The 144179-nt window shown below is 51.8% G+C and overlaps 4 protein-coding genes across 10 annotated transcripts in view; 3 read left to right on the forward strand and 1 right to left on the reverse strand.

Moving 5' to 3' along the window:
- The first annotated feature begins 5864 nt into the window (after nt 1-5864).
- On the forward strand, nt 5865-15836 carry ZBTB34 (zinc finger and BTB domain containing 34). Its single transcript, XM_078881381.1, has 5 exons — nt 5865-6027; nt 11413-11559; nt 12593-12801; nt 13895-14117; nt 14160-15836. Exons 2-5 carry the CDS (start codon nt 11413-11415, stop codon nt 15381-15383), a joined length of 1803 nt encoding a protein of 600 aa, XP_078737507.1. The 5' UTR covers nt 5865-6027; the 3' UTR covers nt 15384-15836.
- A 9385-nt stretch (nt 15837-25221) lies between these two features.
- RALGPS1 (Ral GEF with PH domain and SH3 binding motif 1) lies at nt 25222-109234 on the forward strand. Its single transcript, XM_078881469.1, is given in 21 exon segments — nt 25222-25517; nt 33746-33852; nt 34603-34716; nt 36730-36780; nt 38751-38834; nt 43659-43748; nt 45297-45389; nt 46307-46433; nt 81822-81959; nt 85087-85177; nt 85642-85709; nt 86806-86968; nt 87848-87999; nt 90407-90461; nt 91384-91400; nt 91403-91463; nt 95727-95835; nt 96704-96796; nt 101214-101319; nt 104723-104814; nt 106997-109234. Coding segments are annotated over 20 exon segments (1794 nt in total). The 5' UTR covers nt 25222-25517; nt 33746-33792; the 3' UTR covers nt 107027-109234.
- LOC144951284 (uncharacterized) lies at nt 50125-78074 on the reverse strand. 3 transcript variants are annotated; one of them, XM_078881467.1, is made up of 13 exons: nt 78020-78038; nt 71722-71811; nt 65600-65862; nt 64991-65137; nt 62136-62388; nt 60423-60533; nt 57218-57564; nt 55859-56292; nt 55161-55362; nt 54431-54627; nt 53491-53627; nt 51583-51716; nt 50125-51316 (listed from the first exon to the last, which is right to left on the reverse strand). In XM_078881467.1, the coding sequence occupies exons 4-13, from the start codon at nt 65134-65136 to the stop codon at nt 51064-51066; spliced, it is 2214 nt and encodes a 737-aa protein (XP_078737593.1). In that variant the 5' UTR covers nt 65137; nt 65600-65862; nt 71722-71811; nt 78020-78038; the 3' UTR covers nt 50125-51063. The 3 variants fall into 3 exon arrangements, with proteins under 3 accessions (XP_078737593.1, XP_078737594.1, XP_078737592.1); XM_078881468.1 differs by lacking the exon at nt 71722-71811 and having other exon boundaries at nt 78020-78074; XM_078881466.1 differs by lacking the exon at nt 78020-78038 and having other exon boundaries at nt 71722-71876.
- A 15841-nt stretch (nt 109235-125075) lies between the features above and the next one.
- The window catches only part of SLC2A8 (solute carrier family 2 member 8), a 21843-nt gene continuing 2739 nt past the window's right edge, over nt 125076-144179 (forward strand). The window contains exons 1-11 of one of the 5 annotated variants that reach the window (XM_078881470.1): nt 125076-125286; nt 128228-128453; nt 130319-130481; nt 131144-131350; nt 132383-132482; nt 133468-133691; nt 135083-135229; nt 136389-136497; nt 138784-138987; nt 139364-139509; nt 142434-144179. The exon at nt 142434-144179 is cut by the window's right edge and continues 2739 nt beyond it. In XM_078881470.1, coding sequence (XP_078737596.1) covers nt 128263-128453; nt 130319-130481; nt 131144-131350; nt 132383-132482; nt 133468-133691; nt 135083-135229; nt 136389-136497; nt 138784-138987; nt 139364-139509; nt 142434-142721 — 1779 coding nt within the window. In that variant the 5' untranslated portion in view covers nt 125076-125286; nt 128228-128262 and the 3' untranslated portion in view covers nt 142722-144179. Of the gene's footprint in view, nt 125287-125385; nt 125396-125711; nt 125752-128227; nt 128454-130318; nt 130482-131143; nt 131351-132382; nt 132483-133467; nt 133692-135082; nt 135230-136388; nt 136498-138783; nt 138988-139363; nt 139510-142433 lie in introns of those variants that run through there. The other 4 variants (XM_078881473.1, XM_078881474.1, XM_078881471.1 and 1 more) reach the window with 4 other exon arrangements.

Genomic DNA, 144179 nt, shown 5'->3' on the forward strand with positions numbered 1-144179 from the left:
TGGCCTGGGTCCAACTCCCTTGTCCTAAGAGTTTGCCATTGTAAACGAGACGACACACAGACCAGGCTTAAAGCAACTAGTTTTACTCGGCAAGCCTAATAATTAAAGACCAAAGTTGGGCCTGGTATGTAGCTTGGAGTGTTGGCCATTATAAATCCAGTACCTACACAGAAAGGTCAAACTTTAAGGCAGACTGGTTCGACTTCCTATACAAGCTGGACTGGCTATTCCAACTTAAGCTGGGTGTCTATACTGTAAATGTGGAGCGTTGTGTAAAATTAACCCACTTAATAAATATAGGTTTTTATTCTACAAGCTGGAGTCGTTAAGTTCAAGCCTCTCACCTGGGTTTACTATACCCTACAGAACTGCCTTAAATAAACATCCATCCCTGTCTGGGATTGAGTTTATTGCACGCTGGAATGTTGTCGACACAAATTCAATACGCAAGCTTTAAGAGCCCCCCCAACCCCCCCATCATAACGAAAACTACACTGCGCTGACCGCTAGGTGGTCCACATGAAACACGACAAAGTCGTGTAGCTGCCATAGGCTGTATATAAATCGTTGTTGTTCATAACCCAATCTCTCTCTCTTACCTCCAACACGCAGATCTCTCTGGGGGGTGAGGGGAAGAGAGGCTTAAGGCTTCGAACGCCTAAGGGCGCTCATTTTGAGCGTAAAAATGAGAATATTTATTAAAGAAATCGCAACACAATAGGACACACACACAGTCAGCCTGGCCCTGTTTTAAATGTGGATTCGCTTGTCTGTGAATCACTAACGGCGCCTCCGATTCGGGGAGAATTCGTGGCCAAACGCACCATCCCAGAATAATTTCTTTTCTAAATCTTTACCCGGGTGAGCCTTTCCGATTGCTAAAATTATCCCTTCTCCCTTCGCAAATCAATGTCAATCAACGTCTAGTGTTTACGACTTGCCAAAACCCTCCCCCCGCCCGCCCTATCACCCCCTAAAATAACTTTGGCGATGGCTTTGCCACAACGGATGGGGCTTCGAAGCCATCTCATGGACGGGAAACTTTTGTGGTAGGCACAGTCCTCGCCGCCTCTTCTTCAAGTTCCTCTACAAAGATCGGTTTGGGTGGGAATGGGTCTCTTCCCAGGCTCGTGAGAAGCCCGCTTCAAACTCCCTTACCCTCAAATGTAGCTAAAACGCTCCCCCCGTTGTTTTTGACAAATTCACAAGTTACGCACACACTGCACTTTTTTTTAGGCCCGGCTAACACTCACACACGTAACTCCACTGCTAGATGACAATACAGTACAAACAATATACTAGGTGGCATATGCCCAGCATACTTTTTATCTAAAACACGTAGTACAGCCAAACATTGAACGCAACACTGCACACGAAAGCTTTGGAAACTCAAAGGTAAGGGCTGTGGGTCACCCTCATATCGCTAAAGGAACTTAGTTATTATAAAGCGCTGTCCAACTTGCTGCCACATTTCTCCCCCACCTCATGGCTTAACGATGCTACCATAGTTATCACTTTTAACCCGCTGTATAAATTGAAACGGTGGTTTAATGCCAAACTTGCCACCAACCACCACGCATTTTTGGAGAAAATGCCAACTTAACAAAAAAGATATTAAAGCTGGAAATATCCCACGGATATTATTGGGATGTGGGGGGTGGGGAGACCCCCCCGCTTCTACAAAAATCACCAGATATGGGATTCCATTTTTTTATTTTAATGTTTAAATTAAACTATCTAAATTACGAGAACTCATCAATAATTCAAAACTGCCAACTCCTCTGCCCACTGACGCAAGAGCCAGGCTGGTGACGTCACCGCCCGAGCTGCGGGGTTTCCCGCGGCCCCTGCAGCCACCGCCCAACGAAGGACGCCGCCGCCATTTTCTTCAACGCAGCGTAGAAATTTTTTTGTTCTAAATTTTTTTAAAAACTACCTCTGGTTTTTTTTTCTCCCTCCTCTCTCAAAAATCTTTAGACTTAAAAAAATCGCGGCCTAATTTTTAACCCCGTCTCACAGGCACACGTCGCGTTTTATTGCCCCAACGCGGTGTGCTGTGAGCTCATCTCAACAAAAATAAAATCGGCTCTTTCGCACTTACTATTAGTTTTTGATCCGGACACCCAAAGCTTTAAAGAGCTCGTTAAATGTTACGGTAAATCTTTTCGTTGGAAGTAGGTTTTTTTTTTGAAGCTGCCTGTGTAAACATTTGTTTTAAACGAAATAGTTCGAATATCTAGGTTTCTTCATCGGTGTTTGTTGGAGATGTCCACCAGAGGCCCGCTTTAAGGTCAATGGCCGATGCAATCAAAAGTCGTCTTCTCGGCATTAAATGTTCCTCGAGTCCACCCAACGGCAGAACAGCGTAACCTGGAAGAGAAGGAGCCCAAAATAAATACACGGCGGGAAAAAAAGAAACGTTTTTACGAAACATTACTTGCGTCCTTTGTTACATTTTTTTCTTTTTAACCAAAAAATCTTTAACGCGGAGACGATGTCCTTGCTTCCTCACGTACCTGCGCCCGCTCTCCAACTGACGCGGTCGCGTGACGCCTGTCCTTTATATTGCCAGGAAGTCACGTGCCCTCATTAGCATATCATTAACATATTTTTGAAAACGTACAAACATTTATTTTTGAAATATATTTCTTTGGTCATGGAAGGTTAGCGCAGACTCGTGAAAAGGGAGCGTAAGTAAAATTATCCTCGCTAGAGAATATATTTTTTGTTTTTTTTAAACGCTAGCGTGGGGAGTGGCTTTGACAAAAACCTAAAAAATATTCAAATGTAATCACGTGGTAGCCGCGCTAACCAATCGAGTGAAGCCTTTCCCTTACATTGCCAGGAAGTCACGTGCCCTCATTAGCATATCATTAACATATTGTCGAAAACGTAAAAACACATTAAAAAAAAACATTTTTTGTTGTTATGGAAGGTGAGCGCAGACTCGTCAAAAGGGAGCTTAAGTAGAATTATCCTCGCCAGAGAATATATTTTTTGTTTTTTTTTAACGCAAGCGTGGGGAGTGGCTTTGACAAAGCCCCAAAGATTATTTAAATATCATCACGTGGTAGCCGCGTTAACCAATCCAGTGAAGCCACGGGGGCCAAGGCGATCACGGGCGTGGTGCGTGTCTGTGGCAAGCGAATTCTACCGCTTCCGGAAGATTCTTCCGACATGAGAAGACAACAACAAAACTTTAGCGCATCTTCTGGATGAGGTAGACCAGCCGCACTAAAATTGCTAAATGAAACGCAACTTCCTCTTCTGGAAGATTGGCATCGATTCTCTCCACACCACCCCCTTGCCCACCATATTGTGGAATCGAAAAGTCTAGTAATCGAGGCGTAGTAATCGAGGCGTAGTAATCGATTCCTCAACCGGATTATAAGACGCACCGAAGAATAAGACGGCATCGATTCTCCACCGCCACCTCCGCCTTAGTGGAATCGAAAAGTCCACTAACCAAGGCATAGTAATCGATGCGTAGTAATCGATGCGTATTAATCGATTCCTCAACTGGATTATAAGACGCCCCTCCGAAGCTGTGCCCGCTACCAATGCTTAGTCAGGAGTAGTAAGTTGCAGTAAGGGGCCGTTCATAAATGACGTCACGCACCTAGAGGGGGGGGGGTCAGACATTTGTGACGATGTGTGACGAGGGGGGGGGGGCTTTGAGAAACGTGACGTCACATCAAAATGCGCAACTTTAAATAAATATAGACAACACGTTCTACTTAATTAAAAATACTTATTAATAAATGTTTTCTCCTACAACATCAGAGTGCAGCGCCACATTGAATACAGAGTTAGCCTGATAACTTTAATCTACATTGTCTTATGGTTGTTATTGTTTGACTTGCATCCCACTGGGATTTTTGCACACAGCGTTGAAATGCGGTGTTTTTCTGGAAGACTTTGCTGTTTTATTCCAGAATTTTTCTGTTGCGTGTAGTCACTTTAAGATGTTTCTTGTTCATGTTTTTGTTTTGGTTGCGTTTGCACCCGAGTCAAGAGCCGCATGACTCACAGGGTTATAGATAATAAATGAATTATAGATTTGAAGCTTTCGTGACTGCAATGATTCATACTTTTAGTTCTTTCGGTAAAGTCACGTAGGTAAAAAAAGTGAAATTAAAATGAATAAAATTTAAATAATAAAAATCACGACGTTTCGGAGGCAACACAAGTCTCCGGTCCCACCTGATGACGGAGACTTGTGTAGCCTCCGAAACGTCGTGATTTTTATCATTTTATTTTTATTCATTTTAATTTCACTTTTTTTACCTACGTGACTTTACCGAAAGAACTAAGAGTATATTATTGGTAGGAACGAAGTGAACCAGCCTACAATAGATTATATCGTCCGTCCGTCCGTCCGATGTCCGATTAGGTGTAGCAGCATCGCCCCCTACTGCAAACACTTGGCAGGACCCTACAAAAACCTTTAGACTCAGTGAGGCTTTCCTGGCTAAACAAGTGTAACATTCCCTTATAATTCCCTGAGATAGTTTTTAATTAAAACATTTAAATTAAAAATTAACTCACAGCGGCCTAAAGCCTACAGCTAGGCCTAAAGCCTAGAACTAGGCCTCAAACTCTCCCTTCGTATCGTACCCCCGCCATTTCATTTTATTATAGCCATTCATTTGTTCGTTCCTACCAGCCCACCCCGCAGGGACCTGTTAAATGAAACTGAAATGAAACTGAAACCACCAGCACCACCGGACACAGCCAATTAGTTAAGGTTTGTGTAAATGGCTGCCAAGGAGATCCCTTCTAGCGACAGTGGAGGGCAGCACTTTGCCACCTGCTCTGCCACTGCGAGTGATGTTCATGGAAACGAGAGATATAGCCTGGGATAAAGAAAAAACACCATAAAATAACCTCCCTGATTGGATTAACTATAGAACAATAATAGTTAGATTAACTCGCTAAGTAAGAAACGCTACATTTTCTGACTATCATCAACATATGCTAACTTGACTTGTTCTTTGTACTATTATCATGCGTTTGTATTGTTTGTTGTTGTAACGTTCTTAGCCGCCCATTTTCGCTCATCGGATTCCTGCAGTATAAATAAATATTCTGATTAATTTGGCATTGATGTCGAATGAACATCAGTAATAAAAAATCGCGTTATACTCATCTGCTTTGATCCACATTGCACACCGTAGCTGTTGGGCTGTTTGGAATGTACCACTCACGCACCGGGGGAACGACGCAAAAAGTTTCGAATGAACTTGTACTTTAAAACATAAAAAAAAACAAGGCGCAGCATTATAAATGAGGGAGAATTTTATTATAGAATAATTAACAAACTGAAATACAAATAAACGCAATATTTTTGTTTTCTTTGTAAAATTGTGAAATAATATAATCCAAACACCCCTGTGGTTGACAATGGTTTCTCCCTCCTTGGGTTGTCGCTACAGGAATCGCGGATAATTTTTTTATTTAAATTGTAATTAACCTTTAAAATATGCTTTAAATATACAATACGTAGCCGTGTTCAAATAACCGCGTCAATTATTTGTTTTATGTAAATATTTTACAGGTCAGTCCAATGATGCCAAATTAACATCAGTAATAATGAATCGCGTCACCGCCATCTGCTTTGACCCACATTACTCACCGTAGCTGTTCGGAATGTACCACTCACACACCGGGGTAACAACACAAATTCTTTGCATTGACTTAGACTTTAAAACATTAAAAACAAACCAAGACGCAGCATTACAAAATCACGGCAATTTTATCAATAACAATTAACGAACTTACATTTAAATCAACGCAATATGGTTACATTTAATTTGTAAAATTGTGAAATAACTCCATACAAACACCCCCGTGGTTGACAATGGTTTCTCCCTCCGCGGGTTGTCGCTCCAGCAGTAAGCTAGAGAAATTACGTTTCATTAAATTGTCATTAAACTTTAGAACATGCTGTAAATACACAACACTCTGCCGTGTTCAAACAACCGCGTACGGTAACAGGAAGAGGACGTGGAGCACAGGGGCTTAAAGGTGAGCTTAGACACTTCGCGAAAGCCAGGGCCCTATTGCTACTGTACCCAATCAGTGTCAACAACGCGAGCTGCAGTCGTGTTCGATCCACCGCTGGATGTTAAAGAGATGGGGGCCTTCACTCCCCAAGCTGACACGAGACGCGTCCTTCTCGCCACGGCACGCGAGCTGAGTCCATCGCTACAACTTCTCCTGTGGCGGTGATGGTGGTTGTGGTGGTGGTGGCAGTGTTAGGGTGCGATTTGACGCACCTTGGGTACCTCTGCTCCTAAACATCTCCTCTTAAACATCTCCTCCTAAACATCTCCTCTTAAACATCTCCTCCTAAACATCTCCTCTTAAACATCTCCTCCTGCTGTTGCCGAGTCTCAAACCACATCGGCTGTCCTCTTCCCAAGCGCCCTTCTCACTCTGTCGGCAGTCGGCGCGATGTCGCTTAAGCCACCGCGCGTTCTCTCATCTCGGAGATGTTGACTACCTCGCCTGGTGCACAGGAGGTCGTGGGTTCGATCGCGACTCAACACTGCCCATAGACTCAACACTGCCCATAGACTCAACACTGCCCATAGACTCAACACTGCCCATAGACTCAACACTGCCCATAGACTCAACACTGCCCATAGACTCAACACTGCCCATAGACTCAACACTGCCCATAGACTCAACACTGCCCATAGACTCAACACTGCCCATAGACTCAACACTGCCCATAGACTCAACACTGCCCATAGACTCAACACTGCCCATAGACTCAACACTGCCCATAGACTCAACACTGCCCATAGACTCAACACTGCCCATAGACTCAACACTGCCCATAGACTCAACACTGCCCATAGACTCAACACAACCCATAGACTCAACACTGCCCATAGACTCAACACTACCCATAGACTCAACACTGCCCATAGACTCAACACTGCCCATAGACTCAACACTGCCCATAGACTCAACACTGCCCATAGACTCAACACTGCCCATAGACTCAACACTGCCCATAGACTCAACTCTACCCATAGACTCAACACTGCCCATAGACTCAACACTGCCCATAGACTCAACACTGCCCATAGACCCAACACTGCCCATAGACTCAACTCTACCCATAGACTCAACACTGCCCATAGACTCAACACTGCCCATAGACTCAACACTGCCCATAGACTCAACACTGCCCATAGACTCAACACTGCCCATAGACTCAACACTGCCCATAGACTCAACACTACCCATAGACAAACACTGCCCATAGACAAACACTGACCATAGACTCAACACTGTCCATAGACAAACACTGACCATAGACAAACACTGACCATAGACTTAACACTACCCATAGACTCAACACTACCCATAGACTCAACACTACCCATAGACTCAACACTACCCATAGACTCAACACTACCCATAGACTCAACAACACCCATAGACTCAACACTACCCATAGACTCAACAACACCCATAGACTCAACACTACCCATAGACTCAACACTGCCCATAGACTCAACACTGCCCACAGACTCAACATTGCCCACAGACTCAACACCGCCCATAGACTCAACACCGCCCATAGACTCAGCACTGCCCATAGACTCAACACTACCCATAGACTCAACACTGCCCAAAGACTCAACACTGCCCATAGACTCAACACTACCCATAGACTCAACAACACCCATAGACTCAACACTACCCATAGACTCAGGTTTTTTCGGTAAAGTCACGTAGGTAAAACATTAAAAGTAATGAAAGTAAAATAAAACAAAACAAAAATAAAAATAAAATTCACGACGTTTCGGAGGCAACACAAGTCTCCGTCATCAGGTGGGACCGTCACAGCCAGATTAGCTGCATCAAGTGAAGCAATGATTCAAGATGTAATCCCTTATAAGCAAGTTGAAGGGGGGGAGGAGAGGGGGGGGGAGGAGTTCATCAGAATGTGGTAGCCAATGAATGGAACGTATCGGGAGGGAGGGGGGTGGGAGGGGGAGGGAGCCAACAAAACATTTGGCGACGGCTTGGACGCGGCTGCTGCGCACGCCAACACAATAGGCAGAGAGGGGGGAGGGGAGGTCTGATACACATGATAGAACAAAGGAACGAAAATGCCCATGTTTATACCAATGCAGGCTGAAAAATGAAGAGAGTACTGTTAAAAATAACTGGGGATGTTAACACTCGGTGAAGTAAATTAAAATAGTGCCTGTCAGATAAGATGGTCCAAAAAGTGTAATTAAGTCTTTTTTGCGTGGTTAATAACATCTTTCCAGTGATTACTGAGTTTGTACCCATCATCACGGTTGAAATTATGTCTGTGTTTGTATATTTGTATGGCTTCGTGTACAAACCTTTGATGGTAGCCAGGAGGCTTGCAGAGAACCTTGGTCTCGGAAAAGACAATTTCATGAGAGCCCGCCGAGTTGTAGCAATGATCGGCAACGGCCGAAGAATCAGTTCTGCCGTGTTTCAGATCTGACTTGTGCTCGCGGACACGATCAGCAACATGACGTTTTGTTTCTCCAATGTAGCAATCACCACAAATGCAACTCAATTTGTAGACTCCAGGATACTGTAAGTCAGGAACGACATCCTTCACAGATGGAATCAGATCACGGATTTTATGCACTGTGCTGAATCGGACTTGGATCTTATGTTTGTTTAGAATTTTGGAGATCTTTTTGGTCACGCCTGCTATGTATGGTAACGTGATAGTTTTGGTCGGAGTTTCATGTGGTTGTTTCTGTGTGGTGGGAGAGACAGCTTGGCGGATAGTACGGTCAGAGTATCCGTTCATCCTGAGGGCCCGATGTACATGTCTTAATTCATCAGTCAGGTGGTGTTGGTCAGAAATGCCATGGGCTCTGTGGTATAGCGTTTTGATGAGAGAATTCTTTTGAGATGGGTGGTGGTGGGAATCCGGTTTCAGGTAGGAATCTGTGTGGGTGGCTTTCCTGTAGACAGAATGTCCCAAGGATCCGTCAAGCCTCCTCTTAAACAGAATATCCAAGAATGGTAGTTTACCATCTTTCTCCACTTCCATGGTGAATCTGATAGATGGGTGTCTAGAATTGATGTGGTCCAAGAAGTGGTTCAATGCTGGGAGGCCATGTGGCCAGATGACGAAAGTGTCATCCACATATCTCTTCCACACTTTCGTCATCTGGCCACATGGCCTCCCAGCATTGAACCACTTCTTGGACCACATCAATTCTAGACACCCATCTATCAGATTCACCATGGAAGTGGAGAAAGACGGTAAACTACCATTCTTGGATATTCTGTTTAAGAGGAGGCTTGACGGATCCTTGGGACATTCTGTCTACAGGAAAGCCACCCACACAGATTCCTACCTGAAACCGGATTCCCACCACCACCCATCTCAAAAGAATTCTCTCATCAAAACGCTATACCACAGAGCCCATGGCATTTCTGACCAACTCCACCTGACTGATGAATTAAGACATGTACATCGGGCCCTCAGGATGAACGGATACTCTGACCGTACTATCCGCTAAGCTGTCTCTCCCACCACACAGAAACAACCACATGAAACTCCGACCAAAACTATCACGTTTCCATACATAGCAGGCGTGACCAAAAAGATCTCCAAAATTCTAAACAAACATAAGATCCAAGTCCGATTCAGCACAGTGCATAAAATCCGTGATCTGATTCCATCTGTGAAGGATGTCGTTCCTGACTTACAGTATCCTGGAGTCTACAAATTGAGTTGCATTTGTGGTGATTGCTACATTGGAGAAACAAAACGTCATGTTGCTGATCGTGTCCGCGAGCACAAGTCAGATCTGAAACACGGCAGAACTGATTCTTCGGCCGTTGCCGATCATTGCTACAACTCGGCGGGCTCTCATGAAATTGTCTTTTTCGAGACCAAGGTTCTCTGCAAGCCTCCTGGCTACCATCAAAGGTTTGTACACGAAGCCATACAAATATACAAACACAGACATAATTTCAACCGTGATGATGGGTACAAACTCAGTAATCACTGGAAAGATGTTATTAACCACGCAAAAAAGACTTAATTACACTTTTTGGACCATCTTATCTGACAGGCACTATTTTAATTTACTTCACCGAGTGTTAACATCCCCAGTTATTTTTAACAGTACTCTCTTCATTTTTCAGCCTGCATTGGTATAAACATGGGCATTTTCGTTCCTTTGTTCTATCATGTGTATCAGACCTCCCCTCCCCCCTCTCTGCCTATTGTGTTGGCGTGCGCAGCAGCCGCGTCCAAGCCGTCGCCAAATGTTTTGTTGGCTCCCTCCCCCTCCCACCCCCCTCCCTCCCGATACGTTCCATTCATTGGCTACCACATTCTGATGAACTCCTCCCCCCCCCTCTCCTCCCCCCCTTCAACTTGCTTATAAGGGATTACATCTTGAATCATTGCTTCACTTGATGCAGCTAATCTGGCTGTGACGGTCCCACCTGATGACGGAGACTTGTGTTGCCTCCGAAACGTCGTGAATTTTATTTTTATTTTTGTTTTGTTTTATTTTACTTTCATTACTTTTAATGTTTTACCTACGTGACTTTACCGAAAAAACCTGAGAATATGAATCATTGCAGTCACGAAAGCTTCAAATCTAGAATTACTACCCATAGACTCAACACTACCCATAGACTCAACACTACCCATAGACTCAACAACACCCATAGACTCAACACTACCCATAGACTCAACACTGCCCATAGACTCAACACTGCCCACAGACTCAACATTGCCCACAGACTCAACACCGCCCATAGACTCAACACTGCCCATATACTCAGCACTGCCCATAGACTCAACACTACCCATAGACTCAACACTGCCCAAAGACTCAACACTGCCCATAGACTCAACACTACCCATAGACTCAACAACACCCATAGACTCAACACTACCCATAGACTCAACACTGCCCATAGACTCAACACTGCCCACAGACTTAACATTGCCCACAGACTCAACACTACCCATAGACTCAACACTGCACCATAGACTCAACACTGCACCATAGACTCAACACTGCCCATAGACTCAACACTGCCCATAGACTCAACACTGCCCGTAGACTCAACACTGCCCACAGACTCAACACTGCCCACAGACTCAACACAACCCATAGACTCAACACTGCCCATAGACTCAACACTGCCCATAGACTCAACACTGCCCATAGACTCAACACTGCCCATAGACTCAACACAACCCATAGACTCAACACTGCCCACAGACTCAACACCGCCCACAGACTCAACGCCGCACCTCCGATTAGCACTGTTGGCTACGTACGACTGCGAAAGAAGTTCAACGTACCTACATTACAGGACATGCACAAACGGTACTGCGTTGTTCATCGTGCCCGTGCGTTGCAGATGACGACGGATGTGAGCGAGGCCATCCCCTTCATGGCCGCGTGCCATGGCCCCACCATCCTGGCGGAGCTCAATCGCCTGCGCCTCGACGGGCAGCTTTGCGACATCACGCTGCACGTGGCTGGCCATGCGTTTGGCGCACACAAGGTGAGCCGGACTCTTCACCGTAACCCCTCGTGCCTCTCTTGCCACGTGGTGCTTCTGAGACAACGTCACCGCCTACACTACTCTAGCAAAGCTGTCCCTGTGCCTAATCCTAAACCTCACACTAAGGCAAAACCTTGCTCTAACCCTAAACCTCACACTAAGGCAAAACCTCACTCTACCCTAAACCTCACACTAACCCTAAACCTCACTCTAACCCTAAACCTCACACTAAGCCAAAACCTCACACTAATCCTAAACCTCACTCTACCCTACACCTCACTCTACCCCTACACCTCACTCTACCACTACACCTCACTCTACCCCTACACCTCACTCTACCCTAAACTCACTCTACCCCCAAACTGGGTGGTGGTCGCGGGTTGCGACCACCACCAGTTTGGGCTGTACGCCGTATGGACCTGAAAACTAAAGTTCCCCGTACAAGAATACAGGATACACAGTACGGCTTGACACGTACGCATCTGACTGTGGCTAACCCCAACCTTAACCATATCCCCGGCTCTCACACACATCCCCAACTCTTATCCCCTACCTCCTAACCCTACCCCTGACTTGAACCTCGATCCCCTCAATCCCCTAACGCCCTATCCCCTCCACCCCCCCCCAATGTTCAAGCCTGCGTACTTTACTACGCGTTCTTCGTACTCATTGACATGTACATTTTTTCTCTAACCCCTCCCTCTCTCTGCCTCCGCCCCCCTCTGTCTATTTAAGGCCACCCCACAGAGACGATCTCCCTCTCTGTACCTGTGTTACTCTCTCTCTATGTATCTTGGTGATATCTGTCTGCTTATATGTCTGTCTATAGTTCTCTGCTTAGAATTTCTGTTGCTATTTCATTTATACCTGATGACGATTGCTTGCGTTGCAATCGAAACGTCGTATGCTATTATTTAATTTATTATTTTATCTTTATACGTCACTTTTACCGAAAGAACCAAACAATAATTCCTGCAGTCACGAAAGCTCCAAAATTAAGATTCCCCCCACAACTCTCCACCCCCACCCACAGGCCGTGCTTGCCGCGAGCTGCCCCTATTTCCGCGACCACGCCGGGCTGCAGGGCCTGAGCGCGCTTCACGTGGGCGTCGTGCGAAGCCCGCGCGTGTTCGCCCAGCTGCTGGCGTTCTGCTACACGGGCAGGCTGGTGCTGACACGCAGGGAGATCCTCGCCTTCCTCACCGCCGCCAGCTTCCTCCAGCTGCAGCCCGTCATCGACCGGTGAGATGGGGGGCGGGCGGGCGGGAGTGAGTAGGGCAGGTGGGCGGGTGAGAGAGAAATGGGAGTGAGATTAAAGGAGAGAAACGGCGATTGGGAGGGATGGATGAGAGGGAGGGCGGGCGAGAGAGGAGATGGAGGAATGAGAGAGAGAGAGAGTGGGGGCACCGCAGTCGCGAGGAGATGATAACTCCCTCGCCTGGTGTATAGGAGGTCGTGGGTTCAATCCCGATCCTGACGCCTGCTGTTTATTTGGAGTTCTCGCATCATCATCATCACGGTGGCTAGGAGATGTTAACTCCCTCGTCTGGTGCACAGGAGGTCGTGGGTTCGATCCCGACCCTGACGCCTGCTGCTGTATATTTGGAATTTGCATGCTTACTCTCTCTCTCTCTCTCCCCGTGGTCGCGTTGATTTTTCGACGAAGTCCTCCATTTTTTCCCTCCACGTGTTAGAATCAACATCGCGCGTTCAGAGTATTTGGTTGCAATACATTTTCACGCGATGAGCCTCTTTGTTGAGCTATCGTTTATGGCCAGGCCCCTGAAACACAGCGAGTTGGCACAGTAGGGGGCGCAGGTGGTGCATGTGCCAGTGATCGGTCAACCCATGGCACCTGCTGGGTCTGTCCAGTGACCTCCTGCCAGCAGCCAGAGCCTTCGACACTTCAAGTGGCCTTAAAGTGCACCTAGCCTGGCACAGGTGCCCTGGTGACGTCATCGCCACTTAGTGGCGAATGGCGGTTGTTGTGTAAGTGTATTGTCTGGGTATGTGCCTGCGTGTACGTATGGGGGGGCGGTAGTGCCGTGGTTAGCGCGCTGTGCTACTCCAATTTTCTGAACCGGTCCTGGGCCTCCCCTAGGTCGACTCGGCCTCGAATGAGTAGCTCTTGCGGTCTGTAAACGTCGCCACTAGGGAGACAGGAGGCCGTGCGTGGTTTCTGGCCACCCACCCCCTCGTGTGCCGTGCCGGCCTTCACAGGCGCTGCTACTCGCTAACAGCACTTGCCCCAACAGTTCTGTTAAGGCAATACTGGGGGCGGCATCTTTGTCTTTACCTTTGTTTGCGTGCGCGCGTGCGCGTGTCGTCACCCCAGCTGCGTGCAACTGCTTGCCGGGATGCTCAGCCCCACGTCCCACCTCACCGACTCCTCCCACGACTCTCCGGGCCTCCTCGAGCCCTCGCCTCCTCCCCCGCCTCCCCCACCTCCGCGGTCGTCGTCGTCGTCGTGCGATCGGCCTCTCCTCCCCTCCACGCCGCCGGCCCACGTCCCCGGCTCGCACGGCCCGCCCCCCGCACGCGAGGACGAGTTGCCGGCGGTGGCCGGTGGCGGCGGCGGTGGCGGTGGTGGTGGTGGCGGTGGAGGCGGCGCAAGCTGCGGAGGGAGCGAGGCTTCCAGCTGGACCGAGCTGGGCTGGCCAGACGGGTTCGTGCAAGGCTCGTCGCCGGAGGACGTCACTTTCCCTCCGGCGGTTTCGCGCCATCAGCATCACCAGCAGCAGCAGCAGCAGCAACGCCATCGGTACCATCAGCACCAGCAGCAGCAGCAGCAGCAGCTGGTGCTGTTGCCAAGCCGGCGCCCCAGGAAGTCGGCCACGAGCGTCCGTCTCCAAATCAAGACGGAGCCGCCGGACGAGCAGATGCGTCGCGACGACCTCGACGACGACGACGATGTCAACGACGTCGACGATGACGACGAGGAGGAGGGGGGGAACTACAACAACAGTGCGGCGGAGGAGGAGGAGGAGAACGAGGTGGTGATGGCGGAGTGGGTGGGTGACGGCGGCGGCGACGACCGCGACGAGAAGCCGGCGGCGCGCAGACGGCGCAAGCCGCGGGTCATCCAGCACGCCGACCTCGCCGCCCGCCGGGGCCTCTTGGTGCCGCGGGCGTTCTCGCTCGCGCCGGCGTCGCTGGCACCCGCCAACGCCGCCGCCAACGCCGGCGTCATCCGCGCACGCAGCACCTCCCCGCAGCAGCACCCGGCGTCGGCCGATCTCTCGCCGCATTCGGACGGAGCCCTCCCGTCGGCCGCGGCCTACGCCGACTACTTGCAGAGCGCGGCCGGTGGTGGCGGCGGCGGCGACGACTGCGGCGCCGCATCGGTCACCGGCGCGACGTCATCATCAGCGGCTGCGGCGGCGCCGACGCCGACGTCCGGCCAGGAGCGGTGGATGCGCTACAACCCGCGTCTGACGTGCCTCTACTGCGGCAAGTCGTTCAACCAGAAGGGCAGCCTGGACCGCCACATGCGGCTGCACATGGGCATCACGCCGTTCGCGTGCCGGCACTGCGGCAAGCGCTACACGCGCAAGGACCAGCTGGAGTACCACATCCGCACGCACACGGGCAACAAGCCCTTCCCGTGCGCGCTCTGCGGCAAGTGCTTCCCCTTCCAGGCGACGCTCAACCAGCACGTGCGGAAGAACCACGGGCGCGGCGAGGGCGGCAGGGCTCTGCGCGGCGGCGACGACGGCGGGAGGGCCGATGGCGGCGGCGGCGGTGGGGAGGAGGTGGAGGAGATGGAGGAGGCGCGGGCGGAAGTTGCGCCGGAGAACGATGTGGATCGGAGCGCGAACTCGTGACGGGCTTTGAAAGCGCGTCGGTGCGTCCCCCGGGTCGTCACCGGCCACGTTATTCGGCGTCGTCGCTTCCGCGTGCCGGGAGCTTTCTCCCCCTCCCTCCCCACCCACCCCTCCCCCCCACCGCAAGCCGGATTTGCGGAGCTCCGGGTGACGCGCCGTGCCGCGTTGCCGCGACGTCCGACGTTTTGCTACGCGTCCTGGCAGCTTAAATCAGGAACGGGGTGGGGGGCGGGGTGAGGATGCTACTGCCGGCGTGGGTTTTCGCGGCCATGCAGCCCGGCTCTGCGACGTATTGTTGGGAGGTTGTGCCGCCGCGTTATTGGTTTTCCCTCCGCGCATTGTGTTGGGAAGCTGTGCGGCAAAGCAACGCCACTTATCTTCTTGGTTCTTTCGGTAAAGTCACGTAGAAGGGAAGTAATAAAATAATAAAAATAAAACACAATAATTTTTTTTATAATTTTTATTATTTTATTACTTCCCTTCTACGTGACTTTACCGAAAGAACCAAGAAGATGAATCCCTGCAGTCACGAAAGCTTTAAATCGAAATTCAACGCCACTTAATTTTTTTTTTACTTTTTTATTTATCCGTGCGTGGTGGCGAAACGTCAGACTCCATGCCAAACTGACACGCGCTCTGAGCGCCCCCGCGGGAACAACCGCGATAACGTGCGGAGTGTGGGAACGTACAGAGATCGGAGCGTATGGAGCGGGGAACCGTACGGAGTGTGAAACGTGCTCGCTTATTTTTTTATTGTACGAATGCTAGAAACCCGCACATCCTATTGGACGTGACCGTCCCTCCCTCCCAGCCAGCCAGCCAGCAAAACTTTTGATCCTATACGGAGCCTTGTCTCTCTCCACCTTTCTCTTGCCTTCTCATCGAGATGTCTCGCTTTGTCTGTTCCTGTCTTTCTGTTCCTAATCGCGATGGTGTGGGGCATGGGGTGTCGTCACCATCGCTCAGACGTCCGCGCGATGACGTCATCATTGCGCAGACGTTCACGATGTGACGTCATCCACATCCCCGAGGCGTTCAGCAGCGTCACCCGTGACAACAACAACAACATGCCTTCCAATCACTCCAGACCAGGTGCCAGCATCATTACCAACTCGGGCATTGAAGTCACCCAATGCCGAGCGGCCACTTTAGCCGGCACCTGTGACAGGAGGTCATAGAAGGCATCTGACTCATCGGCCTTGCCTGCATCCCTCCACGGATGTTCGGGCATAAGTAACCACGACCACCACTCCTCGCCTCCGGTTGATGGGAAGGCGAGCCCAAAAGTAACCTGGAGCTTACAGCTTCCCACACCTCACCGCCACGCTCCCACGCCCCCTTCATTCCCTGTTGTTTGGCAGTCTCCTGCCCCGAGTAGAGGATTGTCCACCCCTCGTGGTGGCAGAAGCCAGAGCCGGTCCACCGGACCTCCTGTTTACCACAGAGATCCAGGCGGTACCGGTCCAGCTCCCGACAGAGGAGTAGCAGCCTCTCCCCTCACCCCCTCCATCCCGGCCGATACGCTATCATACTCGCAGTATTAGAAAGAAAAAAAGTTTTGCTGGCTGGAGGGAGGAGGGAGGGAGGGAGGTAGGGAGGGAGGGACCGACAAGGCCAAATTGACGTACGGGCAACTGAAAATAAACTATTGCACACGTGTACAAAATGTATAAAACGACAAAAATGTGTCTATTATCTGCTTCTCTGTAAGTCGTATGTTTTCTTTAACGATCGTTACTCCGATATTCCAAGCAATATGTATTTTTTTCATCGCCGCGTATTATTATTAATTTGAGCTCGTAGCTTGTGCACTATGAACTCTTAAGAGCTACAGGGCGGTGGGACGGAGGGGGAGGGAAGCAAAGCCAGTCCGTGTCTCCCAACTGAAATTCTCAGAGGACGTCCAACCGATGAGATGGAGCGATGAGTCGGTCGCTAATTCTTTTATTCAACCGGGAGATTGAGCAAAGCGAGTAGACCGTGTCAAAGTGGTGGCGGTGACCTGCTGCGTGTTGTGTACGCATGCAAGTTGAACTTCTTTCGCACCATACGTAGCCAACCGTGATAATCGGAGGTGCGGTGTTGCGTCTATGGGCAGCGTCGAGTCTATGGGCAGTCAGTATGTCTGTTGAACTTCTTCTGCACCGTACATACTCATCCAGCAGTGGATTGACCACGGCTGATGACGACGACGATGATGGCCGTGACGATGAAGTTCAGATTCATCTTCTTGGTTCTTTCGGTAAAGTCACGTAGAAGGGAAATAATAAAATAATAGAAATAAAACATAATAAAATAATTCTCACGACGTTTCGGCCACAACGCAAGCAGCCGTCCTCAGGTGAAGAAACAGGTCTGTCGAGAAGACAGCGTCATTCAGACACTGTGTCATTCAGACACTGTCTTTCCGACAGACCTGTTCTTCACCTGAGGACGGCTGCTTGCGTTGTGGCCGAAACGTCGTGAGAATTGTATTTTATTATGTTTTATTTTATTATTTTATTATTTCCCTTCTACGTGACTTTACCGAAAGAACCAAGAAGAAGAGGGGTTCTGCTGGACAACGTCGCACATGATCTGGGCACGCGTGAACATCCACAGAAAATTAACGTCACACATGGGCGGTTAATTTACGATTAGCGTGGATTGCCACGTACGGTGCAAAAAAGGCTCTGCGTGCGTGCGTGCGTGCATTGTTGGCAGTCGTGGATATGTGGCGGTCGCTCATTGCACTTATTCTTTGTTTAATCGTCCTCACGAACGAATTGACCGTGCACGGGATTCGATTGCGCGAACTTCAGATCGTGCGTCGAGCACTCCCACCCGTGGCGGTGAGCCGGTCTGTTCGCCGTACCGCCTGTCACCTTATCCCGTCCTTGCGCGGTCTGCCAACCCCCCCCCCCCCCCCACGTTTTTCCCAAGGTGGCCCCCATCGTCGTCGACGGAGGGCGCAACGTTGCAAAGTTCGTCCCGTCGAGCCGGCTCCGATCTCCAAAGAGAGACCTGGGGGGGGCGGGGGGGGGGGGTATGAGTCTGCTGTCGGTAGGGGGGGGTGGGGGCGGCGATGATTGCTTCGTGGAGTTTTTCCAATCGAATAAATTTGCGGGTACATTTTACCAAATGTGTGTGTGTTGCGTGCGCTCGTTTGTTGGAGTTCTTTCGCACCGTACGTAGACGTTTCCGCGCTCATCGGACGTGTGGGTGGAAGGACAAACTAAACGCAACACGTTGTCCTGCGGAGGGAGCTGGTAGGAACGTTGGGTTGCTCGGTCAATGGCCTGCAGGGTCAACGGCGGCGTGGTGTATTCCGCAAATATGCCCGACTGTGAGGGCGGGCACAAGCCGGCGTGAGTAGGTTAAACGTTGAGTTTTATAAGGGCACCACGGGGTGACCACCCCCCACCCAGCCCCACCCTCCCCACCCAGTCCCTCCCCACCCAGTCCCTCCCTGCACGACAGACGGTTACAATAATCACCTGTGGGCTGGTGAAACCAGGAGGTTCCTACCAGTAACAGCCATTGGTTATGTACTTTAATGTTATACTGTATATATTTGTTCAATACTGTTACAAATTATATGTAATTTGCTTTATAAATTACTTGATTTGTGCTTTAAGTTGTATTTTTTTTATACATAATTTGGTTCAATATCACACAAACTCTTGTGACGTGCAGTTATTTTTTTTAAAGCCAAATCGTCGAAACAACCAAATTCAGCACGTGGCTCGAACGTCCAACTTCCTCTGTTTCATCAAAGCTCTCCGTATTTTTTATTTAACATCGTTACATTTGTAGTAACGCTCACGACTCGTTCACACCGGAGTTGGAGGCACACTTGTTTATTTAACACCAACGTTGTGACATACACACTGAGAGGGTATCGGCCCCCTCACCCGTCTATCTGAGGACACACCTCTAGGCTAACCCTAGCCTGCCTCTGAGTCCTCCTCTAATGGGCTAGGGGAGGCTATCTTGGCCCGACACTGGTCAGTCGGGCCCGGTACCCAGAGTCCAGACCAGCACTGGCTCTGGCTCTGGTACCACGCCACTGGCTCGAGCCTGCGCGGTCCTGATAAGGACGGCGTACCAGGGGGAGTCCAGGGCTCTATCTCAGACGTCTTCCGCCTCCTCTTCTTTAGCTGAACATCACTCCCGAGCCCTTCGATACAATCCCCTTTTATACCCAACCCCTCCCTGAGGGGTGGGGCCCCGGGGGATCATAACGACCGAATCGACCCCCCCAGGGTGTCTGGCGCGGACGTCGCAGAGGGCACCTGCTTGTGCACACATGTAGCCCCGCCTACTGTGTTTGTTTACCATAGGCTGCCATGCATAACGGGCTCTCTCTCTAACACCCCTACACATTGTTTAACTATTGAGAACAATAGGGGGTGCAAGGCTGCAGTGAATGTTACGGACCACCGATGTATAACCTGTCGTGTGCCCCCCCCCCCACACACACACACGTAGGTCGACTCAGCCTTAAATGTGTACCCGGTTGGACGTGTTGACATGAGCGCAACAAACGAGAGTCAACAGGAAACGTTCCTGACCACGGCGATTCGCTTGCGACTCACCGCCACCCGCACACCCCACTCGCTCTTCACATAACTCCCAAATAAGCCGATGTTGTTGTACTATCGTGTGCGCGTGTGTGCGCGTGTGCGTGCGTGTGTGTGTTCGCGCGTGTGTGTGTGTGTGCGTGTGTGTGTGTGCGTACGTGTGTGTGCGTGCGCGTGTGTGCGCGTGTGTGTGCGTGCGTGTGTGTCTGTCTGTGTGCGTGTGTGTCTGTGTGTGTGCGTGGGGGAGCGGTGGTGTAGCGGTTAGCGCGCTGCGCTATGAACCCTGCGACCCGAGTTCGATTCCCGCTCAAGGCCAACACCACGTGACGATTATCTGAACCGGTCCTGGGCCTCCCCTGGGTCGACTCGGCCTCAAATGAGTACCTGGTGCGGTACGTAAACATCACCACTAGGGAGACAAAGGCGGTCGGGCGTGGTGCTGGCCACCCACCCCCTCGTGTACCGTTGCGGCCTTCATAGGTGCTCGCTAACAGCACTTGCCCCTACAGTCTGTTACAGGCTACACGGGGGATCTTTGTATGTGTGTGCGTGCGCGTGTGTGCGCGCACTAGGGGAGACAAAGGCGGTCGGGCGTGGTGCTGGCCACCCACCCCTTCGTATGTGCTACTCGCGAACAGCACTTGCCCCAACATTGTGTTAAGGCTACACGGGGGATCTTTATCTGTATTATTTGTGGGGAGTTCAGTCCGCGCTGTCGACCAATACCAAATGCCGGACCTTCCCCTGGGTCGACTTAGCCTAAAATGAATGCCTGGTGATGCGACGGTGTTACATTTCAGCATTTAATTATCATTGCCTTGTGTTCTACAGCGAGCCCTCTACACTAGTAGGGCTAGGAGATGTTAACTACCTCGCTTGGTGTACATGAGGTCGTGGGTTCGATCCCGACCCTGACGCCAGCTGCTGTATATTTGGAGTTTGCGTGTCTCTCTCATCATCATCATCACGGTGGCTAGGAGATGTTAACTACCTCGCCTGGTGTACAGGAGGTCGTGGGTTCGATCCCCACTGACGCCTGCTGCTGTCCTCCGGTCCTTCCCCCCCACTCTTACCACATTTAGAATCAACGTGCACTTAGAGCATTTGGCTACTGCTATCAATTACTTTACTATGCAAGTAAAATTGTGTTCTAATGGTTTTTTTCTAGGGCTTAGCTTAATCCGGAACTGCATGACACGCGGCCTGGTGGCTTCTAAAAGAGCTCTATCAGGGCCTTACCCTATAAAGGTTTTTGGGTTAGATCGCGTTATTTATAAATGTGTCGTAACCCTCCACCACCCGACACGGCCAATCAGCAAGAAATAACCTCTCCGCCTAAAAATCGTTGCACCTGATGAGTTAAACGATGACGCCACTCTGCTGCTGCTGCTGCTCTGTTTAAGACCGGGAGAAAGAGCAGAGCCTCACCATTCTGGCGAATTGCCCGATGATGCTGGATGCAATTAGCAGCGAAACGTCGTACAACTCAAAAAATAAATTGTAAATATTGTGGTTTCACTCTTCAACACACCGGTGGGCTAAAGCGGTGAACTATTTTGTCTCTTGTCAACGTGACACTTTTTTGCTGATTGGCCGTGTCGGGTGGTGGAGGGTTACGACACATTTATAAATAACGCGATCTAAACCCAAAAACTTTCTTATGAATAATATTGGTCGCGAAAGCCTGCTACGTGTTAAACTTACCCGGTAAAATAAAAATATATAGTTGAGTCGTTCAGCCGTCTCCCACGTATAATCTTGAGCCCTGGGGTTAATTTCCACGCTTGCCCCAGCCTGCCCTGCCTCTTAACACCGATACCACGTACAACGTGTACACACACAATGTCCACAGCTGTTATTGTAAATACAATAACAGCTCAACAAAGTGGAAATTGATAGCAGTAGCCAAATGCTCTAAGTGCACGTTGACTCTAAATGTGGTAAGAGTGGGGGGAAGGACCGGAGGACAGCAGCAGGCGTCAGTGAGGATCGAACCCACGACCTCCTGTACACCAGGCGAGGTAGTTAACATCTCCTAGCCACCGTGATGATGATGAGAGAGACACGCAAACTCCAAATATACAGCAGCAGGCGTCAGGGTCGTGATCGAACCCACGACCTCCTGTACACCAGGCGAGGTAGTTAACATCTCCTAGCCACCGTGATGATGATGACTGATGAGAGAGACACGCAAACTCCAAATATACAGCAGCAGGCGTCAGGGTCGTGATCGAACCCACGACCTCCTGTACACCAGGCGAGGTAGTTAACATCTCCTCGCCACCGCGGTGCCCCCATGTTCCTACTCAGCGGCTTGTATATTTACTGTTATCATAAACCACACCAAAGACAAAGATCACCCGTATAGCCTGATCAGATTGTTGGGGCAAGTGCTGTTAGCGAGTAGCACCTTATGAATGGCGGCACGGCACGCGATGGGGTGGGTGGCTAACACCACACCCGACCGCCTTTGTCTCCCCAGTGGCGATGTTTACACACCACACCAGGTACTAATTTCAGGCTGAGTCGACCTAGAGGAGGCCCTGGACCGGTTCAGATAATCGTCACTGGTGTTGGCGGTGAGCGGGAATCGAACCCGTGTCGCCGGGTTCATAGCGCAGCGCAGCGCGCTAACCGCTACACCACCGCTCCCACAGTGTCCCACACACACAGACACAACAACAACAACCGCCATTCGCCACTAAGTGGCGGTGACGTCACCACGACGCTTGTGCCAGGCCATGTGCACCTTGAGGCCACGTGAAGTGTCGAATGCCCGCTGGCAGGAGGTCACGGGGCAGACCCAGCAGGTGCCACGGGTCGACTGACCGACACACAGACACACACACACGAGTCCCACCACCACCCAATGCACTCCGCGTGTATGTCCGTGTGTGTCTGTGTGTATGTCTGTGTGTGTCTGTGTGTGTTCTGTAAATAAGTGACTTGAGTCACGCGCAGAAAAGGGGACCGTCCATAAATGACGTCACGAGATTTTGGACGGTTTTTGACCCCCCCCCCCCATCGTCACACGGCGTCACAAAAAGTCAGACCCCCCCCCCTCAACTATGCCCCCCCCCTAAAAAAAAAACACGCTTCAAATCGATTTAAAGCTCTCGTGACTGCATGGATTCGTATTCTTGGTTCTTTCGGTAAAGTCACGTAGAAGGGAAATAATACAATAATAAAAATATTAAACATTACAATTATCTACAACGTTTCGGCACCACCGCCATCATCATCATCAACGGTCTTATTCACTGCTGGATGAACCCCGTCCCAAGGCGTCCACTAGATCGTGTCGACTGGACATCTGTGTATGAAGAGCTTCATAGCTCATCGGATTTCTCCGGTCTGAAGATTGTGTGATTCTGGGATAATTGGGGTTTATACTGGTAGGAACCTCCTGGTTGCACCAGCCCACATGCGATTATTGTGTCCGTCCGTCCGTCGTGCAGGGAGGGGCTGGGTGGGGAGGGGCTGGGTGGGGAAGGGAGGGTGGGGAGGGGCTGGGTGGGGAGGGTGGGGCTGGATGGGGGGTGGGAGGGGTAGGGCTGGGTGGGTTGGGTGGGGAGGGGCTGGGTGGGGAGGGGCTGGGTGGGTTGGGTGGGGAGGGGCTGGGTGGGGAGGGTGGGGCTGGGTGGGGTGGGGCTGGGTGGGGAGGGGCTGGTCACCCCGTGGTGCCCTTATAAAACTCAACGTTTAACCTACTCACGCCGGCTTGTGCCCGCCCTCACAGTCGGGCATATTTGCGGAATACACCACGCCGCCGTTGACCCTGGCCATTGACCGAGCAACCCAACGTTCCTACCAGCTCCTTCCGCAGGAATGTGTTAGTTATTAAACAGATTTGTCGGTGGACCCTTGTTGTTTTATGAAGGGCCATTGGTCCGAAACGTCGCCTAACATGTCTTTACAGCCACAGTGTAGCTTCTAGGTTTGAAGCTTTCGTGACTGCAAGGATTCATACTCTTAGGTTTTTTCAGTAGGTAAAAAATAATAAAAATTAAAAGTAAGAAATTCTAATAAATCAATTAAATCACGACGTTTCGGAGGCAACACAAATCTGCGTCTTCAGGTGGGACCGTCACAGCTAAATTTGGATACAGATTTTGATACAAATTTACTTGATACAGTAAATTTAGCTGTGACGGTCCCACCTGAAGACGCAGACTTGTGTTGCCTCCGAAACGTCGTGATTTAATTGATTTATTTTCATTTATTATGATTGAAATTTTATTATTTTATTATTATTTTATTACTATTATTAGTATTATTTTATTTTATTGTTTTACCTACGTGACTTTACCGAAGAAACCTAAGAGTATAAACTTCAACCATTTAAATATCGACTTAAAGCTTTCGTGATTGCAGGAATTCATATTCTTGCTACGACGTTTCGATCACAACACAAGCGATCGTCATCATTGCTTGTTTTCTACCAGATGACGATTGCTTGTGTTGCAAACGAAACGCCGAATTTTATTATTTAATTTATTTTTCTTTCTAAGGTTACTTTATCGAAATAACCAAAGCGTTTTCATCGCTTGCGTTGCGATCGAAACGTCGTTTTTTGACATTTTCTTTACAACCTATCTACGTGACTTTTACCGAAACACCCAAAGAATACCTCTACCATTTAGTTTAACACGTAGGTTTTTAAATAAAATAAAAATAAAATTTTTTATCCAATCTTTGTAACGTTTATGAATGCGTGTTTTAACGATGAAGTTAATCGGCGCATTTAAAAGGTTTGCAGCAAGCGGGTCATCTCGTGGAGGAAGCGCTCGATTTCAATTGACGACCCTGAGCCAGTGATGGAAATTCCACATTGCCATGGCCGGGGACCAGTATGCTCGCCGTACAGGTCAACCACCGCACAATACGAGCTCATTGTGACGACAGCAATCGATTGCGGATAGAAAAATCGATAACCAACCAAAACAAAATCGATGGTGTTTATCTCCCGTCACAATACACGTATCGATTTCTGACTCGACGAACCGATTTCTCCCGGAATCGATTAATCGACGAAGCCATCGATTTTGTTTTTGCATCGCGACTATCAAAATTCCGCGTGGCCGCGCCCCGCGTTTGTATTTCGCAGCGCGGACAAGCGTCGGCCGTCGAGTCTCGCGCTCCCATTGGCCGAGGGGCGTCCACCGCGCTCGACCAATCAGACCGCGGCGATTGATCCGAGCCGTTCGGGCTCTCCGTCGGCTCGACCAATGGGAAGCCGCGGAGCGGGGCCACCGCGCGCATGCGTTGTAGGGAATGTGAAGCCGCTATAACGGCCATGTTTAAGCGGGGGCTAGACGGTTTGCTGAGGGAAGCGTAATTAACAAAAAGGGGTTTCGTTAAAAGTGAGAATGTTTAATTGAAACGGCACGGGAGAGGATTCCGATATCCCCGGACGCGATCTGCGTTACACCTCGAGTCCGCCGGCTGCCGTCGAATTTACCCGGCGTTTTTGATTGTCCCTGGGAAGGGACTTTGCGGCCTAGTGCAACCCGCGGGAGAAGAGGCACCCTGCCCGGCGAGGGAACTAGTCGAGAGGCGGTGAATGTTACAGGTAGCATCGGAGTTAAGATGTTTTTGTTTAATTCTGAAATGTTTGCATTGTTAAATACTCGTGTCCGTGTCAAACCGTGCGCTGTGCTTGTTATGTATGAGTTTTGTTTGTAAATAATGCAATAAATGTAAAATCTATAGTGATGTTTTGGTAGGTACTGTGCCGGTAAGGCTGTTTGTATGTGTGTACGCACTGTATTTTACGTAAAAAAATTGTGTTAAATGTGTAATACTTTTAGCTATGTTCGAACCTGTATTTGTACACGCACGTATACATTCACGCGCTGTATGTATTTCCCCCGGTATTTTTGAAACATTTGTTTTAATTGAATGTAAACACACTTGTTAGAATGTACACACCTGCGGTATTTCGCAATCGTTCAAGTGTACGTGAAATGTTTATGATTAATGCTGCTTTGAAATGCTTAATGTGAACGGGTGTGCACAAGTACTGGACGTGTATATGGTGCTAATCGCACCTCTGAGTAGCACGGTTGGCTACGTGCTTTGCTAAAGAAGTCCCAACGTACATACAGCCCATCATCCCTACGGGGGCGGTAAAGTTGGTACCACTTTGTGGCTGTCCTATGGATAAGACTCGCGGCCGCCCTGCGAATGTGGAATTTCCACCACTTGATCAGGGCTGTAAAACAGATGACCAAACGCCTCCGTGTCTCATTTGAGTATCTCACTTTGAAATATTCGTTTATATGTATAGGTACGTGAATTACGCCGTGCTGAATTGTCAAGTACATACACTGTATATGTGTTTGTGTATGTCCAGCTTGTGTGTTTTCTATGTGTGTGTGCAGTGTTTTTTTATGTGCACCTAGCCTGGCACAAGCACTGTGGTGACTGCGCTACCGATTAGTGGCGATTGACAGCTATTGCTACTCTTTTCGATTTAAAGCTTTCGTGACTGCAGGGATTCATCTTCTTGGTTATTTCGGTAAAGTCACGTAGAAGGGAAGTAATAAAATAATAAAAATAAAACATAATAAAATAATTCTTACGACGTTTCGGCCACAACGCAAGCAGCCGTCCTCAGGTGAAGACCAGGTCTGTCGGGGAGACAGCGACACCTGAGGACGGCTGCTTGCGTTGTGGCCGAAACGTCGTGAGAGTTATTTTATTATGTTTTATTTTTATTATTTTATTACTTCCCTTCTACGTGACTTTACCGAAAGAACCAAGAAGATTGCTACTCTTGTTATGTGTGTATATATATGTGTGTGTGTGTTTATGTGTATAAGGAAACATACATCTTTTAGGGAATATCTGAACCGGTCCTGGGTGCTTCCCTAAGTCGACTCAGCCTTAAGTGAGTACCTGGTGTGGTACTGTGTGTGCATCGTCAGCAGTGGGGAGACAAAGGCGGCCGGGCGTGGATTTCTTGACCACAACGCGAACTCTCACGTGCAAGAAGCCAGCCTTAATAGGATCTCATTTCGTACCACGTATCCCCCCCCGCCCTCAGCAGTGTTGGCTAAGTGGAGGATGTTGGTGGTTAAGGGTCTGCGTGAAACGCGTTAAGAGGGTGACAACATCAGGTTATTGTGCAGAATCGAGCTTTTTGGGTGAGATCGATAAAGCCGGCCACCACTGCTCTGACACGGCCTAATCAGTAAGGGGGTGTGTCACGTTAACAGAACGTGGACATTAATTCTAGATTTGAAGCTTTCGTGACTGCAAGGATTCATACTCTTTGTTTGTTTCAGTAAAGTCACGTAGGTAAAACAATAAAATAAATGAAAACAACTCAATTAAATCACGACGTTTCGGAGGCAACACAAGCCTCTCTCATCAGGTGTAAAAAAATGAACCCGTAAAAACAAAGTTTTTCACTATAAATCCTTTATATGCGTGGCGGCTAGAGTCATCTCGTCCTCTGGCTTGAGATGGCTGCCACCTATGGGTCAGATGATTGCCTGCCACCATTAAGCAATTGGTAATTAAATATAATTTTTTTTCCTAAACAGTGTAAAGTTATGGAAACATTTTTTCACGAAAATAAATTGTCACGCACAACGAGTCTGTGTGCAAAATGTCAGCTCGATTGGATCACGGGAAGTGGGTTAAAAAACGACCGAAAGATTTGCACGGTCATAAGCGCGCAAGCAAGCAAGTGAACTTAATATAAAGGATTTAAAAAGGCACAGCAAAATGGTTAGTTATTTTGTTGTGCCTTTTTTAGTGCGTTATTATGCTGTGTCCTTTTTTACACCTGACGAGGGAGGCTTGTGTTGCCTCCGAAACGTCGTGATTGAATTTAGTTGTTTTCATTTATTTTATTGTTTTCCTACGTGACTTTACCGAAAAAAAACAAAGAGTAAGAACGTGGCCAATTCGTTACTGGTTCAGCACTAACCGGTTGTGTGTGTGTGGAGCGTTAAACCCACTCCAACATTTGCAATTCAATTCTGGCTGTCGTCTGATGAGGCTGCTTGTGGTGGTTGTTGTTAATACCGGCGAAACGTCACGGTGACTCCAATTGTAAATGTTGGAGTGGGTTTACTCTGTCTAACACGTGGGCTTTCGCGACCGATATCATCCACAAATAGAGGTTTTGTTGGGGGGTTAAGATCGCGTAAATATAAATGTCGCGTCGTTAAACTCGCCACCACCACCCCGCACCGTCAACTAGCAAGGTAGGTTTGTGTCACATAAACAAAACGTTTCGTTTCCCGGTACAGCCGCACATCGATTGTGCGTCGGAGAGTGAAACCCACGACAACATTTACAATACTCTTAGTTCTTTCGGTAAAGACCGAAAAAACGTCGTGATTTAATTGATTTATTAGAATTTCTTACTTTTTATTTTTATTATTTTTTACCTACTGAAAAAACCTAAGAGTATGAATCCTTGCAGTCACGAAAGCTTGAAACCTGTTGTTCAGCGTCTGTAAAACAATTTCAAGCAAATTTCTTGCTCTGTCGAGATCATCTGGAGGGGAGGAGGGACGAATGTTGATGTCGTTGTGCGTGCAGCCCTCCTGAGGGCCACTCCACTGCTGGATAAAGGCCTTCTCACTAGAGCGGCTCAGATACAAAATGTAGCAGGTTACTTTTGCACGTGCGAGGCTTTCGCGGCCAATATTATCCATGAAAGAGGTTTTTGGGTCAGAGCGCGTTTAAATATAGGTGTGTCGGGTGGTGGCGGGTTTAACGACACGTTTATAAACCTCTTATGGATACCAAGTTACTATTATTATTTATTCGTGAGAGATTGGAAAGAATGGAAATTTGAGGGCGGAAGTAATGCCAGTTCAATCTTGATTTGAAGCTTTCGTGACTGCAGGAATCTATACTCTTTGGTTCTTCCGGTAAAGTCGCGTCGGTAGAAAAAAATTAACCCGTGAAAACAAAGTTCTTCACTATAAATCCTTTATATGCGTGTTCAATGGGCCACAACCCAGCCCACATTGGTCTTTGAAACGGGCGGCTTGAGTCCTCTCGTCCTCTGGCTTGAGATGGCTGCTACCTATGGGTCAGATGATTGTCTGCCACCATTAAGCAATTGGTAATTAAATATAATTTTTTTTTCCTAAAAAGTGTAAAATTTTGGAAACATTTTTTCACGAAAATAAATTGTCACGCACAACGAGTCTGTGTGCAAAATGTCAGCTCGATTGGATCACGGGAAGTGGGTTAAAAACGACCGAAAGATTTGCACGGTCGTAAGCGCGCAAGCAAGCAAGTGAACTTAATATAAAGGATTTAAATAAAAGCATAGTCTGCTTTCCCACCTGATGATGGATGCTTGTGTTGCGCCCGAAACGTCGGGATTTATTTTATTTTATACCTACGTGACTTTACCGAAAGAACCAAAGAGTAATGACAGTTCTTTGGGTTGAATTTAGCTGCCTTGTGGAAATATGGGCATTAATGCAGCCATATCTAAACATTGTATGGAGTCTCTCTTAGCCACATATGAAGATTGTCTGGGTGTTTCTTAGTCATATCTAAACATTGTGGGTTTCTATTAACCATATCTAAACATTGTATGGGGTCTCTCTTAGCCATATATGAAGATCGTCTGGGTGTTTCTTAGTCATATCTAAACATTGTGTGGGTTTCTATTAACCATATCTAAACATTGTATGGGGTCTCTCTTAGCCATATATGAAGATTGTCTAGGTGTTTCTTAGTCATCTAAACATTGTGTGGGTTTCAATTAACCATATCTAAACATTGTATGGGGTCTCTCTTAGCCATATATGACGATTGTCTGGGTGTTTCTTAGTCATCTAAACATTGTGTAGGTTTCTATTAACCATATCTAAACATTGTATGAGGTCTCTGTTAGCCATTTATGAAGATTGTCTGGGTGTTTCTTTGCCATATCTAAACATTGTATGGGGTCTCTCTTAGCCATATATGAAGATTGTCTGGGTGTTTCTTTGCCATATCTAAACATTGTGTGGGTTTCTCTTAGCCATATCTAAACATTGTATGAGGTCTCTCTTAGCCATATATGAAGATTGGGTGTTTCTTTGCCATATCTAAACATTGTGTGGGTTTCTCTTAGCCATATCTAAACATTGTATGGGGTCTCTCTTAGCCACATGAAGATTGTCTGGGTGATTCTTAGTCATATCTAAACATTGTATGGGGTCTCTCTTAACCATATATGAAATTTGTGTGGGTTTCTGTGAGCCATGTATGAAATTTGTGTGGGTGTCTCTTAGCCATATATGAAAATCGTGTGGGTGTCTCTTAGCCATATATGAAAATTGTCTGGGTGTGTCTTCGTCATGTCTATACACAAGATTGAGGGTTAGTCACAGTTGAAAGAGGAAGGGTTGAAGGCAGTCGTGGGCTCGTACTTGCTTGCGCAAACACTCTAAGACTCCTGTTACAGAGAAATCCGGTTCGGTTTGCGCAACCACCAGAGAGGCAAAGAGTCCAGCGGTGATGGCATCGGCCCAGCGCTTGCCCATTGCAGTAACAGGAGCGAGATGGAAAAACATCATCATCATCATCGGCGGAAAGTGGAAAAACATCATCACGAGATGTCTTATTTGCACTGTACACGTTCGTTGCGAAATGTGGATTTCCGTATTTGTGAAATGTCCGTGGTGTTCTTCTTCATACGATGGTGTGGCAAATGTAATTATCGTACTGTACTTGTGTGTTCCCACGTCAGCGCTCACCGACTTTGCCAACCCGCGCTGACCAGCGTGGTGAAGTATGCGGTTCTCTTTGTGGGTTGTCGGTGGCCGGGCTGCCGAGACCATCGGCACGTTACACTTGAGAGCCCCAATTTGATGGCAACAAGTCTTTGTGACTCTGTTGGATCCCTGTGTGTAAGTCTGTATCAGAGGTCGCAAACGTGTTTTGATTCCTTACCCGTACCCGTACCCGGCCGCACCAGGGTCGCAAACGGGTACCTGTACCCATACGTACCCGTACCCTACCCGTACCCGGCCAGATATCAGGTAAGGTACGGGTATCGGGTACCTGATTGCGACCTCTGGGATGAAGCCATGTTGCAGTCGCGGGTGGGTTGATTCTAGGAACTTGAATTGTGAGAAGAGACAAGACGTTGGGAAATGAGTGACAAACGGTTACTCACCAGTGATTCACGGCCTACCCGTACCCAGCCGCACCAGGGTCGCAAACGGGTACCCGTACCCGGCCGGGTACGGGTAGCCGGGTATCGGGTAGGGTACGGGTATCGGGTACCCGGTTGCGACCTCTGGTCTGTATGCCTCCTCTGCATAAGGGAATGTACGTCTGCAGGTCTTCACGCGAGTCTGTGTGTGGTCTGTCTGAGCCTGAGGGGTGGTAGTGTAGCGGTTAGTGCTACGCTGCGCTACGAACCCGGCGACCCGAGTTCGATTCCCGCTAGTGGCCAACATCTTTGACAAATATCTGAACCGGTCCTGCACCTCAAATGAATGCCTGGTGTGGTGTGTCGTGAACATCACCACTGGGGAGACAAAGGCGATCAGGCATCGTGCTGGCCACCCACCCCCATGCGTATTGTGCTGGCCTTCATAGGTGCTCGCTAACAGCACTTGCCCAAACAGTCTGTTAATGCTACACGGGGAATCTTTGTATTTGTGTGAGCCTGTGGATTCCATGTGAGTCTGAATTGCAATGTGAGTCTGTGGGTCTGTGTATTCTATGCACGAGCGAGGGAAGAGATGGGCTGATGTGGTACAGAAGGATGTGGAGCTGATCGGAATTGCCGATTGTTGGTACACGCGGTGTCAAGTTCGGCCTCTGTGGAGGAGGTCCGTGAAGGACGCTGCTGGGCAGTTGGAGGCAGTCGCCCTCCAGCAACAACGGAGGGCAGAGGGACGACGCTCACAACAACGGGCAGAGTGCCAGGCGGCTAAAACACAGCCAAGTTGGCACAGTAGGGGGGTACAGCTGGTCATCTCAGTCGGTCAACCCATGGCACTTGGGTCTGTTCCTTGACCTCCTGCCAGCGGGCATTTGACACTTCACATGGCCTCAGAGCGCACCTAGCATGGCACAAGCACCGTGGCGACGTCACCCCCACTTAGTGGTGGTTGTTGTGATAGCCTGTGCAAGTCTAATGGGTCTCTATATGGGTCGTTGATTTCCAGGGGCTGAGACCACCAACCACACTCCACTTGAGAAACAGGTTTAAGCACACTGATCAGTAAGACCCTTTTTTAAATCCTTTATATTAAGTTCACTTGCTTGCTTGCTTGCGCTCTTACGACCGTGCAAATCTTTCGGTCGTTTTTTAACCCACTTCCCGTGATCCAATCGAGCTGACATTTTGCCCACAGACTCGTTGTGCGTGACAATTCATTTTCGTGAAAATGTTTTTCCAAAATTTTACACTTTTTAGGAATTTTTTTTTATATTTAATTACCAATTGCTTAATGGTGGCAGGCAATCATCTGACCCATAGGTGGCAGCCATCTCAAGACAGAGGACGAGAGGACTCTAGCCGCCACGCATATAAAGGATTTATAGTGAAAAACTTTGTTTTTACGGGTTAATTTCTTTCCTTCATTGACACGCGGCCTTAAAATGATGTCTGCAATGCGATACGAACTGTGTTTGTGTTCTTGTCGACTCTGTGTCTAGGGGGGTGGGACACCCCAAGGGCCCCCGCGCCCACCCCCCCCCCCCACAGCGACATCTGCCTGGGCCTCCCATTGAGCCCACAACCCCTCCCGCGACTCCCTTTGTGTCTGTCAAAACAAACAGCGGTCATAACGTCCCTTTATTCGGTAGCACCGCGGGAGAAACGAGGGCACCGAGGTGCCTGGGGGCGTCCGTTGGTTGGGGAGAAGTCCGGAGCCGGGCCAACTCCACGGGGTGACCCCCATGAGTCTGGAATCATGGGGGGGGGGGGGTGGGTGTGGAACAGCTAATTCGTATTTTGTTTTGTTTCTGCAGGCCCAAATGTGTCTCCGAGTACGGAAGGACCGAGTCCAAATAATCCTACTCGTTGGAAATTTGGGGTCAGAGGGAGGTCGCTGTTGAATGTAACAACGGGCTGCATGCGGACCGCGAGCCGATGACACGCAGCTGTGTTTTTCCGATGATTCCATAGACTCAACACTGCCCATAGACTCAACACTACCCATAGACTCAACACTGCCCATAGACTCAACACTGCCCATAGACTCAACACTACCCATAGACTCAACACTACCCATAGACTCAACACTACCCATAGACTCAACACTACCCATAGACTCAACACTACCCATAGACTCAACACTACCCATAGACTCAACACTACCCATAGACTCAACACTGCCCATAGACTCAACACTACCCATAGACTCAACACTGCCCATAGACTCAACACTACCCATAGACTCAACACTGCCCATAGACTCAACACTGCCCATAGACTCAACACTGCCCATAGACTCAACACTGCACCTCCGATTAGCACGTTTGGCTACGTACTGTGCGAAAGAAGTTGAACACACATACATTCTACGATACACCACTATACACCACACTGGGATGCAGTACATAATTCACTACACTTACGTACGCCTCGGAGATAGATCTGTGGTATCCTCTTCCGCGGGCCGTCGCCTTGACAGCGTCGTCTTGGCAACGTGAAAGGTCGCGGCAACTGCTCTCTGCTCTGCGAGATCTCCGAATGCGATCACAGTCGGGGGTGCGATACGGAAAAATGTATAAATAAAGTGGAAAGAACGCGTTGTTGTTGTTGTTGTTGTTGTCGGTGATTGTTGTTGTTGTTGTTGTTGCGTGCGTCAGGTGCCGGCGCTGTGAGCCCATGACGGCGGGAGGCCCGGCCCTGAGCTATGGACATGGCGGTCGGGAACAGAAGCCACAATGCGTCCTCCTGTGCTCAGGCACCTGAGGTGGGTGATGGTGGCGGTGGTTGTGGTGATCTGATGGTGGTGATGTCATGGTGGTGGTCGTGGTAATGTAATGATGGAGACAGTGGTGACAGTGGTGGTGGTAGTAGCTTTGTAGCTACACTCACTGCTAGGGATCGTCAACATCATGATCAGATGTTAACTACCTCGCCTGGTATGCAGGAGGTCGTGGGTTCGATCCCGACCCTGACGACGCCTGACGCTATGTTTGGAGTTTGCGTGTCTCTCTCTCTCATCATCATCATCACGGTGGCTAGGAGATGTTAACTACCTCGCCTGGTGTGCAGGAGGTCGTGGGTTCGATCTCGACCATGATGACGCCTGCTGTATATTTGGAGTTTGCGTGTCTCTCTCTCTCATCATCATCATCATCATCACGGTGGCGAGGAGATGTTAACTACCTCGCCTGGTATGCAGGAGGTCGTGAGTTCGATCCCGACCCTGACGATGTCTCTCTCCCCCGTGGTCGCGTGTTTTTTCTCCGGGTCCTCTGCTTTTTCTGAAATCGACGTCACGCGTTCAGAGTATTTGAGCTGCTATGAATTTCCACCTAATGGTGACAAGCCACATTTCGTGGCCAGGGTCACTTCTGAAAACGAGCCACATGGCTCAGTGGTGTGGGTGCCTTACCGGATAACAAAAAACCATAAAGCTTTCGTTTATTTATTTTTTGTCGTCATCGTCATCGTCCTCTCTCTCTCTCTCTCTGTCTCCCGCCCGCCCCCCTGCCAGTCGACCAGCAGCACGGAGTCGATGTCGGAGAAGCCGTCGGCCGCCTCGCAGATGTCTAAGAGCTACGACGCGGTGGTGTTCGACGTGCTCAAGGTCACGCCCGAGGAGTTCGCGGTGAGGACCCACCTCCACCCACCTCCACCCACCTCCACCCACCTCCCACCACCTCCACCCACCTCCACCCGCCCGCAAACGCACTCTCGTCACGTGGAAACTCCACGTTCCCTCACGTCGGGAACCGAGTCCGTCCGTACGGAGGACCGGTTCCCGAGGAGGGAATCGATCCGTCCGTACGGAGGACCGGTTCCCCAAGGAGGGAATCAAGTCCGTTCGTACAGAGGACCGGTTCCCCAAGGAGGGAATCAAGTCCGTTCGTACGGAGGACCGGTTCCCCAAGGAGGGAATCAAGTCCGTTCGTACGGAGGACCGGTTCCCCAAGGAGGGAATCAAGTCCGTTCGTACGGAGGACCGGTTCCCCAAGGAGGGAATCAAGTCCGTTCGTACAGAGGACCGGTTCCCCAAGGAGGGAATCAAGTCCGTTCGTACGGAGGACCGGTTCCCGAGGAGGGAATCGAGTCAGTTCGTACGGAGGACCGGTTCCCGAGGAGGGAATCGATCCGTCCGTACGGAGGACCGGTTCCCCAAGGAGGGAATCAAGTCCGTTCGTACAGAGGACCGGTTCCCCAAGGAGGGAATCAAGTCCGTTCGTACGGAGGACCGGTTCCCCAAGGAGGGAATCAAGTCCGTTCGTACGGAGGACCGGTTCCCCAAGGAGGGAATCAAGTCCGTTCGTACGGAGGACCGGTTCCCCAAGGAGGGAATCAAGTCCGTTCGTACAGAGGACCGGTTCCCCAAGGAGGGAATCAAGTCCGTTCGTACGGAGGACCGGTTCCCGAGGAGGGAATCGAGTCAGTTCGTACGGAGGACCGGTTCCCGAGGAGGGAATCGAGTCCGTCCGTACGGAGGAACGGTTCCCGAGGAGGGAATCGAGTCCGTTCGTACGGAGGACCGGTTCCCATAGAGGGAATCAAGTCCGTCCGTACGGAGGACCGGTTCCCTTTGGAGGGGCCGTGATCGGGAATCGATCTCGGGTCGCCGGGTCCGCAGGCGCGGCGTTAACCGTTGCACTACCCTAACAACAGACGTTACCCACAAGCGAAACTAGCTTGTAACCACACGTACGTGCGCACGTTACGTACACTGCAAAAACGGGAACGGCGAATGATAGCGATATTTTCTGGATGTGCAAGCAGCCCAGCGCGCACCGATTGCTTCCGACAAGACCGTTACGTAAGCATCCCCCCCCCCCTTCTCCGGTTATTTTAATTAATTTTTATTTTCCAACAGCCTCCTAAAGCAGTGGCCAGGAAAATCCGCGTAATCTCTCTCCGAGCGGCTGAGGGAACGTCGGAGCCAAAACATTTCGCGTTGCCCGCGGCCACGTGCCTTTACCGTCGCGATCAAAGACAAAGATCCCTCCGTGTAGCCTGTTACAGACTTGGCTTTTGTTATTTTCAATGTATTATTTTTCTTTTAGTTTTTATTATGAAAATGTTATTTTAGTATTTATATTTTATATTACATTTTTCACATTTTTTGTTTTCTATTTACGTGACTTTACCGAAAGAAACTAGAATCTGTAACAGACTGTAGGGGCAAGTGCTGTTAGCGAGCGTCACCTATGAAGGCCGGCACGGTTTTCAGCACCACACCCGTCCGCCTTGGTCTCCCCGGAGGCGACGTTAACACACCAGGTGCTAATTTAAGGCCGAGTCGACCTAGCGGAGGCCCAGGACCGCTTCGGATAATCGTCACGGGCGTTGGCCTTGAGCAGGAGTCGATCCCGGCTCGCCGGGGTCACGAACTCGCTACACTCGCTCACACCGTGCAGAACGGCGGGGGGTGGGGTGGGAGGCCATACCAACTCTCCACGCAGAAAATCGCCCGAATCGGGAGTCGAACCCAGGTCTCTCTTGCCGTGAGGCGCCACAGCCAGTTGCCTATTGAGCCACCCTCCAGCCTGCGCGGTTGTGTGTGCTCCTGTCTGGAACAATGGTTCTCCAAATGCTTGGGGGTGGGTGGTGGGGGGGTTTAATCTTGGTTGTTTTTCGTTACGCTTGCACACAGAGTCAGATAACGTTGATGGATTGCCCGGTCTTCAAAGCCATTCAACCAGAGGTAAGCTCCTTCACAATGGCAATGATAAGGATCTGGAAGAACAACAAGCCGGCTAGCCTGGCTGGCGCAAGACACGAGGGCTCTGTCTTGTTTGGGGATAGGATCGTGAGAGTACAAATGTGGTCGCGTAAAACAAAGAAAGATGGTTCTAGATTTGAAGCTTTCGTGACTGCAGGGATTCATCTTCTTGGTTCTTTCGGTAAAGTCACGTAGAAGGGAAAGGATAAAATAATAAAAATAAAACATAATAAAATATTTTCACGGCTGCTTGCGTTGTGGCCGAAACGTCGTGAGAATTATTTTATGATGTTTTATTTTTGTTATTTTATTATTTCCCTTCTACGTGACTTTACCGAAAGAAACAAGAAGGTAGTTCTAGATTTGAAGCTTTCGTGACTGCAAGGATTCATACTCTTAGGCTGTTTCGGTAAAGTCACGTAGGTAAAAAAATAAAATTAATAGAAATAATATTAGAAATAAAATAAAAATCACGACGTTTCGGAGGCAACACAAGTCTGCGTCATCAGGTGGGACCGTCACAGCCAGATTTACTGTATCAAGTGAGGCAAAAAATGTGTTCGTCGCGCTAGCCGCTACACCACCGCTCCACACCATCACCACAGACAAATACGAAAGAGTTAGATTATACACATATACACAGACATTGTTACTGATGAGAACAGACAACACCAATGACAATGGAGATGATGAGTATAATGATAATGTTTAAAATGATGATGGTGTTGATATGAAGGTGATTATGGGGAGGGATGATGATGATATTTAAGATTATGATTAAATTTCTTTATAATAAAAAAAATTTGTCTCACTCGATACAGCAAATTTAGCTGTGACGGTCCCACCTGATGACGGAGACTTGTGCTGCCTCCGAAACGTCGTGATTTATTATTTTATTTCTATTATTACTTCTAGAACTTTTATTTTTTACCTTCGTGACTTTACCGAAAAAGCCTAAGAGTAAAGAAAGCTAGCCCTGTAGCCTTAACAGACTGCTGGGGCAAGTGCTGTTAGCGAGCACCTGTGATCGGCACTGTGGCACACGAGGGGGTGGGTGGCCAGCACCACGCCCGGCCGCCTTTGTCTCCCCAGTGGCGATGTTTTTCTGTCTCCACTCGTGCTGCGTGCATGACATAATAATCATCAGTGTGGTTAGGTTATAATTGTGAACCGTGCTGGTCGCTTGCCGTTATCATTGTCGTCACGTAATCATTGTTAATAGTGTTGCGTCCTTGATGTTATCATCGTCGTCGTCGTTACGTTAGAATTGTGAATAGTGTTGCATTCTTGACGTTGTCATCGTCTTGATTTAAAGCTTTCGTGACTGCAGGGATTCATATTCTTGGTTCTTTCGGTAAAGTCACGTAGAAGGGAAATAATATTTTCTTTTGTTTTATATTAATATTTTTTATTTATTTCCCTTCTACGTGACTTTACCGAAAGAACCAAGAATATGTTGTCATCGTCGTTACATTATAATTGTGAACCGTGTTGCGTTCTTGACGTTATCATCGTCATCGTCATTACGTTATAATTGTGAACCGTGTTGCGTCCTTGACGTTATCATCGTCATCGTCATTACGTTATAATTGTGAACCGCGTTGCGTTCTTGACGTTGTCATCGTCATTGTCGTTACGTTATAATTGTGAACCGTGTTGCGTCCTTGACGTTATCATCGTCGTCATCGTTACGTTATAATTGTGAACCGCGTTGCGTTCTTGACGTTGTCATCGTCATTGTCGTTACGTTATAATTGTGAACCGTGTTGCGTGCGTGACGTTATCATCGTCGTCATCGTTACGTTATAATTGTGAACCGCGTTGCGTTCTTGACGTTTTCATCGTCATTGTCGTTACGTTATAATTGTGAACCGCGTTGCGTTCTTGACGTTGTCATCGTCATTGTCGTTACGTTATAATTGTGAACCGTGTTGCGTGCGTGACGCCGGCAGGAGCTGTCGAGCTGCGGGTGGAACAGGAAAGAGAAGCACAGCCTCGCACCCAACGTCGTCGCCTTCACTCGCAGATTCAACCACGTACGCGCTTCCCCTCCAGATCAGCGGGGTTCCATCGCGATCGCTCGCTCGCTCACGCGCCTAGCTCGCTTTAGCTGCCCAACACATCGCTCGCTCAATCGCTCACACGCTCGCTCGCTCGCTCAATCGCTCAATCGCTCACACGCTCGCTCGCTCTCGCGCCTAGCTCGCTTTAGCTGACCAACGCATCGCTCGCTCAATCGCTCACACGCTCGCTCGCTCAATCGCTCACACGCTCGCTCGCTCACGCGCCTAGCTCGCTTTAGCTGCCCAACACATCGCTCGCTCAATCGCTCACACGCTCACTCGCTCAATCGCTCAATCGCTCACACGCTCGCTCGCTCACGCGCCTAGCTCGCTTTAGCTGACCAACGCATCGCTCGCTCAATCGCTCACACGCTCGCTCGCTCGCTCAATCGCTCACACGCTCGCTCGCTCACGCGCCTAGCTCGCTTTAGCTGCCCAACACATCGCTCGCTCAATCGCTCACACGCTCACTCGCTCAATCGCTCAATCGCTCACACGCTCGCTCGCTCACGCGCCTAGCTCGCTTTAGCTGACCAACGCATCGCTCGCTCAATCGCTCACACGCTCGCCCGCTCACACGCTTAGCTCGCTTTAGCCGACCAACACATCGCTCGCTCAATCGCTCACACGCTCACTCTCGCGCGATCGCCCGCGCGCTTGCTTTGCTCACTGTCGTACCGATTCCCCATCTCGCTCAATCGGGCGCTCGCTCGCTTATCAACTCGTACGTTCACTCGCTTACCCACTCAACACCTCGCTGGCTCACTCACTCGCTCTCCTGCTCACTCGCTCACTGATGCTCCACCTCGCTCGGCCATTCTGTTGTTTTGGTTCTTTTTTGTATTCCGCATCGCTGCACTTTATTTTGTTTCACTTTTTGTCGTTTTGGTGGCCCAGGTGACGCTTGCAAAACGAGACTCTCCCCATAGCGGGTTCCCTTTTGAGTTTTCACCTTGTCACACACAACAGCAACTCGGAACGTGAACTGACCCGCTCGCTCACCCCGGCACCTACCCACTCACCCATCCACTCACCCATCCACTCACTCGATCACTCATTCCTTCACCCTCTCGCTCATTCACCCAATCATGAATTCACCCGTTCGCTCGGTCAATCTCCCACTCATTCACCCGTTCACTCGCTCAATCTCCCACTCATTCACCCGTTCACTCGCTCAATCACCCACTCACTCATTCATCTCTCTTTCAAGTGAGACTCCTATCCTGGTCTCTCATGGCTGGTTACAAAAAAAAACATCCATCCGCACCACTGCCTTATTCACCCACTCATTCATTCACTCATTCACCCACTCATTCACCCACTCATTCACCCACTCATTCACCCACTCATTCATTCACTCATTCACCCACTCAATCACCCACTCATTCACCCACTCATTCATTCACTCATTCACCCACTCAATCACCCACTCATTCACCCACTCAATCATTTACTCATTCACCCACTCATTCACCCACTTATTAATTCACTCAATCACCCACTCATTCACCCACTCATTCACCCACTCATTCACCCACTCATTCACCCACTCATTCACCCACTCAATCACCCACTCATTCACCCACTCATTCACCCACTCATTCACCCACTCAATCACCCACTCAATCACCCACTCATTCACCCACTCAATCACCCACTCATTCACCCACTCATTCACCCACTCATTCACCCACTCAATCACCCACTCATTCACCCACTCATTCACCCACTCATTCACCCACTCAATCACCCACTCATTCACCCACTCAATCACCCACTCATTCACCCACTCAATCACCCACTCAATCACCCACTCATTCACCCACTCATTCACCCACTCATTCACCCACTCATTCACCCACTCAATCACCCACTCATTCACCCACTCATTCACCCACTCATTCACCCACTCATTCACCCACTCAATCACCCACTCATTCACCCACTCAATCACCCACTCAATCACCCACTCAATCACCCACTCATTCACCCACTCAATCACCCACTCATTCACCCACTCATTCACCCACTCATTCACCCACTCAATCACCCACTCATTCACCCACTCATTCACCCACTCAATCACCCACTCATTCACCCACTCAATCACCCACTCATTCACCCACTCAATCACCCACTCAATCACCCACTCATTCACCCACTCATTCACCCACTCATTCACCCACTCATTCACCCACTCATTCACCCACTCATTCACCCACTCAATCACCCACTCATTCACCCACTCATTCACCCACTCATTCACCCACTCATTAATTTACTCAATCACCCACTCAATCACCCACTCATTCACCCACTCATTCACCCACTCATTCACCCACTCATTCACCCACTCAATCACCCACTCATTCACCCACTCATTCACCCACTCATTCACCCACTCAATCACCCACTCAATCACCCACTCATTCACCCACTCAATCACCCACTCATTCACCCACTCATTCACCCACTCATTCACCCACTCAATCACCCACTCATTCACCCACTCATTCACCCACTCATTCACCCACTCAATCACCCACTCATTCACCCACTCAATCACCCACTCATTCACCCACTCAATCACCCACTCAATCACCCACTCATTCACCCACTCATTCACCCACTCATTCACCCACTCATTCACCCACTCAATCACCCACTCATTCACCCACTCATTCACCCACTCATTCACCCACTCATTCACCCACTCAATCACCCACTCATTCACCCACTCATTCACCCACTCATTCACCCACTCAATCACCCACTCAATCACCCACTCAATCACCCACTCATTCACCCACTCAATCACCCACTCATTCACCCACTCATTCACCCACTCATTCACCCACTCAATCACCCACTCATTCACCCACTCATTCACCCACTCAATCACCCACTCATTCACCCACTCAATCACCCACTCATTCACCCACTCAATCACCCACTCAATCACCCACTCATTCACCCACTCATTCACCCACTCATTCACCCACTCATTCACCCACTCATTCACCCACTCAATCACCCACTCATTCACCCACTCATTCACCCACTCATTCACCCACTCATTAATTTACTCAATCACCCACTCAATCACCCACTCATTCACCCACTCAATCACCCACTCATTCATTCACTCATTCACCCACTCATTCACCCACTCATTCATTCACTCATTCATCCACTCGTTCACCCACTCATTCACCCACTCATTCACCCACTCATTCACCCACTCATTCACCCACTCATTAATTTACTCAATCACCCACTCAATCACCCACTCAATCACCCACTCATTCACCCACTCATTCATTCACTCATTCACCCACTCATTCACCCACTCAATCACCCACTCAATCACCCACTCAATCACCCACTCATTCACCCACTCATTCACCCACTCATTCACCCACTCATTCACCCACTCATTAATTTACTCAATCACCCACTCATTCACCCACTCAATCACTCACTCATTCACCCACTCATTCACCCACTCATTCATTCACTCATTCACCCACTCATTCACCCACTCATTCACCCACTCATTCACCCACTCATTAATTTACTCAATCACCCACTCAATCACTCACTCAATCACCCACTCATTCACCCACTCATTCACCCACTCATTCATTCACTCATTCACCCACTCATTCACCCACTCAATCACCCACTCAATCACCCACTCAATCACCCACTCAATCACCCACTCATTAATTTACTCAATCACCCACTCATTCACCCACTCATTCATTCACTCATTCACCCACTCATTCATTCACTCATTCACCCACTCATTCACCCACTCAATCACCCACTCAATCACCCACTCAATCACCCACTCAATCACCCACTCAATCACCCACTCATTCACCCACTCAATCACCCACTCATTCATTCACTCATTCACCCACTCATTCACCCACTCATTCATTCACTTATTCACCCACTCATTCACCCACTCAATCACCCACTCAATCACCCACTCAATCACCCACTCAATCACCCACTCATTAATTTACTCAATCACCCACTCATTCACCCACTCATTCATTCACTCATTCACCCACTCATTCATTCACTCAATCACCCACTCGTTCACCCACTCGTTCACCCACTCGTTCACTCACTCATTCACCCACTCATTCACCCACTCATTCATTCACTCAATCACCCACTCATTCACCCACTCATTCACCCACTCATTCACCCACTCAATCACCCACTCAATCACCCACTCATTCACCCACTCAATCACCCACTCATTCACCCACTAATTAATTCACTCAATCACCCACTCATTCACCCACTCATTCACCCACTCAATCACCCACTCATTCACCCACTCATTCATTCACTCATTCACCCACTCATTCATTCACTCAATCACCCACTCAAATCACCCACTCGTTCACCCACTCGTTCACCCACTCATTCACCCACTCATTAATTCACTCATTCACCCACTCGTTCACCCACTCGTTCACCCACTCATTCACCCACTCATTCACCCACTCATTCATTTACTCAATCACCCACTCGTTCACCCACTCGTTCACCCACTCATTCACCCACTCATTAATTCACTCATTCACCCACTCGTTCACCCACTCGTTCATCCACTCATTCACCCACTCATTCACCCACTCATTCATTTACTCAATCACCCACTCGTTCACCCACTCGTTCACCCACTCAATCACCCACTCATTCAGCCAGGTCACTATAAAGTGAGACTCCTCTGAAACCATCCGGGGTGGGTTTGTCGCTCCGTGCGTTGTGCAGGTGAGCTTCTGGGTGGTACGGGAAATCTTGAAGGCTCGCACTCTCAAGATCCGGGCGGAAATCTTATGCCATTTCATCAAAATCGCCAAGGTGGGACGTTTAACGAAAATATATTTTTGTTTTACCAGGTCAGGCCCCACTGAGCCGCTAGTTGTTATAGCTCTTTTTGTAGGAGCAACCTGGCAATCACAAATGATAGGTGAACGACTCTTTTGTTCTTTCGGTAAAGTGACGTATAAAGATAAAATAATAAATTAAATACTAGCATACGACGTTTCGATTGCAGCACAAGCAATCGTCATCAGGTATAAATGAAATAGAAACACAAATCTAGTATGCTTAGAAATGTAATGTAATACAACACAGTCGGATAACATAACAGTCAACAATTCTAGATTTGAAGCTTTCGTGACTGCAAGGATTCATATTCATAGGTTTTTTCGGTAAAGTCACATAGGTAAAACATCAAAATTAATAAAAATAAAAGTAAAATATTAATTTTGATGTTTTACCTACGTGACTTTACCGAAAAAAACCTAAGAATATAACAGTCAACACCCTCTGTTGTATTACATTACATTTCTAAGTATACTAGATTTGTGTTTCTATTTCATTTATACCTGATGATGATTGCCTGTGTTGCAATCGAAACGTCGTATGCTAGTATTTAATTTATTATTTTATCTTTATACGTGACTTTACCGAAAGAACCAAAGAGTAATTCCTGCAGTCACGAAAGCTCCAAATGATAGGTGAACGAAGTGGCCGATCATCGTGTGGACATTTGTAGGAAATGTTATTCCATTTAATCAAAATCGCCAAGGTGGGAGGTCTGACTCGCGAAAACAAAAATTTTCTACGTGGAGATCATTTTCAGATGATGTTGATGTTGCTGTGATGGATGTTGGTGATCTTGTTGATGTTGATAATGTTGAGGATCATGTTGTTGTGATTGATAATGTTGTTGTTGATGATGTTGGTGGGGTTGATCTTGTTGATGTTGTTGATAATGTTGTGGTTGGTTTTGTTGATGATGTGGTTGATGGTGTTGATAATGTTACTGTTGTTGTGGTTGATGTTGTTGATAATGTTACTGTTGTTGTGGTTGATGTTGTTGATAATGCTGATGTTGGGGTTGTTAATGGTGTGGTTGATGGTGGTGATAATGTTACTGTTGTTGTGGCTGATGTTGGGGTTGATGTTGGGGTTGATGTTGGGGTTGATGTTGATCATGTTGATGTTGATCATGTTGATGTGGTTGGGGTTGACATTGTTGATGTTGTGGTTGATGTTGTTTATAATGTTGATGTTGTTGGGGTTGATGTTGTGGTTGATGTTGGGGTTGATGTTGATCATGTTGATGTTGGGGTTGACGTTGTTGATGTTGTGGTTGATGTTGTTGATAATGTTGATGTTGTTGATAATGTTGATGTTGTTAGGGTTGATGTGCTTGATCTGGTTGTCAATGTTTCGTCTTTTTGTTGACGTTGATAATATCGCAGATGCGTTCGTTGTTGTTGTTAACATCATTGTCATTTATACGCGTTCGTTAATCCCCCCCTCACCCCACTTCGCTCAAGAAATGCTCACAAGTGACATCATCACATCTCTACCCCTCTATTGATGGTGGTTCTGCAGAAGCTGCATGAGCTCAAGAATCTGCACGCTCTCATCGCCGTGCTCTCAGCCCTGCAGAGCGCCCCCATCTTCCGTCTCGCCAAGACCTGGGGGGTACGAGCATTTAGGCCCGCACGCAACAAACAAAGGCAAAGATCCCCCGTGTAGCCTGTAACGGAGCGTCGGGGCAAGTGCTGTTTGCGAGTAGCAGCACCTGCGAAGGCTACCGGCAGTGTGGCACACGAGGGGGTGGGTGGCCAGCACCACGCCCGGCCGCCTTTGATAGTCAGTATAGAGACTCATAGATACCCACAGAGATCCAGACTAAGAGACCCACAGAGACTCATTGACACCCATAGAGACCCAGACTAATAGAGACGGACAGAGACTCATAGACACCCATAGAGACCCAGACTAATAGAGATGCACAGAGACTCATAGACACCCATAGAGACCCAGACTAATAGAGACCCACAGAGACTCATAGACACCCATAGAGATCCAGACTCATAGAGACCCAGAGACTCATAGACACCCATAGAGATCCAGACTAATAGAGACCCACAGAGACTCATAGATACCCACAGAGATCCATACTAATAGAGACGGACAGAGACTCATAGATACCCATAGAGATCCAGACTAATAGAGACCCACAGAGACTCATAGATACCCACAGAGACACCCGTAGACTCTGTGAGATGCACAGAGTCTCATAGATACCCATAGAGAACCAGACTAATAGAGACGCACAGAGACTCATAGACACCCATAGAGATCCAGACTAAGAGAGACCCACAGAGACTCATAGACACCCATAGAGATCCAGACTAACAGAGACACACAAAGACTCGGAGACCTCATAGAGACCCATAGAAACGCTCAGACTAATAGAGAAATCACGACGACGACGATGATGATACACCCACTCGGCTTGCTGTTATCCGCTGTGAAATTGTAGTTGATTTCTCTGCGTCTACATCAGCAGCCCAGACGAAAGAAAGATTAAAGATGATTTCCCTTCTTCCCAGCTGCTGAGCCGCAAGGACAAGGCGTCGTTCGACAAGCTGGACTACCTCATGTCCAAGGAGGACAACTACAAGCGCATCCGGGAGTACGTGCACAGCATCCGCATGATGCCCTGCATCCCGTACCTCGGTAAGCCCCCGGGGCCCGCCGGGACGGACCAGCAGCAGCGGAGGGTCGGTGGATCGCCGTGTGAATGTCGTGAGGTTCCCTTCCCCCCCACCCACCCCCCACCAATCCGTGGGTGGACGTCGAAGAGCCCCCGGTACCTTGGCTCTGCCAGGGGCGCCACGGTGGCTATGAGATGTTGACTACCTCGCCTGGTGTCCAGGAAATTGTGGGTTCGATACTGACCCTGATACCTGCTGTGTATTTGGAGTTTGCGTGTCTCTCTCTCTCTCATCATCACGGTGGCTAGGAGATGTTAACTACCTCGCCTGGTGTACAGGAGGTCGTGGGTTCGATTCCGACCCTGACACCTGTGTATTTGGAGTTTGCGTCTCTCTCTCTCATCATCATCACGGTGGCTAGGAGATGTCAACTACCTCGCCTGGTGTACAGGAGGTCGTTGGTTTGATCTCGACCCTGACGCCTGCTGCTGTATATTTGTAGTTTGCGTGTCTCTCTCTCATCATCATCACGGTGGCTAGGAGATGTTGACCACCTTGCCTGGTACGCAGGAGGTCGTGGGTTCGATCCCGACCCTGACGCCTGCTGCTGTATATTTGTAGTTTGCGTGTCTCTCTCTCTCATCATCATCACGGTGGCTAGCAGATGTTAACTACCTCGCCTGGTGTACAGGAGGTCGCGGGTTTGATCTCGACCCAGACGCCTGCTGCTGTATATTTGTAGTTTGCGTGTCTCTCTCTCTCATCATCATCACGGTGGCTAGGAGATGTTAACTACCTTCGCCGGCCGTCGCAGAGCCTCGCGGTTCAAATGCGGTCGGGGGCCGTCCCGGTTGTTGCAGAGGAGGTTGCCGATTTGTTTGATTGCTTATTTATTCAGACCGCCGCAACGCCGGCGCGCTCTGTCCACGCGAGAGGCGTCCCTCCCTCCCCCGCGGTGAAGCTCACGCGGGCCGGCGGTGGTCAAGTGGCGACGTTATTTATTTGGTAAAGTGACGTAAACGAACGCCGACTGCGGTGGGGGCGGTGGGGGGGCGGGGACGGGGAAAAACGTGAACACCCCGTCGATCTGCCCTCCCTCGCCCCCCCCCCCCCGCGAGATAAATCGTCTGCGCGTGAACTAGCGAAGGAATTAATTAATCCGAGCGTGTGCCAAGGTTTCTCTCTCGAACACGTGGTAAGCATTCATCACGGCGAGATCGCAGCTCCATACGGAAAATGGAGTTCAATTATATAATTCATTCAAGGACAGTGCATATCATTATCATCATCAGAGTTGTTTCTTTTTGTTTGCATTTTGACTGCTTGTGTTGTGGTTATTGCAAACATGATGCCTTGTATAAAGGTGTCAGTTTTGTACCAGTTGAAAGGGTTAACACCTATTACTATATTTTGCCACTGGTAAAGGAGATGTCTCATAGTGTAAATGCTTAGCCCGAGCTCTCAATACTCTGATAGTGCGCTGTCTTTGAGTTGTACGCCTTTTGGCGTCATCTGGTCCAACACCAATGGAGACTAGGCTCTAAGAAAAGCTGTCTCGGGTGTGGACCAATCAACTTCAAGGACAGTGCATATCATTATCAGAGTTGTTTATTTTTGTTTGCATTTTGACTGCTTGTGTTGTGGTTATTGCAAACATGATGCCTTGTATAAAGGTGTCAGTTTTTGTACCAGTTGAAAGGGTAAAAACCTATTACTATATAATTAATTCTATATATATTTTTTTACTAACACAAACCCACACTCGTGTTCTTTCAAAGTATCCCCTTTCGACATCACGTATATTTTCAGCAGCGCGTCGTTCCAGTTTTCCGCGCGCCCGAGTCGCTCGCATCATCTGCCGAGCACACGCGCTTGGCAGGCTCGAGAGAGAGAGACGCACGTAGGCCGAGGCCCCCACCGCCGCCACCGCAGATTATAAACGATCCCTCCTGTAGCCCACACAGGGGCGGGGACGGTGAGCGAGCAAGCGCTGTTAACGAGCACCTATTGAGGCCGGCACGGCGTGGGGTGGGTGGTGCAGTGTGGCCGGAACCACGCTCATCCGGCCCCGCCGGCGGTGTCCGTTGGCACACGGCGTCAGATACACGCGGTGGGGGCGGAGGTGGGGTGGCAGCCACGCTGACGTCGTCACGTGGTTTCACTCATCCGCCGGAGATGCACGCTCGGTGACGCGCGGGCGCGCTTGGCGTCTCCGAATCGGGGTGCGGAGGACGCGGGGAAAAAAACGAGGAATGGTTTTTATTCGCGCGCTCGTCGCAGCGAAAGGCGAGGTGGAGAGACGCGGCGGGGGCAGCTCCGATTCGGATTTAGTCAACGCAGGAAGATACGAAGCGGTAGCGTGGGTCGGACTCTGTACACGCGGTGCATCGTGTGCTGTGTCGTAGTGTATGGAAGTGTATAGTAGTGAGTACGTGTGTTCTTTCGCACCGTACGTAGCCAGCCATGCCAGTTGGAGGTGCAGTGTTGAGTTTGGGCAATGATAGTCTATGGGTAGTGTTAGTCTATGGGTAGTGTTGAGTCTATGGGCAGTGTTGAGTCTATGGGCAGTGTTGAGTCTATGGGTAGTGTTAGTCTATGGGTAGTGTTGAGTCTATGGGCAGTGTTGAGTCTATGGGCAGTGTTGAGTCTATGGGTAGTGTTGAGTCTATGGGTAGTGTTGAGTCTATTGTCAATGTTGAGTCTATGGGCAGTGTTGAGTCTATGGGCAGTGTTGAGTCTATGGGCAGTGTTGAGTCTATGGGCAGTGTTGAGTCTATGTGCAGTGTTGAGTCTATGGGCAGTGTTGAGTCTATGGGTAGTGTTGAGTCTATGGGCAGTGTTGAGTCTATGGGCAGTGTTGAGTCTATGGGTAGTGTTGAGTCTATGGGTAGTGTTGAGTCTATTGTCAATGTTGAGTCTATGGGCAGTGTTGAGTCTATGGGCAGTGTTGAGTCTATGGGCAGTGTTGAGTCTATGGGCAGTGTTAGTCTATGGGCAGTGTTGAGTCTATGGGCAGTGTTGAGTCTCTGGGCAGTGTTAGGCTATGGACAGTGTTGAGTCTATGGGTAGTGTTGAGTCTCTGGACAGTGTTGAGTCTATGGGTAGTGTTGAGTCTATGGGCAGTGTTGAGTCTATGGGTAGTGTTGAGTCTATTGTCAATGTTGAGTCTATGGGCAGTGTTGAGTCTATGGGCAGTGTTAGTCTATGGGCAGTGTTGAGTCTATGGGCAGTGTTAGGCTATGGACAGTGTTGAGTCTATGGGTAGTGTTGAGTCTATGGGCAGTGTTGAGTCTATGGGTAGTGTTGAGTCTATGGGCAGTGTTGAGTCTATGGGCAGTGTTGAGTCTATGGGCAGTGTTGAGTCTATGGGCAGTGTTGAGTCTATGGGCAGTGTTGAGTCTATGGGCAGTGTTAGTCTATGGGCAGTGTTGAGTCTATGGGCAGTGTTAGGCTATGGACAGTGTTGAGTCTATGGGTAGTGTTGAGTCTATGGGCAGTGTTGAGTCTATGGGTAGTGTTGAGTCTATGGGCAGTGTTGAGTCTATGGGCAGTGTTGAGTCTATGGGCAGTGTTGAGTCTATGGGCAGTGTTGAGTCTATGGGCAGTGTTGAGTCTATGGGCAGTGTTGAGTCTATGGGCAGTGTTGAGTCTATGGGCAGTGTTGAGTCTATGGGCAGTGTTGAGTCTATGGGCAGTGTTGAGTCTATGGGCAGTGTTGAGTCTATGGGCAGTGTTGAGTCTATGGGCAGTGTTGAGTCTATGGGCAGAATGTATATTTGTTGAACTTATTTCTCACTGTACATAGCGAACTGTGTGAAACATTGGTTGGTACAACCTAAAAGAAGTAGTTGTAGCCCAGCTGCGACTCCTATTGTTTTTGGTTTTTACCGCCGTTATAAAAGTTGCATCTGAAATTGTACCAAATCGAAGGAAGATGCACCAGGAAGATCACATCGGTGATTGTCATGGACACTTTGGCCCTAAAGATAAATAACGTGATGACAACAACATTGATGATTTTTTTTAAACCGCAGTTTTGCTGAGCACAGGGCCACCAACGGCCCACAAAATGCCAAGCGGCCAAAGTTGTAATCGATAAGATTCAAACACGACCCTTGAATTGAGCAAGGTGATGGCGATGATAACACTGTATATAGCCTGACGTGGAACACGATGCTGCTGCTGCTGATGATGATGATGACGATGGCGACATCGTCAGCGTCGCATCCCATCCGAAGCCATTCCATTAACACGGGCGCTGACAATAATCCACAACACGGCAGTCAAGTAGAAAACGAGGGCGATCGATAACAACGACTGGTCGACGATTAGGTGATTATGATGATGATGATAATAACGCTGTGATGTAGCCTGACGATGCTGCTGCTGATGATTGAGTTTAACACGAAGGCTTGTATCACCCGTAATACAAATCGCGTAAATATATTTTACGCGATCTAACCCAAAAAAAACCTGTATTATGATGATGATGCTGATGATGATGCTGACGAGAACACGGATATACCAAGCTGACGATGACGACGACGACGATGATGATGATTTGCTATGGCGATATTGGCAGCGTCGCGTCCCAACCGAAGCTATTCCCTGACCATGCCCGCTGACAACAATCCGCGACACGGCAATCTAGTCTAAGACGAGGGCGAGCCACCCCACCACCGGCACCACCTCTCCCGCCCGCCGCTCAGTGGTAGAAGTTTGGGTTGGGCCGTATCATGAGCACGATGCTCTTGAGCGAGTAGGCCGTGCCACGGAACGTCGTCCAGTAGGCGCCGTCTTGCTCGCTGCCCGCGTAGCGGCCGCCCTCGTACCACACGCCATTGAGGTTTGCGTGCGAACACGCGTTGTACCACCAGCCGCCCTTCTGGTGGTGCGCGCAGTTCCCTGCGGCGAAGGGCGGGAGGGGTGGGGTGGGGGGGAAGAGACGGGGCGTCAAGGACGAGCGAGGCGAGCGCGCTTGGTGAAGTGTAAAAAAAATGTACTCTTAGGGTTTTTTTCGGTAAAGTTACGTATGTAAAAAAATACAATAAAAAAATAAGAATAAATGAAAATGAAGCAATACATTTAAAAATAAAAAATAAGAATAAATGAAAATAAATCAATTAATTGATTTATTTTCATTTATTTTTATTTTTTAATAAATCAATCACCCCTGAAGGCGTCGTTGTCGCGGTCGTAGGTGCTGAACGGCTTCCCGTGGTGCAGCCCCATGGAGTCGCCCGCCGTGCCGCGGAAGTGGCCCAGCCTCAGGCGGTAGTTGTCCTCCTCGCTTTCCACGCGGAAGCTACGCCCAGCGCGGAGAGGGGAGAGGGGATGAGAGTGGGAGATGAGGGGGGAGATGAGGGGAGGGGGAGGGGAGATGAAAGGGGAGATGAGAGGGGGGTGATGAGGGGGTGAGATGTGAGGGGCGAGATGAGAGGGAGGAGATCAGGGGGGGAGATGAGAGGATGGAGATGAGAGGGGGGAGATGAGAGGGGGGAGATGAGAGGGGCGAGATGAGAGGGGCGAGATGAGAGGGGCGAGATGAGAGGGGCGAGATGAGAGGGGCGAGATGAGAGGGGCGAGATGAGAGGGGCGAGATGAGTGGGGCGAGATGAGAGGGGCGAGATGAGAGGGGCGAGATGAGAGGGGCGAGATGAGAGGGGCGAGATGAGAGGGGCGAGATGAGAGGGGCGAGATGAGAGGGGCGAGATGAGAGGGGCGAGATGAGAGGGGCGAGATGAGAGGGGCGAGATGAGAGGGGCGAGATGAGAGGGGCGAGATGAGAGGGGCGAGATGAGAGGGGCGAGATGAGAGGGGCGAGATGAGAGGGGCGAGATGAGAGGGGCGAGATGAGAGGGGCGAGATGAGAGGGGCGAGATGAGAGGGGCGAGATGAGAGGGGCGAGATGAGAGGGGCGAGATGAGAGGGGCGAGATGAGAGGGGCGAGATGAGAGGGGCGAGATGAGAGGGGAGGAGAATAGAGGGGAGGAGAATAGAGGGGAGGAGAATAGAGGGGAGGAGAATAGAGGGGAGGAGAATAGAGGGGAGGAGAATAGAGGGGAGGAGAATAGAGGGGAGGAGAATAGAGGGGAGGAGAATAGAGGGGAGGAGAATAGAGGGGAGGAGAATAGAGGGGAGGGGGAAGGGGAGATGAGAGGGGAGGGGAGTGGAGGAGAGGGGGAGGGGAGATGAGAGGGGAGGAGCAGGGAGAAGGGGGGAGATGAGAGGGGTGAGATGAGAGGATGGTGGGGATGGTAGTCGCTCAGATGAGAGCGGGGGTTACCCCTCCGCCCACCACCCACCCCGCCAATGAAGCTCGAATTTTGGCCAAAATCCTTGTTGTTAACAAGTTCGTTCATTAGCTTTGACTGCGTGGGCTTGTCTGTCTTATCCGTCTTGTGTCTGTCCATCTGTTTCATTCGTCTGTCGTTCCGTCCCTCCGTAAAGGGGGGACGCACGGAAACGCCGGGATCCAGGCCTGCTGTGACTTTAACCGGATTCTATGTCCTAGATTTGAAGTTTTCGTGTCTGCAAGGGTCCACACTCTTTGGTTTTTTCGGTAAAGTCACGTAGGTTAAAAAAGAAAACAAATAAATTAAATCGTGACGACGTTTCGGAGGCAACACAAGCTTCCGTCAAGTGAAGAGGGCTCTCTTCACTTGATGCAGTAATTTTGCTGTGACGGTTCCACCTGAAGACGGAGGCTTGTGTTGCCTCTGAAACGTCGTGATTTAATGTATTTGTTTCCTTTCTTAACCTACGTGACTTTACCGAAAAAAACAAAGAGTATTCTCTGTCCTGTCGAGCCGTGCCAAAAGAGCCGTTCCGGACTGCGCGCGGATATTGTGACCTGTGGCCCCGTCAACTGACCGTCGAACTGCCTGAGCCGTGGGCACGTGGGACCCACGACAATCTGCGTCGTGGCGACCGTATAATTCACAAGCTGAACGATGCGGTGATTTTTTTCCCGTTGGACGACGTCGCTTGCGACGGTCGGGCATTTTTCGGCGGGGTGCTCGAATCGCGGCGGTGGTCGAACCCCGGTGGCGGTGGATTCCCGGTGGCATCGGCGGTACCTGCCATACTCGGCAAAGGCGCGACGCCCGTCCCAGTCCTGCAGCGCGACGAGCAGGCGGTAGTTGCGCTCGCTGGTGAGCGCGTGCATCGTTTGGAGCCCCAGCCAGTGCTCCTCCTCCACGCGGCCAAAGCCGATCTGATCGCCGACGCAACCGGCACACACGACGCTCCGTCGCTCACTCGCTCGCCGTTTCTCTCGCCCGCTCGTTCATTCGTTCGCTCACGGAACTCGCTTGCACGCTCGCCACGCCGCTCGCTCGCTCGCGCATTCATTCACTCGCTCGTAGACAGTCCCTTTTGCACGCACCTTTACATCATACGCACCTAGTTTACACAACAAAGGCTCATTCCTAACAGCGTGCTTCAGCCGCACCGATCCTCACAAGAATAATATTCAGGGCCTACCTTGGCTCCTCCCACCCTCAACCAGTATATATACAAGGACCGTTTTCTTGGAATCTCTCTCACTTGATACAGCAATCGTGCTGTGACGGTTCCACCTGAAGACGGAAGCTTGTGTTGCCTCCGAAGCGTCGTGATTTTTATTTTACTTTTATTAATTTAAATTTTTTACCTACGTGACTTTACCGAAAAAACAGCGCTTATGCGGCCGTCTGGAACGCATTTTTAAATCATCGTCGTCTAGATTGACAAACTCATTTGCTTTTTGTGTTTAGTTTATTATCTTTTCCCTGCACCTCCAATTAACACGGTTGGCTACATACGGTGTGAAACAAGTTTAACGTACACACTACCCATAGACTAACACTACCCATAGACTCAACACTACCCATAGACTCAACACTGAACCTCCGATTATCACGGTTGGCTACGTACAGTTCGAAAGAAACTCAACACACACACACGACATGTTCTTCACGAACGGAGGGAAGGGGGGTGGGCAGTGGAACGAACAAAAACTCGTCCCCCCCCCGTCACCTTGTACGCGTCCCAGTCGCGCGTGAACGAGACGGCACCGTCGCTGCGCCGCTGCACCACGGTCCAGCCGCCGGGGTCGCGCTCCTGGTCGCACCACGCGTGCCGCAGCAGCGGGCTGCCAGCGGCCGGGCGCAGCAGGTAGCGCCCCGAGCGCCGGTAGCCGGCGTCCCACGCCTCCTGGCAGTCGCGCCATGGCCCTGCCACACGCGGGAGGCCGACGGCCGTGTTAGTGGGAGCGGGGCCGCGGTAAGGGTGGCGGCGGTGGCGGCGGTGGTGGTGCTGGCGGTATCGTTACCAGTGGTGTGAGCAGCAGCAGCAGCTTCGTTGGTATCGGCGGTGTCAGTACTGTCAGCAGTGTCGGCAGCAGCAGTGTCATTTCCATAGGCATCATAAAGAGTGTCGTTTGCATAAGGATCATCAGCAGTGTCGTTTGCATGGTCATCGTCAGCAGTGTCGTTTCCATAGGCATCATCAGCAGTGTCGTTTCCATAGGCATCATCAGCAGTGTCGTTTCCATAGGCATCTTCAGCAGTGCAATTTACATAGGCATCAGCAGTGTCAGCACAAGCAGCAGTGTCAGTGGTGCCACGTGTTATTGGTATCTGTAGTGGTGTTAGTTGTCACGATGTGTGGATGTTGAACTTTTTTGGCGCCACCGCACGTAGCCGAACGCGCTCATCGGAGGTTCGGGGGAAAGAAGAACAGCGACACACAGAGAGGCTCCGATCACCTTCCAGCACCACGTGTGGCTTCTCCGTGGCCCTCACCGCCACCCCGTCCGGCGCGGGCGGCACGGCCGCGTCGCGGGAGCCGTGCCGCATCACCGCGTTGTCCGGTGCGGCGGCCGCCCCCCCCCCCGCCGCGATTCCCAACCTCCCGGCCACCGTCACTCCCGGGCGCCCAGTTCGCGCCGCCGCCGACGGCGGAGAGTCCTTGGGATGAAGAGCGACAGGGGACACGTTCGGAGCTCCGTTCGGCACCGGCGCCATCGCCACGAAGGCGGTGCGAGAACTTTACGGAGACACCGGGTTAGAGTGTCGTTGCCTGCAAGAAAAACTAAAATAAGAAATGGCTCTATCGGCACCGAGGCTGCCGCAAGGACACGACGGAGCCGGCCCTCGGCACGGTTTTGGCGCCGGCCATCGTAGCGCGGCGGTCGTGTTGCCACGGTTCCCTGCGGTGAGTAACAGCGTCTGTAGAAACGACGGCGCTGCTGCTGCTGCTACGCCTCTCTCTAAATACAATGACTCAGAGCCGCTCGCGCGTTTCGAGATTCGGCGGTGAACCGGGACACGCCCCCCCCCACATCCCACACCCTGCGACTCGCAGACGACTCGGAACGGGGAAAGGGTGAATTCCCTGTGATCTCTAAGTCGGCTCAAACCGTGACCCCCCACCCATCCCCGCATCAAGCGGCATGCGCGCCACCTTGCTTCCCCGCCCATTCATCGCCGGCCCCGTGCTGCCGTCGTGCCGTCTGCGTCGCCAGCGCCGGGGTTCGCTCGCTCTCGCGTAGTTCCTTTTCCCGTTCTCCAGTCGCCAATCTCCCCGCGGCGTCACCACCTCCTCCACCTCCGCCTCCTCCTCCACCTCCTTTGCCGCAACCGTACGAAGTTTCCGAGCCGGCAGAGTCTCCGCCGTTGGGCGTCGCACGCCAGGCGCGGTCCGGCGAGAGGATCGGCGACGCGACGGCACCGCCGCCGTCAGCCCCCCTCTCCGCCGAGGTCAGCGACGAGGTCGCGCGGCGAGGGTCGGGGGGCGGTGGCGGCTGGGCGTCGAGCGGCCGCTGGTGGCAGCAGCGCAGGCCCAGGCGGGCGAGCGTGGCCGTGTGGTTGCCGACGGTCTCCGACAGCGCGTCGTAGCTGCACGGGTTTCGGGGTGGGGTGGGGGGGGGAGAGCGGGTGGCAAGGATTGGTGGGTGACCGGCGTGCGTGCGAGCCACCAACCGTCGTCACGTGCGTGGGCAGGTAACCGTCTCCTGGCTTTTACTGCCTGGGTGCGACGGGCAGTAGTGGAGGTGGCGATCCTGTATATTTGAAGTTTGCGTGTCTCTCTCAACATCATCATCACGGTGGCTAGGAGATGTTAACTACCTCGCCTGGTGTACAGGAGGTCGTGGGTTCGATCCCGACCCTGACGCCTGCTGCTGTATATTTGGAGTTTGCGTGTCTCTCTCTCATCATCATCACGGTGGATTGGAGATTTTAACTACCTCACCTGGTGTACAGGAGGTCGTGGGTTTGATCCCGACCCTGACACCTGCTGCTGTATATTTGGAGTCTGAGTGTCTCACTCTCTCATCATCATCACGGTGGCTAGGAGATGTTAACTACCTCGCCTGGTGTACAGAAGGTCGTGGGTTTGATCCCGACCCTGACACCTGCTGCTGTATATTTGGAGTTTGCGTGTCTCTCTCTCATCATCATCATGGTGGCTAGGAGATGTTAACTACCTCGCCTGGTGTACAGGAGGTCGTGGGTTTGATCCAGACTCTAACGCCTGCTGCTGTATATTTGGAGTTTGCGGTGTTTCTCTCCCCGTGGTCGCGTGGATTTTTCTCCGGGTCCTCCGTTTTTTTTCCCTCCACATTTAGAAAACGTGCGTATTAGAGTGTAAGTTTCCACGTGCTGATGATAATCCTCTTGGTTAAGCTATCAATCGTGGCGAGGTCGCTTCTGAAAAAGAGCTACATAGCTCAGTGGGCCTTAACCTGGTAAAATAAAAAAAAATAGTCTTATTAGTTCAGTTTGAAAAATCCGTTGTGTGCCCACAGCGCGTGCGACTCACGTGCTCTGTATGCGCACGTAGTGTCCGTGCAGGCCCAGGCTGTGCATCTCCTGCTCGCTCACGCGCTTGTGCAGCTCCGAGCGAGCCGCGTGGAGGGTGCGGCCTTGCCTAGACCCACCCTGACCACCGCCGCCGCCGTTGTCACCGCCACTGCCACCGCCACGATCCAGCACGGTCTCGCGCAAGATGCGCGCGTACAGCGCCGTGACGCGCTCCCCCACGGCACGGCCTGCCCGGCGGAGCGCCTGCACCGCCGCCCGTAGCCCTACGCCGCCCCCGGTAGCTCCGCCGGTAGCGCCGCCGTCTCCGCCGGCCGCCGCCGCCGCCGCTGCCGCCGCCAAATCCTCCTGGTCAGGATCCGGAGAGGCGTCTCGCGGTGTTGATACTCGCGCATAGGATGGGGTGACCACTCTCAGCTCCGCACGGACGGATGCAAGAATCCACTTGCCGTGCTGCGCGAACAACTCTCGGCCTTCCCGCAGCCAGCAGCAACCTGACAGTGCCTGCTCTTAGGTTTTTTCGGTGAAGTCACGTAGGTAAAAAAATAATTATAGAATAGTATCTTCTTGGTTCTTTCGGTAAAGTCACGTAGAATGTGACTTTACCGAAAGAACCAAGAAGATGAATCCCTGCAGTCACGAGAGCTTTCAATCGAAAGATAGAATAGTAATAAACGAAAATAACTAAATTAAATCACGGCGTTTCGGGGGTAACACAAGCTTCCTTCATCAGGTGTAAAAAAAAAAGGCACAGCAAAATAACTGATGAAGGAAGCTTGTGTTGCCTCCGAAACGTCTTGATTTAATTTAGTTATTTTCATTTATTATTATTTTTCTATCGTTATTTTTTACCGACGTGACTTTACCGGAAAAAAAAGCTACGAGTATGAATCCTTGCAGTCACGAAAGCTTCAAATCTAGAACTGACAGTACCTGTCATTCCCAAGTCCTAGCCAGACCCAATCTTGGAATCCTCATACATCAGGGGAAAATTGCGGCTTGGGGGGATAGATGGTAATTGAGAGCGTTCCCGGTATGAAGATATGAAAAAGTTGAGACTGAGAAATCCTTCCCTTCTCATGAAGTCGCACCCTGCTTGTATGTATGTACGTTGAACTTCTTTCGCACCGTACGTAGCCAACCATGTTGATCGGAAGCGCAGTGTTGAGTCTATGGGCAGTGTTGAGTCTATGGGTAGTGTTGAGTCTATGGGTAGTGCTGAGTCTATGGGCAGTGCAGAGTCTATGGGCTGTGTTGAGTCTATGGGCAGTGTTGAGTCTATGGGCAGTGCTGAGTCTATGGGCAGTGTAGAGTCTATGGGCAGTGTTGAGTCTATGGGCAGTGCTGAGTCTATGGGCAGTGTAGAGTCTATGGGTAGTGTTGAGTCTATGGGCAGTGTTGAGTCTATGGGCAGTGTTGAGTCTATGGGCAGTGTTGAGTCTATGGGCAGTGTTGAGTCTATGGGTAGTGTTAGTCTATGGGCAGTGTTGAGTCTATGGGCTGTGTTGAGTCTATGGGCAGTGTTGAGTCTATGGGCAGTGTTGAGTCTATGGGTAGTGTTGAGTCTATGGGCAGTGTTGAGTCTATGGGCAGTGTTGAGTCTATGGGTAGTGTTGAGTCTATGGGTAGTGTTGAGTCTATGGGCAGTGTTGAGTCTATGGGTAGTGTTGAGTCTATGGGCAGTGTTGAGTCTATGGGCAGTGTTGAGTCTATGGGCAGTGTTGAGTCTATGGGCAGTGTTGAGTCTATGGGTAGTGTTGAGTCTATGGGCAGTGTTGAGTCTATGGGTAGTGTTAGTCTATGGGCAGTGTTGAGTCTATGGGCTGTGTTGAGTCTATGGGCAGTGTTGAGTCTATGGGCAGTGTTGAGTCTATGGGTAGTGTTGAGTCTATGGGTAGTGTTGAGTCTATGGGCAGTGTTGAGTCTATGGGTAGTGTTGAGTCTATGGGCAGTGTTGAGTCTATGGGCAGTGTTGAGTCTATGGGCAGTGTTGAGTCTATGGGCAGTGTGTAGTCTATGGGCAGTGTTGAGTCAGTGGGTAGTGTTAGTCTATGGGTAGTGTTGAGTCTATGGGCAGTGTTGAGTCTATGGGCAGTGTTGAGTCTATGGGCAGTGTTGAGTCTATGGGTAGTGTTGAGTCTATGGGCAGTGTTGAGTCTATGGGCAGTGTGTAGTCTATGGGCAGTGTTGAGTCTATGGGCAGTGTTGAGTCTATGGGCAGTGTTGAGTCTGGGCAGTGTTGAGTCTATGGGCAGTGTTGAGTCTATGGGCAGTGTGTAGTCTATGGGCAGTGTTGAGTCTATGGGCAGTGTTGAGTCTATGGGCAGTGTTGAGTCTATGGGCAGTGTTGAGTCTATGGGCAGTGTTGAGTCTACGGGCAGTGTGTATGTATGTTGAACTTCTTTCGCACCGTACGTAGCCAACCGTGCTAATCGGAGGTGCTTGGGTGGGCAGCTTGGATGGGAATTGATTTATTTTGAGAGAATGCTCGCTTGAGCCAGCTAGATTTTGACTCGTGACGTACAAACTCCACCCGCTCACTCTCGCACTCATTCAATCACTGGCGCGGTGCCCTTCATCGCAAGGCAACCAGGGACCACCAGGGGCCGCTAGTGGCCTCAGGTGGCCTTGAGTGCCCGCCCCGAACGAAATGTGTGGTGGCCCTCACGCTGATGATGATATCTTCACGGCGAAAGTGCCCCCCTTCTGAAAATGAGTGAAGAACGCTGCTCTATCAGAACTGGGCGAGAGCGTTCAAACTCCACACGGAGAGGGCACCCGCACCGGGCATCGTACCCCATGGCTCCTCCTTGCTGCGAGCGTGATCGTCACACTGCCACCCCACCCCGTCTCTCTCCCTGCCACCCGCCCTGCCTCCAACCCTGCCACCCACCCTGCCACCCACCCTGCCACCAGCCCTGCCACCAGCCCTGCCACCAGCCCTTCCACCCGCCCTGCCACCAGCCCTGCCACCAGCCCTGCCACCAGCCCAGCCACCAGCCCTGCCACCAGCCCTGCCACCCACCCTGCCACCAACCCTGCCACCAGCCCTGCCACCAGCCATGCCACCAGCCCTGCCACCCACCCTGCCACCAGCCCTGCCACCAGCCCTGCCACCCGCCCTGCCACCAGCCCTGCCACCAGCCCTGCCACCCACCCTGCCACCCGCCCTGCCACCCATCCTGCCACCCGCCCTGCCCACCCACCTCGAATTTCTCGCCGATCTCCGTCGAGTCGTCCAGGTCGGAGAGCTGGCGCTGCAGCAGGGCAAGCTGGCGCCCGTGGGTGCCCAGCTCAGCCCAGAACTTGTCCACCACCTGCAATAGAGCAGTGCCTCCAAGTAAAGATACGAGCAAGGCATTTGTACATCGTGGTAAAGCTGCGAGCAAAGCGTTATATACCTCGTGACAGAGCTACTAGCAAGCGTGTTAAACTAGCAAGGCATTATACACATTGTAGTATAGCTGGTAGCAAGGCATTATACACATTGTAGTATAGCTGGTAGCAAGGCATTATACACATTGTAGTATAGCTGGTAGCAAGGCATTATACACATTGTAGTATAGCTGGTAGCAAGGCATTATATACATTGTAGTATAGCTGGTAGCAAGGCATTATACACATTGTAGTATAGCTGGTAGCAAGGCATTATACACATTGTAGTATAGCTGGTAGCAAGGCATTATACACATTGTAGTATAGCTGGTAGCAAGGCATTATACACATTGTAGTATAGCTGGTAGCAAGGCATTATACACATTGTAGTATAGCTGGTAGCAAGGCATTATACACATTGTAGTATAGCTGGTAGCAAGGCATTATACACATTGTAGTATAGCTGGTAGCAAGGCATTATACACATTGTAGTATAGCTGGTAGCAAGGCATTATATACATTGTAGTATAGCTGGTAGCAAGGCATTATATACATTGTAGTATAGCTGGTAGCAAGGCATTATACACATTGTAGTATAGCTGCGAGCAAGGCATTATACACATTGTAGTATAGCTGGTAGCAAGGCATTATACACATTGTAGTATAGCTGGTAGCAAGGCATTATACACATTGTAGTATAGCTGGTAGCAAGGCATTATACACATTGTAGTATAGCTGGTAGCAAGGCATTATACACATTGTAGTATAGCTGGTAGCAAGGCATTATACACATTGTAGTATAGCTGGTAGCAAGGCATTATACACATTGTAGTATAGCTGGTAGCAAGGCATTATATACATTGTAGTATAGCTGGTAGCAAGGCATTATACACATTGTAGTATAGCTGGTAGCAAGGCATTATACACATTGTAGTATAGCTGGTAGCAAGGCATTATACACATTGTAGTATAGCTGCGAGCAAGGCATTATACACATTGTAGTATAGCTGGTAGCAAGGCATTATACACATTGTAGTATAGCTGGTAGCAAGGCATTATACACATTGTAGTATAGCTGCGAGCAAGGCACAGAGTACCTTGTGATACAGCTACTAGCAAGGCGTACAGCCGTTTCAATACTGGCGAAAGAAAGTGTTTTGTCTATTTTTTGTGTTTCTCCCTTGTGATGAACGTTGAGATAGCTCAACGAAGCGGCTTGTCATCACGTGGAAATATCTAGCAGCCAAATGCTCTTGAGCGCGTGACGAAATGTGGAGAGAGAAATCCACGCGACTACGGGGAGAGAGACACGCAAACTCCAAATATACAGCAGGTGTCAGGGGTCAGGATCGAACCCACGACCTCCTGCGTACCAGGCGAGGTGGTCAACATCTCCTAGCCACCGTGATGATGATGAGAGAGAGAGGGACACGCAAACTCCAAATATACAGCAGCAGCAGGCGTCAGGGGTCGGGATCGAACCCACGACCTCCTGCGTCCCGCGTGTGGCAGAGAGCGAACATCTCCCAGCCGGCGCCACTCACCGCCGCCGCCGTCGCCGCGACGCCGGCGGGGGTCCCTGCGTCCTGGGGGGCGCCGGCCCCCTCATGCAGCACGCAGATGGGGCCCGCGGGCAGGTGGGGGGGCACCACGAAGGTGTGGTGGCAGCCCGCGGTGGCGGCGGCGGTAGCCACGCCGGCGGTAGTCGCGCCGGCAGAGACGGTGGCGGTGGCAGCGGCGGTGGCGGTGGCGTCTCGCTTGGTGTCGTCGCGTAGCCTCGTTGCCGTGTGCACGTAGCTGCGGCCGCGAGCGACACGGGAGGGGAGGGGTGGGGGGGGAATGGCAATGGCGGTGAGAGGCTCCGGTTTTTATTTTTTTATGATTCTGACGAAGGGCGAAAGCGTTATTGTGCTGTGGGGTAGACTCATGCTGGCTAGACTCATGCTGGCTAGACTCATGCTGGGTAGACTCATGCGGGGTAGACTCATGCTGGGTAGACTCATGCGGGGTAGACTCATGCTGGGTAGACTCATGCTGGGTAGACTCATGCTGGGTAGACTCATGCAGGGTAGACTCATGCTGGGTAGACTCATGCAGGGTAGACTCATGCAGGGTAGACTCATGCTGGGTAGACTCATGCTGGCTAGACTCATGCTGGGTAGACTCATGCTGGGTAGACTCATGCTGGGTAGACTCATGCAGGGTAGACTCATGCTGGGTAGACTCATGCTGGCTAGACTCATGCTGGGTAGACTCATGCTGGCTAGACTCATGCTGGGTAGACTCATGCTGGGTAGACTCATGCTGGGTAGACTTATGCTGGGTAGACTCATGCTGGGTAGACTCATGCTGGGTAGACTCATGCTGGGTAGACTCATGCAGGGTAGACTCATGCTGGGTAGACTCATGCAGGGTAGACTCATGCTTGGTAGACTCATGCTGGGTAGACTCATGCTGGGTAGACTCATGCTGGGTAGACTCATGCTGGGTAGACTCATGCTGGCTAGACTCATGCTGGGTAGACTCATGCAGGGTAGACTCATGCTGGGTAGACTCATGCTGGGTAGACTCATGCTGGGTAGACTCATGCAGGGTAGACTCATGCTGGGTAGACTCATGCTGGCTAGACTCATGCTGGGTAGACTCATGCTGGGTAGACTCATGCTGGGTAGACTCATGCTGGGTAGACTCATGCTGGGTAGACTCATGCAGGGTAGACTCATTCTGGGTAGACTCATGCAGGGTAGACTCATGCTGGGTAGACTCATGCTGGGTAGACTCATGCTGGGTAGACTCATGCTGGGTAGACTCATGCAGGGTAGACTCATGCTGGGTAGACACATGCTGGGTAGACTCATGCTGGGTAGACTCATGCTGGGTAGACTCATGCTGGGTAGACTCATGCTGGGTAGACTTATGCTGGGTAGACTCATGCTGGGTAGACTCATGCTGGGTAGACTCATGCAGGGTAGACTCATTCTGGGTAGACTCATGCAGGGTAGACTCATGCTGGGTAGACTCATGCTGGGTAGACTCATGCTGGGTAGACTCATGCAGGGTAGACTCATGCTGGGTAGACACATGCTGGGTAGACTCATGCTGGGTAGACTCATGCTGGGTAGACTCATGCTGGGTAGACTCATGCTGGGTAGACTCATGCTGGGTAGACTCATGCAGGGTAGACTCATTCTGGGTAGACTCATGCTGGGTAGACTCATGCTGGGTAGACTCATGCTGGGTAGACTCATGCTGGGTAGACTCATGCAGGGTAGACTCATGCTGGGTAGACTCATGCTGGGTAGACTCATGCTGGGTAGACTCATGCTGGGTAGACTCATGCTGGGTAGACTCATGCTGGGTAGACTCATGCTGGGTAGACTCATGCTGGGTAGACTCATGCTGGGTAGACTCATGCAGGGTAGACTCATTCTGGGTAGACTCATGCAGGGTAGACTCATGCTGGGTAGACTCATGCTGGGTAGACTCATGCTGGGTAGACTCATGCTGGGTAGACTCATGCTGGGTAGATTCATGCTGGGTAGACTCATGCTGGGTAGACTCATGCTGGGTAGACTAATGCAGGGTAGACTCATGCTGGGTAGACTCATGCTGGGTAGACTCATGCTGGGTAGACTCATGCTGGGTAGACTCATGCTGGGTAGACTCATGCTGGGTAGACTCATGCTGGGTAGACTCATGCTGGGTAGACTCATGCTGGGTAGACTCATGCTGGCTAGACTCATGCTGGGTAGACTCATGCTGGGTAGACTCATGCAGGGTAGACTCATGCTGGGTAGACTCATGCTGGGTAGACTCATGCTGGGTAGACTCATGCTGGGTAGACTCATGCTGGGTAGACTCATGCTGGGTAGACTCATGGGGTGTAGACTAATGCTGGGTAGACTCACAGGGGGGTAGTAGACTCACAGGGGGGTAGTAGACTCATGTGGGGGGGGTATCAGACTCACAGGGGGGTAGTAGACCCACGGGGTGTAGACTCGTGGGGGGGGGGGGTAGACCCACGGGGGGGGGTGGGTAGTAGACTCGTGGGGGGGGGGTAGACCCACGGGGGGGGGGGGTGGGTAGTAGACTCGTGGGGGGGGGGGTAGACCCACGGGGGGGGGGGTGGGTAGTAGACTCGTGGGGGGGGGGGGTAGACCCACGGGGGGGGGGGGGTGGGTAGTAGACTCGTGGGGGGGGGGGTAGACCCACGGGGGGGGGGGTGGGTAGTAGACTCGTGGGGGGGGGGGGTAGACCCACGGGGGGGGGGGTAGACCCACGGGGGGGGGGTGGGTAGTAGACTCGTGGGGGGGGGGTAGACCCACGGGGGGGGGGTGGGTAGACCCACGGGGGGGGGGTGGGTAGTAGACTCATGTGGGGGGGGGGGTAGTCGACTCACGCGTGCCTGATGTAGACGAACTCGGTCTCGTTGGCGTGCTGCTCCAGGCGCTCGACCCGCACGTGCGTCTCGTCCGTCGCTTGGTAGCCGACCACCGCGGCGGCGGTGGCGAGTGACAGCAGCAGACACACGCACGTCCTCGCCATCCTGGCAAACACCAAGATCCATCACCACCACCACCGTAGCGACCTCACGGTTACCGTGGCGAACTCACCCCGACCTCGCGGTTACCGTAGCGACCTCACGGTTACCGTGGCGAACTCTCCCCGACCTCACGGTTACCGTAGCGACCTCGCAGTTACCGTGGCGAACTCTCCCCGACCTCGTGGTTACCGTGGCGAACTCTCCCCGACCTTACGGTTACCGTAGCGACCTCACGGTTACTGTAGCGAACTCCCCTTGACCTCACGGTTACCGTGGCGAACTCCCCCCGACCTGACGGTTACCGTGGCGACCTCGCGGTTACCGTAGCGAACTCCCCCCCGACCTCGCGATTACCGTAGCGAACTCCCCCCGACCTCACGGTTGCCGTAGCGACCTCACAGTTACCGTAGCGACCTCTCCCCGACCTCGCCGTTACCGTAGGGCGGACGTCTTTCTCCCGCTCACCTGCCGCTGTCAATCCCTCCTCCTCCTCCTGTCCTGGCCGCAGTGAACTCGCGGTGGGGGGTGCGGCGTGGGCCGGAGCGCCACCGATGGTAACGACGCCGTCCTTGTTTCTCCGCGAGGCTTCAATGCGGAACCTCGTGGGGGGGCGGGGTGGGGGGCTTCTGGAGCGGTGCGTGCGTGCGAGCGAGCGAGCCCTCTCCTCCTCCTCCTTCTCTCCGTCTCGTCGGCGAGAGTTTCACTCGGCCTCTGGGACGCTTCTTTCCCTGCGCCGGGGGGGGCGGGCGATGGGGAGGAGCGGATTTTTTTAAAAGTAAAAAAAACTCGAACGCAACAAAGAGTCTTCGGCGGCGGCGGTGTGTGTGTGTCACGGTCGTTATTTATATATTTACGTTGCTCACATGTGCGTTGCGTTATCTGTGCGTATCTGCGGGCGGTGGGGCGGGCGGGCGGGCGGGGGGGTATTGGCCCGTGAGAAGCGAGTTGTGCTCTGTGGGCTGTGGCTGCGTTTCTTTAGACCGAGGGGTGAGGAGGACGCCGGCTTCGCTCCGCTCGGCTTGCGAATCCACCAGCGGTGACGGACCCTTCGCCCCCCCCCCCACCAACAACCCCCTCCCCCCTTCGCCCCCCACCACCAACCCCCCCCCCCTTCGCCCCCCCCCCCACCACCAACCCGCCCCCCCCCGCACCCGACTGCTGCCCCTGTCCGACCCGAGCGTGGTCAACGGGTTCGCCGCAGTCGCGTATCGTGGTGGGGCAAAGCGTGTTTGTGCCGTGACTGCCGCGTCTTCCAAGACATCTGGCCGGCGCTCGGAGCGAGAGAGACGGGGAGAGCGAGAGAGAGAGTGAGCGAGAGAGTGACCGATAGAGAGAGCGAGAGAGGGAGCGATAGAGTGAGCGAGAGAGGGAGCGATAGAGTGAGCGAGAGAGTGAGCGAGAGAGGGAGCGAGAGAGTGAGCGAGAGAGGGAGCGAGAGAGTGAGTGAGAGAGGGAGCGATAGAGTGAGCGAGAGAGTGAGCGAGAAAGGGAGCGAGAGAGTGAGCGAGAGAGTGAGCGAGAGAGGGAGCGAGAGAGTGAGCGAGAGAGACAGAGAGAGAGTGAGTGAGAGAGACAGAGAGAGAGAGGGCGAGAGAGAGAGAGTGAGCGAGAGAGGGAGCGAGAGAGAGAGACAGAGAGAGAGAGAGTGAGCGAGAGAGGGAGCGAGAGAGGGAGCGAGAGAGGGAGCGAGAGAGAGAGACAGAGAGAGAGAGAGTGAGCGAGAGAGGGAGCGAGAGAGGGAGCGATAGAGTGAGCGAGAGAGGGAGCGAGAGAGGGAGCGAGAGAGCGAGCGAGAGAGGGAGCGATAGAGTGAGCGAGAGAGTGAGCGAGAGAGGGAGCGAGAGAGGGAGCGAGAGAGGGAGCGAGAGAGCGAGCGAGAGAGGGAGCGAGAGAGGGAGCGATAGAGTGAGCGAGAGAGTGAGCGAGAGAGGGAGCGAGAGAGGGAGCGAGAGAGGGAGCGATAGAGTGAGCGAGAGAGGGAGCGAGAGAGGGAGCGAGAGAGCGAGCGAGAGAGGGAGCGAGAGAGTGAGCGAGAGAGGGAGCGAGAGAGCGAGAGAGGGAGCGATAGAGGGAGCGATAGAGTGAGCGATAGAGTGAGCGAGAGAGGGAGCGAGAGAGCGAGCGAGAGAGGGAGCGAGAGAGGGAGCGAGAGAGTGAGCGAGAGAGGGAGCGAGAGAGCGAGCGAGAGAGGGAGCGAGAGAGTGAGCGAGAGAGTGAGCGAGAGAGTGACCGATAGAGTGAGCGAGAGAGTGAGCGAGAGAGTGACCGATAGAGGGAGCGATAGAGTGAGCGAGAGAGTGAGCGAGAGAGTGAGCGAGAGAGTGAGCGAGAGAGTGAGCGAGAGAGGGAGCGATAGAGTGAGCGAGAGAGTGAGCGAGAGAGGGAGCGAGAGAGTGAGCGAGAGAGACAGAGAGAGAGTGAGTGAGAGAGACAGAGAGAGAGAGGGCGAGAGAGAGAGAGTGAGCGAGAGAGGGAGCGAGAGAGTGAGCGAGAGAGTGAGCGAGAGAGTGAGCGAGAGAGGGAGCGATAGAGTGAGCGAGAGAGTGAGCGAGAGAGGGAGCGAGAGAGTGAGCGAGAGAGACAGAGAGAGAGTGAGTGAGAGAGACAGAGAGAGAGAGGGCGAGAGAGAGAGAGTGAGCGAGAGAGGGAGCGAGAGAGTGAGCGAGAGAGTGAGCGAGAGAGTGAGCGAGAGAGGGAGCGATAGAGTGAGCGAGAGAGGGAGCGATAGAGTCAGCGAGAGAGGGAGCGAGAGAGAGAGACAGAGAGTGAGCGAGAGAGCGAGCGACAGAGTGAGCGAGCGACAGAGTGAGCGAGCGACAGAGTGAGCGAGCGACAGAGTGAGCGAGCGACAGAGTGAGCGAGCGACAGAGTGAGCGAGCGACAGTGAGCGAGCGACAGAGTGAGCGAGCGACAGAGTGAGCGAGAGTGGCATTGAGCGAGCAATTGCAGGGCTGCACCTTAAACTTTTTATCGCAAGCAACGTTATTTTGTTTCCTCTCTGCGTCCGCGTTATTGACGAGCGTGTGTTGAGGGTTTCTACCCTGTCTTGGGTGTTTTTTCTTGCGTGGGTCGGTGTGGTGAAGTATGGTCAATCAACTGCCACCGCCACTCGAGACATAGACACAGAGAAGAGAGTATTGGGTGGGTTAGTGAGTTGGTGAGTGAATGGCTGGGTGAGTGGGTGGGTAGGTGGATGAGTGGGGGAGTGTTTGGGTGGGTGAGTGGGTAGGTGGGTGAATTGGTGAGTGGGTGATTCGGTGGGTGAGTTGGTGAGTGGGTGAGTCGGTGGGTGAGTGGGTGAGTGGGTGAGTTGGTGAGTGGGTGGGTAGGTGAGTTGGTGAGTGGGTGGATGGGTGAGTTGGTTAGTGAATGGGTGGGTAAGTTGGTGAGTTGTTGGGTGGGTGGGTGAGTTGGTGAGTTTGTGAGTTGGTGAGTGAGTAGCTGAGTGAGACACAGACATAGACACAGGAAGAGAAGGCAGAGATCTGAGCCCCCTGTGAATCTGGGAGTTACAGAATTACATTCTCAGCTGTTGACTTGTACACCAAATGTAATGAATTGAGAGGAGGTGGGGGGAGGAAGTTGTTCTCAGAAATATTTAAAAATTACTTCACTTGTCCACATGCATATCGAGTGGCACCCTCGCAGCGTGGATGGATTACACGCGTAAAATATAAAAAATATCTCACTTTGCATCACAGTAAGTTATGGCTTCTACGTGCCGGCCGAATCGCCCTTGAGAATCGCTTTCTTTGGCTTCGGTGCGCTTTGCTCGGGGAAATACGCTCCTGGCTCGGTGCATGCGAGTGTGAGCGAGTGTGAGCGAGTGCGTCGGTGCATGCGAGTGTGAGCGAGTGTGAGCGAGTGCATGCGAGTGTGAGCGAGTGTGAGCGAGTGTGAGCGAGTGCATGCGAGTGTGAGCGAGTGTGAGCGAGTGTGAGCGAGTGCATGCGAGTGTGAGCGAGTGTGAGCGAGTGCGTCGGTGCATGCGAGTGTGAGCGAGTGCGAGCGAGTGCGTCGGTGCATGCGAGTGCGAGCGAGTGTGAGCGAGTGTGAGCGAGTGTGTCGGTGCATGCGAGTGTGAGCGAGTGTGAGCGAGTGTGAGCGAGTGTGAGCGAGTGCATGCGAGTGTGAGCGAGTGTGAGCGAGTGCGTCGGTGCATGCGAGTGTGAGCGAGTGTGAGCGAGTGTGAGCGAGTGCATGCGAGTGTGAGCGAGTGTGAGCGAGTGCGTCGGTGCATGCGAGTGTGAGCGAGTGCGAGCGAGTGCGTCGGTGCATGCGAGTGTGAGCGAGTGTGAGCGAGTGTGTCGGTGCATGCGAGTGTGAGCGAGTGTGAGCGAGTGTGAGCGAGTGCATGCGAGTGTGAGCGAGTGTGAGCGAGTGCGTCGGTGCATGCGAGTGTGAGCGAGTGCGAGCGAGTGCGTCGGTGCATGCGAGTGTGAGCGAGTGCGAGCGAGTGCGTCGGTGCATGCGAGTGTGAGCGAGTGTGAGCGAGTGCGTCGGTGCATGCGAGTGTGAGCGAGTGCGAGCGAGTGCGTCGGTGCATGCGAGTGTGAGCGAGTGTGAGCGAGTGTGTCGGTGCATGCGAGTGTGAGCGAGTGTGAGCGAGTGTGTCGGTGCATGCGAGTGTGAGCGAGTGCGAGCGAGTGCGTCGGTGCATGCGAGTGGGAGCGAGTGTGAGCGAGTGCGTCGGTGCATGCGAGTGCGAGCGAGTGTGAGCGAGTGCGTCGGTGCATGCGAGTGTGAGCGAGTGTGAGCGAGTGCGTCGGTGCATGCGAGTGCGAGCGAGTGTGAGCGAGTGCGTCGGTGCATGCGAGTGTGAGCGAGTGCGAGCGAGTGTGTCGGTGCATGCGAGTGTGAGCGAGTGTGAGCGAGTGCGTCGGTGCATGCGAGTGTGAGCGAGTGTGAGCGAGTGTGTCGGTGCATGCGAGTGTGAGCGAGTGTGAGCGAGTGTGTCGGTGCATGCGAGTGTGAGCGAGTGCGAGCGAGTGCGTCGGTGCATGCGAGTGTGAGCGAGTGTGAGCGAGTGCGTCGGTGCATGCGAGTGCGAGCGAGTGCGAGCGAGTGCGTCGGTGCATGCGAGTGTGAGCGAGTGTGAGCGAGTGCGTCGGTGCATGCGAGTGCGAGCGAGTGCGAGCGAGTGCGTCGGTGCATGCGAGTGGGAGCGAGTGTGAGCGAGTGCGTCGGTGCATGCGAGTGTGAGCGAGTGTGAGCGAGTGCGTCGGTGCATGCGAGTGCGAGCGAGTGTGAGCGAGTGCGTCGGTGCATGCGAGTGCGAGCGAGTGCGAGCGAGTGCGTCGGTGCATGCGAGTGTGAGCGAGTGCGAGCGAGTGCGTCGGTGCATGCGAGTGTGAGCGAGTGTGAGCGAGTGCGTCGGTGCATGCGAGTGTGAGCGAGTGTGAGCGAGTGCGTCGTGCGGGGTAGTTGGTGTTGGTCGCATAATCGACGCACCCTTACGAGTGGTCGCATTTCCCACTTGTGCGTGTGTGTGGACGTGTGTGTGGACGTGTGTGTGTGTGCACGTGTGTGTGTGTAGACGTGTGTGTGTGTGCACGTGTTTGTGTGTGTGTGCACGTGTGTGTGTGTGGACGTGTGTGTGTGTGCACGTGTGTGTGTGTGCGCGTGTGCGCGCGCGCGCGCGTGTGTGCGCGCGTGCGCGTGTGTGCACGCGTGCGCGTGTGTGCGTGCGCGTGTGTGTGTGCACGCGCGTGTGTGTGCGTGCGCGTGTGTGTGTGTCTGCCTGCAACGGGGTGCGGTAGTTGTAGTGGTTAGCTCTACGCTGCGCTACAAACCCGGCGACCCGAGTTCGATTATCTGAACCGGTCCTGGGCCTCGCCTAGGTCGACTCGGCCTCAAATGAGTACCTGGTGCGGTGTAAAAACTCCGCGACTGGAGAGACAAAGACGGCCGGGCGTGGTCCCTCCCTCCCACCCTTCCTGGCGTGCCGTTCCGGCCTTCACAGGTGCTGCTTCTGCTACTGCTCGCTATCGGCACTTGCCCCGACAGTCTGTTACAGGCTACACGGGGGGTCTTTATCTCTGTGTGTGCCTGCGTGAGTCGAGAGCGAGCGCACCGCGTGCGCGGACCTGCGACGGACGCGCGATTGAACAACGCGTGAGTCGGTGCACTTAGTGAGGGGGGGTGTATGTGTGTGTACGTGTGTGTGTGTACGTGTGTGTGTGTACGTGTGTGTGTGTACGTGTGTGTGTACGTGTGTGTGTACGCGTGTGTGTACGTGCGTGTTGTGTGTACGTGTGTGTGTGTGTGTACGTGTGTGTGTGTACGTGTGTACGTGTGTGTGTGTACGTGCGTGGTGTGTGTGCGTGTGTACGTGTGCGTGTGTACGTGTGCGTGTGTACGCGTGTGCGTGTGTACGTGTGTGTGTGTGCACGTGCGTGTGTGTGCGTACGTGTGTGTGGGTGTACGTGTGTGTGCGTACGTGTGTGTGTGTACGTGTGTGTGTGGGTGTACGTGTGTGTGTGGGTGTACGTGTGTGTGTGTACGTGTGTGTGTGGGTGTACGTGTGTGTGCGTACGTGTGTGTGTGTACGTGTGTGTGTGTGTACGTGCGTGTGTGTGTATACGTACGTTACCCGTACGTGCTGCGGCAGTGCAGATCCCGGCTCTCGACCGAGACACCAAAGAGGAAATGTGTCGTGGGAGCGGTTGGCGTCGTTCCTTCCCAAGAATTCAACATTTCTTAGAAAAATCTTTGCGGACTTCCCGCGTGCTTGTGCTCTCTCTCTCACACTCTCTCTCGCTCTCTCTTGCACTCGCTCTCTCTCGCACTCTCTCTCTCTCGCTCTCTCTCGCTCACCCCGCCGGCTCCTCCCTGGGTTCCCTCGCTCGTTCGCCCGGCGCACGCCGACTCGCTCACTCACTCGCTCGCTCGCTGACCCTCTGACCCGCTCGCACAGATAAAGGCAAAGATCCGCCGCCCCGCCGTGTAGCCCCAACAGACTGTTGGGGCAAGTGCCCGTCAGCGGAGTAGCAGCACCTACGTGAGGTGGGTGGGTGGCCAGCACCAGGCCCGGCCGTCTTTGTATCCCCAACGCTGAAATTTATCCACCGCACACCACAAACTAATTGAAGGCTGAGTCTACCTAGGGGGAGGCCCAAGACCGGTTCGGATAACCGCTACCGGTGTTGGTTTGCCGTGAGCGGGAATCGAACTCGGGTCGCCAGGTTCGCAGCGCTAACTGCTGCACCACCGCTCCCCTCATCAAAGATCCCCCGTGTAGCCTTAACAGACTGCAGGGGCAAGTGCTGTTAGCGAGTAGCACCTATGAAGGCCGGAACGGCACACGAGGGGGTGGGTGGCCAGCACCACGCCCGACCGCCTTTGTCTCCCCAGTGGCGATGTTTACACACCGCACCAGGTACTCCTTTCAGGCTGAGTCGACCTAGGGGAGGCCCAGAACCGGTTCAGATAATCGTCACTGGCGGTGTTGGCCGTGAGCGGGAATCGAACTCGGGTCGCCGGGTTCGTAGCGCAGCGTAGCGCTAACCGCTGCACCACCGCTCCCCACATACACACACAGACACAGACAGACACACACACAGACACACACACAGACACACACGTACACGTACGCACGTATACACGCGTACACAACAACAAGATGGGTTATTTAAATATTTTCAAGACTTAGCAGCACAATTATTCAATAAACTGTACGATTTTTTTTTTCCACTCAACAAAGCTCAAGTATGTGGCCTATGGGGGGGGGGGGGGCTCTTGTCTGTAACCATGGGTTACACTTTTTAAAATAAACAAGGGGTGTGGTCCCAATACAGAAGCGGCAGTCCATGCACACTTCAGTCTTCGCTCGCTCAAACGTTGTCGCCGTCGCCGCCGGCATCGTTGTTATCATCGACTGCGGCATTATCATCATCAGCAGCAGCAGCAGCGGCATTATCATCATCATCAGCAGCAGCGGCATTATCATCATCATCAGCAGCAGCGGCATTATCATCATCATCAGCAGCAGCTGCGGCGGTATTATCATCTGCAGCAGCGGCACGATCATCATCATCAGCAGCAGCGGCATTATCATCATCATCAGCAGCAGCGGCATTATCATCATCATCAGCAGCAGCGGCATTATCATCATCATCTGCAGCAGCGGCGGTATTATCATCTGCAGCAGCGGCACGATCATCATCATCAGCAGCAGCGGCATTATCATCATCATCAGCAGCATTATCATCATCATCAGCAGCATTATCATCATCATCAGCAGCAGCGGCATTATCATCATCATCAGCAGCAGCAGCATTTTCATCATCATCAGCAGCAGCGGCATTATCATCATCATCAGCAGCAGCGGCATTATCATCATCATCAGCAGCAGCAGCATTATCATCATCATCAGCAGCAGCGGCATTATCATCATCATCAGCAGCAGCGGCATTATCATCATCATCAGCAGCAGCGGCATTATCATCATCATCTGCAGCAGCGGCGGTATTATCATCTGCAGCAGCGGCACGATCATCATCATCAGCAGCAGCGGCATTATCATCATCAGCAGCAGCGGCATTATCATCATCATCAGCAGCAGCGGCATTATCATCATCATCAGCAGCAGCGGCATTATCATCATCATCTGCAGCAGCGGCGGTATTATCATCTGCAGCAGCGGCACGATCATCATCATCTGCAGCGGCATTATCATCATCTGCAGCAGCAGCGGCACGATCATCATCATCATCAGCAGCGGCAGCAGCATTATCATCATCATCTGTAGCATCAGCATCATCATCTGCAGCATCAGCATCATCATCTGCAGCAGCAACACGATCATTGTCAGCAGCAGCAGCGGCATTATCATCATCATCTAGACTCAACACTGCCCATAGACTCAACACTACTCACAGACTACACTGCACCATAGACTCAACACTGCCCATAGACTCAACACAGCACCTCCGTTAGCACAGGTTGGCTACGTACGGTGCGAAAGAAAGTTCCAACGTACATGCGTACAACACGTACATGCGTACAACACGTACATGCGTACAACACGTACACGCGTACAACACGTACATGCGTACAACACGTACATGCGTACAACACGTACATGCATACAACAAGTGCCTATGTCAAGGCACTTGACGTATTTTTAAAGCGGTAACAAAAGCCGAGCGTGGTTTAGAGGGCAAGGGGGCAGTGGACGGGGAGGGGGTCACACGCGGGGGGGGAGGTGAGGGGGGGGGTCACGAAAGGCAGCAGGGGAGGGACAGGAGGGAGTGGAGGGGCGAGGGGAGGGAAGGGGGAAGGGAGTGGGCGATGTAGAGGAGGGTGAGGCTTCGAGAGGGGGAACGAACGGTGATTTCATGAGAAGCGGCAGCAGTAGCACAATCGCCGCCGTTATTGTTAGCGCCTCCGATTAGCGCCGGCTGGCAACGCACGGTGCGAAAGAAGCTCAATATACGTACGGCAGTCGCAGCGTTATCATCATCTTTAGCAGCATTATTATCATCTTTAGCAGAATAATTATCATCATCATCAGTAGCACCATCGCCGTCGTTATCATTAGGGCCTTCGATTAGCGTGGTTGGCTCAACATGCATATGGCAGTAGTAGCAGCATCATCATCATCATCTTTAGTAGCAGCATCATCATCATCTTTCGCAGCATTATTATCATCATCATCAGTAGCACCATCGCCGTCGTTATCATTAGGGCCTCCGATTAGCGCGCTTGGCAACGCACGGTGCGAAAGAAGTTCAACATGCATATGGAAGTAGTAGCAGCATTATCATCTTTAGTAGCATAATGATCATTTTCGCAGCATTATTATTATCATCATCAGTAGCACCATCGCTGTCGTTATCGTTAGGGCCTCCGATTAGCGCGCTTGGCAACGTACGGTGCTGCGTAAGAAGCCCAACATGCGTACGGCAGTAGCAGCGTCATCGTCATCAACAGCGGCAACAGCATAATTATCATCATCATCTTTAGTAGCATAATGATCATCTTTCGCTACATTATCATCATCAGTAGCACCATCGCCGTCGTCATCAGTAGCGCCTCCGATTAGCGCGCTTGGCAACGTACGGTGCGTAAGAATCCCAACATTCGCACGGCAGTAGCAGCGTCATGGTCATCAACAGCGGCAACAGAATAATTATCATCATCATCATCATCTTTAGCAACTCTTAATGGGTGCAGTGTCATCATCAAGTCCACAGGGGGTGATCGGGCCATGACTTCCGTGGCACCTGGGACTGTAAATCTCCCTCAATGGATTCTGTCGTCACTGGAAGTCTGGTTCGGTCGGGACCTGCAGATCACCGTGTGTCATATCACTCCTTACCCCCTCCTCCCCGCCGCCACCCATTGTCGTCTGCGTCAAACCCTTTCCCGTTCCGATGACGTACGTGTACGTACGTTGACGTATGTGTACGTGTTCGTCTATGGGTAGTGTCGGTGGTGATGTCACGTGTTAGTCTATGATGACGTCACGTGTTAGTCTATGGGTGGTGTTATTGATGACGTACGTGTTAGTCTATGGGTGGTGTCAGTGATGACGTCACGTGTTAGTCTATGGGTAGTGATGACGTCACGTGTTAGTCTATGATGACGTACACGTGTTAGTCTATGGGTGGTGTTAGTGATGACGTCACGTGTTAGTTTATGGGTGGTGTTAGTGATGACGTCACGTGTTAGTTTATGGGTGGTGTCAGTGATGACATCACGTGTTAGTCTATGGGAGGTGTCAGTGATGACGTCACGTGTTAGTCTATGGGTGGTGTCAGTGATGACGTCACGTGTTAGTCTATGGGCAGTGATGACGTCACGTGTTAGTCTATGGGTGGTGTTAGTGATGACGTCACGTGTTAGTCTGTGGGTGGTGTCGGTAGTAGTAGTCTCGCAGAAGTAGTAATAGTAGCAGTAGCGGCAGCAGCAGAAGTAGTCGCAGCAGCAGCAGCAGCAGTAGCGGCAGCAGCAGTCGCAGCAGCAGCATCAGTAGTTGCAGCAGCCGCAGTAGCAGCCGCAGCAGCAGTCGCAGCCGCAGCAGCCGCAGCAGCAGTAGCAGCAGCAGTAGCAGCCACAGCAGCTGCAGCAGCAGCAGTAGCAGCCACAGCAGTAGCAGCAGCAGTAGTAGCAACCACAGCAGCAGCAGGAGCAGCAGCAGCAGTAGCAGCAGCCGCAGCAGTAGCAGCAGCAGCAGCCGCAGCAGCAGTAGCAGTAGCAGCAGCAGTAGTAGCAGCAGTAGCAGCCGCAGCTGCAGCAGCAGCAGTAGTAGCCACAGCAGGAGCAGCAGCAGTAGCAGCCACAGCAGGAGCAGCAGCAGCAGCAGCGGCTGCAGCGTCAGCAGCCACAGCTGCAGCAGTAGCAGCCACAGCTGTAGCAGTGTAGGGTTGGCGGATCGCCACAAGGAAGGGGTGGGGGGGAGGTGTAAAACTCCGCTCTCTTGCCAGGAGCCTGGCTCGTAGCCAGGAGAATGCGGTACAGCCAAGTGTGCACTCCATCCGTTTTGTCACGATGGGATCGAGCGTTGCTCCCTCCCCCCACCCTCGCATTTATTGGGTTTGCTCCGGGTGCCCATTAATTGCCCGACAACGTCTTGATACGTAGAGGACTGCAGAGCTTGGGGTGTGGGGGGGGGGATTTGACGTCGGCTCATGCCGTGATTGCTGCTGCTGCCTGCTTCTCCGCTCGCCTCTATTTTTCACATCAACTTAAAACAACAATTTTTATTTTACCATTGAAGGCTGCGCTACTAAGCTAGATATTGCTTATATACAGAAGCGGCATGGCCATCGCAAATGATAGCTCAACGAAGTGGACTTATCATCATCATCATCACTCGGGATTTTATCGCAGTTAGACAAATACTCTGAGGGAAAAACCGGTGGACCTGGAGAAAAAATCCACGCGACCACGGGGAGAGAGAGAGACACCGCAAACTCAAAATATACAGCAGCAGGCGTCAGGGTTGGGATCAAACCCACGACCTCCTGCACACCAGGCGAGGTAGTCAACATCTCCTAGCCACCATGATGATGATGAGAGAGAGATACAAACTCCAAATATACAGCAGCAGGCGTCGGGGTCGGGATCGAACCCACGATCTCCTGCGCACCAGGCGAGGTAGTTAACATCTCCTAGCCACCGTGATGATGATGAGAGAGAGAGACACAAACTCCAAATACACAGCAGGCGTCAGGATCGGGATCGAACCCATGACCTCCTGTACACCAGGCAAACCGGTCCTGGGTTATCGCCCTTCATCAACACGCGCCGACCGGTGTGGTGAAGTATGGTCAAACAACCCTCATGACTGACGCTGCCTTGGGGGGGAGGGATGGGGGGGGGGGGGATGACTTCATCCAGCAGTAGATTGACGAAAGGAGATGTACATTGTTCCTCTTAATCGAACGCATCAAGCTAATGGCGTGCGTGCTCATATCGACGACTGTCGCCTTTGTGATTCAAAGTTCATTTATTAGGTGTAGCCCTGTGAGCCATTCGGCTCTTGAATCGGGTGCAACCGCAACAAACAAAAAAACATGAACAAGAAAACATCTTAAAGTGACTATATGTGACTAAGTGCAAACAGAAAATCCAAGAAAAGACAGCAAAATATTGCAGAAAAATGACCGTACACCAACGCTGTGTGCAAAAATCCCAGTGGGATGCAAGTCAAACAACAACAACAACCACAAGACAACTTGGATTAAGGCCATCAGTCTAACTCCGCACTACAACAAACTAACATGGCCAAACCAAAAAACTTCTCGAAAATCACCAAAATAAAGCCATAAAAGCAAATGACACAGTGGTGATAATCCGGCAAATTCCATAACCGCCTCTCCGCGGTTACTCCGGCCGAAGTAACCGATCCGAGGCCACCGGCGGTGGGACGTGACTCACCGCGGTTACGAGAAACCTCCCGCCGCCACCACCACCACCGCCGGGCGGAATTTCCACCCCGTTTAGGATTCCTTCCCACTCAGCTCACGTCGTTTGCCTGCCGCGGTCTCTCCTTGACGACGCTCGCTCGCCCGCCCGCCCGCCAGCCCCCCCTCCTCCAGCCCCGCTCGCTCGCTCGCTCACTCACCAAGCTGTGGAAATGTTTTGTTTTGCCAAGTTTCTGCAATTTTCTACGAGCTCCCCCACCCACCCACCGCCGCCCGCCCGCCCGCCCGCCCCCGTTCAGGTGTAGCGAGTGTCTTTTTATTTTTTTAAACGAAGTGTCCGACATTCTTACTCTGAGTTTTTCGGTAAAGTCACGTAGGTAAAAAATGAAATGAAAATGAATAAAAATAAAATAAAAAAAATCACGACGTTTCGGAGTCGTGATTTTTTATTATTTTATTTTTATTAATTTTAACTTCATTTCTTACCTACGTGACTTTACCGAAAAATTAAGAGTATGAATCCTTGCAGTCACGAAAGCCTCAAATCTAGAATCCCCACATTCTATTCTCTTCTAGCCCGTGGCGCGATAGTTCCATTTGACTGGGGGACGACTGTGTGTTGTATTGGCGAGGTCTGGGAGTTCTAGATTTGAAGCTTTCGTGACTGCAAGGATTCATATTCTTAGGTTTTTTCGGTAAAGTCACGTAGGTAACTTGATACCGCTATCGTGCTGTGACGGTTCCACCTGAAGACGGAAGCTTGTGTTGCCTCCGAAACGTTGTGATTTTTATTTTATTTTACTTTTATTAATTTTAATTTTTTACCTACGTTACTTTACCGAAAAAACCTAAGAATACGAGGTCTGAGAGTTTTCGTGGTGTTGCTGTAACTGCCTTGGCCCAGGCTTGTGAATACTTGTGCAATTTTAACTTGGGCACTTTTTGTTGTTGTTTCGCTATTTGCTTTAGCTCTTCTACTATGCTTTGCACCCCCCGCCACTTGTTTGTATTGTTCGCTGCCGTAACTCTGTGACCTCCACCCACCCACCCACCCACCCTCACCCCCCCCCCCCGGACAACCTGTGCAAAAGAACTTCGTAGCTCTGTGACTGCAGGGATTCATCTTCTTGGTTCTTTCGGTAAAGTCACATAGAAGGGAAATAATAAAATAATTTAAATTAAACAATAATAAAATACAATTCTCACGACGTTTCGGCCACAACGCAAGCAGCCGTCCTCAGGTGAATAGCAGGACTGTCGGGAAGACAGCGTCTGAATGAAGACTTCCTCAGGTGAAAAACAGGTCTGTCGGAAAGACAGCGTCTGAATTCTGAAAGAACAGGTCTGTCGGAAAGACAGCGTCTGAATGGCATTCAGACGCTGTCTTTCCAAGAACAAGGCTGTCGGAAAGACAGTGTCTGAATGGCATTGAGACGCTGTCTTTTAGTATTTCCCTTCTACGTGACTTTACCGAAAGAACCAAGAAGAAGCTTCATAGCTCATCGGATTTCTCGAGGGTAAAATAAAGATTGTGATTTCTGAACGCGCCACGTTCTGGCGAGGGACGGAGATACCCATTGTACGCACGCGAGAGCCACGCACACAACAACAACAACAACCGCCATTCGCCACTAAGTGGCGGTGACGTCACCACGACGCTTGTGTCAGGCCATGTGCACCTTGAGGCCACGTGAAGTGTCGAACGCCCGCTGGCAGGAGGTCACGGGGCAGACCCAGCAGGTGCCACGGGTCGACTGACCGAGATGACCGAGACGACTGGCTGATGCACCACCAGTGCCCCCTACTGTGCCAACTTGCTGTGCTTTAGCCACCCGGCGCTCCGCTCGTTGTTGTGAGCGTCGCTCCTCTGCCCTCCGTTGTTGTTGGAGGGCGACTGCCTCCAACTGCCCAGCAGCGTCCTTCACGAGCCTCCTCCACTGAGGCCGATCTTGACACCACTGGTACCAGTCATCGGCAAGTCCACTCAGCTCCACGTCCTCCTGTACCACATCACTCCATCTCTTCTCTAGCCCGTGCCGCGCCCGTTTAGCCCCCTCGATCCGTCCAAACCAAAGCTGTTTGGGCATGCGGTGTCTGGGCATGCGGGCTACATGGCCCAGCCAACGCAGCCTTGCCACGCACACACACCCGCTCGCACACACACAAGCGCACACACGTGGTTTTTACGTTTGGGTCTACAGGGTGGCGTCATTGGCCGCCTCTTTGTACTCCTCTCCCCTCCCTTCTCCCCTTCTGCCGAAGTTCCTTTGCCCGTCCCTGCTCCCCACGTCCAGTGCACGTGGTCGTTGCATTGTGCCACTTCACCATGACACGCACTTTGCGTAGAATATTTTCATCGTTGCGGCTGGTTTTGCGCTGGTGTCAAACTAACACGGCGGCGGTCGGCGTTTGTTTTCCTCTCTCTTCTAATAATGTTGCACTCTCTCTCGCCACGGTCGAAACAACGTGACGTCTCCGGCGCCCACGGTTTTGAGCGGACCGTCCGAGAGGTCGCGAGCAAGCGCCGGCGCGCGTTAATGGGATTCGGCCTTTCCATTCCTAATTGTAGGGATGCAGAGCTTGGGCAATAGTTGCTAGCGCCGGTACTGACCGCCTTCCTTACCCCTCGCCCCACTCGTCTGTTGTTTTCGCCCGCCTTGCGAACGAATACGTAACTTTATCCTTTAAGAGGAGCGGCCCGGCTATAGGATCCGTCCAGAAGGAAGGAAGCGATGGCGAGGTGGTGGGGGGGGGGGGGTTGGGGGGTTCTGCCCGCCGGATCGTGAGCGCCGTCGCTCTCCCGCGCTGGCGTGCGTCTGCGTCGCGCTGACGCCGTGGTGAAAATGCGCGGCCCGAAAAACTCCAAAAAATACACCGACATATTTCCAAACGTCGGCCGTGATGAATGTTCGCCACGGCCCGCTGTCGCGGGAGGTCAGATAAGGCCCGGATTAAGGAACGTGCAAATCCGTACCACATGTGCGGCCGCTCGCTTCCGCGGTGCGCACACTCTACAGCGTCGTTGCAGACGCCGCTGTGTAAACATCATCATCATCAACGTATCGTCGTCATCGTCATCGGCTTCGTCGTCATTTTAGTACGTTAATTTAATTGTTGTTATTAGCCACGTGGCAATTTGCTGAGCGAGCGAGCGTGCGTGCGAGCGAGAGGTTCCCAATCGAGTTCACGTTTCGTCGGAGGTTGTCCATCTGGTGGCGTTAAAATAAGCACCACTCTGGTCGGGAAGCCGGCAGCGGTTTGTCCTATGGATAAGCCTCGCTCCCGCCAGAGGAATGTGGAGTTTCCGCCGTGCATCCAAAAATGGGAGGGGAGGGGAGGGGCTGGGTGGGGAGGGTGGGGAGAGGCTGGGTGGGGAGGGGCTAGGTGGGGAGGGGAGGGTGGGGAGGGTGGGGCTGGGTGGGGGGTAGGAGGGGTGGGGCTGGGTGGGGAGGGGAGGGTGGGGCTGGGTGGTGGGTAGGAGGGGTGGGGCTGGGTGGGGCTGGGTGGGGAGGGGAGGGTGGGGCTGGGTGGGGGGTGGGAGGGGTGGGGAGGGGAGGGGAGGGAGGGGCTGGGTGGGGGGTGGGAGGGGGCTGGGTGGGGAGGGGCTGGTCCGTCGTCTGCATACTCGAACGATGTTAGGATGTCGATGGCAATTTTATCGTGTCGCTATCGTAAGATCGAAATATCCTCCGAAGTCGTTTAGTTGAATAGCCGCTCGACGTACGTTGGCACGAGCAGGGACACTGGCGGTGGGCGCCATCCGCGAGTCCACGGAGGAGGTGTAACCCACCACCGTTGCCCTGTGCGCCACGCAGGGATCTACCTGTCGGATCTCATCTACATCGACTCTGCGTACCCGGCCTCCGACAGCATCATGGAGAACGAACAGCGCTCCATCCAGATGAACAACATCCTCAGGGTCATCTCGGACTTCCAGCAGTCCTGCCACTACGGTAACCTTTGACCCGGGCGGGGCCGTCTGGAGCGCCGCGGGTCGACCAGGACACAGCTCGTGGGTTTTTTAAAATAAATTTTCTTCTTTTTTTTTTTTCTTAAAATTTTTGTCTTTTTTCTTTCTCTCATTTCTTTCCTTTTTTTCTTTCCTTTTTCTATCCTTTACTTTTTTCTTAATTTTTTCCTTTTCTTTCCTTTTTTGCCCCTTTTTCTGTTTTTCTTTTATTTCTTTCCTTTTTTCTTTTCTTTTTTTCTTTCATTTTTCTATCCTTTTCGTTTTTTTTTCCTTTTTTCGTAAATTTGTATCTTTTTTTTTCTTTACTTTTTTGTCCTTTTTTTCTTTTTATATCTTTTTTCTTTCTTTTATTTCTTTACTTTTTTCTTTCTTCTTTCCTTTTTTTCGTTCATTTTTCTATCCTTTTCGTTTTTTTTCCTTTTTTCGTAAATTTTATCTTTTCTTTCTTTACTTTTTTGTCCTTTTTTTCTTTTTATATCTTTTTTCTTTCTTTTATTTCTTTGCTTCTTTCTTTCTTCTTTCCTTTTTTTCTTTCATTTTTCTATCCTTTTCGGTTTTTTTCCTCTTTTCGTAAATTTTATCTTTTCTTTCTTTACTTTTTAGTCCTTTTTTTCTTTTTATATCTTTTTTCTTTCTTTTATTTCTTTACTTCTTTCTTTCTTCTTTCCTTTTTTTCTTTCATTTTTCTATCCTTTTCTCCTTTTTATTTAAATTTTTTATTTCCTTTTTTGTACTTTTTTCTCTTTTTTTCTTTCTTTTATTTCTTTCTTCTTTCATTTTTTCTTTCCCTTTTCTATCTTTTTTATTTCCTTTTTTTCTTACATTTTTTTCTTCATTTTTTCATTCTTTTTGTTTTCAAAGCAATTCGATTTTTATTCAACCCGTTTGCACCGTTTGTGCGTTACGAAACGCGGACCATGGCAGACAGTTGTCTCTCCGTCCGGCCAGCTATTACGTTGGGCGGGGGGGCGACGGTGACGCGGGCCCTGCCGTGGTGCGGGGGGGGGGGGGTCCCCTTTGTCGCAGAGTTTCGCGGTTTCAAATCTGGCAGGCCGCCCCGGTTAATACTGTGCGGGCGTCTTGACCGTAACCGACAAATCGCGACGCCCTCGTCGCGGTTGGACGCCAGAGAGATCCCGTGCAGTTGCATCGCAAAGGTAGATCGGTGCGTGTGAGCGGCAGCGTCCTTCACGAGCCCCCCCTCCTTCACAGCAACCGATCCCGACACTCCCCGTATACCGGTCATCGGCGAGCCCAATCACCTCCACATCTCTCGTCCACTGCCACACTCACTCACGCACTCGCTCAGACGCGCACGCACGCATTCTTGCACGCAGGCACTCGCAATCGCCCCACCATCGCAGACGGACGCTTTGCTGCCATGGAGTGGTGGAACGCACGCACGCGTGCTTCACCGAGTGAAAAATGCGTGCGTGTTCGTTTTGCCTTGTGGTCGCGTACCTTCTCTCTACCTCAAAGGCATCCCTGTCAACCCCATATAATATCAGCGCCTACCTTGTTACAGACCAATTCAGACCTTCTTGGTCACTCCGCGCCCCTTATAAACCTCAAAGTTCTTCCTACAAAGTCCCATCGCAAGGGAGAAACACAAACAAATAGACAAAAACATTTTTTTTTTGCCCGCGTTGAAACGGCTGTAAAACTTCCCCGTACAAGAATACGGGGCAAACCGTGATGGGTTGACCGCTATGCAAATTGGCACAATTTTTTTTCCCCTCCCCACTCCCGCCCCCCCACCCATCCCCCCGAGACACTCGAACCAACGCCGCTGTGAACCTAGGTTCGAACCCAGGGCCTGGCTGCCTCTACCCCAGACACAGGGGCTCGTGATGGCCGTTGAACGGGGGAGGGGGGCGGAGATGTAAGGATAAGCGGGGGGTTGTCGGTGTTGCTTGGGTTGCCATTACGATGACTCGCGTTGACCTAGGTTAGCCTCCTCACCGACTCTCTCCCGACTTGTTTTTCGGAGGGCGCTGCCAGGTTTCTACATTAGAGGGCGTTCGTGCGTGCTCATGCCCATGTAGTATGCTTGTGCTGTGTGCGCGTGTGTGTCGGGAGCGGTGGTGTTGCGGTTAGCGCTACGCTGCGCTATGAACCCGGCGACCCGGGTTCGATTTCCGCTCACAGCTAACACCGGTTGACGATTATCCGAACCGGTCCTGGGCCTCCTCTAGGTCGACTCGGCCTCAAATGAGTACTTGGTGCGATGTTTAAACATCGCCACAGGGGACACAAAGGCGGCCGGGCGTGGTGCTGGCCACCCACCCCCTCGTGTGCCGTTCTGGCCTTCATAGGTGCTCGCTAACAGCACTTGCCCCAACAGTCTGTTAAGGCTATACGGGGGTCTTTGTCTTTGTAGGAATGCATGCGTTTGCATCACATTTATCCCCCATTAAGACGGAAACAGTCTTAATGATGCCGAGTTATAATTCCTGGCGAAATGTCACACTACTCGAATGTTGAAGTGGGCTTACTCTCCAACACACAACCGGTTAGTGCTGTACTAGTAACGAATTGTCAATGTTGTAGTGGGTTTAACTCTCCAACACACAACCGGTTAGTGCTGTACTAGTAACGAATTGTAAATGTTGCAGTGGGTTTAACTCTCCAACACACAACCGGTTAGTGCTGTACTCGTAACGAATTGTAAATGTTGCAGTGGGTTTAACTCTCCAACACACAAGCGGTGTGTGCCTGAACTCGTAACGGATTGGCCACGTTTTGTTTACGTGACACAACCTCACCGATTGGCCGTTTCGGGTGGTGGTGGCGGCGGATTTAACGGCACAACATTCATATTTACGCGCTGTGACCCAAAAAAAACCTCTTGTAATAATGGGGCAGCGCACCGACTGGTACGCCCCGCTACGAACCCGGCGACCCGAGTTCGATTCCCGCTCACGACCTCTGCATCTCCGCTGCCGCCTTGCAAGTTACGCTGGCTACACGGTTCGTTTTGGACGTCGCGTTTAGTTTTTTTTGGGTGGTCTCTGCTCTTCTCGGGCCGCGCCTGCCCGCAGCACGCGGCGCGCCGTGCCGTTTGTGCGTTCCGTTTAAAATAAAAAAACAATGTCTGTGTCTTGGTGCAGAGCTGCCTTTCCTGAGCCACGTGCAGAAGTATCTCAAGTCCGTGCGTTACATCGAAGAGCTGCAAAAGTTCGTAGAGGACGATAATTACAAGTGAGTGGTGCACTCGCTTGCGGCGATGGACGCGCGTGTGCGGGGCTGACGTGTTAACATCAGCACTGGGGGAGACAAAGGCGGGCGGGCGGGCGGGCGAGGTGTCAACCAACCCACCGTCTCTTGTGCCGTGCCGGCCTTCGTATAGTTGGTTAGCTATACCACACACGGTGAACCTGGCAAGCTGAGTTCGATGCCCACCCACGGCCAACACCAGTGATGATTATCTGAACCGGTCCGGGGCCTCTGCCTCTCCTAGGTCAACTCGGCCTCGAATGAGTACCTGGTGCAGTGTGTAAACATCGCCATTGGGGAGACAAAGGCGGCCGGGCGCGGTGCTGTCCACCCACCCCCTCGTGTGCCATTCCGGCCTTCATTGGTGCTCGCTAACCGCGCTTGCCCCAACAGTGTGTTCAGGCTATTTACTGGGGGATCTTTCTGTGTGTGTGTGTCCGTGTGTGCAGGCTGTCCCTTCAGATTGAGCCCGGTGCGAGCACGCCCCGGCTCTCCTCGTCGAGAGAAGACGTCCCAGGTTTGCTCCGATTTTCTCGTCTCATTCAACGAATCAAAGATTCTCGTTTTCACAGCCGGGGCGTGGCGAGCTCGCGATTCGGAGAGGTCGACTCACGAGTTGGAAGGCCGAGGTGGTCACACTCGGGTTTTTTGGCGGTCGACTAATCGCGTTGTCCGACGACCGCTCCGACCGACGCTCAGTAAAAATTGTAATATGAGAATATCCGGCTCACTGACGTATCACACCTTGTCATGGTGATTGGCTCTGCCGGTCCTGGTTTACAGCCAATGGGGGGAAGCCTGGGGGCGTGGCCCTGACGTGATGGAAGGGTGACAGCTATGGAGATTGGTTCTGCTGGCTTTGGCCACAGCCAATGGGGAGACGAGTCAGGGGCGTGCTCCCGGGAGCTGACGGAGGGAGCCTGGAAGATTCGACGCAGGCTAACGAGGATTGGCTGAAACGCACCACGTGACCCGGGTATTAAATAGGGGTGGAGATGAACGACACGTGGTCAGAACGGGAACCAACGGAGGAAGGGGCCAAGCGGGAGCGGGGCTCCGAGTTGCCACGGGGCAGTGTGTCTCTCTCGGTCTATCTGTCACTTCACGTTGTCTACCAGCAGCGTGAAGTAGATGTAACCCGAAGTGAATAAAAGACGGATTCCAGAAGTCGTCTCGAAGAGTCTTATTACAAAATGATCAATCGCTTCGTGAGCAGTGCGATCGTCACGTTGGTTCGGCCGTCGTCATTCGATCCTAGTCACGTGCTACGTTGTTGCTATTCAAACAAGTGCCACCCCACCCCCCGTGTCCTGAGGGGTGGGGCCTAACCAGCAAGAGGCGGGGCCTAACAAGTAAGAGGCGGGGCTTGAGGAAGAAGGGGCGTGTCCGAAAAAGGAAAGGCGCATTGAACTGGGTTTGGTGCGTCGCGCGCTATCCCACACCTGATGACGATTGCTTGTGTTGCAGTCGAAACGTCGTGAGAATTTTATTGTTTTATTATTTTATTATTTCCCTTCTACGCGACTTCACCGATAGAACCAAGAAAAATGATTCGATTGCGTAATCCATGCTGTCATCCTCCACCGCCCCCCCTCTACCCCCACCCCTGACAGTTCACGCCCCCTGCCCGGCCCCCCCCTCACCGGGCCCCACCACTCGCCCGGCGCCGCCCTGCTTGGCACCGCGCGGATCCCCCGTCGTGTCCACCCCGCCGGGGGTGGGAGCCCGGTGCCTCCCGGCACAGAGACACCGCAAGAGCCACAGCCTGGGCTACTGGTGAGTGATTGATGCATTCCTCATTAACCTAACCAGCCACAACCTGAGCTACTTGTGTGTAACCGACTCATGAACCCATTAACTTAACCGTCACCTCACCATTGGAACCTCATTTGCCAGGAAAAAATATGATAATTGGTGTTTTACCCTTCTATCTGGCAACAAAACTGACACCTTTTTTTACAAGGAGTCATGTTTGCATAGACCACAATACCTGCAGTCTTTGAGTTGTGCGCCTTTTGGCGTCATCTGGTCCAACACCATGTGAGACTAGGCTCTAAGGAAAGCTGTCTCGGGTGTGGACCAATCAACTTCAAGGACAGTGCACATTATCAGAGTTGTGTTTTTTGCTTGCATTGTGACTGCAGGTATTGTGGTCTATGCAAACATGACTCCTTGTAAAAAAGGTGTCAGTTTTGTTGCCAGATAGAAGGGTAAAAAAACAATTATCAATGCATACATTATCAGAGTTGTGTTTTTTGTTTGCATTATGACTGCAGGTATTGTGGTTTATGCAAACATGACTCCTTGTAAAAAAGGTGGCAGTTTTGTTGCCAGATAGAAGGGTAAAAAAACAATTATCAATGCATACATTATCAGAGTTGTGTTTTTTGTTTGCATTATGACTGCAGGTATTGTGGTCTATGCAAACATGACTCTTTGTAAAAAAGGTGTCAGTTTTGTTGCCAGATAGAAGGGTAAAAAACCAATTATCAATGCATACATTATCAGAGTTGTGTTTTTGTTTGCATTATGACTGCAGGTATTGTGGTCTATGCAAACATGACTCCTTGTAAAGAAGGTGTCAGATTTGTTGCCAGATAGAAGGGTTAAACACCAATTATCATTAACCGTAACCTGTTTGTGTTTTGTGCTCAGCATGGTGCCGCGTCTGAGCGACGTGGAGGTGCGGAGCGCCACCTTCCCGCACGGCCGCGCGAGACACCTGCTGGACGACAGCGTGTTGGAGGGGGGTGGCGGCACGTCGCCCCGCAACCACGCCACCTCCGCCTCCAACGGGCTCTCCCTCGGTACGCTCGCTCGCTCAATCGCCCGCTCGCTCGCCCACTCTCTCGCTCGCCCACTCACTCGCCCATGTGCGCACTCGCTCGCTCACCCGCTCTGTCGCTCGCTCGCCCACTCGCTTGCTCGTACGCGCACTCACTCGCTCATACACTCACTCACTCGCTCATACACCCACTCTGTCGCTCGCCGACTCACTCGCTCGTACACGCACTCACTCGCTCACACGCTCACTCACTCGCTCATACACGCACTCACTCACTCGTTCATACACTCACTCACTCGCTCATACACCCACTCTGTCGCTCGCCCACTCACTCGCTCACACGCTCACTCACTCGCTCATACACGCACTCACTCGCTCATACACGCACTCACTCGCTCATACACGCTCACTCACTCGCTCACACGCTCACTCACTCGCTCATACTTTCACTCACTCGCTCATACACGCACTCACTAGCTCATACACGCACTCACTCGCTCATACGCTCACTCACTCGCTCATACGCTCACTCACTCGCTCATACGCTCACTCAATCGCTCATACACGCACTCACGCGCTCATACGCTCACTCACTCGCTCACCTCGCTCATACGCTCACTCACTCGCTCATACACGCACTCACGCGCTCATACGCTCACTCACTCGCTCATACTTTCACTCACTAGCTCATACACGCACTCACTCGCTCATACACGCACTCACTCGCTCACACGCTCACTCACTCGCTCATACTTTCACTCACTAGCTCATACACGCACTCACTAGCTCATACACGCACTCACTAGCTCATACACGCACTCACTCGCTCATACGCTCAGTCAATCGCTCATACACGCACTCACGCGCTCATACGCTCACTCACTCGCTCACTCGCTCATACGCTCACTCACTCGCTCATACGCTCACTCACTCGCTCATACGCTCACTCAATCGCTCATACACGCACTCACTCGCTCATACGCTCACTCACTCGCTCATACGCTCACTCACGCGCTCATACGCTCACTCACTCGCTCACTCGCTCATACGCTCACTCACTCGCTCATACACGCACTCACTCGCTCATACACGCACTCTCTCGCTCATGCGCTCACTCACTCGCTCATACGCTCACTCACTCATACACTCACTCATACACTCGTACACACACTCGTACACACATTCATACACGCACGCACTCTTTCACTCGCTCATACACACACTCACTCGCTGATAAACTCACTCGTACACTCACTCATACACTCACTTATCCAATCACTCGCTCATACACTCACTCATACACTAACTTGCTCGCTCATTCACACGCTCATACGCGCACTCATACGCTCACTTTTACACGCACTCGCTCATACACTCACTTACTAACTCGCTCGCTCGCTCATAAGCTCACTTGCTCATATGCTCACTCGCTCATATTCTCATTCATGAACTCACTCGTATACCCACTTTTACATCCACTCAATCACTCACTTAGTCACTCATACACTCACTCATACACACACTCACCCATTTAGTCACTCATTCACTCATGCATCCACTCAGTCACTCATACACTTACTCACTCATGCCCTCACTCATACAGTTACCCACTTATATACTCCCTCATATATATATACCCATGTGTCTGCGTGTGCGTGTACACGTGTGTGCGTCTGTGTACGTATGTACACGGGATGCAGTAGTGTAGTGGTTAGCTCGCCGTGCTACGAACCTGGCGACCCGGGTTCGATTTCCGCTCGCAGCGAACACTAGTGGCAATTATCTGAAACGGTCCTGGGCCTCCCCTAGGTCGACGCAGCCTCAAATGAGTATCCTGTGCGATGTGTAAACATCGCCACTGGGGGAGACAAAGGCGGTCGGGCGTGGTACTGGCCACCCACCCCCTCGTGTGCCGTTCCGGCCTTCATAGGTGCTCGCTAACAGCACTTGCCCCTACAGTCTGTTGAGGCTATATGGGGGATCTTTGATGTGGGGAGCGGTGGTGCAGCGGTTAGCGCTTCGAACCCGGCGACCCGAGTTCGGCCTTTGTAGTCGCTGCTCGCTAGCAGCACTTGCCCGAACAGTCTGTTACAGGCTATACGGGAGATCTTTGTCTTTGTTGTTACGTGTGTGGATGAGCGGTGGGCTCGGCGGTTAGCGCGCTGCGTTATGAACCCGGCAGAAACCACTGTTGAATATCCGGACCGGTGCCGGACCTCCCCTAGGTCGACTCGGCCTTAAACGAGTGCCCGGTGCGGTGTGTGTGGTAAACATCGGCTCTGCCGTGGTGCCGGGCGCCCGCCCCCCCGCCTCGTGCGCCCTGCCGGCTTTCGCAGGCCGCTGCTCGCCCAACAGCACTTGCCCCAGCAGTGTTTTGAAGGTTGCTACGCTCGGGGGGGGAACCTTTGTCTTTGTGTGTGCACCTCCAGGCAGCAGCGAGAGCTCCCAGCAGAGTGAGGACGTCGCGTGGCCTCAGTTTGAGAGGTACACAAGACGCACCGCACATCTCCCCACCTACACCACCCCCCCATCCCCGCATCCTGCAAATACTCGGGGTCAGAGGTCGCAAACGGGTTTTGATTCCTTACCAGTACCCGTACCCGGCCGCACCAGGGTTGCAAATGGCTACCCGTACCCGGCCGGGTACAGGTACCCGTTCCCTACCCGTACCCTACCCGAAATGAGTGACAAACGGTGACTCACCAGTGACTCACGGCCTACCCGTACCCGGCCGCACCAGGGTCGCAAACAGCTACCCGTACCCGTACCCGGCCGGGTATGGGTAGCCGGGTATCGGGTAGGGTACGGGTATCGGGTAGGGTACGGGTATCGGGTACCCGGTTGCGACCTCTGCTCGGGGTGCGGGCGCACTACCCCCCCCACCCGCCACCCCCTACCGTGGATCGGTTCCCTGGACAAAATGCCCCCCCACCCCACCCCCTCGGTCCCATGGAGGCCACGCGTATCCCGCCCGCGACTGGTGCAGCGCGTGATGCGGGTCGCTGTCGTCGCACGGCGGTTGCGTTGTGAGGGCGGCGCGAGAGAGAGGCGAGAGAGAGGCGAGGGGTGACCGTGGCAATGCCGCGGCAGCGCAGTGACAAACTGGCCACTCCTCTCCTGGCAGATGTCGTGGGCATTCCCATGCCCCTCCCTCCCATGCCCTCTCTCCCACCCTCCCTCCCACCCTCCCTCCCACCCTCCCTCCCATGCCCTCCCCTCCCACCCTCCCTCCCATGCCCTCCCTCCCATGCTCCCTCCCATGCTCCCTCTCATGCCCTCCCTCCCACCCTCCCTCCCACCCTCCCTCCCATGCCCTCCCTCCCACCCTCCCTCCCATGCTCCCTCCCATGTCCTCATCCCATGCCTGCATCTCCACCCCCCCCCCCCCCCTCTGTGACGGTGCCAGGGTGCGCTTATACGCATCCCTGGCCCTCTGAGCCGCGATGGGAACCACAGCGCGTACCGCGGTCGGTACACGTACGGCAGGTACCAACCTCCTCCCCTCCTCCTGCTCCTCACGCCACCCTCACTTCCTCGCCATGCATGCAGCTCCTTCCGCCAGTCTCCCTCCCTCCCTCCGTCCTCTCCCCCCTCTCTCCCCTCTCTCCGCAGGCGTTTGATTGGTCGGCGTTCACAGGTGGCGGGATGCTTTTCTTGCGTCGGGAGCTCCAATGCTGATGAATATTTTAAAGGAAGATGCAATGCCCCCTCCCCGCCACCCCTCTCTCCAATAAACACAACAGCCAGATGCTATGTCATGTAGGGTGTGCTGCTCCAGTGAGTTGCCCGGTTTGGCATGTTAGTTTACGGATCTCTGTGTAAGTCTATGAGTCTCAGCCGCATAGCCTGGTTTGGCATGTTAGTCTACGGATCTCTGTGTGCGTCTATGGGTCTCAGCCGCATAGCCTGGTTGGCATGTTAGTCTACGGATCTCTGTGTAAGTCTATGGGTCTCAGGCACATAGCCTGGTTGGCATGTTAGTCTATGGATCTCTGTGTAAGTCTATGGGTCTCAGCCAGATAGCCTGGTTGGCATGTTAGTCTACGGATCTCTGTGTAAGTCTATGGGTCTCAGGCACATAGCCTGGTTGGCATGTTAGTCTATGGATCTCTGTGTAAGTCTATGGGTCTCAGCCGCATAGCCTGGTTGGCATGTTAGTCTACGGATCTCTGTGTAAGTCTATGGGTCTCAGCCGCATAGCCTAGTTGGCATGTTAGTCTACGGATCTCTGTGTAAGTCTATGGGTCTCAGCTGCATAGCCTGGTTGGCATGTTAGTCTACGGATCTCTGTGTGAGTCTATGGGTCTCAGCCACATAACTGGTTGGCATGTTAGTCTACGGATCTCTGTGTGAGTCTATGGGTCTCAGCCACATAGCCTGGTTTGCATGTTAGTCTACGGATCTCTGTGTGAGTCTATGGGTCTCAGCCGCATAGCCTGGTTGGCATGTTAGTCTACGGATCTCTGTGTAAGTCTATGGGTCTCAGGCACATAGCCTGGTTGGCATGTTAGTCTACGGATCTCTGTGTAAGTCTATGGATCTCAGCCGCATAGCCTGGTTTGCATGTTAGTCTACGGATCTCTGTGTGAGTCTATGGGTCTCAGCCGCATAGCCTGTTTGGCATGTTAGTCTACGGATCTCTGTGTGAGTCTATGGGTCTCAGCCGCATAGCCTGGTTGGCATGTTAGTCTACGGATCTCTGTGTGAGTCTATGGGTCTCAGCCGCATAGCCTGTTTGGCATGTTAGTCTACGGATCTGTGTGTGAGTCTATGGGTCTCAGCTGCATAGCCTGGTTGGCATGTTAGTCTACGGATCTCTGTGTAAGTCTATGGGTCTCAGCCACATAGCCTGGTTGGCATGTTAGTCTACGGATCTCTGTGTAAGTCTATGGGTCTCAGCCGCATACCCTGGTTGGCATGTTAGTCTACGGATCTCTGTGTAAGTCTATGGGTCTCAGCCGCATAGCCTGGTTGGCATGTTAGTCTACGGATCTCTGTGTAAGTCTATGGGTCTCAGCCGCATAGCCTGGTTGGCATGTTAGTCTACGGATCTCTGTGTGAGTCTATGGGTCTCAGCCGCATAGCCTGGTTGGCATGTTAGTCTACGGATCTCTGTGTAAGTCTATGGGTCTCAGGCACATAGCCTGGTTGGCATGTTAGTCTATGGATCTCTGTGTAAGTCTATGGGTCTCAGCCGCATAGCCTGGTTGGCATGTTAGTCTACGGATCTCTGTGTAAGTCTATGGGTCTCAGCCGCATAGCCTAGTTGGCATGTTAGTCTACGGATCTCTGTGTAAGTCTATGGGTCTCAGCTGCATAGCCTGGTCGGCATGTTAGTCTACGGATCTCTGTGTGAGTCTATGGGTCTCAGCCACATAACTGGTTGGCATGTTAGTCTACGGATCTCTGTGTGAGTCTATGGGTCTCAGCCGCATAGCCTGGTTTGCATGTTAGTCTACGGATCTCTGTGTGAGTCTATGGGTCTCAGCCGCATAGCCTGGTTGGCATGTTAGTCTACGGATCTCTGTGTAAGTCTATGGGTCTCAGGCACATAGCCTGGTTGGCATGTTAGTCTACGGATCTCTGTGTAAGTCTATGGATCTCAGCCGCATAGCCTGGTTTGCATGTTAGTCTACGGATCTCTGTGTGAGTCTATGGGTCTCAGCTGCATAGCCTGTTTGGCATGTTAGTCTACGGATCTCTGTGTGAGTCTATGGGTCTCAGCCGCATAGCCTGTTTGGCATGTTAGTCTACGGATCTCTGTGTGAGTCTATGGGTCTCAGCCGCATAGCCTGTTTGGCATGTTACTCTACGGATCTGTGTGTGAGTCTATGGGTCTCAGCTGCATAGCCTGGTTGGCATGTTAGTCTACGGATCTCTGTGTAAGTCTATGGGTCTCAGCCACATAGCCTGGTTGGCATGTTAGTCTACGGATCTCTGTGTAAGTCTATGGGTCTCAGCCGCATACCCTGGTTGGCATGTTAGTCTACGGATCTCTGTGTAAGTCTATGGGTCTCAGCCGCATAGCCTGGTTGGCATGTTAGTCTACGGATCTCTGTGTAAGTCTATGGATCTCAGCCGCATAGCCTGTTTGGCATGTTAGTCTACGGATCTCTGTGTGAGTCTATGGGTCTCAGCTGCATAGCCTGGTCGGCATGTTAGTCTACGGATCTCTGTGTGAGTCTATGGGTCTCAGCCGCATAGCCTGTTTGGCATGTTAGTCTACGGATCTGTGTGTGAGTCTATGGGTCTCAGCTGCATAGCCTGGTCGGCATGTTAGTCTACGGATCTCTGTGTAAGTCTATGGGTCTCAGCCGCATACCCTGGTTGGCATGTTAGTCTACGGATCTCTGTGTAAGTCTATGGGTCTCAGCCACATAGCCTGGTTGGCATGTTAGTCTACGGATCTCTGTGTAAGTCTATGGGTCTCAGCCGCATAGCCTGGTTGGCATGTTAGTCTACGGATCTCTGTGTGAGTCTATGGGTCTCAGCCACATAGCCTGGTTGGAATTAAGAACCGGGCGGCATCTTCCTTTAAACGTCTGCGTGGAGGTTGAAACTAATCATCTGTCCGCCGCTCCTCCTCCTTACCCCCCCCCTCCCGCGATTACCAAACTCCTTCACGGTACCACTGGGACTGCAACGTGGGCCAACACCGTGGCTCTTAACCTCGGCTAAACCCTCGCACGGTTCCCACCCCCATCCCCCGGTGGCCCCCTCTTGCTTCCACGACGACCGCGGCAAAAACGGAACGCCGCCTGCTCTCTGCTCTCGCCGTCCCGCTCGCTAGCACCGCCCAGAGGGTGCTCGGCGGGGAAGCGGCGGCGGCGGCGGTGGGAATCGTGGGGGGTTTGCGGGCGGGCGACGTTTGGCCGGTTGGGACCTGCTGTGGCGTTTGGAGCGAACCGGCGTCCCCCACCGGTTGCTAGCCGTGGCCGGGAGTTGAACTCGCGTCTGCGCTGCCCTTGGTAGTGCGGCGCGCGAAACCGCTGCGCCGCACTGCTCCACCCCTTCAGGGAGCGGTGCTCGTTTTGCCGTCCTCACACGGAGCGGGCGAATGAACGGAGAGGCCGATTCGAACTGTGACCACGAATTTTGGAGCTCGTGGGCTTCCCACGCGGCGGACGTGCTCGTGAGCCGGGGCCGCCGTCCGTCCGAACGCCGTCACCGCTTTTCCCCTGGCGCATCCGAGCCGAGCCGGCGCAGAGCCCCGGATGGTTTCCCACCGGCCGTTTGCCGAGCTGACCCGGAACCAGAGGTCGCAAACGGGTTTTGATTCCTTACCCATACCCGTACCCGACCGCACCAGGGTCGCAAACGGCTACCCGTACCCGGCCGGGTATGGGTAGCCGGGTATCGGGTAGGGTACGGGTATCGGGTACCCGGTTGCGACCTCTCCCAGTAGCGAAGCGTTCATACGCCGGCCTCGTAGGGCAATTCGAATCTGGCCCGGGGCCCAGGCCTCACTGAAAGAAAAAATAATTTTGTAAAGTTGTCTCTGTCCTAATTCTAGATTTGAATCTTTCGTGACTGCAAGCATTCATACTCTTAGTTCTTTCGGTAAAGTCACGTAGGTAAAAAAATGAAATTAAAATTTATAAATAAAATAATAAAAAATCACGACGTTTCGGAGGCAACACAAGTCTCCGTCATCAGGTGGGACCGTCACAGCCAGATTTGCTGCATCAAGTGAGGCAGCGATTCAAGATGCAAGCTCTTAAATACAAGTTGTCTCTCTGTCCCCTGCAGTTCCCCCGCCACCCCGCTGTCGGGGGTGACCAGCCCTGCAGCCGGCGCCGTCACCATCGAGGGAGCGCTCAAGAGGAAGACCCTGCTCAAGGACGGGCGCAAGCCGGCGGTAAGACCGCTCCCCGCCCTCCTTCGTCAGTTCAGCGTGGCCCTGCTACAGAGGTCGCAAACGGGTTTTGATTCCTTACCCGTACCCGTACCCGGCTGCACCAGGGTCGCAAACGGCTACCTGTACCCGGCCGGGTAGGGTACGGGTATCGGGTACCCGGTTGCGACCTCTGCCCTGCTGCTGCGTGCGATAGACGGCTGTGGACCGCGTGTGGAGTCTATGCTAGTCGGGCGCGTGATGATTGCAGCAATGCAGGATGCGCGTGTGTACGTTGAACTTCTTTTTGACCGAACGTAGCCGACCATGCTAATCGGAGGTGCAGTGTTGAGTCTATGGGTAGTGTTGAGTCTGTGGGTAGTGTTGAGTCTGTGGGCAGTGTTGAGTCTATGGGCAGTGTTGAGTCTGTGGGTAGTGTTGAGTCTGTGGGCAGTGTTGAGTCTGTGGGCAGTGTTGAGTCTATGGGCAGTGTTGAATCTATGGGCGGTGTTGAGTCTATGGGTAGTGTTGAGTCTATGGGCAGTGTTGAGTCTATGGGCAGTGTTGAGTCTATGGGTAGTGTTGAGTCTATGGGTAGTGTTGAGTCTATGGGCAGTGTTGAGTCTATGGGCAGTGTTGAGTCTATGGGCAGTGTTAAGTCTATGGGTAGTGTTGAGTCTATGGGCAGTGTTGAGTCTATGGGCAGTGTTGAGTCTATGGGTAGTGTTGAGTCTATGGGCAGTGTGTATGTGCGTATGTTGAACTTCTTTCGCACCGTACATAGCCGCCGGGCGTGGCGCTGCCCACCCGCTCCCTTCGTAGGCGCCGCCACTTGCCCCAACAGTGTGTTGAAGGCTACGCCGGGGGGGTGGGGATCTTTGTCTGTGTGTAGCTGTCATCGTGGACGCGATTCTGGGTGGCACTCAGCGGCTCGCTGCTCATCTACTACCCCTCCAAGGCTCTCAAGGCCACCGAGAGGAAGCACGTACGTTACCCCCCACCCCCCTCACCTACCCCCCCCACCACCTCACCACCACCCTCACTTACCCCCCCCCCCTCACCTACCTACTCCCCCTAGCTGTGACCCCGTACTCAAACCCAACACCTCGGCAGCACCCTGCTCAATGTGTGTCCCGCACCGAGGATTCGCACGGTTGCCTACGTACGGTGCGGAAGAAGTTCAACATACACACAACCCATAGACTCAACACTGCCCATAGACTCAACACTGCCCATAGACTCAACACTGCCCATAGACTCAACACTGCCCATAGACTCAACACTGCTCATAGACTCAACACTGCTCATAGACTCAACACTGCCCATAGACTCAACACTGCCCATATACTCAACACTGCTCATAGACTCAACACTGCCCATAGACTCAACACTGCCCATAGACTCAACACTGCTCATAGACTCAACACTGCTCATAGACTCAACACTGCCCATAGACTCAACACTGCTCATAGACTCAACACTGCCCATAGACTCAACACTGCCCATAGACTCAACACTGCTCATAGAATGGTAGGTTTTAACCTTTTAACTGGTACAAAACTGACACCTTTATTCAAGGCATCATGTTTGCAATGACCACAACACAAGTAGTCAATAAAGCAAACAAAAAGAAGCAACTCTGATAAGGATAATAATATGCACTGTCCTTGAAGTTGATTGGCCCACACCCGAGACGGCTTTCTTTAGAGCCTAGTCCCCATTGGTGTAAGGCCAGATGACACCAGAAGGCGTACAACTCAAAAACAGTGCAATATCAGAGTATTGAGAGTTCGGGCAAAACATTTACACTATGAGATCTCTTTTACCAGTGGCAAAATATAATGGTAGGTTTTTACCCTTTTAACTGGTACAAAACTGACACCTTTATTCAAGGCATCATGTTTGCAATGACCACAACACAAGTAGTCAATAAAGCAAACAAAAAGAAGCAACTCTGATAAGGATAATAATATGCACTGTCCTTGAAGTTGATTGGCCCACACCCGAGACGGCTTTCTTTAGAGCCTAGTCCCCATTGGTGTAGGGCCAGATGACACCAGAAGGCGTACAACTCAAAAACAGTGCAATATCAGAGTATTGAGAGTTCGGGCAAAACATTTACACTATGAGATCTCTTTTACCAGTGGCAAAATATAATGGTAGGTTTTTACCCTTTTAACTGGTACAAAACTGACACCTTTATTCAAGGCATCATGTTTGCAATGACCACAACACAAGTAGTCAATAAAGCAAACAAAAAGAAGCAACTCTGATAAGGATAATAATATGCACTGTCCTTGAAGTTGATTGGCCCACACCCGAGACGGCTTTCTTTAGAGCCTAGTCCCCATTGGTGTAGGGCCAGATGACACCAGAAGGCGTACAACTCAAAAACAGTGCAATATCAGAGTATTGAGAGTTCGGGCAAAACATTTACACTATGAGATCTCTTTTACCAGTGGCAAAATATAATGGTAGGTTTTTACCCTTTTAACTGGTACAAAACTGACACCTTTATTCAAGGCATCATGTTTGCAATGACCACAACACAAGTAGTCAATAAAGCAAACAAAAAGAAGCAACTCTGATAAGGATAATAATATGCACTGTCCTTGAAGTTGCTTCTTTTTGTTTGCTTTATTGACTACTTGTGTTGTGGTCATTGCAAACATGATGCCTTGAATAAAGGTGTCAGTTTTGTACCAGTTAAAAGGGTAAAAACCTACCATTATATTTTGCCACTGGTAAAAGAGATCTCATAGTGTAAATGTTTTGCCCGAACTCTCAATACTCTGATATTGCACTGTTTTTGAGTTGTACGCCTTCTGGTGTCATCTGGCCCTACACCAATGGGGACTAGGCTCTAAAGAAAGCCGTCTCGGGTGTGGGCCAATCAACTTCAAGGACAGTGCATATTATTATCCTTATCAGAGTTGCTTCTTTTTGTTTGCTTTATTGACTACTTGTGTTGTGGTCATTGCAAACATGATGCGTTGAATAAAGGTGTCAGTTTTGTACCAGTTAAAAGGGTAAAAACCTACCATTATATTTTGCCACTGGTAAAAGAGATCTCATAGTGTAAATGTTTTGCCCGAACTCTCAATACTCTGATATTGCACTGTTTTTGAGTTGTACGCCTTCTGGTGTCATCTGGCCCTACACCAATGGGGACTAGGCTCTAAAGAAAGCCGTCTCGGGTGTGGGCCAATCAACTTCAAGGACAGTGCATATTATTATCCTTATCAGAGTTGCTTCTTTTTGTTTGCTTTATTGACTACTTGTGTTGTGGTCATTGCAAACATGATGCCTTGAATAAAGGTGTCAGTTTTGTACCAGTTAAAAGGGTAAAAACCTACCATTATATTTTGCCACTGGTAAAAGAGATCTCATAGTGTAAATGTTTTGCCCGAACTCTCAATACTCTGATATTGCACTGTTTTTGAGTTGTACGCCTTCTGGTGTCATCTGGCCCTACACCAATGGGGACTAGGCTCTAAAGAAAGCCGTCTCGGGTGTGGGCCAATCAACTTCAAGGACAGTGCATATTATTATCCTTATCAGAGTTGCTTCTTTTTGTTTGCTTTATTGACTACTTGTGTTGTGGTCATTGCAAACATGATGCCTTGAATAAAGGTGTCAGTTTTGTACCAGTTAAAAGGGTAAAAACCTACCATTATATTTTGCCACTGGTAAAAGAGATCTCATAGTGTAACTGCTCATAGACTCAACACTGCCCATAGACTCAACACTGCTCATAGACTCAACACTGCCCATAGACTCAACACTGCCCATAGACTCAACACTGCCCATAGACTCAACACTGCCCACAGACTCAACACTGCCCATAGACTCAACACCGCCCATAGGCTCAACACTGCCCATAGACTAACACTGCCCATCGATTCACCACTGCCCATAGACTCAACACTGCCCATAGACTCAACACTGCCCACAGACTCAACACTGCCCACAGACTCAACACTGCCCATAGACTCAACACCGCCCATAGGCTCAACACTGCCCATAGACTAACACTGCCCATAGATTCACCACTGCCCATAGACTAAACACTGCCCATAGACTAACACTGCCCATAGACTCAACACTGCCCATAGACTCAACACTGCCCATAGACTCAACACTGCTCATAGACTCAACACTGCCCATAGACTCAACACTGCCCATAGACTCAACACTGCTCATAGACTCAACACTGCTCATAGACTCAACACTGCCCACAGACTCAACACTGCCCACAGACTCAACACTACCCATAGACTCAACACTACCCATAGACTCAACACTACCTATAGACTCAACACTGCCCATAGACCCAACACCAGTGGCGATTATCTGAACCGGTCCTGAGCCTCCCCTAGGTTGACTCAAACACAAATGAGTTCCTGGTGCGGTGTGTAAACATCGCCACTGGGGAGACAAAGGCGGCCGGGCGTGGTGCTGGCCACCCACCCCCTCGTGTGCCGTGCCGGCCTTCATAGGTGCTACTCGCTAACAGCACTTGCCCCAGCAGTCTGTTATGGCTACACAGGGGAACTTTGTCTTCGTATAAACGTGGGAGCGACAGGGTTGCGGGTCGCGCCTTGCGCTACGAACCCAGGCGACCCGAGTTCGATTCCCGCTCGCGACCAACAACCGGCGTCAAAATATTTGTACCGGGACGTGGGCTTCCCCCAAGGTCGACTCAGCCTTTAGCGCGTTACCTGTCACAGCGAGTACCTTCGTAGGCGCCGCTTGCTCCCAACGGAGTCTGTTGTTCGAGGCTGTCGGACGGGATCTTTGTCCATAATCGACGTTTTTGGGGTTAGATCACGTTATTTATAAATGTGTCGTAACCCTCCACCACCCGACACGGCCAATCAGTAAAAAAGTGTCACGTTGACAAAAGACAAATAGTTCACTGCTTTAGCCCACCGGTGTGTTGAAGCGTGAAACCACAACATTTACAATTTTTGAGTACGACGTTTCGCTGGTAATTGCATCCAGCATCATCGGGCAATTCGTTTGGCCATGTTTGTTTGTTGTAGTACGGAGTTAGACTGATGGCCTTAATCTAAGTTGTCTTGTGGTTGTTGTTGTTATTTGACTTGCATCCCACTGGGATTTTTGCACACAGCGTTGGTGTACGGTGCTATTTCTCCAATGTTTTGCTGTCTTTTCTTGGATTTCCTGTTTACACTTAGTCACATATTCACTTTAAGATGTTTTCTTGTTCATGTTTTTGTTTGTTGCGGTTGCACCCGATTCAAGAGCCGAATGGCTCACAGGACTACACCAAATAAATGAACTTGAACTTGATCCCGGCCTTAAATAGAGCAGCAGCAGCAGCAGGGTGACATCATTAACTCATTAACTCATCGGGTGTCTTTGTGCCACCCGTGCAGTTTAAGTCGGTGCCGTGCAAGGTGGTCTCCGTGCTGGGCTGGATGTCGGTTTTGCCCGACCTTCCCGAGCACCCTGACGTCTTCCAACTCACCGACTCGGAGCGAGGTGAGCGGCAGCGGCCGCAGCAACGCTCGCATCGCATCCCCCCGGGACGGCCAGAGCCGGGGCTCGAACTGTGTGTGTCTGGCTCACAAGACAACGGACGCCCAGACCACGGGCACTCGAACCCGGGTTCTCGGCGTCGCTGGCTCGCAAGCAAGGCACCCATCCACAGGGGTCGAACCTAGGCTCGCAGTGATTCGTGGCTATTTTTAAATCCTTTATATTAAGTTCACTTGCTTGCTTGCTTGCGCGCTTACGACCGTGCAAATCTTTCGGTCGTTTTGTAACCCACTTCCCGTGATCCAATCGAGCTGACATTTTGCACACAGACTCGTTGTGCGTGACAATTTATTTTCGTGAAAATTTTTTCCAAAATTTTCCACTTTTTAGGAAAAAAAAAATTATATTTAATTTAAAATACCAATGTGATAAAAATGAAACTCTTACTCAAGAAAAACAGAAATGAATAATAAAATAAAACCGATGCCACGCATATAAAAGATTTATAGTGAAAAACTTTGTTTTTACGGGTTAATTTTTGAGCCGTCAAAGATGCCCAGGCCCCCAGGGTTTGAACCTTGGTTCTCAGGTGTGCCAGCCGAGTGTCTCCAACAAGGACCAAAACGCTCGGATGTGGAACATCGGCATCGCTGTCAATAGCTGTTACGGGCCTTCAAAGTGGCACCGAGTCCCAAGGCTTGAACCTAGCCCCGCCACCTTAGGGGGGTGTGTTCCCTAATGATCCCAACATGGCGATTATATGTGAGCTCCTTTTTTATTTTTTGTTGAGACACTTAAAGACTCGGGGGCACGAATGACCCCCCGGGACCTCGGGTGATGTTCTCATTCACTCTGACAAACGTCCATTGCACTATGAGACATCTCCTTTACCAGTGGCAAATATAGTAGTAGGTTTTTACCCTTTAAACTGGTACAAAACTGACAACACAAGCAGTCAAAATGCAAACAGAGTTGTTTCTTTTTGTTTGCATTTTGACTACTTGTGTTGTGGTTATTGCAAACATGATGCCTTGTATAAAGGTGTCAGTTTTATACCAGTTTAAAGGGTAACATCCATTGATGAACTCGGTGGGATGAGAGGCACTTAACCTGCGGTGGTCTGACCCCAGATGCTTTCTCGATGTTCTTGGCACGGCCATTGCGAGCTCTTTCCCTCGAGATAGCCAGCTCCCCCCCCCCATCTGCCCCCGGGGCTTTGACCCTACGACCTCGTCGCAGCCGTCGGGATGTGTTCTTTGGGTAGACGGTGGGACAAAACTCTGCACAGAAGGAACCGTGGAATGCCAGAGCAGAGGGCGGTTTTGACGATGCACGGCAAGCCAAGCCGCCCGCCACGGCCGCTGCGGTGGTCAGCACGCCCGGGAAATCGCGATCCGGAGGTCGCCGTTCGATTTTGTCTCCCGGCAACGGGGCACGATTACCCTTCCCCACCGCCCCCCCCCCCCACACACACATCCACCCACTTTTCATCCAACCTATCTACCCACCTACCATCCATCCACCCCTACCCACCCACCCATCCACCCACCCCTACCAACCCACCCATCCACCCACCCCTACTCACCCACCCATCCACCATAATCAACCACCCACCCCTACCGACCCCACCCTAACCATCTACCCACCCATTCCTACCCAACTCCACCCACCCACCTCTACCCACCCACCCACCTCTACCCACCCACCCACCTATACCCACCCACACCTACCCATCCACCCTAACCCCTACCCACCCACACCTACCCACTCACCCTAACCCCTACCCACCCACACCTACCCACTCACCCTAACCCCTACCCACCCACACCTACCCATCCACCCTAACCCCTACCCACCCACACCTACCCACTCACCCTAACCCCTACCCACCCACACCTACCCACTCACCCTAACCCCTACCCACCCACACCTACCCATCCACCCTAACCCCTACCCACCCACACCTACCCACTCACCCTAACCCCTACCCACCCACACCTACCCACTCACCCTAACCCCTACCCACCCACACCTACCCACTCACCCTAACCCCTACCCACCCACACCTACCCATCCACCCTAACCCCTACCCATCGACCCCTACCCATCCACACACTCACCCCTAACCAACCCCACCCACCCCTACCCATCTACCCACCCACCTTACCCACCCACCCCTACCCATCCACCAACCCAACCCCACCCACCCCTACCCATCTACCCATCCACCCACTCACCCCTTACCAACTCCACCTACCCACCCACCCCTACCGACTCCTCCTACCCACTCCTACCCACCCACCCCTACCCATCCACCCCTACCCACCCACCCATCCACCCATTCACCATAATCAACCACCCACCCCTACCGACCCAACCCTAACCATCCACCCACCCCTACCCATCTACCCACCCATTCCTACCCACCCACCCACCCCTACCCACCCCCACCCACCCCCACCCACCCTTACCCATCCACCCCTACCCACCCCCACCCACCCCTACCCATCCACCCACCCACCCATCCACCTACTCACCTCTCACCCATACACCCACCCATCCCTATCCAACCCCACCCACCCCTACCCACTCCACCCACTCACCCATCCACCCACCCACCCCTAACCAACTCCCCCTACCCACCCACCCATCCACCCACCCACCCATCCACCCACTCACCCCTAACCAACTCCACCTAACCACCCACCCCTACCCACTCCTCCTACCCACCCCTACCCACCCACCCACCCATCCACCCACCCACCCCTAACCAACTCCACCTACCCACCCACCCACCCATCCACCCACTCACCCCTAACCAACTCCACCTAACCACCCACCCCTACCCACTCCTCCTACCCACCCCTACCCATCCACCCACTCACCCATCCACCCACTCACCCCTAACCAACTCCACCTAACCACCCACCCCTACCCACTCCACCCACTCACCCCTACCCATCCACCCACCCACCCATCCACCCACTCACCCCTAACCAACTCCACCTAACCACCCACCCCTACCCACTCCACCCACTCACCCCTACCCACCCACGCCCCCATGGGTGTGCATCGCGGTGAAGTCGATGGACAGGGTCACCGCGTGCGGCGAGGTGAAACGTGTGGGTAGTGCCTCCCGTTGTTCAAGAGGGAGGTGTGCTGGCCAGCGTGGGAGAGAAGGCCGGCTTGCCCCGGGGAGAGGTGCTCTCTCATTCCCTCTAGTTAGAGGTGCCACCGTGCCCCCCTCCACCTCACCGCCGTGCCCCCCATGGCCCCCTCCCCATGCCCCCCCTCACCGCTCTGTCTCTTGCCCCTGTGGCGTCGTCGTCGTCATCGTCGTCGTCATCGTTGTCGTCATCGTCGTCGTCATCGTCGTCGTCATCGTCGTCGCTGTCATCCCCTGCAGGCAACTCGTACAAGTTCCAGGCGGGGACGAGGCTCAACGCTCACCTCTGGCACAGGCACCTGGACAGCTCCTGCAAGAGCAACCGTCCACAGGTGAACTCCAGCACCCGGTGCAACACCCGGTCCACCGCGCAGTCCACCGCTCATTTCACCGCTCGGTACACCGCTCGTTTCACCGCCCGGTCCACCGCTCGTTTCACCGCCCGGTCCACCGCTCGTTTCACCGCCCGGTCCACCGCTCGTTTCACCGCCCGGTCCACCGCTCGTTTCACCGCCCGGTCCACCGCTCGTTTCACCGCCCAGTCCACCGCTCGTTTCACCGCCCGGTCCACCACTCATTTCACCGCCCGGTCCACCGCTCATTTCACCGCTCGGTCCACCACTCATTTCACCGCTCGGTCCACCGCTCGTTTCACCGCTCGGTCCACCGCTCATTTCACCGCCCGGTCCACCACTCATTTCACCGCTCGGTCCACCGCTCATTTCACCGCCCGGTCCACCGCTCATTTCACCGCCCGGTCCACCACTCATTTCACCGCCCGGTCCACCGCTCATTTCACCGCCCGGTCCACCACTCATTTCACCGCCCGGTCCACCACTCATTTCACCGCCCGGTCCACCACTCGTTTCACCGCCCGGTCCACCACTCATTTCACCGCCCGCTCCACCGCTCATTTCACCGCCCGGTCCACCGCCCAGTCCACCGCTCGGTCCACCACTCAGTCCACTGCTCTGTTCACCGCCCAGTCCACCGCGCTGCTGCAGTGGCGGCCGTCCTGGTTAATCCGGCGGCGGGGGGAGCGTTGACGGTAAACGCCGGGCGTAGAAAGGCCGCAGCGTGCGCCGGCGTCACGGTCACCGATTTGCCGAAGATGCGACGGGTCGCACCGCAACCTACTGAGTTGGGAAAAGCCTCGCGGCAACGTCGCCCGCCCCCCCCCCACCCCCCTCCTCTACGCGCAGTCGAATAAACCTACCGCAGGCCGGTGCCGCGTTCGTATTGAGCTGCGCAGTGGTGGGGGTGGGGGGGGTAACCCCTGGGCTGGAGACGCGGTGAGATGCGGTGAGACGCGGTGAGATGCGGTGAGATGCGGTGAGATGCGGTGCTCTGAGATGCGCGAGACCACGTGGGCCGTCGCGTCCGCTGCGTGCAAATCTTTGCCTTGTCCCGATTGTCGCCGCTCGTTGCGTTCACCCAGCCGATCGGAGGAACGTGAAAATCGTCGAGGCCTCTCGGCATGCCGCCTGTTCGGGCGGCGGCGGGTGGGGCGTGGCTCGTGGTGGGGGGGGGGGGTTCCCACCTTCGGGGGAGGCAGGGTCTATGGGAAGTGTTGAGTGTGTGGGCAGTGTTGAGTCTATGGGCAGTGTTGAGTCTATGGGCAGTGTTGAGTCTATGGGCAGTGTTGAGTCTATGGGCAGTGTTGAGTCTATGGGCAGTGTTGAGTCTATGGGCAGTGTTGAGTCTATGGGCAGTGTTGAGTCTATGGGGAGTGTTGAGTCTATGAGCAGTGTTGAGTCTATGGGCAGTGTTGAGTCTATGGACAGTGTTGAGTCTATGGGCAGTGTTGAGTCTATGAGCAGTGTTGAGTCTATGGGCAGTGTTGAGTCTGTGGGCAGTGTTGAGTCTATGAGCAGTGTTGAGTCTATGAGCAGTGTTGAGTCTATGGGTAGTGTTGAGTCTGTGGGCAGTGTTGAGTCTATGAGCAGTGTTGAGTCTATGAGCAGTGTTGAGTCTATGGGTAGTGTTGAGTCTATGGGCAGTGTTGAGTCTATGAGCAGTGTTGAGTCTATGGGCAGTGTTGAGTCTATGGGCAGTGTTGAGTCTATGGGCAGTGTTGAGTCTGTGGGCAGTGTTGAGTCTATGGGCAGTGTTGAGTCTATGGGTAGTGTTGAGTCTTTGGGCAGTGTTGAGTCTATGAGCAGTGTTGAGTCTATGGGCAGTGTTGAGTCTATGGACAGTGTTGAGTCTATGGGTAGTGTTAAGTCTATGGGTAGTGTTGAGTCTATGGGTAGTGTTGAGTCTATGGGTAGTGTTGAGTCTATGGGTAGTGTTGAGTCTATGGGTAGTGTTGAGTCTATGGGTAGTGTTGAGTCTATGGGCAGTGTGTACAGTATTGCACACGTTCATTGGTGTGGACTCGCGTACGTATGCCGTGTTCATACGTTTCATCATTCACCTGTGCCGGGTGGCGGTTAGGCAACTCGCGTCACCCGACCGCTGGTTCCCGGCTGAGTGACGGAGTGGTTTTTTTTTCTGCGTTCCGACGCTTTGCAGGTGCCGGCAAACCTCATGTCGTTTGAGTGAAGCCGACTGCAAAGATCCGGTTGGGGGAACGGCAGCGCGATGGAGAATGCCATTTACCTGGGGATAGCACGTGGTCAACAACACATGGATAACACGTGGGCAACAACACATGGATAACACGTGGGCAACAACACATGGATAACACGTGGGCAACAACACATGGATAGCACGTGGTCAACAACACATGGATAACACGTGGGCAACAACACATGGATAACACGTGGGCAACAACACATGGATAACACGTGGGCAACAACACATGGATAACACGTGGGCAACAACACATGGATAACACGTGGGCAACAACACATGGATAACACGTGGGCAACAACACATGGATAACACGTGGGCAACAACACATGGATAGCACGTGGTCAACAACACATGGATAGCACGTGGTCAACAACACATGGATAGCACGTGGTCAACAACACATGGATAGCACGTGGTCAACAACACATGGATAGCACGTGGGCAACAACACATGGATAGCACGTGGTCAACAACACATGGATAACACGTGGGCAACAACACATGGATAGCACGTGGTCAACAACACATGGGTAACACGTGGTCAACAACACATGGATAGCACGTGGTCAACAACACATGGATAGCACGTGGTCAACAACACATGGGTAACACGTGGTCAACAACACATGGATAACACGTGGGCAACAACACATGGATAACACGTGGGCAACAACACATGGATAACACGTGGTCAACAACACATGGGTAGCACGTGGTCAACAACACATGGGTAACACGTGGTCAACAACACATGGATAGCACGTGGTCAACAACACATGGGTAACACGTGGTCAACAACACATGGATAGCACGTGGTCAACAACATGGATAACACGTGGTCAACAACACATGGGTAACACGTGGTCAACAACACATGGAAGACACGTGGAAGACGACACATGGAAGACAGCAACACATGGTACACAACACATGGTACACAACACATGGAAAACATGATTAACACGTGGAAGACAACACGTAGAAGACAACACGTGGATGATAACGCATGGAAGCATGAAACCCAAGCCCCCGAGACGTCCTGGTCAATGGGGGGGGGGGAGACCTAGAAAAAAAACACCGACAAAAGATTTCAACTGCAAACGTGCAACTCGGCGCGTGGCGACGACCCACCGTGTCCTTCCGGAATCCAGCGGGGCGACGTTTTGCGTGCGAAGCCGTCGGGGGGGGGGGTGGGGGGGCGGTCCGGGCGACGGACCGGCACTCCGTCTCTCCCGTCGTCGGAAGGTCGGGGAAAAGCCTCGCGGATCCCTCTCCGGACACTGTCGAGTCAAATCGGCTGGGTCACGCGGAGCGACGGGGCGTGGCGTGGCGGGGGTAAACCCGCACCTCTTCGGAGATCGTCTGGGAACTGCGCGGAAGAGGTGGGGGAAGAGAATCAGAATCGCGTTATTTGTCCTGGGAGAAATCTTGTGAGCTGTGAAGATTTTTTTTGTTTATTTTTTTTCTCTCTCTCGCAGATGTCCAGTAGTAGGCCACGCACACGCGCGACGGGCTCTCCCAGAGCGAACCTTCGGCCAGCGTCGGAGCCGGCAATTGCAGGGCCGCGCCTTTACCTCCCATGCAAATTGTCGTAAAATCTTAAGAAGTTGTTACCGTGTTCTCCGGATCGTGAGATGCTGCACGTTTCCCTCCCCCCACCACCCCACGCCCCACCACCACCACCACCCGATATTTTAAAGTAAAAGTTTGAGCGTGCGACTTAACAACTCGGCAATTGCTTGCGCGCAAGAGCGTGAAGTGGGGGGGGGGGGGGGGGTGGGGGAGCGGTGGTGCAGCGGTTAGCGCGCTGCGCTCCGAATCCCGGCAGGCCCGAGTTCCAATTCCCGCTTGCGGCCAATGCCCAACACCGGTTTACGATCATCTAAGCCGGTTCTGGGCCTCCCCTAGATTGATTCGGCCTCAAACGAGTCGACCCCCCCGCCCGCCCACCCCGGCGTGTCAACACGGTGCCGTTGTCGCATCGCGAGCGAGTCTCTCTTCTCCGTTGCGAAGCGTTTCTTGCGAGATAGCTGGCTCGGGAGACGCGGCGCCTCACTTCCCTGTCGATTGTTGTTGTTGACGTTATCATCATTTTGTTAGTTTTTTCGGTAAAGTCACGTAGGTAAAAAATGAAATTAAAATTAATAAAAATAAAATAATAAAACATCACGACGTTTCGGAGGCAACACAAGTCTCCGTCATCAGGTGGGACCGTCACAGCCAGATTTGCTGACCATCTGCCATCATCCTTTATATCACTTGATGCAGCAAATCTGGCTGTGACGGTCCCACCTGATGACGGAGACTTGTGTTGCCTCCGAAACGTCGTGATTTTTTATTATTTTATTCTTATTAATTTTAATTTCATTTTTTTTTACCCACGTGACTTTACCGAAAAAACCAAGAGTATGAATCCTTGCAGTCACGAAAGCTTCAAATCTAGAATCATCATTTCTCATCTGACGCCACGACCGCCCCCTCGCTCGCCCCCTCGCTCGCCCTGTCGCTCGCCCCCTTGCTCGCCCCCCCGCTCGCCCCCTCGCTCGCACGTGCGGTGAGGTTCAAGTGTGGGTGGCGGTCAACCCACCGACCCCGTTTCCCCCCTCCCGCTCCACACCGCCTGCCACCGTCTTCCGGGAGGCGTCTGGCGCAGCGTGGAAGAGTTGACGAGGAGGAGGAGGCCCTCCAGAGCGGCGTTCTCACGGGAGAGGCCCTTTGTGCCTCTCGCGGCCGGTCGGGGAGCGGCGATTGCAGCTGCTACTCGTGCCCCCCCCCCTTACCCCCTTAACTTTCCTTGTTTCTTTTTTTTACCTTTTGCCGATTTTCGTTCCGCTTTATTTAGCCCATGTTGGGTTTATGTTTTCGAAATTGTTTGATCCGTCAGTGTTAACCTTGAGGCCTGTTTGTTGTTATCGTTGAATTCGTCGACTTAGCCCGTTTTGCGTTTGGTAACCCGTTCTGTTTTTCGCGTTAACTTTTATTCATCGCTCTGTTCTCCGCGTTGTAATTTTTTTTTCTTCTAAATTAGCGTTCGTTAAAGTTTAATTTATTTCTTCGATTTGTTTATTGGGATGAAACCACTTTCCCTCACGGGGAAACTAGCGACGTTTTTTGCTGCCTAACCTATGGGGGAAAAAAAACGCATGGACCTATACACACACGTACACACACAAATACACACACAAAGTTCCCCTGTATAGCCTTAACAGGCTGTAGGGGCAAGTGCTGTTAGCGAGCACCTACGAAGGCCGGAACGGTACATGAGGGGGTGGGTGGCCAGCACCACGCCCGACCGCCTTTGTCTCCCCAGTGGCGATGTTTACACACCGCACCAGGTACTCATTTGAGGCCGAGTCGACCTAGAGGAGGCCCAGGACCGGGTCAGATGATCGTCACCAGTGTTGGCCGTGAGCGGGAATCGAACCCGGGTCACCTCACACACGTACACGCATATACACACACACATACACACACACGTACACACATAATACACAGCACATACATACACACAAACACGTACACATACACACGTACACACGTACACACATACACACGTACACACACGTACACACACATACACACACACGTACACACAATACACAGCACATACACACAAACACACGTACACGTACACATATACACACATATACACACGTACGCACACGTATACACACATAATACACAGCACATACAACCACACGTACACATCTACACACGTACACAGACATACACAAATGCATAAGCACGCAAGCACACACAAACACTAATACGTACATACTCGTACACATAAGTGGGCAAACACAGAAGCACACAACGCTCACAGTCACGTGTGTGCAGGGTGATCAGAAACGTCTGTGGGCTGTCTTGGAGCAGTGAATCCGCGCGTTCTTAGGATGAGTTCCCATTCAAAGTCCCACCGTTGTTGAGACATTTGATCAAATGTGATGGAAGTAGATGAACGCTCGTTATTTTTCTGGCACGTGCTTGAGCTCGCCTTGCCCTGCACACGACTCGCAGAGAGAGACTCACAGCCCTGGCTACCAGCGACTGAGTCAGAGACTGAGTCAGAGACTCAGTCAGAGACTCACAGAGACTCACAGAGAGAGACTCACAGAGACTCACACAGAGAGACTCACAGAGACTCACAGAGAGACTCAGAGACTCACAGAGAGACTCACAGAGACTCACAGAGAGAGACTCACAGAGAGAGACTCAGCTGATTAGTGTTGAGTCTATGGGCAGTGGTGAGTCTATGGGCAGTGTTGAGTCTATGGGCAGTGTTGAGTCTATGGGCAGTATGTGTGCATGTTGAACTTTTTTTGCACCGTACGCAGCCAACCGGCCTAATCAGAGGTACCGGACTGATGATGGCGATGATAGGGCAATGATACCGTGCAGGGTAATGAACAAAGGTTCATCAGGAACGTCCACTGCTCTGTCAGCTCACAGACATTTACATCAGCCCTCACACACAAAGACACGCACGCACGCACACGCCTGTGTGTACTGTATTGCACACGTGCATTGGTGTGGACTAGCGTACGTATGCCGTGTTCATACGTTTCACCATTCACCTGTGCATGTGGGTGTGCGCGTGCGCGCGTGTACGTGTGTGTGCGCGTGCACGCGTGTGTGTGCGCGCGCACGCGTGTGTGTGCGCGTGCACGCGTGTACGTGTGTGCGCGTGCACGCGTGTACGTGTGCGCGCGCGTGCGTGTAAATGTATGCCGAGATATATTCGAGTTGAAACCATTTGATGATTTAGTTTTGCAGTTTGAAGCCGGCTGGACTAATTGGGTGATAAAACAAGACGTGTAAATGTGTCCCCGTATTTCCACGCGAATACAACATGCTAATTCAATCCATGGGCATAGTTGCCTTCCACACTTACGTACACCATCGGTACAGAACCCTCGGATCTTCCCATACAGAAAACCCTCGTCTCATCCTAGACAGTAAACCCTTGCCCGATGCAGAATCAGAATCTCTATTTATCCTGGAGAAATCCGATGAGCTATGAAGCGCTATTTCACAGACGGTCCAGTAGGGGACACGGGGTCAGAAAGTTCGTTACAGAACCCTAATCTTCGACACAGCTCATTCAGGGTGCCTTGGCCCGACTCGTTATTTGCCGGAGAAATCCTGCTAAATTTCGATGTAAAGCTTTCGTGACTTCTTGGTTCTTTCGGTAAAGTCACGTGGAATGGAAACACTAAAATAATAAAAGTAAAACGTAATATGTTTTATTTTAAAATAATAAAAATAAAACATAATATGATGTTTTATTTTTATTATTTTATTGTTTCCATTCTACAAATAAAACGTAATATTATGTTTTATTTTAAAATAATAAAACATAATCTTTTTATTTTTTTATTTTATTGTTTCCATTCTACGTGACTTTACCGAAAGAACCAAGAAGATAAATCCTGCTAAATTATAAAAAAAAATTCTGAGTAAATCTGCGAGCCTTTGACGGCACCACCCCCACCCACCCACCAAACTTCATTCTCTGCCGTGATAATGTTGACATGCGGACCGCTCGTTGGGTTCAGGGATGCGTGACGAGACGTCGGAGAGAGAAGCTTGTGTCCACATTCTTGAGAGAGAGAGCGAGCGAGCGTGTCACAGCCGATTCCTCGTGGGATCTAAAGGTCGCTTTCCTCGTCGCCCCAAATGTGTCTGCCTGAAACCCCGGCACCAAAGCAACACAATCGGGGCTCGCCTTGGCCGGATCCATTATTTTTCCGTGGAAATCCTCCAAATAAAAAATAAAAAGCGTCAGGGTAAATCTGCCAGTCTTTGACGACCTCCCTCCACTCCCAGCCGTGATGATGTCGACGTACAAACGGGGAGCTCGTGACGAGACGTCTGGAGTTGAGGAGGTTGTGTGTCCACAGCCTTGAGAGAGAGAGCGAGCGAGCACGTTACAACCGATTCCTCGTGGGATCTAAAGGTAGCTTTCCTCATCCACCCAAGTTTGTCTCCCTGAAGGCCCCCCGTGCCCCCGACACCCAAGCAACACGATCGGGGCTCGCCTTGGCCAGACCGCGGCTCAAAGTCAGATCAGCGGCAGGGGCGGCGAGGAGCGGGCAACTCGGCCACGCCGCTCTTCCGATGCGTCTGTGCCGCCGTGGAAGAGTAGGCCGAAAAAGAAAACAAAAAAGCACCCTCTGTAGATATTCTTAGGTTTTTTTCGGTAAAGTCACGTAGGTAAAAAGATTACAATAAAAATGTATAAAAATAAAATAAAATCACGACGTTTCGCAGGCAACACGGAAGCTTGTGTTGCCTCCGAAACGTCGTGATTTTTATTTTATTATTATTTACTTTTATTAATTTTAATTTTTTTACCTACGTGACTTTACCGAAAAAACCTAAGAATATGAATCCTTGCAGTCACGAAAGCTTCAAATCTAGAACCCTCAGTAGAGATGGCGTCTAACTCGTGGAGCGATTCAACCCTCTGGTGGAGGGGGAAGCCCTTCCATCAGCGGTGGCGTGAGAAGGCCGTTGCAGGGCTGCGCTTTTGGCCCGCGGCTTCACAAAATCTCTTCGAAACCTCGGTGTTTGTATTTTTCGGCAAACTGATTGAAGGCTTACTCTGTAGCGGGCGAGGTATGAGTGCAGGAGGACCCGTTTACAGCCCATACCTGTCAACCCGCCATCAGCGCCCGACCTTATCACAGAACAAATTCAGACCGTATTGGTCACCCCGTGGCCCTGGTAAATCTCAACGTTCATCCCACAAAGGTCCCCATCGCAAGGGAGAAACACAAACAAATGGACAAAAACATTTGCCCGTATTGCAACGGCCGTACGCCCGGTATGGACCTGAAATCTCAATTTCCCTGCGACAAAAATAAGCCGTGATGGGTTGACGGCTATGAGAGCCACCGCTTTCGTGTCGGCCCCAGCCTGAGGTGGTACGAACTGCCCCCTTCCTCCTAGGTTGGCTCAGCCTGAAATGAGAATGTCAAGACGTCGATGAATGTGTTGGTTCTTAAGCTCGCGAGCGCGTCGCGTCAAATCGCGTGTTTGGTGAATCGACGGAAAAAAGTCGCTCGATTTCCCCCTGCGTCATTTCTCCGGGTTATCGTGACCTCGCCCCCAACTTGCAGCCACTAGAGGCCCATAAAAACCCCCACAGTGTTATATACAACAACAACAATATATAGACTCGATTATTGGATTCGATATAATCGCGAAAATTTAATCGCCCTCCCCCGGGTGGGGTGGAGTTGGTGTGGTCCTCCTCTAGGTGGACTCGGACTGAAATTAATCTCATTGAGATCTGCGAGCAGAGGGGGTCGGGTTTCTGTCGACAGAGCTAACCGCGGGGTTGCCACCTTTGCCAACAACCTCCGTACATCTCAAGTCAACACTGGGGTCTTTCGTTAGAACTGTGTGCAGTTGACCAACCCAAACTCGGGCGAACACATTCCTAGACTGTCCCGGTAAAACCTGGACGGGTGGCAACCCCTCCCCCCCCCGGTTATTAAACCTGGCGCTGGAGAGAGATTTAAGTTGCGATTGTGGTTATTCATCTTCTTGGTTCTTTCGGTAAAGTCATGTAGAAGGGAAGTAATAAAATAATAAAAATAAAACATAATAAAATAATTCTCACGACGTTTCGGCCACAACGCAAGCAGCCGTCCTCAGGTGAAGAATGAGAATTATTGTGAAAATAATTTTATTATGTTTTATTTTTATTATTTTATTACTTCCCTTCTACGTGACTTTACCGAAAGAACCAAGAAGATGATTCCCTGCAGTCACGAAAGCTTTAAATCTAAATTGTGGTTATTGTTGTTGGGTTTCGTCACACGCTGACATCTAAAGCAAGTTTTACGGTCGTGAGGTTTTTAGATTCGGAACTCCGCTTATCCGCGGTGATCTGGTGGGTGGGTGGAGCCCAAATATGGGTCGCTGCGTTGACAAGGAGATGTTGACTACCTCGCCTGGTGTGCAGGATGTTGTGGGTTCGAACCCAACTCTGATGATGCCTGTTGCGTATTTGGAGTTTGCGTGTCTCTCTCTCTCATCATCATCATCATCACGGCGGCTAGGAGATGTTAACTCCCTTGCCTGGTGTGCAGGAGGTCGTGGGTTCCATCCCGACTCTGACGCCTGCTGCTGCATATTTGGAGTTTGCGTGTCTCTCACTATCATCATCATCACGGTGGCTAGGAGATGTTAACTCCCTCGCCTGGTGTGCAGGAGGTTGTGGGTTCGAACCCAACTCTGATGATGCCTGTTGCGTATTTGGAGTTTGCGTGTCTCTCTCTCTCCGCGTGGTCGTGTGGATTTTTTCTCCGGGTCCTCCGGTTTTTTCCCCCTCCTTCCACATTTAGAATCAACATAACCACGCGTTTCGATTAATTGGCCTTACCTGGCAAAATAAAAAAAACATTTCAAGGGTCCTATTTATCCGTAGGTTTGTCTGCCACGATTTTACTCCGCTGATCCGCGCATGACAAAAAAAAATTAATGAAAACAAAAATCGGACGCGGCGTTTGACGACGTGGATCGTTTACATCGCGGGGTCGTGGGTGACGGCGGCGTTTGCAGCTTCCGGAATCTCCAGGCTGCTGGAGGAATCCGCTGAGCTTCAAAGCTTCTTTTTCGCTTGCGTGGGAAGCCTTCATCCAGCAGTGGATTGATCGTGGCTGGTGATGGGGGGGGGGGGGCTACAGCAGTGGGTGATCGAGAGCGACTGTGGACCCCATCGACTCCGATGCGGATAATAGGGGGGGGGGGGGTCATCTTCTTGGTTCTCTCGGTAAAGTCACGTAGAAGGGAAATAATAAAATAAATAAAATAAAACATAATAAAATACAATTCTCACGACGTTTCGGCCACAACGCAAGCAGCCGTCCTCAGGTGAAGAACAGGTCTGTCGGAAAGACAGGTGAAGAGCAGGTCTGTCAGACGCTGTCTTTCCGACAGACCTGGTCTTCACCTGAGGACGGCTGCTTGCGTTGTGGCCGAAACGTCGTGAGAATTGTATTTGATTATGTTTTATTTTATTATTTTATTATTTCCCTTCTACGTGACTTTACCGAAAGAACCAAGAAGATGAATCCCTGCAGTCACGAAAGCTTTAAATCGAAATAGGGGGGGGTTGAATGACAGTTAAGCTACTAACGAAACAAAATGCTGCAGCGTTTAAAATGTTCCTTCATTTCCATCGCGAATGCGCACTGCTTGGCTTGAAAAGTTTTTTTGTTTAAAAATAATAATAAAATGTATAAAAAATAATGTGCTTGTAATGTTTTCATTGTGTTTTTGTGTGTGTACCAAGAACGTATTTTTATAATATATATTGGGTGGGTTATGGTTGTACTTTATTAAGCCCTAATCTCTGCCATTACATACAATGAAACAAGAAAAGGTCAACAATTAAAAAACAGAGCAATGTAATACAATACACTATTAGACATTATTGTAAAAAATAAATTAAAGGTCCATTCCATGTGTTAGTGATTTTTTAAATATCTTAGGCAGGAAATGAGTTTTCAAATTGAGATTTGGTCCACCCCCAATGTTGACTCCATGGCTACGGTCTTGGTGTGTACACGTTGTATATTAATCCATTGGGAGTGTTTGATAAATATAAAAAATAACACATTTCTGTCACTTTCGCCCCTGTTTGGTTCGATCGATCCCGACCCTAACGCCTGCTGTATATTTGGTAATTGCGTTCAGTTAAAACACATTCCTGCGGAGGAAGCTGGTAGGAACGTTGGGTTGCTCGGTCAATGGCCAGGGTCAACGGCGGCGTGGTGTATTCCGCAAATATGCCCGACTGTGAGGGCGGGCACAAGCCGGCGTGAGTAGGTGAAACGTTGAGTTTTATAAGGGCACCACGGGGTGACCAGCCCCTCCCCTCCCCACCCAGCCCCTCCCCTCCCACCTCCCACCCAGCCCCTTCCTCCCCACCCAGCCCCTCCCCACCCAGCCCCTCCCCACCCTCCCCGCCCCACCCTCCCCGCCCCTCCCTGCACGACGGACACAATAATCCCCTGTGGGCTGGTGTAACCAGGAGGTTCCTACCAGTATAATACACATTAAAACTAATTACTAATCTACAGCTCATTACTAATCGTAACAATTAACTGATTACTAATCTATTATATAATTACAATACCCCCCCCCCCTCTGCCTCAAATCACTGCACTGAACGAGTTAAATGATGGCATCACCCTGCTGCTGCTGCTCTATTTAAGGCCGGGATCAAGTTCAAGTTTCATTTATTAGGTGTAGCCCTGTGAGCCATTCGGCTCTTGAATCGGGTGCAACCGCAACAAACAAAAACATGAACAAGAAAACATCTTAAAGTGAATATGTGACTAAGTGCGAACAGAAAATCCAAGAAAGCACCGTGTACACCAACGCTGTGTGCAAAAATCCCAGTGGGATGCAAGTCAAACAACAACAACAACAACCACAATACAACTTAGATTAAGGCCATCAGTCTAACTCCGTACTACAACAAGCAAACATGGCTAAACGAATTGCCCGATGATGCTGGATGCGATTACCAGCGAAACGTCGTACTACTCAAATTTGTTTGTAAATGTTGTGGATTCACTCTTCAACACACCGGGGGGCTAAAGCAGTGAACTATTTTGTCTTTTGTCAACGTGACACTTGTTTTTGCTGATTGGCCGTGTCGGGTGGTGGAGAGTTACGACACATTTATAAATAACGGGATCTAACCCAAAAACAGTTTATTATGAATAATATTTGGAGTTTGCGTCTTTCTCTCTCCCCGCGGTCGCGTGGATTTTTCTCCGGGGTCTGCTCCGAGGTTTTCCCCTCCACATTTTGAAAGGTGCGTTTAGAGTAATTGTCTGCTATTCATTTGCACGTGATGATAAGCCACTTCGCTGGGCTATCATTTGTGGCCATGTCGCTTCTGAACGAGAGCTGCATAGCTCAGTGGGCCTTAGCTGGTAAAATTTTTTTAAAATTAACCCGTAAAAACAAAGTTTTTCACTATAAATCCTTTATATGCGTGGCGGCTAGAGTCCTCTCGTCCTCTGGCTTGAGATGGCTGCCACCTATGGGTCAGATGATTGCCTGCCACCATTAAGCAATTGGTAATTAAATATAATTTATTTTTTCCTAAACAGTGTAAAATTTTGGAAAAAAATTTTCACGAAAATAAATTGCCACGCACAACGAGTCTGTGTGCAAAATGTCAGCGCGATTGGATCACGGGAAGTGGGTTAAAAAACGACCGAAAGATTTGCACGGTCCTAAGCAAGCAAGCAAGTGAACTTAATATAAAGGATTTAATAAGTATAACCCGTAAAAACAAAGTTTTTCACTATAAATCCTTAATATGCGTGGCAGCGAACTTAATCTAAAGGATTAAAAAATATATTCGCCTGTGGAGGACGCGGGGATCGACCCCGCGACCTTTGGCATGGGAAGCGAGGGCGCTACCAACTGCGCTACTCCGCCACGGCTTGTGGAGGGGTTACGCTCTGGGCTCTTACACTGTGACGTTCAGCCAAAGCCATGAATGAGTTCTATTTGAATATATGTAAAATATATTTTTTTGCCTAAAAAGTGTTAAATTTTGGGAATTTTTTTTTCACGAACATCAATTGTCACGCACAACGAGTCTGTGTGGAAAATGTCAGCTCGATTGGATCACGGGAAGTGGGTTAAAAAACGACCGAAGGATTTGCACGGTCGTAAGCAAGCACGCAAGCAAGCAAGCAAGCGAACTTAATATAAAGGATTTTAAAAAAAGTTTATAGAAGAACATCCTTCATTGTTGGGAAGAAATGCAATGAAAATAGGCCATGTCTCTCTCTCTATGTATCTCTGTGATATCTGTCTACTTATATGTCTGTCTATATGTCTCTGGTTCTGTGTTTTGTCTCTCTCTCAAATTTAGCATTCTCAGGAAGAACGTAATCAACCAGGTAGGGTGTTGACTGTTATGTTATCCGACTCTCTGTTGTATTACATTACATTTCTAAGTATACTAGATTTGTGTTTCTATTTCATTTATACCTGATGATGAATGCTTGTGTTGCAATCGAAACGTCGTATGCTAGTATTTAATGTATTACTTTCTCTTTATACGTGACTTTACCGAAATAACCAAACGAGTAATTCCTGCAGTCACGAAAGCTCCAAATTAAGTATGAAAATAGGCCAATCAGTTTCAAAGACAGTGCCAAATATGAGTTTCTGAGCCATGTTTTGTGTTTGCATGTTCACCACAATCACTGTCTTTTTGGTTCTTTCGGTAAAGTCACGTAGAATGGAAGTAATAAAATAATAAAAATAAAACAATAAAATAATTCTCACGACGTTTCGGCCACAACGCAAGCAGCCGTCCTCAGGTGAAGACCTGGTCTAGAGAGACAGACCTGGTCTAGAGAGACAGACCTGGTCTTCACCTGAGGACGGCTGCTTGCGTTGTGGCCGAAACGTCGTGAGAATTATTTTATTATGTTTTATTTTTATTATTTTATTACTTCCCTTCTACGTGACTTTATCGAAAGAACCAAGAAGATGAATCCCTGCAGTCACGAAAGCTTTAAATCGAAACACAATCACTGTGTTGTAGTTAATGCAGTAACTTGATTCCTTGAAAAATAAATCTATTTGGTGTTTGAACATTGCCAGAAAGGGGGGGGGAGTCAACGACTATTCTTGTTTTTCATGAGAAATAACAAGTTTAAAAAACACATTTTGGAGCAGGATGGGAAACATTGGTGGTTCCTTTGGCAACGTTCCTTGGACGTCCGCAGGCGACGTTGAGCGGTGAAGTCATGCTCCCCCCCCCACACGTGGTTTGTGTATCGTGCTGTTTGTGGCGAACACAAAGGGAAGCAGATTGAAGGCTTTTCTCTCTTTCTCGTGACCACGTGATGCTGCTTCTGCTGCTGTTTACGAAGTCTGTAAAGTTGTAAAAAACACGAAATTATTGACACGGCGGCAAGGGAGAGGAGGTGTCACGTGCCGGTCACGATGTCGTAGAGCTCGAGACACGAGATTAGTTCGTGGTGTATTAAACATGTTTTTAAAGTTTCCATTTGTTCCTAACAGCTTCTTTTTGTGATGTGTGTGAGTGGGGGAGCGGTGGTGTAGCGGTTAGCGCGCTGCGCTATGAACACGGCCAACACCAGTGACGATTATCTGAACCGGTCCCGGGCCTCCCCTAGGTCGACTCAGCCTCAAATGAGTACCTGGTGCGATGTGTAAACATCGCCGCTATGGAGACAAATGCGGCCGGGCGTGGTGCTGGCCACCCACCCCCTCGTGTGCCGTGCCGGCCTTCATAGGTGCTACTCGCTAACAGCACTTGCCCCTACAGTCTGTTAAGGCTATACGGGGGATCTTTGTCTTTTGTGTTGCTCATTCACGAAACACGTGGCAAGGAGCTATTTTAACACCGTTCGGACTTAAGGAGAAATCTTCATCGAAAAGCCCTCGCCATTCGCGAGTTATGGATTCTCGAGTCTTTCATATTCGCGGGGTTTCAGATGCGCTTCTACGGCCGTCTGGAATGCTCATCAAGATATTAGGAAGCCACTGGAATTGTAATGTAACCACACTCAACACTTCCCATAGACTCAACACTACCCATAGACTCAACACTACCCATAGACAACACTACCCATCCACACACCACCCACACACACCACCCACACACACCACCCACACACACCACCCACACACACCACCCACACACACCACCCACACACCCCACCCACACACCCCACCCACACACACCACCCACACACACCACCCACACACACCACCCACACACACCACCCACACACACCACCAACACACCACCCACACACACCACCCACACACACCACCCACACACACCACCCACACACACCACCCCACACCCCACCCACACACACCACCCACACACACCACCCACACACACCACCCACACACACCACCCACACACACCACCACACACCACCCACACACACCACCCACACACCCCACCCACACACCCCACCCACACACACCACCCACACACACCACCCACACACACCACCAAAACTCACCACCCACACACCACCCACACACACCACCCACACACACCACCCACACACACCACCCACACACACCACCCACACACACCACCCACACACCCCACCCACACACACCACCCACACACACCACCCACACACACCACCCACACACACCACCAACACACCACCCACACACACCACCCACACACCCCACCCACACACCCCACCCACACACACCACCCACACACACCACCCACACACACCACCCACACACCCCACCCACACACACCACCCACACACACCACCCACACACACCACCCACACACACCACCACACACACCACCAACACACCACCCACACACACCACCACACACACCACCACACACCACCCACACACACCACCCACACACACCACCCACACACACCACCCACACACACCACCAAAACTCACCACCCACACACCACCACACACCACCCACACACACCACCCACACACACCACCCACACACACCACCCACACACCCCACCCCACACACCACCCACACACACCACCCACACACACCACCCACACACACCACCCACACACACCACCAACACACCACCCACACACACCCCCACACACCCCACCCACACACCCCACCCACACACACCACCCACACACACCACCCACACACACCACCCACACACCCCACCCACACCACACCACCCACACACACCACCCACACACACCACCCACACACACCACCCACACACACCACCAACACACCACCCACACACACCACCCACACACCCCACCCACACACCCCACCCACCACACACCACCCACACACACCACCCACACACACCACCCACACACACCACCAACACACCACCCACACACCACCCACACACACCACCCACACACACCACCCACACACACCACCCACACACACCACCCACCACACACACCACCCACACACCCCACCCACACACCCCACCCACACACACCACCCACACACACCACCCACACACACCACCCACCACACACCACCAACACACCACCACACACACCACCCACACACACCACCCACACACACCACCCACACACCCACCCACACACCCCACCCACACACACCACCCACACACACCACCCACACACACCACCCACACACCACCACCAAACTCACCACCCACACACACCACCCACACACACCACCCACACACACCACCCACACACACCACCAAAACTCACCCACCCACACACACCACCCACCCACACCACCCACACACCACCACCCACACACACCACCCACACACACCACCCACACACACCACCCACACACACCACCCACACACACCACCCACACACACCACCCACACACCCCACCCACACACCCCACCCACACACACCACCCACACACACCACCCACACACACCACCCACACACACCACCAAACTCACCACCCACACACACCACCCACACACACCACCCACACACACCACCCACACACACCACCCACACACACCACCCACACACACCACCCACACACACCACCCACACACACCACCCACACACACCACCCACACACCCACCCACACACCCCACCCACACACACCACCCACACACACCACCCACACACACCACCCACACACCCACCCACACACACACCCACACACACCACCCACACACACCACCCACACACACCACCACACACACACCCCACACACACCACCCACACACACCACCACACACCACCCACACACACCACCCACACACACCACCCACACACACCACCCACACACACCACCAAAACTCACCACCCACACACCACCCACACACCACCCACACACACCACCCACACACACCACCCACACACACCACCCACACACACCACCCACACACCCCACCCACACACACCACCCACACACACCACCCACACACACCACCCACACACACCACCCACACACACCACCAACACACCACCCACACACACCACCCACACACCCCACCCACACACCCCACCCACACACACCACCCACACACACCACCCACACACACCACCCACACACCCCACCCACACACACCACCCACACACACCACCCACACACACCACCCACACACACCACCCACACACACCACCAACACACCACCCACACACACCACCCACACACCCCACCCACACACCCCACCCACACACACCACCCACACACACCACCCACACACACCACCAACACACCACCCACACACCACCCACACACACCACCCACACACACCACCCACACACACCACCCACACACACCACCCACACACACCACCCACACACACCACCCACACACCCCACCCACACACCCCACCCACACACACCACCCACACACACCACCCACACACACCACCCACACACACCACCCACACACACCACCAACACACCACCCACACACACCACCCACACACACCACCAACACACCACCCACACACACCACCCACACACCCCACCCACACACCCCACCCACACACACCACCCACACACACCACCCACACACACCACCCACACACACCACCAACACACCACCCACACACCACCCACACACACCACCCACACACACCACCCACACACACCACCCACACACACCACCCACACACCCCACCCACACACCCCACCCACACACACCACCCACACACACCACCCACACACACCACCCACACACACCACCCACACACACCACCAACACACCACCCACACACACCACCCACACACACCACCCACACACACCACCCACACACACCACCCACACACACCACCCACACACCCCACCCACACACACCACCCACACACACCACCCACACACACCACCCACACACACCACCCACACACACCACCCACACACCCCACCCACACACACCACCCACACACCCCACCCACACACCCCACCCACACACACCACCCACACACACCACCCACACACCCCACCCACACACCCCACCCACACACACCACCCACACACACCACCCACACACACCACCCACACACCCCACCCACACACCCCACCCACACACCCCACCCACACACACCACCCACACACACCACCCACACACCCCACCCACACACACCACCCACACACACCACCCACACACCCCACCCACACACACCACCCACACACACCACCCACACACCCCACCCACACACACCACCCACACACACCACCCACACACCCCACCCACACACACCACCCACACACACCACCCACACACCCCACCCACACACACCACCCACACACACCACCCACACACACCACCCACACACCCCACCCACACACACCACCCACACACACCACCCACACACCACCCACACACACCACCCACACACCCCACCCACACACACCACCCACACACACCACCAAAACTCACCCCCACACACACCACCCACACACCACCCACACACACCACCCACACACCACCCACACACACCACCCACACACACCACCCACACACACCACCAAAACTCACCACCCACACACCACCCACACACCCCACCCACACACCCCACCCACACACACATCACCCACACACACCACCCCCACACACCACCCACACACCACCCACACACACCACCCACACAGCACTCACACCACTCACAAATTGTCGTCACTTTTGAAACTGCCCGCTAAGTTGTGGCACGCCGTCTGTGCAACCCGCGCGGTGACGTCATCACGCACGCAGGGGCCACCTGCGCGGTGACGTAATCACGCACGCAGGGGCCACCCGCGAGGTGACGTAATCACGCACGCAGGGGCCATCTGCGCGGTGACGTAATCACGCACGCAGGGGCCACCTGCGCGGTGACGTAATCACGCACGCAGGGGCCACCTGCGTGGTAACGTAATCACGCACGCAGGGGCCACCCGCGCGGTGACGTAATCACGCACGCTGGGGCTACCCGCGCAGTGACGTAATCACGTACGCATGGACCCCTACGCGATGACGTAATCACGCACGAGGCGGCTAATTTGTTTACGTCCTGCCTCCCCTGGAGTTTAAAGCGGCGTTGCGAGGGATGAACCGACTCCGCCTCAGACGATAAGAAAATAAAGTTAAATATTTACTTATTTTCGGGGCTCCTCCTGCCACAAAAGGGGGGGGAGGGCCGCGTCAAGTTCGCCGTTCTTCAGCGACTCGCGCGCGCCGCCGCCTCCGATGCTGCCAAGGCCGATTTCGTGAGGGCCTCGGTAAGCCTGCGGCCTTGCCTGACGCTCCCTGCCCGCGAGAGGCGCTCGCCGCCTGGTTCGGAGGGGTGTTGGGGGAGGGTTGCGACCGGCGAATTTCGTGAGGGCCTCGGTAAGCCTGCGGCCTTGCCTGACGCGCCCTGCCCGCGAGAGGCGCTCGCCGCCTGGTTTGGAGGGGTGTTGGGGGAGGGTGGCGACCGGCGAATTTCGCGAGGGCCTCGGTAAGCCTACGGCCTTGCCTGACGCGCCCTGCCCGCGAGAGGCGCTCGCCGCCTGGTTCGGAAGGGTGTTGAGGGAGGGTGGCGACCGGCGAATTTCGTGAGGGTCGTCAATGACAGTTTGTGGTTGGATGGGCAGCCGGAACCGGCCACGGGAATGTGGAATTTCCACTCTGACGCTTCAACTGGCTGGCGGCTACCTTATTTCCTCTGCATTATGGCTATCGTCATGATCTATATTGCCGCTAAGGTAAAGTCTCTCATAGCAGTCAACCCACCACGGTTTACCCCGTATTCTTGTACAGGGAAACACAATGTGTCTTATTTGTTTGTGTTTCTCCCTTGTGATGGGACTTTGTCGGATGAACGTTGAGATGTATAAGCGGCACGGGGTGACCAATACGTTCTGAATTGATCTGTGATAAGGTAGGGCATTGATAAGGAGTTGACAGGTATGGGACCTAATCTTGATTTGAGGCTTTCGTTACTGCAGCAATCCATACTCTTTCGTTCTTTAGGTAAAGTCATCCCTTTCTTACCAATATAACCTCTTGCCACGGCAGCTTTCTCGCCTACCTCACCATTTTCTTGCTGTGGTTGTTCCACCCGATGAAGATTGCTTGTGTTGCGATCGAAACGTCGTGATTTGTTTTATTTTATTTCTACGTACGTGACTTTACCGAATGAACCAATGCGTATGTGTTGTACCCACCGTTGGTTGTACATGTTGTTTATGCCATTTATTGTGAAAATTCCGTCACAGTTCCTATGATCACCGTTTCATTGCTTTCATGGCTTTATTTTGGTGCTTTCGAAAAGTGTATTGGTTTAGCCATGTTTGTTTGTTGTAGTATAGAATTAGACTGATGGTCTTAATCTAAGTTGTCTTGTGGTTGTTGTTGTTTGACTTGCATCCCACTGGGATTTTTGCACACAGCGTTGGTGTACGGTGATTTTTTTTCTGCAATGTTTTGCTGTCTTTTCTTGGATTTCTGTTTGCACTTAGTCACATATTCACTTTAAGATGTTTTCTTGTTCATGTTTTTGTTTTTTGTTTGTTGCGGTTGCACCCGATTCAAGAGCCGAATGGCTCACAGTGCTATACCTAATAAATGAACTTGAACTTAATAGCGCTCGTGCTGTGGAGAGGTCGGCTTCCGTCACGGAAACGTGGAATTTCCACCGAGACGCTTTAATTAATATTCTCGTCATCCAGACTTTATCCATCAAAGGTAAGGATATCCTGGCCTCCGTCATAGTAACGTAGAATGTATCCTACCGGCCCAATGCTGCCTACACATACGAGTACTGTTCGCCGGTGTGTTCTTAAGCAGATATTATATGTTACTCTTTAAAAACCAATACAATCAAAACGTTGTGATGACTGTTTTAAGGGCTATTAAAATTACTTAATTGATCATAGCGGCCCAACGTTGTCACCCACTTCTTTATGAAGGCGTCCCTACTACGCCTTGTCTGGATGTTTGACCATACTTCACCACACTGGTCAATGCGGGTTTATGGACCGGTTCTTATACCACTGATATTAGCCTCGTCCGGGGAATCGAACTCAGGTGGGCTGGATTGATAGTCCGGTGTGATAACCACGACGCCAAACGCTCCACTTCGCCGCATTGGCGAGATGTTGACTACCTCGCCTGGTGTACAGGAGGTCGTGGGTTCGATCCCGACCCTGACGCTTGCTGCTGTATATTTTGAGTTTGCGTGTCTCTCTTATCATCATCACGGTGGCTAGGAGATGTTGACTAACTCGCCTGGTGTGCAGGAGGTCGTGGGTTCGATCCTGACCCTGACGCTTGCTGTAAATTTGGAGTTTGCGTGTCTCTCTCTCTCTCTCATCATCACCACGGTGGCTAGGAGATGTTGACTAACTCGCCTGGTGTACAGGAGGTCGTGGGTTCGATCCCGACCCTGACGCTTGCTGCTGTATATTTTGAGTTTGCGTGTCTCTCTTATCATCATCACGGTGGCTAGGAGATGTTAACTACCTCGCCTGGTGTGCAGGAGGTCGTGGGTTCGATCCTGACCCTGACGCTTGCTGTATATTTGGAGTTTGCGTGTCTCTCTCTCTCTCTCCCCGTGGTCGCGTAGACTGTTTCTCCGGGCCCTCCGGTTTCCCCCTCCACATTTATAATCAACATCACGTGTTTAGAGTTTTTGGCTGCAATAACTTCCCACGTGATGATAATAAGCCACTTTGTTGAGCTATCGTCTGTGACCAGTAAAAAAAAAATATTTTATTGTAAAAATGTATCCGACAGTGTTGTATGTATGTACGGTATATTTAACTTATTTTGCACCGTACATAGCCAACCGTGCTAATCGGAGGTGTGGGGGCTAATTGGAGAGATGCCTTCAGCAGTGGGTTGATAATAATCTTGATTTGAAGCTTTCGTGACTGCGGGAATCTATACTTTTTGGTTCTTTCGGTAAAGTCACGTTTCAATTGCCACACAAGCGATCGTCCTTAGGACGTCGTGATCTAGTATTATTTTTCTACGTGACTTTACCGAAAGAACCAAAGAGTATGGATTGATAATGGCTGATGTTTTTATATTTGTAAGCAAGTCATTGGTGACTCAATTCTGCTACACTTGCCAACCCGGTTTAAATCACGGGCGGACGAAACTTGTTTTCGAACTCATCATCTCAGCGATGCCAGCTCAGCTCTCTGAACTCTGAGCCACCATGTGTTTGTGGTTTAGTTTGTTGCTGCGGGAGGGACGGAGGGAGCCGAGAGATGGAGGAGTGGGGTGGAGTCATCGGAGCAGCAGCAGGAGAAGCGAGCGACTCCATGAAAGAGCCGCTTCTGGGCTCACGTGGTGGTGGTGGTGGCAGCGGTGGGCGGCTGGAAGAGCGAGGTGGTGACTACGAGGAGGATGAGGAGGGAGAAGGAGAGTTGGATCCGCATGTGGTGGAGCAATACTACAGGTGCGACGTCGCATGCGCACACAACGCGTACGTTTGTGTGTTGAACTTCTTTCGCAGGCGAGGAGGTAGGTGAGTGAATGAATGATTGAGTGGAGCGGGTAGGCAAGCGGAGGGGAGTTGAGTTGCCGAGCAGGCGAGTAGGTAGGTATATGCACGTTGAACTTCTTTCGCGCCGTACATAGCCAACCGCGCTCATTGGAGGCGCGGGGGAAGGACAACAAACCAAACACAAGAAGCAGTTGTAAAATACGACACTCCACTGCTGATGTACGATACTCTGCAGTGCCAATGCGACAAACGGGATTTTTCAACTGCGGGCCACATATGACCCATAAGCGACTTTGAGGTTGGGAATAGGAGAGGAGGAAGAGGTGGTGATGGGTGGGACGAGTGGTGTGCAGGGTGGAGGAGGGCGGGTTCAGAATATCTATTCATACTGGAGGAATCCGATGATCTATGAAGCACTTTATCACAGGTGTCCAGTCGGGGCACGGGGTAAGACCGTTACAACAAAAAACAATACAAAAATGATAGTGGTGCAAGGTACAAGAAAGGTAAACAGATCACCCAAATCTTCTTGGTTCTTTCGGTAAAGTCACGTAGAAGGGAAGTAATAAAATAATAAAAATAAAACATTTTATTACTTCCCTTCTACGTGACTTTACCGAAAGAACCAAGAAGATGAATCCCTGCAGTCACGAAAGCTTTAAATCGAAAGATCACCCAAAGACATACAAATACTACTAAACCATCCCCATCCTACCAGGCAAAGCCCACTGAGGTATGAACTTGTGTTTCAGAAGCGACCTGGCCACCACAAATGACAGCTCAAAAAAAAAAACATAATTTGGACAGTAATAGCAGCCAAAATAATAAAAATCATCGCAATGCGTGTTTCTAAATGTGGAGGGAAAAACCAGCCATGGCTTTGTCACCCATCCCAATTCTTGTTAAAAGGTATTTCGATGGACGCTTTAGGTTTCCTGGATTTGACAATGGGGTTAATGAATTAGCTAAGTATAGTGCAGATTTGACATTTAAAGCATTTCAAGGGGTGTGGCAATTGGTCAGGTGGGCCCCCCCCCCTCTCCAATATTTTATTTGCGCAATTTGCGGAAGCCAAAACGTTACCGCTCTAGTTAAATGAATAAAAACCTTGGAACGTAAATGAAATAATTTTTATAAAAATACAATTTAAACCGCGTTTGAAATAAGTTTGATGTTCTTCTTACACTGTTTTTCAAAACAAATCTCGGTGGCGAGGACATGTTTTCTCCCTCGCCTGATAAACAGGAGATCGTGGGTTCGATCCCGACCTTGACACGCTGTGGCTATGAGATGTTTACTACCTCGCCTTGTATAAAGGAGGTCATGCAAACTCCAAATACTCGCCTGCTGTATATTTGAAGTTTCCACGTCTCTCTCTCCCCGTGGTCACGTGGATTTTTCTCCAGGCCCTCGGTTTTTTTTAACTCGTAACGCTACTGATAATCGCTGTTGTGTTGGCTGTGACGAACCTGCTGACCTCTGCCGAAAAGCACCGCTCGGCAAAGGAAGTCACGTGTGCACTCGGCGTTCTCAAATTCTGTACGTGACGAGAGAGAGAGAGAGAGGAAAAACAACAAGGCTTACAGAATAATAGTACACGCCGGAAGAAAAAAAAACTGAGTTTCAAACAACTTTGCACGTAACCCCGTAAATAGCACACCGGTGCATGATCTGATAGAAAAAAAACATGCGGAAGGAGTTCCACGGTTCTTTTGTCTGGTCACCTGCTCCACCCCACCCCTCCCCTACCCCCCTTCCTCCCCTCCCCCTCTCCTCACCCCTGACCTCACCTCCCCTTGCATCTCTCCCAACCGCAGCAAGGTGCAGAACGGGCGCCTGTACTTGGCTGTGCTGAGCACGGCTCTGGGGCCGCTGAGCCTGGGACTGACGCTGGGGTACAGTTCCCCGGCCATCCCTGACCTCGAGCGCAGCCCCGAGGCCCAGCTCAGGCTGAGCCCCGCACAGGTGTCGTGGTTCGGGGTGAGTGGCCACTGTGTGGGAGCCGCAGTGGCTAGGAGATGTTGACTACCTCGCCTGGTGTGCAGGAGGTCGTGGGTTCGATCCCGACCCTGACGCCTGCTGCTGTATATTTGGAGTTTGCGTGTCTCTCTCTCATCATCATCACCGTGGCTAGGAGATGTTAACTACCTCGCCTGGTGTGCAGGAGGTCGTGGGTTCGATCCCGACCCTGACGCCTGCTGCTGTATATTTGGAGTTTGCGTGTCTCTCTTTCACTCATCATCATCACCACGGTGGTTAGGAGATGTTAATTACCTCGCCTGGTATGCAGGAGTTCGTGGGTTCGATCAGGACCCTGATGCCTGCTGTATATTTGGAGTTTGCGTGTCTCTCTCTCTCTCATCATCACCACGGTGGCTAGGAGATGTTAACTACCTCGCCTGGTATACAGGAGGTCGTGGGTTCGATCCCGACCCTGAAGCCTGCTGCTGTATATTTGGAGTTTGCGTGTCTCTCTCTCTCATCATCATCACGGTGGCTCGGAGATGTGTCTGTTGAACTTGTATCTCACCGTACACAGCCAACCACTCTAATCGCAGTTCCGGGATTTCACAACGGCATTATAACCATCGGCGGCGAGTGACGCGCGCGTGACGTCCGCACCCCGTCCCCTGTCCTCCCAGTCGCTGGTGACGATCGGCGCGGTGCTGGCGGGGCCGCTGGCGGGCCTGCTGGTGGAGCGCCTGGGCAGGAAGCCGACGCTGATGCTGAGCGCCGTGCCGTTCGTCGTCGGCTGGCTGCTGCTGGTGACGGCGCAGAGCCCCGCGGCGCTGTACGCGGGCCGCACCCTCACGGGGCTAGCGGGGGGCACCGCGTCGCTCGTCGTGCCCGTGAGTGGACACGGTGCCCCCCCCCCCACGCGCGAGTCTGCGTACAGATGTAGTGACATATGACGTCACTGCTGTGTCGGCCTGTACGAGGGCTGGGGGCGTGGCCTGGGAAGGGAGGCGTGGCCTGGGAAGGGAGGCGTGGCCTGGGAAGGGAGGCGTGGCCTGGGAAGGGAGGCGTGGCCTGGAAAGGGAGGCGTGGCCTGGGAAGGGAGGCGTGGCCTGGGAAGGGAGGCATGGCCTCGGCGGAGCCGGCCACGCCAGAGCAGATATAAGCGTGGTGTGAACGGAGGGCGAGGCTGTTGTACTCCGCAGTGAAGACGACATCATCGGTCCTCAAGTCCCGGGTCGTCGTCCTGGGCCAGGCAGCCCGTTGCCTGCCTGGTCCACTCTGTGTCGTGTTCCAGAGTGTTAGTGAGTTGAAGAAGGTGGTCACCACCTCATGTACGGTGTTATATTACTTACCGTTTAATACATAGTGTTGCCTCCAAGCTGTGTGTGTGTGTGTGCAGCTAATTGGAACCCACTACACAAAGACAACGTCCTTGTCTTTGTGGGCAGTACGCAGCACCGATCTTCCACTTCACGATACATTTTTCAGATGCAGATTCACACGCGCCCCCGCCCCCCACTCATGGGCACGGTGCCCCCCTGCCGCCCCCTACCCTACCCCTAAACCCTCCCTAACTCTTCTTCTTGGTTCTTTCGGTAAAGTCACGTAGAAGGGAAATAATAAAATAATAAAAATAAAACATAATAAAATAATTCTCACGACTTTTCGGCCACAACGCAAGCAGCCGTCCTCAGGTGAAGAACAGGTCTGTCGGGAAGACAGCGTCTGAATGAAACACCCCAGGCTTGGAGCGTATATTTAAGCTGGGTTAGAAGGGGAAGAGCGCCTTGACAAAAGAATTTGCATATCAAGAGGAATGTAGCATATTTATGGGAAATGCAGATATGGGATTAGTACTACTAATTCCTCGCAAACTCTCCACCCCACCCACCCATCCACCCGCCCCCCACCCCACCCCCCAGGTGTACATCTCAGAGGTCTCTCACCCAGCGGTGCGCGGAGCCCTCGGCTCCTGCATGCAGCTCATGGTGGTGCTGGGCATCTTCACGGCCTACGCCGCCGGTGAGAGTCGCGGCACACTCGCCACGGCGATGCTCACCGTGGTGATGTTCAGTACCGTGGCACTCACCGTGATGCTCACCGTGATACTCTGTACCGTGGCACTCACCGCCAGACTCACCGTGATACTCAGTACCGTGGCACTCACCGTGATACTCTGTACCGTGGCACTCACCGTGATACTCTGTACCGTGGCACTCACCGCCAGACTCACCATGATACTCAGTACCGTGGCACTCACCGTGATACTCTGTACCGTGGCACTCACCGCCAGACTCACCATGATACTCAGTACCGTGGCACTCACCGTGATACTCTGTACCGTGGCACTCACCGCCAGACTCACCATGATACTCAGTACCGTGGCACTCACCGTGATACTCTGTACCGTGGCACTCACCGCCAGACTCACCATGATACTCAGTACCGTGGCACTCACCGTGATACTCTGTACCGTGGCACTCACCGCCAGACTCACCATGATACTCAGTACCGTGGCACTCACCGCCAGACTCACCGTGATACTCTGTACCGTGGCACTCAGCGCCGTAACCAAACGGATACATACTTCGATTTTAAAGCTTTCGTGACTGCAGGGATTCATCTTCTTGGTTCTTTCGGTAAAGTCACGTAGAATGGAAATAATAAAATAATAAAAATAAAACATAATAAAATAATTCTCACGACGTTTCGGCCACAACGCAAGCATCCGTCCTCTTCACCTGAGGACGGCTGCTTGCGTTGTGGCCGAAACGTCGTGAGAATTATTGTACTATGTTTTATTTTCATATTTTATTATTTCCATTCTACGTGACTTTACCGAAAGAACCAAAAAGATGAATCCCTGCAGTCACAAAAGCTTCAAATCTAGAATTCTTGTGTTTAATTTGCAGTCCATCCCCCCCCGCACCTACGATTAGCGCGGCTGGCTACTTACAAGTTCAACGTACACCCCACCCCTGCCCCGCCTCTCCTCTCCGCTGGTGAGGCTTGATCCTTGGCTGGCGCTGGCTGGCCGTGCTGTGCGCTGTGCCGCCCACGCTGATGCTGCTGCTGCTTGTGGCCGTCGTGCCGGAGTCTCCGCGGTTCCTGCTGAGCCGCCCCCGGCGCCGAGCGGAAGCGGTGGCGGCGCTGACGGTGCTGCGGGGAGACGCCGTGGACGTCCGCACCGAGATCCGGCTCATCCGGCAAGGGCAGCAGCAGCAGCAGCAGGTCGTTAACCTCGCCCTCATCAGCCTAGGCCGACAAATCTCTTCGTGGTCTTGCCACACTGTCGGAGGTCGCAAACGGGTTTTGATTCATCTTCTTGGTTCTTTCGGTGAAGTCACGTAGAATGGAAATAATAAAATAATAAAAATAAAAACGTGATAAAATAATTCTAAACGACGTTTCGGCCACAACGCAAGCAGCCGTCCTCGGGTGGAGAACAGGTCTGTCGAGAAGACAGAGTCTGAATGACTTATTTTATTATTTCCATTCTACGTGACTTTACCGAAAGAACCAAGAAGATGAATCCCTGCAGTCACGAAAGCTTTAAATCGGGTTTTGATTCCTTACCCATACCCGGCCGCACCAGGGTCGCAAACGAGTACCCGTACCCTACCCGATACCCGGCTACCCGTACCCGGCCGGGTATTGGGTAGGGTACGGGTACGGGTACCCGATTGCGACCTCTGGGATGAAGCCGTGTTGCAGGCGCGGGTGGGTTGATTCTAGGAACTTGAATTGTGAGAAGAGACAAGACGTTGGGAAATGAGTGACAAACGGTGACTCACCAGTGACTCACGGCCTACCCGTACCCGTACCCGGCCGCACCAGGGTCGCAAACGGGTACCCGTACCCGGCCGGGTACGGGTAGCCGGGTATCGGGTAGGGTACGGGTATCGGGTACAAGGTTGCGACCTCTGCCCACTGTATCTCACCACTCTCGGACCTTTCTACGTGTCGCCTTCTGCTGGACATGTGTTAAGTAGAGCTTCATAGCTCATCGGATTCCTTGTGCAGTGTAAATAAATGTTGTGATCTTGCCCCGCTACTTTCTCAATCATTCCGGTCTCTCTCTCCTCCTCATGCTCAACCCACCCTGTCTCTCTCTCTCTCTCCTCCTCCTGTACAAGCTGCTGGCCGTGACCGTGCTGCTGATGATGCTGCTGATGATACTGATGCTGATGATGCTGCTGATGATACTGATGCTGATGATGCTGCTGATGCTGATGATGATGCTGATGATAACGTCCTTCACCGTGTAGGAGCGGCTGAGCTGGAGGGAGCTGCACATGCCCGTCCTGTACAAGCCGCTGGCCGTAACCGTGCTGCTGATGATGATGATGCTGCTGATGATGCTGATGATGCTGATGATGCTGATGATACTGATTATGATGCTGATGATGATGCTGATGATACTGATTATGATGCTGATGATGATGCTGATGATGCTGATGATACTGATTATGATGCTGATGATGATGCTGATGATGATGCTGATGATGATGCTGATGATACTGATTATGATGCTGATGATGATGCTGATGATGATGCTGATGATACTGATTATGATGCTGATGATGATGATGATGCTGATGATGACGTCCTTCTCCGTGCAGGAGCGGCTGAGCTGGAGGGAGCTGCGCATGCCTGTCCTGTACAAGCCGCTGGCCGTCACCGTGCTGCTGATGACGCTGCAGCAGTTCTCGGGGATCAACGCGGTGATGCTGTACGCAGAGTCCATCTTCAGGGCAGCGCACATCCAGGTGACGAGCACACGGAACGATGACGCGGACAAAGTCGTCTTGGTTCTTTCGGTAAAGTCACGTAGAAGCGAAGTAATAAAGTAATAAAAATAAAACATAATAAAATAATTCTCACGACGTTTCGGCCACAACGCAAGCAGCCGTCCTCAGGTGAAGACCAGGTCTGTCGGAAAGACAGCGTCTTTTATTTCCCTTCTACGTGACTTTACCGAAAGAACCAAGAAGAAGAATATGACTTTCGATGTAAAGCTTTCGTGACTGCAGGGATTCATCTTCTTGGTTCTTTCGGTAAAGTCACGTAGAAGGGAAATAATAAAGTAATAAAAATAAAACATAATAAAATAATTCTCACGACGTTTCGGCCACAACGCAAGCGGCCGTCCTCTGGTGAAGAACAGGTCTGTCGAGTAGACAGCGTCTGAATGAAACACCACCAGGCTTGGAAGCGTATATTTAAGCTGCTGGGTTGGAGGGGGAAGAGCGCCTTGACCCGTTTGTCACCCTGGTGCGGCCGGGTACGGGTACGGGTAGGCCGTGAGTCACTGGTGAGTCACCGTTTGTCACTCATTTCCCCAACGTCTTGTCTCTTCTCACAATTCAAGTTCCTAGAATCAACCCACCCGCGCCTGCAACACGGCTTCATCCCAGAGGTCGCAATCGGGTACCCGATACCCGTACCCGGCCGGGTACGGGTAGGGTACGGGTAGGGTACGGGTACGGGTAAGGAATCAAAACCCGTTTGCGACCTCTGCCGTTCGCGTGCCGTGCCGGCCTTCATGGTCGCTCTAACAGTGCCTGCCCCGACAGTCCCTTCAGGCTCTGCGGGCGATCTTTTGTCCTTGTGTGTTGAATTTCTTTCGCGCCGTACGTAGCCAGCCGCGCTAATCGGAGGTGCGGGATTAGAAATTGCGTTCGGTGGCGAGTGACGTGTGTAACGTGTGTGTACGTATGTGTTCGTGTGTGTATGTATGTGTAACGTGTATACGTGTGTGTGTGTGTAACGTGTGTAACGTGTGTGTAACGTGTGTAACGTGTGTGTAACGTGTATGTGTGTACTTGTGTGTGTGTGTTTGCGTATAACGTGTGTAACGTGTGTATATGTGTGTAACGTGTGTGTGTGTGTGTACGTGTGTGTCACGTGTGTGTCACGTGTGTGCAGAACAGTGCGGAGGCGCCCGTGATTATCGCCGCGGTGCAGGTTGGCGTCACGCTCCTCTCTGGGTTCCTCATGGACCGTGCCGGCCGCAAGCTCCTCCTCTGTCTCTCCGGTTCGTCGTTACCCCCAGCACTCCGGGACTCACTCACACACTCACTCTCTTACTCACTCACACACTCACTCACTCACTCTCTTACTCACTCACTCTCTTACTCACTCACACACTCACTCACTCACTCTCTTACTCACTCACACTCACTCACTCACTCTCTTACTCACACTCACTCATTCACTCTCTTACTCACTCACACACTCACTCATTCACTCTCTTACTCACTCACACACTCACTCACACTCACTCATTCACTCTCTTACTCACTCACACACTCACTCACTCACTCTCTTACTCACTCACACACTCACTCACACTCACTCATTCACTCTCTCTCTTACTCACTCACACTCACTCATTCACTCTCTTACTCACTCACACACTCACTCACTCACACTCACTCATTCACTCTCTCTTACTCACACTCACTCATTCACTCTCTCACTCACTCACACACTCACTCATTCACTCTCTTACTCACTCACACACTCACTCACTCACACTCACTCATTCACTCTCTCTCTTACTCACTCACACTCACTCATTCACTCATGGACCGTGCCGGCCGCAAGCTCCTGCGCTGTCTCTCCGGTTTGTCACCAGGCCCGGCGCTCCGGGACTCACTCACTCATACACTCACTCACACATTCACTCTCTTACTCTCTCACTCACTCATTCACTCATTCACTCACACACACTCATTCACTCACTCTCTTACTCACACGCTCACACACACTCACACACACTCACTCACTCTCTTACTCACTCACTCGCACACACTCACACACACGCACACACTCACTCACTCACTCACACTCACTCACACTCACTCACTCACTCTTACTCACTCACTCACATTCACTCATTCACTCTCTCTCTTACTCACTCACACTCACTCATTCACTCACTCACTCTCTTACTCACTCACTCTCACTCCTCTCTTACTCACACTCACTCATTCACTATCACTCTCTTACTCACTCTCACTCACTCACACTCACTCTCTTACTCACTCACTCACACACACTCACTCACACTTACTCACTCTCTTACTCGTGTCTCTCTCTCTCTCTCTCATCATCATCACGGTGGCTAGGAGATGTTGACTACCTCGCCTGGTGTGCAGGAGGTCGTGGGTTCGATCCTTACCCTGACGCCTGCGGCTGTATATTTGGAGTTTGCGTGTCTCTCTCTCTCTCTCATCATCATCACGGTGGCTAGGAGATGTTGACTACCTCGCCTGGTGTGCAGGAGGTCGTGGGTTCGATCCCAACCCTGACGCCTGCTGCTGTATATTTGGAGTTTGCGTGTCTCTCTCTCTCTCTCATCATCATCACGGTGGCTTGGAGATGTTAACTACCTCGCCTGGTGTACAGGAGGTCGTGGGCTCGATCTTTACCCTGACGCCTGCTCCTGTATATTTGGAGTTTGCGTCTCTCTTTCTCTCTCCCCGTGTGTGCGTGGCTTTTTCTCCGAGTCCTCTTCTTTTTCTCTCCACATTTAGAAACGCGCGTTTCGAATCTTTGGCTGCTGTACATTTCCACGCGATGATAAGCCGCTTCGCTGTGTTATCGTTTGTGAAAGCTAGGTGGTCGCTACTGAAAAATAGCTAAATAGCTCCGTAGTCGGGGCCTTAACTGGTAAAGTAAAACAAAATTTTGTTTATAGACGAATATCATTCATTGTTGGGAACAGTAGTATTCTTTTGGCAACGCTGCTCGGACATACAGGGGCGACGTTGAGCGTTGAAGTCATCCTCCCCACGTGTGCGTAGAAGGGAAATAATAAAATAATAAAAATTAAAATACAATTCTCACGACGTTTCGATTGCAACACAAGCAATCGTCATCGGGTGTGAAAACCACAGCGAGAAATTTTTGGAAAAAAAAAACGTCGTGAGATTTTCATTATTTTATTATTTCCCTTCTACGTGACTTTACCGAAAGAACCAAGAATATGAATCCCTGCAGTCACGAAAGCTTTAAGTCAAGATTTAAGATAAAACATAGTTTCGTTTTTATTTAAAGCTTTCGTGACTGCAGGGATTCATATTTTTGGTTCTTTTCGGTAAAGTCACGTAGAAGGGAAATAATAAAATAATAGAAATATAAAACAAAATATTATTTTATTATTTCCCTTCTACGTGACTTTACCGAAAAGAACCAACGATACGAATCCCTGCAGTCACGAAAGCTTTAAATCGAAAAATAAAAAATAGTTTAGTTTTTGGGTTTCATTTCTCTCCCCCCACCCCGCCCCACCCGCCCCACCCGCCCCGCCCGCCAGGGGTCATCATGGCCGCCAGCGCCGCGACCTTTGGAGCCTACTTCAAGCTGACGGGGTCGGGCGGCAACGGCACGCTGGGCGCCTTGGACCTTGCATTGCCGTACGCCGGCGGGGCCCCGGACCATGGGTTGGCGATGGAGGGGGCGGCGAGCACCGGCTCGCTCGGCTGGCTGGCGCTCGCCAGCATGCTCCTCTACATCGTAGGTGCGGGCGCACGCAAAGACAAAGGTCCCCCGTGCAGCCTTCTAACAGGCTGGTCGGGGGGGCAAGTGCCGTTAGCGAGCTGCACCTGATGAAGGCCGGAACGTGCCCGACCGCCTTTGTCTCCCCAATGGCAATACTTACACACACACACAAAGACACGGACACACAAGGACAACATCCCCTGCATCGTGATATCCCCTTGCATTGTCTCACCGTGTCCCCTCGTGTCCCTCCCCTTGCCTCCCCGTGTCCCACCTGTTGTAGGCTTCTCGCTGGGCTGGGGTCCCATCCCCTGCATCGTGATATCCCCTTGCATTGTCTCACCGTGTCCCCCCGTGTCCCTCCCCACCTCCTCCCCGTGTCCCACGTGTTGTAGGCTTCTCGCTGGGCTGGGGTCCCATCCCCTGGATCGTGATGTCCGAGGTGTTCCCCGTGCGCTGGAGGGGGGTCGCGAGCGGTGTGTGCGTCGCCGTGAACTGGATCTCGGCGTTCGTCGTCACCAAGGAGTTCCACGACTTCAGCGTGAGAAGCGGAGCGCGCGGAAGCAGCAGCAGCGTCATCGTCATCAGCGGCGGCGGCAGCATCATCACCAGCATCATTGTCATTAGCGTCATCAGCATCATCACCAGCATCATTGTCATTAGCGTCATCAGCATCATCACCAGCATCATTGTCATTAGCGTCATCAGCATCATCACCAGCATCATTGTCATTAGCGTCATCAGCATCATCACCAGCATCATTGTCATTAGCGTCATCAGCATCATCACCAGCATCATTGTCATTAGCGTCATCAGCATCATCACCAGCATCATTGTCATTAGCGTCATCAGCATCATCACCAGCATCATTGTCATTAGCGTCATCAGCATCATCACCAGCATCATTGTCATTAGCGTCATCAGCATCATCACCAGCATCATTGTCATTAGCGTCATCAGCATCATCACCAGCATCATTGTCATTAGCGTCATCAGCATCATCACCAGCAGCAGCGTCATCGTCAGCGGCGGCAGCAGTAGCATCACCAGCAGCAGGATCAGCCACATCATCATCATTGTCATTAGCATCATCACCAGCAGTATCATCATCAGCATCACCAGCAGCAGTAGCAGCAGGATCAGCCACATCATCATCAGCAGCAGCAGCAGCAGCAGCAGCAGCAGCGTCATCGTCATCATCAGCGGCGGCAGCAGCAGCATCATCACCAGCATCATTGTCATTAGCGTCATCAGCAGCAGCATCATCACCAGCAGCAGGATCAGCCACATCATCATCATCAGCATCATTGTCATTAGCATCATCATCAGCAGCATCATCAGCATCACCAGCAGCAGTAGCAGCAGGATCAGCCACATCATCATCAGCATCATCATCAGCAGCATCATCAGCATCACCAGCAGCAGTAGCAGCAGGATCAGCCACATCATCATCAGCATCATCATCAGCAGCATCATCAGCATCACCAGCAGCAGTAGCAGCAGGATCAGCCACATCATCATCAGCATCATCATCAGCAGCAGCATCATCGTCATCATCAGCGGTGGCGGCGGCAGCAGCCGCATCAGCAACAGCATCATCACCAACAGCAGGATCAGCCACATCATCATCAGCATAATTGTCATTAGCAGCATCATTGTCATTAGCATCATCAGCATCATCACCAGCAGCAGCATCATCATCAGCGGCATCAAGATTATTCACCCATATCTCCCGATTTCCCACACCTCCGATTTCGCGCGGTTGGCTTCGTATGGTGCGAAAGACTTTAGTACGTACGTACAGCGCCATCATCACCACCATCATCATCACCACCATCATCACCACCATCACCACCATCACCACCATCGTCACCACCGTCACCACCGTCATCACCGTCAACACCATCATCACCATCATCACCATCATCACCATCATCACCATCATCACCATCATCACCATCGCCAGTACCGTCAACATCATGGGCATCATCGCGTCGTCAGCAGCAGCGCTGCCGTTACTATTCGCAGCACCGACAACATCGTCGGCACCGTCACAAACACCAAGATTACCGCCGCCATCATTACTCTCACTCACAACATCCCCAATATCAGCATCACTACAGACATTTTCAGCAATAACAGCGCCAACCAATACCACCACCACCACCACTCATACCTACAGCATCACAACCACCGTCACCATCACTACCACCATCACCACTTGCACCACCACTCATACCTACAGCACCACAACCACCGTCACCATCACTACCACCATCACCACTTGCACCACCACTCATACCTACAGCACCACAACCACCGTCACCATCACTACCACCATCACCACTTGCACCACCACTCATACCTACAGCACCACAACCACCGTCACCATCACTACCACCATCACCACTTGCACCACCACTCATACCTACAGCACCACAACCACCGTCACCATCACTACCACCATCACCACTTGCACCACCACTCATACCTACAGCACCACAACCACCGTCACCATCACTATCACCATCACCACTTGCACCACCACTCATACCTACAGCACCACAACCACCGTCACCATCACTACCACCATCACCACTTGCACCACCACTCATACCTACAGCACCACAACCACCGTCACCATCACTACCACCATCACCACTTGCACCACCACTCATACCTACAGCACCACAACCACCGTCACCATCACTACCACCATCACCACTTGCACCACCACTCATACCTACAGCACCACAACCACCGTCACCATCACTATCACCATCACCACTTGCACCACCACTCATACCTACAGCACCACAACCACCGTCACCATCACTACCACCATCACCACTTGCACCACCACTCATACCTACAGCACCACAACCACCGTCACCATCACTACCACCATCACCACTTGCACCACCACTCATACCTACAGCACCACAACCACCGTCACCATCACTACCACCATCACCACTTGCACCACCACTCATACCTACAGCACCACAACCACCGTCACCATCACTACCACCATCACCACTTGCACCACCACTCATACCTACAGCACCACAACCACCGTCACCATCACTACCACCATCACCACTTGCACCACCACTCATACCTACAGCACCACAACCACCGTCACCATCACTACCACCATCACCACTTGCACCACCACTCATACCTACAGCACCACAACCACCGTCACCATCACTACCACCATCACCACTTGCACCACCACTCATACCTACAGCACCACAACCACCGTCACCATCACTACCACCATCACCACTTGCACCACCACTCATACCTACATCATCACAACCACCGTCACCATCACCACTTACACCAGCACCACCACCAACACCACCAGGGCTGTAATCCCATACTCATACTATGGATTCCCTCCCCCCGTGACCCCACTGTGACCTCCCCTTTGTGCCCCACCACCCCCTCCTTGTGCAGGAGTGGTTGGGTTTCCCCGGCGCGTTCTGGTTCTTCGCCAGCGTGTGCGCGGCCGGGTTCGTGCTGACGATCGTCGCCCTTCCCGAAACCAAAGGGCGATCCCTCGAGCAGATCCAGGCTCACTTTGAGGGGCGACCATCGCCCCCCTCTCCTCCACCGCCACCACTCGCTGCTTCCTCAACCCCTGCTGCAGCAGCATCAGCAGCAGCAGCAGGAGCAGCAGCAGGTTCCCTTGGCCAAGCTGCTGTGACTGGGGCAGGGGGTGAACTCTCAGCGCAGGAACCCTGAGGCTTGAGGGTGGTGGAGTTTTTGGTGGTGGTGTTGGTTGGGGAGGTGGTGGTGGTGGTGGTGGAGACGACTTGGAGTTATTTTGTTTCATTGAAATATGTTTTGCCTGGAAACTCGCTTGAGATGGAACCATCCCGATCGCAAGGGCCGTCCCTGGTGTTGATTGGCACCTTACAGAGCAAACACACACGACCGCACGTGTACAAACATTCTAAATCTATATCTTAGACTTACAAAAGGACTCGCCGAATATTGATTCTATGAATCACTACGATTCAGCATCAGTGATCGATATTTTTTTTATCGGAGTTTAGTTATCCAATCGCTGCGACGTTCACTCGTCGCCGCGAGAACATATTTTCTCGGAGTAAAAAACGAAAAAAGCGAATGGGTTTTAATCGCAAATGTTTCTAAGTGATCGTACGTGATTCCATTTAAAATAATCGAATCGTGATTTGATTTTTTTTGTACCAGATGCGCGCATCGATGCGCGTTATTGTGAGCGGTGGCACAGCGGTTAACGACAGTCTCGGTTTACCATCCCGGCAAAGGCTAACGCCATTGGCGAAGTGGTACCTGAACCTTGAAACCAGCTGTATGTGTATGTCATCTGAACTTCTTTCGCACCCTACGTAGCCAACCGCGTTAATCGGAGGGGCAGTGTTGAGTCTATGGGCAGTGTTGAGTCTATGGGAAGTGTTGAGTCTATGGGCAGTGTTGAGTCTATGGTGCAGTGTTGAGTCTATGGGCAGTGTTGAGTCTATGGGCAGTGTTGAGTCTATGGGCAGTGTTGAGTCTATGGGTAGTGTTGAGTCTATGGGCAGTGTTGAGTCTATGGGTAGTGTTGAGTCTATGGGTAGTGTTGAGTCTATGGGTAGTGTTGAGTCTATGGGCAGTGTTGAGTCTATGGGTAGTGTTGAGTCTATGGTGCAGTGTTGAGTCTATGGTGCAGTGTTGAGTCTATGGGCAGTGTTGAGTCTATGGGCAGTGTTGAGTCTATGGGCAGTGTTGAGTCTATGGGTAGTGTTGAGTCTATGGGTAGTGTTGAGTCTATGGGTAGTGTTGAGTCTATGGGTAGTGTTGAGTCTATGGGTAGTGTTGAGTCTATGGGCAGTGTTGAGTCTATGGGTAGTGTTGAGTCTATGGTGCAGTGTTGAGTCTATGGTGCAGTGTTGAGTCTATGGGCAGTGTTGAGTCTATGGGCAGTGTTGAGTCTATGGGCAGTGTTGAGTCTATGGGTAGTGTTGAGTCTATGGGTAGTGTTGAGTCTATGGGTAGTGTTGAGTCTATGGGCAGTGTTGAGTCTATGGGCAGTGTTGAGTCTATGGGCAGTGTTGAGTCTATGGGCAGTGTTGAGTCTATGGGCAGTGTTGAGTCTATGGGTAGTGTTGAGTCTATGGGTAGTGTTGAGTCTATGGGTAGTGTTGAGTCTATGGGCAGTGTTGAGTCTATGGGTAG

The sequence above is a fragment of the Lampetra fluviatilis genome, chromosome 61 (genome assembly GCF_964198595.1).
Source record: "Lampetra fluviatilis chromosome 61, kcLamFluv1.1, whole genome shotgun sequence".
In the NCBI taxonomy this organism is placed as follows: domain Eukaryota; kingdom Metazoa; phylum Chordata; class Hyperoartia; order Petromyzontiformes; family Petromyzontidae; genus Lampetra; species Lampetra fluviatilis.

What these genes read in the sequence shown, in the direction of transcription:
- ZBTB34 (XM_078881381.1), top strand. Translation starts at nt 11,413, where the DNA reads ATGACGACGGATGTGAGCGAGGCCATCCCCTTCATGGCCGCGTGCCAT. An exon ending in ATGCGTTTGGCGCACACAAG is followed by an intron (nt 11,560 to 12,592) that starts GTGAGCCGGACT and finishes CCCCACCCACAG; the next exon opens with GCCGTGCTTGCCGCGAGCTG. An exon ending in CTGCAGCCCGTCATCGACCG is followed by an intron (nt 12,802 to 13,894) that starts GTGAGATGGGGG and finishes TCGTCACCCCAG; the next exon opens with CTGCGTGCAACTGCTTGCCG.
- LOC144951284 (XM_078881468.1), bottom strand. Translation starts at nt 65,136, where the DNA reads ATGGCGAGGACGTGCGTGTGTCTGCTGCTGTCACTCGCCACCGCCGCC. An exon ending in TCGCGGCGACGGCGGCGGCG is followed by an intron (nt 60,534 to 62,135) that starts GTGAGTGGCGCC and finishes GCTCTATTGCAG; the next exon opens with GTGGTGGACAAGTTCTGGGC. An exon ending in CGACAACGACGCCTTCAGGG is followed by an intron (nt 51,317 to 51,582) that starts GTGATTGATTTA and finishes CCTTCGCCGCAG; the next exon opens with GGAACTGCGCGCACCACCAG.